This window comes from Peromyscus leucopus, chromosome X (assembly GCF_004664715.2).
Source record: "Peromyscus leucopus breed LL Stock chromosome X, UCI_PerLeu_2.1, whole genome shotgun sequence".
Classification (NCBI taxonomy): domain Eukaryota; kingdom Metazoa; phylum Chordata; class Mammalia; order Rodentia; family Cricetidae; genus Peromyscus; species Peromyscus leucopus.
The window spans coordinates 14,439,176-14,583,354 of NC_051083.1; the positions used below are offsets into that span (position 1 = coordinate 14,439,176).

Consider the following 144,179-nt stretch of genomic DNA (forward strand, 5'->3'; position numbering starts at 1 on the left):
TTGGTTCAGGGTGTTTAGAACCGTATATTTCCACTCTTATTTTGTAGATGATGAAATAGAAGTGTAAAACACTTAAAAGGGCCTGCAAGACTCGCAGAAAATTCTTAGGCCTAAGCTGAGCCTCGTATCTCATTTCCTGGCTATATTCTGGTACCACAGCTCCCATCACTAAGCATTAACATGTTAGTGTGGCAGTAATGACATTTCTGACACATGGTTACTTGCTGACTGGCATTCAATTCAACCTCCTTTTTGGTGTTACCTCACTTCTTGCTTGTGAGTAATTTAAACACTGGATTGTGGCCTAGGTATGTTTTGGCCAAAGAGCAGAAGAATGAGGCATTTCCCAATACTGAAAGAGAATGCTCTAAAAACTAGACATTAGTGAAAATTGAATCAGGAATATTTCTGGGGAGTTCATTTGAGTAGAGGTTCTCAAGATAGAATTTTTAAAATCTTTTCTCCTCATGTCTCACTTAATGATACATAATTGTCAATAAAATTTATATATTTGAAGTATACAGTATGCTCTTTTGATATATGCACACATTGTGAAATGATTACCACAATCAAGCTAATTATAATATACATCCCCTCAGCTACTTTTGTGTATGTGATGAGAACATTAAGATCTACTCTCTTAGCATATTTGAAGTATGCATTATCAATTATAATCACTATGCTGTACATTCAACATCCAGAACTTACTGAAACTGAGCTTGTTCTTTTAACCAGAAAACCCCTAACCCCTGCCTCCTACCACTCTGCTCTATTTCCACAGAGTTTGCCTTTTTAAAACTCTAGCTGTGAAGTGAAATCATGCAATCAGGAGTTGTCATGTGATGTCTGGCTTATTTCACTTAGCATGCCTTCCAAGTTCATCTGTGTTATCAAATGCTAGGATTTCTCTCTTTACAAAAACTTAATATTCCAGAACACACACACACACACACACACACACACACACACACACACACACACACATTTTCTTATCCATCCATCTATTGATGGACACATATGTGTTTTCCATATCTTGGTTTTATGGGGTAGTGCTGCAATGCGCATGAAAATATAGATGTCTGTCTAAGATACATCTTTCATTTCCTCTGGATATATACCCTGAAGTGGGACTGCTGGATCATATGGCAGTTCTAATTTCTTTTTCTGGCTCTTTGTAACCATTCTTGTGACTTCTGAACATTGCTTAGTTTTATCTGCTCTTGAATTTTATATTAGTAGACTAGCATCCTCTTTTGTACATTCTTTCACTTTATCTTTTGATACTCATTCATATCATTGTGTGAAGGTTTGTTTGCTGTCAGTGTTGTGTAGAATTTGATTCACATAGCATTGTTTCATTATCCATTGTTCTATTAATATACATTTGAGTTGATTCTAGTGTGGACCTATTGTAAATAAAGCTGCTATGAATATCCTTACCACAAAATTTTAGTGAAAATATATGTTGAATATTTTACAACTTCCAAGGTCATATTGGGGCCTGTGTAGTGTTCCCCACAAATACCCCAATTCCTCATAACCCCTAAACAGTCTTGGAGATTTTAAAATGAATCCTTGTTTCTTTGTTTTTTCACATGAATGGGATGGATGACAGGAGATCTTCAAAATATGTCAGTGAACAAAACTGATTTGTTGTCATCAGGGAAAAAGGAAATGCTTGATTTTCTTCAGCTAAACCAGATATAGAGAAACAGTAAGCCAAATGCAAATGGTCATCAATATGATTATCTCTTCTCTGTAGGGAGAATGATAAGTCGTGGGACCTGAGGAACTTTGGCCTCCTGGTTATGATGGTTTTCCTGTCTGAAGACACAAAACACTCAAGGCTGGGTCTACAGTTGCTGATTCCATTTCAGAGTGTGTCCCACATTAATTCATCAAGCACTGGTCAGTCAGAAGACAGTACTGAATTTTGGTCAACAACTCTGCTGTGGTCAGGATGCTCATCTGTTTACAATTTACGGCACTCTCTTGCTTATCTTGATTAATTTTCATATGTAGTTATTGTGAACTTTAAATGTTCTTTGCCCTAGATTTCAGGACTCTCTGTGTAACAGACATGTATCTTAAGTGTTTCCATTGCCCCCTTCTCTTTTTCCCACTGTACTAGTAGTATGCTGGCTTAAATGTAAGAGGTGGGTGTGAATGGACTTAGGAGAAAGGGCTTGGAGCCACATTTGGGCTTTCATGGTGAAAGAATACTTTTCCTCAGGACTTAAGTACAGTAGGTAGAATTGACGTTAGAGTGGAAACAATTGCTAAGTCTTGGGCTGACAGCTCAGACTCCATCATTGTATTTCAACTGGGCTGGAAAACAGGCTGTGGTGGGCTCAGAGAAATATCCCAGCATCTGGAAGTCTACAAAATGGTTCAGTTGCACAATTACATCCTCGAGGTTGCTAGTAGAACTGTAATTCACCAAAGCTCGTGAGGAAATGGTGATGGTGACCTGGAATATGGTACATAATAGACTATGTGATGGGACTTTTCAAATTCCTATTTTCTGACTAATTGTTTTGATTCCAAAAACAACTGACTTTTTCCATTGGCAATGCTAACTTTGGCTTCATTTTTCTTTCTACCTATATTGACCACAACCTAGCCTAGGACATTTGGTATATTAAATTGTTCAAAAATGTCTTGCAATTTATTTTTAATGTTAAAATATGAACAAGGCTACAAACAGCCTAACTTTGCATCTATCTACCTCAGTGGTCAGATTGCCTACTTCTGATGTATCTCTCCTCACCCAAATCTTCCTGATTCTTTTGCATGTATGTGTGTGTGTGTTCACAAGAGTGTGGGTGCACATTTGTGTGGGTACACACGCATGTCCATGTGAAGGGCAGAGATTCATGTCAGGTGTTGTCCTCAGTCACTCTTTGCTGAGGCAGGCTTTTGCGCTGAACCTGAAACTCACTGATTTGGCTAGCCAGCTTGTCTCAGAAATTCTGCCTCTATCTCTTTAGGGCACTGGGAGATAGGGCAGGCCTCCATGCCCATCCACCTTTTTATATGGATGCTGGGGATCTAAACTCTGGTCCTCACGTTTACATGGCAAGTGCTTTATACAACATAGCTGTCTCTTCTTTGCGTCTTCTCTCCAGTTATTTCATTCAGTATCATGGAGGGAGTATACGAAAAATCAATAAGCAATGCTTATACAAATTGTTATAATTAACATGTATAATTTTGTTTTCAGTGATACAAAAAATGGTGTTGCCATCTCCGCTTCTCCCTACCACCACTTTTGATCCTTTGGAAGCATGGGTTCCTCACAACCATAAAGATAGAAAGGCACTAGAATCAGGAGGGCAAAAAGTGACAATCTTCCATTCAGGTCACAATTTCGTAGGAGATTTCTATGCTATATACATTGTCTAGAAGGGATTAAATAAAACAAATATTGCTGGGGAAACTAAAATTATTTTTACTTTTAAAAGATTATTTTATTTTTAATTGTGGAGTGTGTGTGTGCATTCATGTGTGTTTGTGTGTGTGTGTGTGTGTGTGTGTGTGTGTGTGTGTGAGAGAGAGAGAGAGAGAGAGAGAGAGAGAGAGAGAGAGAGAGAGAGAGAGAGAGAGAGAGTGAGTTCATCCATGGAAGTTAGGCAAGGGGATTGGGAATTGGGAATTGGATCCCCTGGAGCTGGAGTTACAGATTTTTGTGAGCCACCCACACTGGGTGTTGGGATCCAAATTCAGGTCCTCAGAAAGAATAGTACACATTCTTAAACACTGAGCCATGTCTCCAGGCCCATTTAAAAAAATCTTCTTTGAAAACATTCTCATAAAGTACCTGTTACTTGAGAGAGACGAGTCAGGGTTTAGACTTTCAGTCTCCAGCTTATGAAAAGTCTCAGCACTTGCCTCTAAACAAGAGCCACAGACATTGTGGGAATGAATGCTAAGATCGTGGAGAAAATAGGTAGGGACAAAGTTACTTGTAATAGCCTATTTCCAGTGGATCGGCTATGCTACATTTACTTACAGCTCGCATGTGCAGTGGTAGACTTGCTGTGGGTAAATCTGTATAAAAATGGTACACATATCTGAATTACGAATCCAAGAGTAGCAGTGTAAGCACATTTTTGGCATTTTCAGCTACCATGGACATTCAGTTTGGAAGACCACAGTACTCAGAGGTGTTAGTGCTGCTATATTTGTAACATGAAGAACATTTACTCTCAGAATACCAGTTTTCACTTGTTATTACAAGCGTGCATGCTTGAATCATAATGAAAAGCTCACTGCAGCCTGCCTTCTGAGCATCAAGATAAAACATCACATACGCCTCCTTCTAACAATGTCTCAGTTAATGTAGCTTTAGGACCATGGGGAATTTAATATATTAGAATTCTTAAAGTAGTGTATGGTTTGCGTGTTTCCATGATTTGATATTCATTTAGAAACCTGGAAGTACTCATATAGATTTAATTGTTCAAATCACATTTCTGGGAGACAGACAGAGATGGAAGCAGGGTGCTCAGACTCAAAGGTATCCCTTTATGAATGTTTAGTAACTACTTTCCCCTGTCCACCAATCCTCTGCAGTTTGCTTTATGACTTAATGAATGCATAAGACCTTTCTATTTACTGTCTTCAGCAGCTTGAGCTATCCATGTGGCTTCTTTCCCTGGAGGAATTTCACAGATAAATTATTGCATACAATTACATAAAATAAATTTAAACTGAATAGGGTGAGTAGCAGGCAGGCTAGTTTTTCTGAGTGTTTCTGTGGAGTTAATCCCTAGCGAAGAGGGGAAAAAAATCACTGCATATAAATGAGCTATCGCTGCTGTCTAATCCAGCTGATAAATGATTCCATCTGCTGGAAAGGAATTCTCAATGCCCTTGACACTTGTCCCGCCCAGTTACCAGAATAGCCATTCTCCATTACTTACCAGCTTTCATGTGAAAGGATGAGGTTGGGTGAGGGGCTGTTATTTTCGTTCATTGGTTGTAGCTCATAGACTCAGTATAAATTTGCTTCTTTGAGTAACCACACAGCCCACATTTTTAGACACCAATCACATTAGGACTCAATCCCTGATCTAAATCGGTGTTCTAAAACTTGGCTGCACATCAGAATTCTCTGGAGAGCTAAATAAACAAACAAACAAACACGAAACCATGCCTAGCCAACTATTCAACTCTCAGGTCATTGCGAAGTACAGCTAAGTTTGGAAAAGAGTAGCCTAAGTCCTAAATAAGTACTTCTCAACTTTGTGTGAATATGAATCCCCTAAAGTTTTTCCAAAAAAATGGAGATGCTGATTCTGAGTGTGGCTTGAGATTCTGCCGTTCTAACCAGGCTCTCAGGTGGTGGACAAACTGCTGCTCAAGACCCCATCTGTGTGGCTCCAAATCTTCTCGCTTGCATCCTAATCTAGCACACCTCTTCTTAAGGCCATTGGCATCCTTTCTTTAAATCCTCCTCATAACAAAGAACACATCTGGGGTTGGTCCAAGAGTGAAGGGCCAGGGCTAGCACACTAAGCTAATCAAGCAGGATCACAATATACCTCCTTTGTTAATATTCTCACAGGAACACTCACTCATCCTTTCTGTCTGAAGTCAATTCTTCTGTGTAACAGGACATCCAATTACTGATTCATTGTCTTTCTGGAAGATTGTTCTGGCTCCAAATTTGGGGAAGTTGTTAGCCTTGTTTATATTACTGTAAATGACTAGTTTTAATACTTGTATTCTCTTGTAGCCAGAATGTCTCAGCCCAAACCTTAGGCATATACCGTCTGATTCCAGCCCACTTTTAAATGAGTTCAAATGAGAAAACAGAGCTTGACTGTCCAGGTTCATGAATGAAACTGAAAGTTCAACTGCTAAAGTAGGGTCAATATTATTTTTTAAAGATCTATTTATTTATTATGTATACAGTGTTCTGCCCGAATGTCGGTTTGCATGCCAGAAAAGGGCACTAGATTTCATTATAGGGGGTTGTGAGCCACCGTATGTTGCTGGGACTTCAACTCAGAACGTCCGGAAGAGCAGCTAGTACTCTTAATTTGTAAGCCATCTCTCCAGCCCATTTACATTTATTTTTAAAGTCTATCACTACTTTGTTGGGCCACACATTATTTACCATCTTCTTTTAAAAAAAATAGTTAAAAATGTTTTTATCTGCATTGGTGTTTTGCCTGCATGTCTGTGAGGGTGTCAGATCCCCTGGAACTGAAGTTACAGGCAGTTGTGAGTTGTCATGTGGGTGCTAGGAATTGAACCCAGGTCCTCTGATAGAGCAGCCAGTGCTCTTAACCACTGAGCCATCTCTCCAGCCTCTTGCCATCTTCTCTTAAAACATAAATTCCATATGGATAATGGCCTGGCCTGTCTTGTCACCACTATAGTCCCACACTGAAAGTGGTGGTTAGCATATAGCATTTGCCTGCAGAATTATTCCATTAAGGGAATTTTCCCGTCTTTTAATTCAAATCACACTCATGTGGACCTCTCCTGTATTTGAGCCTGTTAGTCACAGCATTATCAGCACTCTGCATTTCTGGGTTCTTTTCTTCATTGTAGCTGTTGGCAGCTAAGCAATATACATTTGTAGTTCCCAGGAAGAGTATGAGTTGGATAACTGAAAATGGAAGACACTGCCATCTATATGGTAATTGAAATAACCTGGATGGATAAAATTACCCAGGAGGAGAGGATTGAGATGATGACCAAAGTTTGATTCCTCATGAACTCGGTGTTTAAGAAAATGGTTTTCTGCCTTAATGTGCCCCATGGCCATACACACAAACCTGTACGATGAGACTCACAAATCCCTTCAACTCCAACAAGAATACTTTTGACATCGTTTACCAGTGTCCACAAAGGTCTTACAGAGAAAGTGACTCCAACATTTATTTGAATGTATCATCTAGTCCCAATGCAATAAAACTCATAGAAGAAAGGGTAAAATCAAATACCAAATAATTTACTTTTAATGATTTCTTTGGGGGGGGGTATTTTTATCATGACATGTGTGGGAGTATGTAACTAAGATCATTACTATATTTTTTTTTTAAAAAGAGGACATAGGTATCCAGAAATTAAAAAATATTCCAAGATAACAGAAAAATAGTTTTGATAATTTTTGGAAACTTGTAGCATTTCATTTGTTTACCAGGACTTATAATTTCTGGAGATTATTTGAGATGATTTAAAAAGCTTTGGCTCATCATAAAAGAAATAGAAAACATTAAGATCCTTGAAAATGGAGTATAAAGTTAGAATGAAACATGCTTCTTGCTTAGTTTAGCTGCTATTATCTAGGATCTACGTGAGTTTTTCAGTAAGTCCCAAGGGGAAGCAAAACCAAGTATAGTTGTGGTAGCTTAGCTCTCAGGATGGTGCCCAGTGATCCTAACCTCCTAATAACTACAACAGTGTATCAACCTCTTCCCTTTTCATGAGCTACATTTATTCAAAGACTTCTAACAAATGGGTATTACAGAAGTGCTGTTAGGATAGAAAATTGTGGCTTCTGTCTCAGATACACTTGCTTTGATTGTTCATCCTGGGGCAAAGCAACTGTTTAGTCAAAAGGCCACCCTGTGGAGAATCACACTCGGCAAGGGATCAAGGGCTGTCAACAAGTGACTGAGCTTAGAAGCTGATATGCCCACCTCAAGTTGATCTTTCGCAGTAGGTCACAGGCCCAACTGATGGCTTCACTATTACCTTATCAAAGAACTCTGGGGCCAGAAACCTCTACTTAAGCTATACTGGGATGGCGATTCCCTCAAACCTATAATAATAAGTAGTTGCTATTTTCATCTGATAAATGATGGGATGTGCTGTTATAAAGCAATGGACATCTAATGCAGTTGTAATCATAGATGGTATTGTATTACATTTTTTTTACAGTCAACTGTACAGTTCTGAATTATTCTAGCAGAAAGTCTACTAGCATTCACAAGCTGCACTACACACAACAATTAATCAACATTGCTTGAAGGTGCATGAATTATTCTTTTTCACATGTCCCAAAGTCTAAATTCAGGATGTTTTCAAATAATCATTTTTTAAATTAAATGGTATGACTCCTTGGAAACTATATAGAATAAAATTTCTGTGTATAGTACTATTTTCTGCAGAGAACCGGTAGTAATAGTTCATTTGTCAATACTTTGATGCTTTTCTTCTTGTTCATTAGCCAGTTTTACACATACCAGGTTCTGTTAGAGGGCAAACCTACCACCTTTATTCATTCAAGGAACAAAAATCTAAAAAGTCAAATCTAGGGATATACCGTAAGTCTACATAAAAGTCCAGATTGGATCATACCAATATTACTCAAGACTTCATTGTGAAGGCAATGTTGAAAAACTATGACATACCCATGAGATACAGATATGGTTCATTAACTAGTAAAGAGAACATGACACAAAAATGGAATACTACAGAATTCAGAATTCCAGAATTAAAGCTACAAGTAAGACTCAAGGAAGAAATTAAACAAAGAAAATATATAAGATAAGTTAATCTTCTGGCACATAGCTAAAGATTGGGAGCACACTCATTCATTATTCATAAAGGAATCTGAGAAACCCAAAAGTGCTCAGTTCTGCATGTCATTGTAGGGATATAAAGGTACTGTTAGACGGTCTTTGTTCCCAAGAACACAATTCAAAGATCTCCATCAACTGTCAATGAAATTACATGAGAAACAGTTAGGGAAACCAGAAAGCAGATTATGATACATTGAAAATAATGTAAATTATAGGTCCTGGTAACATGACAACCTGAAGAAAGATAGAACTATGTACACAAGCAGAACTTTACAATCTGGATAAAAATATGTTGGACCATTCAATATGCATTTATAAATAAAACCTAAAGCATGTCATTGTTTTGGACTGAGCCCTTCTTTGTACTAGGTACTAAAAGGTGAAACCAAAACAGAATGGGGTCACTCATGTTAAACTAAATTTTCAAATGAGGATAATTTTCCAATCATGTGAGCACCATTTGTGTGTGTGTGTGTGTGTGTGTGTGTGTGTGTGTGTGTGTGTGTGTGTATGTGTGTGTGTGTACACTTATGAAGGAAAGTAGAGAGCATTGGATTCCCAAGAACTGGGGTTATTGGTGGTTGTAAGATGATTGATGTGGGTCCTAGGAATCAAACTCTGGTCCTCCTAAAGAGCAGTTATATGCACTTTATATCCACTAAGACAATGCTCCATTTTCTTCATTTAAAATAAAATATTTTCTCTCTCTCTCTCTCTCTCTCTCTCTCTCTCTCTCTCTCTCTCTCTCCATATATATATATATATATACATATACATATATATATGTTTTTATTAAGTATGTGTGAGGTGGTTTCAGAGTCCCAGAGAGGGTGTTGAATTCCTGGAACTGGAATTAAGGTTCCTTGTTAGCTACCTGACGTAGGTGCTGGGAACCAAAACTCTGGTCCTTTGCAAGAGTAGCAAGCACTCTTAAGATAATCTCTCTCTCTCTCTGTCTCTCTCTCTCTCTCTGTCTTTGTCTCTCTCTCTCTCTCTCTCTCTCTCTCTCTCACACACACACACACACACACACACACCTCTTAACTCCAAAGGATTTTGGATGCAAGAAACAACAAGGAATATGACACTAATACTCATTTAGGGAAATTTAAATTATGAAGCCACTAATAGGATTAATTTTGCACGATTGTAGAAATAAAATGTCAGGCAACAAGACCATGCCCGTGACAGTAGATTGGAACCAAATACTCCACAGTCTTGGTGTCATTTTGGAGGAAGATGGGGATTCTAATTAACTTTAAATTTCAAATATGCATTTTAAGAAATGAATGTTAATCACTGAAGTATAAATTATCTTATACTATAAATATATAATGCATATTTTTTAAAAAAAGAAATAGGATGACATCACAATTCAAGAGAAGACAAAGGAAAAGATACACAATGTTAGAAAAAAGTAACATGGTAGAAATAAAGTCAAATGTGTCAGTAACAATAATATATAACCAGACGCAGCTGTCAATTAAGGCTGCCTCAGACTGACCTAAATATGTAGTCATATGGCACTTGAGAAACATATCTGAACTACATAGAAACAAACTAAACATAGAGGGATAGGGAACACTTCTTTTGGTAAATACAAGTCAAAGAAAGTGTTTAGAACAACTGTCATTTCAAACAAAGTGAACATTAGAGAGAAATCATTATTAGTGGTAAAAGGAAGTAAGTTCACCCAGGAGACATGAAACTTGCACATCCCGAACAGTATGGCTAAAAAATAAAGCAAAATGTGACAAAATGCACAATCTTTTTGTTTGTTTGTTTTGAGACAAGGTTTCTCTGTGTAACAGCTCTGGCTGTCCTGAAATTCACTCTGTAGACCAGGCTGGCCTTGAACCCACAGAGATCTGTCTGCCTCTGTTTCTCAAGTGATGGGATTAAAAGTGTGTACCACAATTTTAGCCTGGCTAAAATCCACAGTCTTAGTGGGGAATTTTAATATACATTCACAGAAATGTATTAAAAAGATGAACCCTTCATAGAACATGGATTAAATCTTTTAAGATGTATAAAATTTATTATTTAAATGTAGTTGCAGGCTTGTCCTAACTTTGAACCCAACAATCAGAGAGTATATGTACTGTTAGGAACATATGAAACAAACATTGTACCCACTAGGGTACAAAGCAGACCTCAACAAATAGGAAATACTTCTTCCTGTCAGATTCAGATCTTTGTGTATCAAGGGAAAAAAACTATTTTCATCATAATAAGCACAGAACAAATAAAAGGTAAAGCTTCATCTAAAATCAATCAGTACTGTGGCGTAATGTATTGTTCTTGCTAAGAAGAAAGGCCTTTAGCTATTTTAGACTATCTGTATCACTGTTTATTCTTTCAAATTATAATCAAGAACTAACTGTTCTCTGACAGGAAGTCCCACATGAGAAGAGTGTTGTGGGATAATCTTTTTGTACACTGTGAAGATGTGTCTCTGTCAAGGCACCTTCTGATTGGCTTAATAAAGAGCTGAATGGCCAATAGCTAGGCATGAGAGAATGGGCAGGACTTCCAGGCAGAGTTAGGAACTCTGGGAAGAAGAGAAACAGGATTTGCCAGCCAGACATGGAGGAAGTGGGATGTACAGTACTGAGGAGAGGTAACGGGCCATATGGAGAATGTTGATTAATAAAAATGGGTTAATTTAAGTTTTAAGAGCTAGTTGAGAGCAAACCTAAACTAAGGCCAAGATTTTATACTTGATAATAAGTTCCTGTGTCATTATTTCAGAGCTGGCAGTCCAAAGACCTGCTACAGAAAAGATTTGCCACACATGCATCCAAGAGAGGACCTGTATCTAGAATATATAAAGAACTACTACAAATCAATAAAGATAGCTGAATTATAGACAACCAAAAATACTTGAACACCTCCCAAGGGGATATCAAAATGGCTAATGGGAGGGAAATAGGTATTCAGTATTGATAGTCACAAGGAGAAGACAAATTAAAATAATATTCCACTATATATCCACTGGATGTCTAAAATAAAACATTGAGAATAGTACATGCTAGGGAGGATATGGAACTAGAGAGTTCTTTGTACTGCTGGTGGGATTATAAATTATTACATCTATTTTAGAAAAAAAAATGTTAAGCAATACCTCCTAACTTGGAACATATATTATTTTCAAGTAATTCTACACACGTGTTCATAGCCATAAAGAAGGATTTCCCACAGTGTTTATTCCAGCTCTATTCATACTATCCCAAACCTGAAAACAATGCAAATGCATAGCCACAATAAAACAAATGGTAGCATATTTATGAAGCAGAATCCTATATGGCAATGAAGATGAAAGAATGTACATCTGTATGTTTAAGAACAGGCAAAACCAACCTTTGGTGATAGAGGACAGAGCAGTGGCTGCTCCTAGGTGGGGATGTGGGTTGCGATTGCTAACAGAAAAGAAGAAACTTTGGGAGTGCTGAGAATATTTTGTATACTGGCTTCCATTATGTATAAGTTTGAGCTGTATATTTAGTAACTTGTCTGCCATTATATTTCTAATGACTCAAGGAAGATATTTAAATTTGTATCTTTTAAATCTTACTTGAAGGAGGAATGTGCATTGTATATGGGTTATTCAAAGTTGAAATGTGAACACTTTAAATTATAAAGTAAAATCAATCTCAGTCCAAATGTTTCATATTAAAAGTATGTAATGCAGAGATCTGAATTTAATTTAGAAAGATTTCTTACCAAAATACACTAAAAAAGAAAAAAAAATCTATAGTTTTCAAGAGGGTGAACCATGGGCTCAGATATAGTTAAGATTTTACAGAAAAGCCTCATTTTAATATACATTGCAAACTTAAAAATAAAATAGTGAAAAATGTTTGAGAGGCATATGTTTCGAAGACACCTTCCAAAGGGAACATGTGAATGTTTGGGTGATATCCTTTGTAAAACCTGTAGGGTTGATGGTGTGCAGAGTTCAGACTCATAAATGCACTTAGCTGGAAAGCCACCATTGCCCTAATTCCAGGCTGCTCTGCAGGGAATAAAGAGATTTTTCAGATCTACTGCTTTGCTAACTAATTAATTTATGCTTTTACTGGTACTTCTCTTTTTGATAACTCATCAAAAAAAAAAAAAAAACACACAATGATTGGTGCTGGTTGTGGTGGCACATGCCAGTAGGATCTGCCGAAAAAAACAATGATTGCAATTAATGTGTCATACTGTAAATGGCACTTAAATCAAATGTGAGCATCCCATACTTTAATACAGATTAGGGCACTGGGACATTGAATTGTTCCTTAGATCATGTATACTCAATCTGATCTAGAGGAGAAAGTAAAAAGGGGAGACTATGTTTATAGAAATGATGAAAGAAATAAAGATACTCATTTCATGTTCAAATGGAATTGAGACTTAAAAAACTCTGCTGAACTCTTTGTATTTCTTTCAAGAATTGCAGAGGCATGAAGTACTACGAAGGCCCTTACTCTGTGGCCAACAGTCTCTCTTGTTCATGACAATCCATTTAAGTTTCTGAAATATCCATGATAAAAAACCCAACCCTCCAGCATTTTGGTTTGGTAGCTGTCCATGTATAAGATGGGGCTTTCCCCCAATCCTGCGAAGAGTAGGAGGGTATGGGAATATGTATTCGAAGATGATAATCACAATCAAAGAAGAGAACCGCAACACAGCCATTTTTAATTGCTCTATTTATTAATACATATTATCACAAATGTTCACAATATCAATGCATTCTTGTTGGCATGCTAGACAGAGGCATTATTTTTAAGATCTTTAAAAAATGTCTTGACTTTCATTTCCCCTCTACACTCACTTTTAAATTGATCTGATGAGGTCCTCAAAGTCTATAATGTCAGTGCAAGGAAAAAAAAAATAAAGAGAAAGTAAAATAATAGAAATTAGTTAGGGCAAATCAAAAGTAGTATCTGTGCCTTCAGGGGGAGTAACAACATAGCCTTGTAACAGGATTATATAGGTTTCATCTGAGAGGAAATCCTACACTAAGCTGTCTCTACTCACCCACGTGTGGAACAATTGTGAGCAAGGAGGCCACCTAATGCTTAACAACAGTTTCCACCATGCATGCCACATGCTGTGTTTTTCCCTTATAAATAACTCCCACTGTGTCTCTCCACATGTCCTAGGCAGCCTAAAGAAGGTAGGGAATAATCCCAGTAAAGAGAAAACCAAACCAAATCAGATTAAGCCAAAAGAAAAGAGAACTAACATCTGCTTATTTACGGGAAGTTGCGTGGCATTCATGGACCACAGTGAGGGGCTGACTGAAGCCTCCCCTACTACATGCAGGGCCACAAGGTCAGGGCCAGTGATGATGTGATAACCAGTCACCTACAGTTGGACCAAGTACATGTGAGAGAGCTGGCACTCACAGAGCCTTAGGGTGGGGTTCACTATGACTAGCTGCAGGGGGCCTGGCTACACTGTGTGGCATAACAGGGCTTCACAAGATGGACACTACACTGATGTGGGCTGAAAGGCAGAGCAGAGACTGGGTAGGAGAGTCAGTTGCACACAGGGGGTGGGGTTGTGGGGAGTGGGTGGTGGGAGCAGGGCAGGGATATTATGTACTGTGCTCTAACGTTCTTTGGAAGTCTTTCAGAGATTGCGGCAGTTCCTTTTAAAAACAGGCCTCTTACTCCATAGTTCTTGAAAGACTGAGAGAAAGAGAAAAAGAAAACATGTGAGTGATTCGCCATCACAAGCAGCCTACACAAAAAGGTGCAACGTGAAGAGTAAGCATCCCCACGTGTTCGCAGTGGCATCCGCCCCACCTCTTCCCTAGCATATGGATATGAGATTTCCATGTATGGCTAACCCCAGGTAGTTCAGTGGCTGGGCCCTCTTCCAGCCCACTTGAAGGGTAGTATGGGCACCAAAGGGAAAAACACCCAGATCTAATACTCTCCCCACTGCCACTTACCTTCTCTTTACACCATCTCATACTGATTGGCAGTGATGAACCGGGACAGACAGCAAGCCAACAGCATGCCAATCAACTGTTGCCAAGGAAAACAAATGAAAAAGAATTTCACGTTACAAAGCTATACCCTTCTTTCAACTCTAGATGTATTTAGTTTTGATACTGTATATATCTACCTGTCAACACAAAGAGCTGTCATGATACACATGGATCCCAAAATAGAACTTTAAGTAAACGAAGGTTTCCTTAGGTGGAAAGGTCAGGAGTGAAGAACAAACTGGATTGAATTGTGGTATCTAAGCTTGAGGTAGTCTAAGTGTGGGGTCAGTGGGAAGTTCTAAAACTGGCTACAAGGTCCAGAAGTAGCTCACTCTGGCCATTTCAGAACAACTTCCGATACCAACTAGTATTAAAACTTGATCATGCTGTGAGATTAATGCAAAAAATAATAAAACAATATGGAATTGGTGTGATATAATGGAAAGGCTAAATTTTAATTCAAAGACATAAGCTTTGAATTCTTTGGAAGGCTACATATATTTGGCTGATTTCTCCACACAGTATGATACTCTAGTTATACTTGGCTGATGGAACAGTGTTTTTTTTCCCTGAGAAAAGAATAGAGACATTATTCCTGACTGGGTCCATTTGTTAGTGAGATAACAAAGTTAGCACTTGTAAGAGGTGGATGGGGAAAGGTTGCTGTGGGATGGTCTGTGTGTCAAATCTGTTGCTCTGATTGGTCAATAAATAAAACACTGATTGGGCAGTGGCCAGGCAGGAAGTAGGTGGGACAAGGAGAGAGGAGAATTCTGGGAAGCAGAAGGCTGAGGGAGAGACACTGCAGCCGCCGCCATGACCAGCAGCATGTGAAGACGCCAGTAAGCCACCAGCCATGTGGCAAGGTATAGATTTATGGAAATGGTTAATTTAAGCTATAAGAACAGTTAGCAAGAAGCCTGCCACGGCCATACAGTTTGTAAGCAATATAAGTCTCTGTGTTTACTTGGTTGGGTCTGAGCGGCTGTGGGACTGGCAGGTGACAAAGATTTGTCCTGACTGTGGGCAAGGCAGGAAAACTCTAGTTACAAAAGGTGAAATGGGAAAGGCGAGCTTTAAATTCTGTTTGGGATCAGGCAGTCGGGACAGAACATTCTGCCTCTGGTTACATTCCTCTAGAGGGCAAGGACTTTGAAACTTACAGTGTGTCTCTTTCTAAAAGACTGATATTTTCCAAGATCAGCAAATTTCAGAATATATTTCACAGTGTGAAAAATTATACTCCAATAAAAAACTAAATAAGTATTGAAAAAACTAAATAAGTATATAACACATTCAGATATTGTAAAATATTGATTCTTTACCATAATTCTTTGTAATATTTTAACTTCAGCTTTCCAGATAAGAAAATGGGTTTAATATGTTGAGCTATCTCCCCCAAACTACACAGGTAGTCTTCATAAAGATTAATGTTGCACCCACTCCTGTATCTGAGATTAGTCCCACCTCTTTCTGCCTTGTATATAGAAAAGGGAACACGTCCTTTAAAGGGATTCCTAAATAATTATTGGCACAAAATAAATCATCCCATTAGATTGTAGGCACCAAGGAAGGTCCTGGAAGGAGAGGAGAGGTCAGGAGATGAATTGGTAGGAATGAGTCCTTTATTTTTTGGTAAATACATTTTGCCTTTGAATTAAGGGACTTAATCTTCCCAATAAAAGAATGGAAAGACAGAAGAAGGGAGAGAGAGAGGAGAGATGGAAATATAGAGAAGAAAGGGTATACATATATCACCTCTCCCTCCATCTCCCACCTATTTATTCCCCACTTATCCCCATCCTTTCTTCCTGCCCAAGCTCCCTTCCTGAAGATGGTAGCTATAAAAATCATAGGGAAAGACACCAAGGTATGGTGGCTTCTGCTTATAACCTAAGCATTAGGAAGATCAGGCCCATGCAAGAGGTATGCTTCGAATTGAGTTTAACCTGGGTTACACAGAGAGTCCCAGGAGAGTCCGGGATAAACCGCAAGAAGAGGAAAGAAACATCCCATCCAAGCACACTCAACTTCTTACTGTAAACTTACAGGGAAGGCTGGATGTGCCCATCAAGCTCAGGCAAATGTGCTTTTTCTTGACAGGATAATGGTAATAGGAGCTCTGGGGAGTGCTAGCTCAAATTCTGCCATCCAAACAAGAGCTCTAAGTCAAGCTAGCTAACAAGGGACAGGGTGCTTACAAGTCCATCTCAAAACTGGACTCAGCACAGTTTTCCTTGAACCTTTCTACCACCTTTACAATCTGACACAAGAGGTATGCAATGGGCCAGTTCTCATAAAAGCGTGTACAAAGGGGGCAAGGAGAAGACAGAAAGTAGATGAAGAAAAGTGAGAGGGAGAGAGGGATACAGAGAGGCAGGAAAAAGAAGAGAGAAAAGCGGGAAGGAGGTGGTACTGAGCTTTTCCACACACTCTGGCCTCTATTGAGCAGAGGAGAGCCAAGGCATAACAATTTCATTCATATCAACCAGTATTTGTGAGGTTTGGCTCTACAGTATCTGAGTAAATTTGATAAAGCTTGTCCACTGGGATATTTGACTAGGCTCTGTGGGGGAGATTCTTCCTGAACAGGCATCTTGTAAGTGGTTAGCTACCATTGCCCCAGGGAGGTCCTGGGTACCTGGTATCTGGAAACCACTCCTTATCTTCCAGGAATTTGGAGGCTGATGGAGACATGTGTAAATAACTGCAGTTCCTAATACCTCTAGCCAGGAAGACCAGCCACGACCATCCATCCTGCTCCCTCCCACCTGGGAAGAGCCAGCCATAACCATTCCCCTCCCAGGAAAAGGCTAAGCACAGTCTGTATCAAGTCTGTGATCTCCCTGGCCATGTGAGTGAACAGCAGGGAATGCACAATGCTAGTGGACTTTGTGATTTCTCTTCTTATCTCAACATCTGTGTGGCTCTCTGGTGAGACCTGAACTTGCTACAGTGTTTCTGTTTCCATGCTCCTCAGAGTCAAAGCTCCTCTTTCATTGTTCTAGTGTGCCACAAAGCATCTTCAACCATTCCCAAGCCACATATTTCTTTAAGACAGTACAGTTAGACTAATGATCATCAGGTTAGCTAGCTATTTGTCTAAGCATAAATTCCTTTACAGGAATGCTTGAGAGAAGTGTGGACAACACTTGATGCATCTCACTGATGAGATCTTTTTATCCTTTCACTCTCATACCCATGACTACACAGGCATATTCTTAGATAAGAAGCTTCATCAACAAGATCCCAGGCTCAATGAGGTATTTTTCTCTTTATGTAGTGTATTGGCATCAGGTCACTTTATTTCTTTAGGGACGCCATAAAGGAAGACTTCAAGTCAGTCAGTGTCTCTCTCTCTCTCTCTCTCTCTCTCTCTCTCTCTCTCTCTCTCTCTCTCTCTCTCTGTGTGTGTGTGTGTGTGTGTGTGTGTGTGTACTCATCTGCCAACCACATTTCTATATTTCTAGTGTTAACAACCTGTGTTGAGGTAACTATATGCTCAAGGCTGTCAAGTGTATCCTAACATTTGCATGAGTCACAAGGTTTGAGATCCTTGAAATTGTCCCTAGGCCATTACAGAATGTAACTAAGTGTTATTACTAAAATGTTAGAGCAATTGGGAGAAAGTTCAGGGCAGTAACTGCCTTTAAAAGTCTCCAGAGACTGAGTTAATTGCACTGTTTGTGATCCAACTCTGGTTTGTCTGTGTGTTGGCATGTTGGGGGCTTAATTCGTTCTATGAGTGTGAAAACAATGACGTGTGTTTCAGGAGGATTTTAAAATCGCAACAAAAGACAACACGGTGACTTACTTCACATGCTCTTGGGAGATGACGTGTCACACAGGTTTTGATAACCGCTTAGGAAGAAAAGCATTTCACTTTCTCTAATGCTAAGCTCTACTTGGCAGAGACATACTAACAAGTTAAGGATCCATTCTCTGGTTTAAGGGCCACAGTAATAATTTACTGAACTACAAAGTTAGAATTCACCTACTTTTCTTTGAACTTCATATTTCAATAAAAACATCTCGGGAACAAGCTTGAATAAAGCCAAACTGAATTTGCATTGCTAAGCAGAACAACAGATGCAGAGGGAGAAAGTTAGACTTTGCGATAGCCTCTATAGACATGGAACTTTACAGCTATTACCAAGACATCAACCGGCTTTCCTGTGAAAAATGATCTGTTAGTGTGAAAAAAATCCAAGCTTTTTGAGCTGCTAAGTATACATGTCAGTCCTTGTACCCACAGCAATATCATAACAAGGATATATCATTTGTTCAAGAGATCAGAAGCCAGTAAAACAGGACCTTACTGGCTAGAGGAAGGCTACATTGCAGATTTAGCTTAAATGTATTCTGTCCTTTAGTATGTATAACTTACTTAACTGGCATAATTATATCTCCCACTGGTAAGTAAAAGGTGAATGGAGATAAGGAGATGGACAGTTTAATACACAAATAATTAAGTTTCCTCTTAAGAAACAGAAGAGTCGAATCCACACATTAAAATCATGTTCAAAAGATGGAGATTGCTAAATGAGCTTTCTTTAAAGGGAGAAATGCCATGCATAATCCATAGAAACTAAGAAAGAGCAAAAAAGGGACAGGTCAACTGGGGAAAGAGCCTCCCTCAAATCTAGAGCAGCCAGTTCTCTTACCCTCCATTTGACCTGTGAAGAAGCAAGTTGTTTTACTGGAGGTAGTCATTAGTTGAACTGTAACCAATATTCTCTTGACAGCAAAACTTCATTTAAGTTGAAAAAGAAAAATCAATAAACAGATGACCTGAGACCTAACAAGCAAGGATCTCTGACCCCATCTATCAGCCTTCCCCCGAACATAGGAAGACAGGCTGAGAATCTGGAGGCCAGGGAGGTAAACAAGACTGGGAAGCTGGAAAGGCATCATCATCTGAGTACCTGGGAGAATGCGATTCCAAATGCCACTCCAGCGATGATCCCCATGTTAGTCTCCATGAAACTGGTCACCAGATCATAACAGCCCTGCAAAGAGAATATGAGTAGTCAATCAACCAACCAACCAACCAACCAACCGAAGAATTCCAACATACAAAAAATATAGATGGTAGTAAAATGAACCTACATAGGACACTTCCCTTAATATTATAATTAATATATATAGTCAAATGTTTCACTGAGACCTCTCCAACACACATTCCCTGGCAAATTCTAGACATAATTTCACCTATGAACTTGTCATTAGTAGGATTAAATCTATCAAGAAATATAAAAGATCTATGAAGTAAACTCTTTAGAGACATAAATGGAAACATGTGAAGATCAAAAGTTATTTCAAAACTTTGAAATGAAAATTTCATGAATAGTCATTAGGCTGGTCATTGTGGCGCATGTCTTTAATCTCAGTATTTGGGAGGCAGAGGTAGGTGGATTTTGCGAGTTTGATACCAGCTTGGTTTATGTACCACATTCTAGGCCAGCCAGGGCTGGACAGTGAGATCTTGTCTCAAAACAAAAATGAACACCACCATTAGCATTTCATCAGGGAATGATGAACTCTTAGATAAAGAGAAATTACTTGGTCTGATGAAAGTGTTCAAATAACTAGAAATTTTACAGAGTTTGAGTTACTCCTAAGGAATCCCTTAAGATTTTTTCTTAATAATAAAAATCTTCATTCTAGAATGAGCTTTGTCAACATTTACTATGCAACCTTGAATAAGGCCCTTTACCTTTCAGAATGTCATTAACCTTATCCATAAGACCAAGTCAGTTTCCTTTTCATTGCAATCTTCAAATATCATGATTAAATAGAGCAAGTGGAAGCATTTTTATGTTAAAATTAAAATGTTGTTGATGTAGATTATATTTTATCAGCCTAGTCCAGGTAGGAAACATCCACTTCGTTTCACATCCTTCATAATACAAAGAAAGGCAAAAGCTGACTATTACTACTAAATTCCTCACTTTTAGATCAAACAGCAGGACTAGAAGTATGCATGTGTATACATGTACAGGCATGTGTGTGTTTAAATGTACATTTATATGGAACTAACCAAATCAACCTATTTCCAAGTTGACTTATTCAGCAAAGAATACATGGTGGTCTTTTCCAATAAAGGATTCTGACTTGAATACACAAATTGTGTGAAAAATAAAGATATTTAATGAACAGAATCAAAGTGGTTCTCGTTTTTCTGGAAGGTCATACTAAGTCATAATAACATCTGAATAACAACCCCCCCACTGTATTTCATTTTTAAATTCCAATTTCATTTAACAAAGCTCATAGCGAGTGTAAATTCTACCAATGCTTTCTGTTCTAAATGATCTATCATATTCACAGCATCTTTACAGAGAGGGTACATTAACTTAGAACAGTGCTATAACATGGTTTCAATGCAATTTACAAAACATACTCCTTACTATCTGATATAAATATGAAGGGAAGCACATGCTGGCTCATGGAGAGCTATCCAATTTGATTCTTTCCAGTTAGAAGCTTGTTGATTTCACTTTTCCTAGTGCTATGATTCCTCACATTACTTTCCAAAAGGTAGCCAGAGGGAGAAACACCTGGGTTGGGAAGGCTTCTACAGGCAGGAAGATAAGCAGCTATTCTAATACTCTCCCAGTGGTGTTTCTCCAAGCTGGTCAGCATCACAGCCATTCTCACACAGTGATGGCCAAGTGGGGAAATGAGCTCCATACCATCAGCATTAGATCACACAACCTGATAATCCCACACAAAGAGAAGCAACAGGGCCATTTCTTATTCTGTAAACTAGTTAGCGGAGATTCTTCTGCTCTCTCCATCATGGCTTCAATTTTGCACTTAAATTAAACCTGTATTTCTACAAGTATGGTTTCTACTCTTTTTTGGGGGGTTATTTTTGTTTCTCCAGTGAGAGGGCTATAACACAGGGTTTCACACCCACTAGATAAGCACTGTATCACTGAGTCACATCCCAGCTCTATTTTTGGACATTTCAAGAGTAACTTTATTTTTGATTTGCTCATGTCAACCAGTAGGAGAAACCACAAACACGAGTAACTGCATGGCAGGAGTTCAATTGTGGCAAAAATGGTTCTCCCTGTTACACCAGGGACTTGTGAGAAACGCCAAACTGGTGGTCCTACCCCAGACCTGTGGAACCAGCATCTGCTATGTGCTTTTCAATAAATTTTTAGTGAATTTGAATGCATTTTAACAAGCTGTCCAGATGTCTCATATGCCCATTAAAGCTTGAAAAGAAACTACTCTTCTGTAAAAAACAAAAACAAAACCAAAAGTTACCTAGTTTTACTACAAACAAGACACCAGATCAATACATCCTATCAGTAATATAGTAAACCAAAATGACAAGATGAGAATGCTTGGTTCCACCCCTGAATTTCTTTTCTCTATGGTTCATCTTTCAGCCCTGAAGCCTACTCTCCAAGTAGCACAGCTCTGTGGATGCAAGAATTGCTTTGATACTACAACCACAGGTCATGTTTGCATTCAACCTTAAGTCCTGCACTAAAGCACAAGCTTATCTTCCCACAACCATCTCTCTCAATTTCCTAATATGAAAGCCTGGTTGTCAAGCATGAGATAAATCGAGAGATCTGCTTAAGTCTCCTAGGAAACACCAAGAAACAGAACCGTTAATTTCCTCACCCTCGCGGTGTGTCTAAATCAACCGTCGCCAATGAAAAAGCATCTGCCAGTGGCAGACTTTAACTATTTGGAGAAGGCAAGTTCCAGAAAGGTTCTGGAGGTATCTCTATAGCTGCTAGGCAGAGTCAGTCCTTTATCCTCCTGTTCTTACAAATTGGCAAGAAATTCCTACGGTAGGGGCTCAGCCAGTGCAATTACCTAACTGAACCTGCAGACATTTCCTCATCTCGCTAGCAAAAGAAAAAATAAATCCCATGCCCTAAACCAAACAAGTAATACCATGTGTAACGGTTCACACCTCCTCCTACCTGCTCCCTACCCACAATCTGTATCATAGAGGTTCCCCAGGTTACCAAGTAAAAGTCGAAGTTCATTCTTTGGTGTTATCAGCAGGGAGGATTCAAAACACCAAATGATCTAGGGGGATGATCTGCTTATTCTAAACTGCAGGATCCCATAGATCTAGAACGTGGCAGTAATTAAGTCCTCCTAACGGGAGGATGCTGATGTTTATGAGCACCTATTATTACTGTCTCCATTCCCTTCTCATCTCCCCTTTATGTGGGTGTCTGTAAGATGCTGAAAGGAGAAATAATTTGTACCAGAGGTTCATGTAAGCATTAAATGAGAAAGTCTAATGAAATTCAGCAGACAAATGTCTTCTGTATTCACCTTTTCTCTCTAGGATCCAGGTTAGAGAGGTATGAAGGCAGTGACAGAGTAGTTACATAATTCTTCCAAGTCTTTGAGGTACTTGGGGAACTACAAACTAGGATTATAGTAGGGATAGGGAGTGAGGTCAAAGTATAGGCTGTCATCAAAATAGAAAAATGCTACCTACCTTTTCTTTTACAAATTATAAACACACTATAGCCCCCAAGTTTTCTTTTATTTTCTTTATTTTTTTTTTCTGAGACAGTGTTTCTCTGTGTAGCTTTGTGCCTGTCCTGGAACTCACTCTGTAGACCAGGGTGGCCTCGAACTCACAGAGATCCACCTGCCTCTGCCTCCCGAGTGCTGGGATTAAAGGCTTGTGCCACCACCACCTGGCCCCAAGTTTTCTTTTACTTTTTCTTTTTTTATCCTGTTTATTTTTTTCTTTTTTCTTCTTCTTTTTTCTTCTTCTTCTTTTACTTTTTCAAGATGTATTTTATTTTTTAATATGTGTGTGTATGTGTGTGTGTGTGTGTGTGTGTGTGTGTGTGTGTGTGTCTATGTGGGTATTCACATGTGCATATGCCTGTAGAGGCCAGAAGAGGGCGTAAGATTTCCTGGAGCTGAAGTTATAGGCTGTTGTGGGCCAATCAACCTCCATGTTGGGAACCGAATTCCTGTCCTGTGCAAGAGCAACAAGCTCTCTTAACCTCTGAGCCATCTCTCCAGCCCCTAGCCTTCCTTTCAGATGCTAACAGAAGATATTCCCTAGAAGGACCATTGTGAGAAAGGAAAAGTAATTTCACCATTGCTCAGGTCACATTTGCATCACAGCTAGAGTGTCCTTAGTCTGTGCTTGGCACTATGCTCTAGATAATTTAGTCATTCTTTCCTCATATTAACTCTAAGGAGCAAGAACTGTTATAATCTCCAGGACAGGCACCAAAACTACACAGATAAACCCTATCTCGAAAAACAAAAACAAAAACAAACAAAAAAAGAACTATTATCTACAGTTTACAGATGGGAAAAACAAACCTGAGAAAGGTTAAATAACTTCACCAAGATCCCACAACCAGAAAGTGCCTGATTCAGAATTTAAACTACTCTAGCCTCTGATTCAGATTTCTAGGTCCTTAATTTTCACAAAGAAGAATGTTTATGTGAAAAAAAAATATTTTTTTAACCAAAATTTGGTGGGTGTTCTTTTTATAAGCCACATGAACCAAAGCACTCACTCTCATAGATGACTTCTTACCATCTATAAATCAAAGAGTCTCTCATATGCTGAGTGTGCAGGCACACTTCATAAAAAGGCAGCAAAATGATACATATGGCTGGCTACCCAGTGGAGATTACCCATGCAAAAGCCAGACACATTCTTATGAGAGGCAAAGGAGGCCTCACAGTTTGAGTTCATAAGAATATTCCAACAGGAGTCGGTGTTGTTGATGCTGAGACAGTCAGTACCCAATCTTCCTGAATCATACCAACAGCAAAGTAAAAATTTCAGAATGACAAAATGAGCTCCCAGGGCAGCAACAATGCCTTGCAGCACTCCTGTTACAGATTCCAATATAAAATGGGTAAAATACAGAAATGACCTCATAATATTCTAATCTTGAGAGAATGGCTAGCATCTCTTGATGAATTATTCAGTAGGTGGCCCAGATAACACAGAACTGAGAAGATATTAGAAGAATAGAATGTTTCCTTGGTAAGAGAAGAAAATTTGCCCCATGGCTGATTAACTATAGGCAAACCCAACAGTACAGTCTTCCCCTTTGTTTCTCAAATAATAGTTTATATAGGGCACTTCTTTAAATGTTTAAGAATGCTGATATCGTTCACACCCAGTTGTACCAGGTATTCATTGTATTCTCTGTAAAGTGTAATCCAGGATTGACTTCTCTTCTCTCTGACTATGATGCGCTATGAACTTGCACATCTCTTTCCATCATCCTTTTTTTTTCTCTCTGCTTCTTTGGGAATCAGGATGTTGACAGTGAGTTGAATTGGAGCTGTTCATTTCTTTTCCTACAACAGTGAACTCCCTAAAATAAAGGCCACCCTCCCAGCAGAAGCAGACGCTGTCTGTCAACTCTACTCCCTTCTTCCTGCCAAAGACTGGTACCCAGCTGTGAATAATTTCATGTTTCGATGGTATATTAAGTAGAAGAAAGGCACCCAGAAAGAAGAAAGCAAACTCTCTCTGTCTGACACGGGCATCAAGGTTAACAGAAACCATTTGCTAACCCTTCGGAGCTGTGCCTGGTAGCTGCTTGCTGTGGGAGAGCCACATGAGACCAATTGGAGGCACAGCTTCCTCTTTCAGAAGTGAGCAGCCTCAAGTGCTTCTCCTAGACAAGTAAGCACCACAAAGGAAGAAGCTCAACTCCCTCTGAGACCACCCTTTCTAACCTACTTGTCTTCATTTCCCAAAAGTAACTGTCCTTGTGAGCACACAGCACCTGCCTGTCCCACTAGGGCTGGGAGGAAGAGGTACCTTCTGGTTCACTTTGGTGGCGGCCACAGTCAGATTGTGCAGATCCAGGGGGTTACAGTCAGTTTCGTTCATGCAGCAACTGGGGGGGATGCCGTGTTCCAGGAAGTAGGGGCTGTTGCTCCAGTTGGTGTAATTCTGCACACCGCAGCAGCTCAGCTATTCACAAAAAAAGAAAAAGAATTCAAGAATGCTTGAGCAAACACAGTGCCTCCTCACTTTCTGCCCTGAAACTTTCATAAGCAAAACAGCGGCCAGTCTTCCAATATACCATACCTGTCTTTGGTGTGGAAAAATGAACTCAGCTCTACTACCAATCATCCTTTTCTTGGTGCCCATTGGAACTCAGACAAAGAAGCTGAGTCTACACTATATTGGTTTTCATACCATCTCCACGGTGAGGTAGTACATCTCTGCCCTTGCTAAACATCACAGTTGTGCCCTTGCTAAACATCACAGTTGTGTAAGAGTATATGAAACATGCAGATGCATACATTAATTACACCCAGAATACTGATAGGCAGGTAATGGTTTCTCAAAGTTCTCCACTGGATGTACGATAATAAGTAAATAACTTAGAGAGAATGGTTTATATATGGGATAGAAAGCTGGTATTGGTAAACTATAGCCCACTACCTGCTTGTCTCTGTAAAGGTGTTTGGAGAACTGGCCATGCCTGTTTATGTATTGCCTATTGCCCACGGCTCCTTTAGTGCTGTGCTGGCAGAGTTGGTTGTGACACAGTGTATAAGACCTTCCCCCCATAGCCTAAAGTATTTTCTAGTTCTCCCTTTTTAGAAAAGGTTATCTGACCTCTTTGATTGGTAAAACCGAGTATATAGGTCCTTATAGTTTTAACTTTCCAGAAGTCTGAAATATCATCAAAATAAAATTTAAAATCTTACTGTTTTAAGTTAAAAAATTTTTTTTGAAGTTTAAATATAATGACATCACTTTCTCCTTTGTGGGCCATACCTGATAGATCCTCAGTTCCCTTTTGGTCCACTCTCTACCCTTCCTACAGGGCCCCAACAAGTGCATGCTGCTCACCTGACTTCTCTGTCTGGCCTGGAGACACCAATTCCAGAGAGCCAGCCTTCAGGAATCAGCTTTTAGTGAGGCTGACACATCCCCACCACCTAGCTCCTTCCCAACAGTTCAGCTTTTAAGGACAAATGGAGTATTCTTGGCATGTTCGGCACTTTTACTAGTGCAAGACACACTTGAGACTAACTTCCTAAAAAAGCAAAGCCTGAACACATGTTCGGAACCAACTCTTCGGAACAGAACTGAACCAAGAGTTAGAGAACGAGAATGAACACTATATGCACCTTGTCTAACCGACCAACCCACCAGGCCTAGAGGCCTGAGCCCAGAACTTTGTGTGCAGGCTGCACGCTCATCTCTTTTCCTGAAACTTACGCTGCGCTGCACGTGGTCCACTGCCCGGCTCCTCTCATCATTGCCGTTGTAGTTCTGCATGGCATCCGTGTAAGTCCTCAGGAAGGTGTCCTTGATCTGCGGAAGACCAATGGGAACACAGTTTCAGTTCACCGGAGCCTAAACTGACTCAGAGTCCTATCAGTTCCTACCCCAGTGCCACTTCTTCTGAAATTTTCTCAGTAAGTGCTATCTAGGGAGGGGAGCCCTGTTTTCTGAGACGAAGGAGCTCAGAAAAGCCACCAAAGGTTTAACTAGCTGAGGAATTTAAAGAAAAAAAAAGTTGGTTTCAACCACCAATTTAGAGGGAACCAGGCCTAAGCTGACTCACTGAAGTGGCGAGGTGGGTTCTGAAAGGGCTGTAAGGGTGACCGGCCAAACTTCAGGCGTGGTTTGTCTAGTTATTTTTCTTTGAATTGATTCATAGAAAACTTCCTTCCTCTAACCTTCTTTGACTTTATGCAGACAGAATTGTAACAGACAGGCCACCAGCAGGATGGGAAAGCTGAGGTTTTGGCCCCAAACTGACCTCTATTCTACCATACTGGAGTGGGACAAAAACTATCAGTCACTTTAACTCTAATCACTGAGTCCAAAAGAAAACAGGCTAAAGGACAAGAGCTTTTCTTGTTAGTAGAAAGTTCACCAAACCCTTTCTCCTTGTCAGTGACCACATTCACCCTTGGATCATTTTTAAGTCCCATCCCTCTGAAAAGCTGAGGAAGGTGTGGGGTTAGGTCACGTGACTTATGGGAACCCTAACCCCTGATTGGTGCAAGGCCTCTGAATTAGGAGAACAGCAAGTAGCAATAATTATCTGGTGGCAAGCTCAAAGCTAAATATGGTAACTCTCCCAATTAGGCATAGTCCTTACTAAATCCTGGAAGCAATGTCCATGGGATAGCTCTAATACATGAAGAGACACTAGCTATAGGACATTTAGCTACAGGCCAAAGTGGCTACCAAGTGACTCTGTCACCTCATTTCACTCCTGTGTTGTCTCTCAGGGTGGGGAGTTGTATACAGAACAGGCTTTGTGTCACCCTGAGGACATACACTCAAGAAACAAGATGGCGGCTGCCTTGTAGGCAATCCAGGCTTCTTTACAACATCAGTCCAAGTAAATGGTTCCAATGTAACCTACTGTCACCCCATGACTTTCACCACTTAGTCAAAGTCAACCTTTATTTGTGATCAAGGTGAGACTGCAATCCCTAGAGACTATGATGAAAGGGGAGAAGAGGACTTCTGGTGTTCACACATGCACTTAGGCAGTCTACCAGGGCTTCTGAGGTCGCAACTTCACCTCATTTCTCTTCAGCTGCTAGTAAGAATGGGCAGTCTACCTCTAGATGCACCATCATAGGGAACAGGTTCTGGAACTTAGCTTTGGCATTTGGGATACTACCTACAGTCAAGGGCAAAGTCAGGTCAATAGGGGAAAGAACAGAACACACAAAAGGCAAGCTCCCAGGGAATATAACTCAGCATGCAAAAACAGAGCCTAGGAAAACATGCTGTTAGACACTCACGCCACAGCCACACTACTCCTCAGGGCATTCGGCCCATGTGCTGTTACATTTTCCATTAACACACACCTATCTACTGCAGTGTTTCTGGTCTTTATGTGGTATAACAATGGATTTATAAGCAAGACAAGAACAAGACAAGCACAAGACACATATGTGTCTCTGTCAGATTCTGTGCTTTGTGGAAATAGTTACTCTCAAAGGAATATTTAATCCATATTGGAAGTCAATGCTTTAAAGCAGAGAAGAGAATCATTTTATGAAAGGGCTGCAGAGAAAATCCAAGTGAGGATCCACAACGAAGTGTGTAAAAGTTTGGGGGAAGTTCCTGGTTAGTCTGTATGCATCCTTTACACATTCCATTCATTTTCAAAACTCCTCTTCACAAAGACTCTTTAACTCAGTTTCCCACCATGAGTATACTCACCTCATGACGAAAGACAAATCCAGAAATGCCAGCTACAAGCTCAGCCAGGAACACCAGGGACAGGAACATGGCATACTAAAAATGAAGCAAACGAGGACAAAGTCACAAGGCAGCATTAAGAAGAGGGCTTGGAAGGGCTGGAGAAACGTTTCATCAGTTGAGAGCATATACTGCTCTTTAGAGGACCCAAGTTCAGTTCATAGCATCAATGTCAGGTGACTTACAAATGCCTGTAGTTCAGCTCCAAGGGTATCCAATGGCTCTGGCCTCTGTGGACACCTGCACTCACATGATATACCTACACACAGTCACAGATTCCCCCCCCAACCCCCACACACAAACAGAGACAAAGATAGCTAGAGAGAGAGAGAAAGAGAGGGGGGAGGGAGGGAGGGAGGGAGGAGGGAGAGGGAGAGGGAGAGAGACAGACAGATAAAATAAACCTTAAAAAGAGGCCTTTTGCCGGGCGTGTTGGCGCACGCCTTTAATCCCAGCACTCGGAGGCAGAGCAGCGGATCTCTGGAGTCGAGCAGCTGGCTACCAAGTGAGCTCCAGGAAGCGCAAGCTACACAGAGAAACCTGTCTCGAAAAAACCAAAAAAAAACCAAAAAAAAAAAAAAAAAAAAAAAAGAGGGCCTTTTAAGGGTAAGCATCTTTCTCCTAGGGGCAATTAGACAAGTGCTTATTTTCCCTAGAGAAACTTTAAAAATATAGTAGCTTGTCTTTTTAACATGCACAAACATTTTGGGGTGTGAATGCGGAGGAGACCCCAACCAACACTGACACTGTGCCCATCAGCTCAGACCAATCAGGAGAAACCTGAAAGGGTCATCCACTCCAAAGTCGTATCTACTTTCAATATGAAAATATTTAAGCTAGAAAATGCATCTGCTCTGCAGGTCACAGGGCATGGTTCTGTCCTGTTTGGGAGACTTTTCAACCAACGTCTTCTTTATGGCAAGCTAGCACCTGCAAATCTATGCAGATGACTTTCGTTTCTTTTTTACACTCTTTTTAAAGTGCTGGGCATGGAACTTAGGGCCTTGAGTACTATACCACTGAGCTGCCACCCCAGCCCCACCTATTCTATTTTATAACTTCCAATTATTGGAAAGACTTCTTTGCCCCTGGCCATAGGTCTACCTACTTCCAATTTCCATTTGCTAGTATTGGTCCTGCTCTCAGAAAGTAATATGTACATTAGCCGTTTGCATGGATGAACATGGCCAGGATGCACAGCTGCACTTTGCATTTGGGCAAACTTCTCCATTTTCCTGGCCACATCTCATAGTAAATGACTACAAATCCACTTTATTTGCAAGTATACCCTCTTATCTATTGTCAGAGACCAGAATGTGCCTCTTCACTATTTTGGTTATCCCTGAACATTGTAGCCTCAGAAGGTTCTTGTGGGAATGCTTGCCTCTGGGCTGGGTACTAAGTGGAATTTATAGCCTCTAAGAAAGACACTACTACTACTAATCCCAAGTGTTTCTCATCTCATTCTGCCTGCACTTCCTAATTTGAAACATACACACACTCTTTCTCTGTGTCTCTGTGTCTCTGTTTCTCCCTGTGTGTACACATGCAGGCAAACATTTGAGTTCAAGGACGTTACACAGCATTTATGAGTTATGAAGACTTTTCTAACTTTGAAAAACAAACAAAAGGAAGAGGAATTAATTCCTTACCAACAAGTCATATGTCTTATAACCTGCCTATTCTCCTCTCAAAATGAAATATAACAGTTCTGAATGCTTGTAATGACCTTAAATGATGATCTGGATGGATTACACAATGTCACATAACTTATCATGTGTACATATGACTTACAAGTATACAAATACACATAGGATCATATATAACTCTTCTTAGTGATACATACTTTAAAATAAGGAAGCACTAGGTTAAAATATTCATTTTTCTAAATATTAATGAAATTCTCTACAAACAGTACAACCACTAAAATATTAAGCATGAGGTTATGATGCCCTATGTACACAATTTCTCTCTAAACTTCATAGAAAATATGGTCAGAAGTATCATTACTCTGTAGAGAGTCTCATACAATCTACCCAAAAGTTCTATGGGAAGATAACTATCAGGAGGCAAGTAGGGAAAAGGATATCCTCTTTGGGCCTCCATATAGGACAAATTATTATTGTTCATGATTTTTCAGTTATTAAGGCTAAAGTTAAGGAGGACCATAACATTCTATTTATTGTTAAAAGCACAGTAAGAGCTTTTCAGCAGTCTGCCTTTTCCTCTGGGGACACATCACTGCTCTGTCTATACTATACAGGCCTCTGCAGTGGTCTTGGAAGCCAATTGCTATCGTTGCATCAGCCCTTTGAGTGACAGGTTCTAGCCTAGGCCAACTCCCACAACAATGGTCAGAGAGTGCGAGTAGACCGAAAAGCATACACAGGCATCTTCGCGTGATAAGACTCAAGGATGTAGGGAGGCCTATTCCAATGGGATCTTGGATATGGAAGGCTGCCTGTGTTCAGGATGATCCCTTGCTCACCAAAGTTGCATATGGAATGCCTGAGGAGATTTCCAAGCCAGAGTTTGAGACTAGCACAGGGCATCTTGCCAGGAAGATATTGATTGTTCACTGGAATCGATGGCCAGTGCTTCACCAATCTACCTCGGGAAGCTGGGACTATGTTTGCTGTGCAGGTTGTGTCTGGGGTTGTTTTTCCCACTGGGAGGATTGAAAGGTGGCTCAGTTAAGAGTCTGGTGTAAAATTAAAATCAATGAATATTAAAGTCTTTTATTTTTTGGTGGCTTCAAGAAGGGCTTCCTAACCATCATGTGGATTTATTGCTTTACAAAAATAATTGAGAAAGCACATTATGCTGAGATACCCTTACCAGTTTCAGCATCCATGGGCTACCACGGCATGTAGCAAAGCATCCAAAGAGGCCAAAGACAACGATAGTGGTGCCAGTTCCGATGAGCACGTACGGAGCATTTGTGGAGTTCTCAGCAATAAGGGAGATATAGGTGCCCAAAGTGAGCTTTCCCCAGACTCCAACAGCCAACAGGATCACTCCAGTGATCTGAAAAAGGAGGAGAAGATAGCATGAAGCTATTGCCAAAAAGAGGTGAGAATGGACATTGTCTTTGTTACTCTTCTGTTGCTGTGAAGAGACACCATGACCAAGGCAACTTATGGAAGAGTTTACTCAGGACTTACAGTTCCAAAGGGCGTACATGATCATCATGGTGGGGAGCATGGAGGCAGGCAGGGAGGCACAGTGCTGTAGCAGTAGCTGAGAGCTTACATTCTGACCCATAAGCACAGGCAAAGAGAAAGAACTAAGAATGGGATGGGATTTTGAAACCACAATCCCCCCAATGACATACCTCCTCCAACAAAGCCACACCTCATAATCCTTCCCAAACAGTTTCACCAACAGAGGGAGTACAAATATATACAAATATAACATCCAAATTCATGGGCCATTCTCATTCAAACCACCACAGACATAGAGCAATGTGACCATACTTCAAGAATCAAGCTTCTATGAGCAAGATGCACTTGCTGAATGAAGGATTCCCTGAACAGCAAAGAATGTCAGAGACCATTAGCCAAAACTGTCACAGAGTAAAGGCACATTGATTGGTATGCAATTAGACATGCCCCTTACATATCCTGAATGTAGTTTTTATATTAATTAGAAATCAGGTCAATAAAGGACAATTTTAAAAAGCTGCTTAAAGAACATAATAAGACAGTTCCTCCAGTGTGTATCTGTCTGACACTGAGCTAGGCATGATCCAAGAAAGAATGCGGGCTCCTTTCTTCAATGGTGTGTGAGGGTAGAGCAGGTCTTAAGGCCATCCTGTACAACATTTTAACAATGTTATTCTCCTTGTCCATTAACATCAAAATCTTTATAAAGAAAATAGTCTAGATAGTTTTGAATCCCTATTAATGAGCCACCTCACAATGCTTTATTCATTATAAAGCAACAGAAGAGTCTGAATATCTGTCTCTTGGTATTGTTTATAATGCTATTTGTCAAATATCATCAACATTCCAACCAAAAGCTTCACATGTCTTAAACTCTAGCCCTGTGCATTTATCAGGCCCTTACTTAAGGTAGTAGGCTCAGGGCTGTGTGTTAGGCCTTACTTTCCATTCCCTGCAGGTCCCAGGCTCCAGCAATTGTGGATGGTGAATCCATGAGTTGCTTTGTGTCCCCACCATCCCATAGTTGCTATTTCCTTTGATTCACTAATAGCTTGGTGACATGTTCAAAAGTGACAGTTTTCAAGTCACCACTACTTTTCCAACTGAGGCTGAAGTGTTTTCCCTACAGCTCAATGTTCCATATTAAAGATCTCAGATTTCTGTCAGTCTACCCAATGAAGAGGCCAGATGAGAAACTTGAGAAAATCAGCGCGCACATGCGCGCGCACGCGTGCGCGCGTGTACACACACACACACACACACACACACACACACACACACACACAAAATTACTTTTTGAAAGATGAAAAGGCATAAAGTAGTGTTAACTCTGTATGCTGTATAATTAGGCTTTGCTTGGACTTTGATAAAATGCATATGAGATTTGTTATGGTACTAACACCTGTCTTGCCCCAATAGCCTACTTTGTAGATCTATCAGTGTACATGACAGAATTACATGTTATATGAGAAATGAGGAAAGATATGATGCAGACTTGAGGAGAAAACATTTGACACTCATTTTGAGGCGTGAGAGGCCCAGTAGAAGCTGACTGCCAATGGGAATGGCTTCTGTGAATGAAAACCAAGAATGCAGATGTTGCCAAGAATTTCACATCCTCTGCTGACACCTGGTGGTCATTTTGAAAAAGCACCTTCCCCCAAACAGTTTCCTTAGCCATACCCTGCCAAATAGAAACAAACCTAAAACGATCATTACCCACTAGAATCAACTCTTACGTTCAGACCACGTTGGTAAAATACGATCCCTGTCCACTAACCTTCCATTCTCAAATTAGCCACAAAGAATTCCACAGTCATTGAATCCTAAGCTGTTGAACAGCAAGGGCAAGGCCTGGGTATGGTACATATGACAGCTGAAGTGTGTGTTGGAGGGCTGCAGTGGTAGCTACAGGCAACACACACACACACACACACACACACACACACACACACACACACACAGAGAGACAGAGACAGAGACAGAGAGAGACAGACAGAGAGACACAGAGAGAGAGCATCTGAAGGGAAAGTGTCAGTATAGTCTGGGAACAGCTCAAATTTGTGAGGAACAGAATACCACTAGCTGCTACTAATACAGGCTCTGGAACAAGGCTAAATAAAACTATATTAGTAGCATTAGAAAACGTCTATCAGTGCTGGAGATGTTAGCTCAATCACACAGTCCAGCATGAATGAAAATCCAAGTTCAATCTCTAGTACAGGAGGAAAAAAAACCCAGAACATTAGATCAGACTTAAAAAATAGCATATGTTACTTTAAAATTATAGTGAAAGAAAGTCATGGGGGAGGTTTGGCCATATGCCACAGTGTTCCCAAAGGCTCCTGGAAGAGACTTGCTAGGCTTCATTTTAATCACAAACTGGCTATTTGGGGAGTAGGCCGCAGACATAAATGATTCTCCTTGTTCCTGTCAGGTCATTCCAGGTAATATTGGATAGGCTCCTTGCCAATCCTGCACTACCTTGATCTTTCTAAGGAGTCCACAGCCATGTGACACCTTCCCACTCTGTTAGTGCATAGAGCATAGATCTGATCAGTGTGGGTTTGAAAGGGTCAAGTCCCCATGTCTTTTTCACTCTGCCTCCCTACATCTAGCTTGGGAGCTTCACCTTCTGAATGAACATGCCCAATCACTCCAATGATGACATGAGTTCATATTTAGCATATCAACAGTTAAGGAACATTTTAAAGGACAATAGAGAATTAAGTTATAGGCGTATAAGCTACATCTAGGAGATGCATCCTAAGAAGCTGTGTGGCATAGAAGGCACTGTATCTAAGCACTAATAAAAAGAAACATCAAAGAGATGGCAGGTGGAAATCTCAGCTAGATCACATGTTACATGAAAGCCATGGCTCAACCATCCCACAATGTCATGGTTGATTTGTTCTTGGTGACTACACAAAGGTACTGTAGACTAGCCTTCTTCCACTCCCATGGCCATGTAACTCCGAAAACTGCACGGTGTAGAAAGTCTATGACAATTATCAATAGTTAAAATGCAGTTCCCCCAGGTGTCCGATTTTAAGAGGAAAAGTAGGCAAGAAAGTGTTCTTGTACTTAATTCTTAGGTGAATGTGTTTGTGTTTTCTACAGCATTTTGGACACTGGGGACATGGCTCCGGAGAGTATTGAAAGGAGTCAGGCTGGCAGAGAAACCAGAAGCCTCTATTATCTTAGGATGTTTTTCTTTAAACTGTGAGAAGGAAGCATGTCTGTTATATTTACAGCTCTGCTTTTTCTTACTAGGTATGTATCTGTGTGCCAGGTACACTGAAGTGGACTACGAAGTAGACTGTATAGGGGTGTCTAGCAGGCTTGGCAATCCAATCAAGGAGAGGCAACAAAAAGGGACTCCATGTATTTAAAAGGCAAGTGTACGCTAGAGTTCCTGACTAGGGGTCAGGAGACAAGGGCTTGCAGTTCTGTATGTAGTTGTATGAGTTTGGGCAGATCACCAAAGCTTTCTGGGTCTCAGTTCCCTCTCCAGTGAGCCCAGGAGGTAGACAAATCTGGCATTCCAGTGACCTAGTGCTAATATTCCAATTTGAGAAACTTGAGTCTCAAACTTAAGGTGCTTACTAACTCTGCAATAAATTTATATGTGTGATTTTTGGGGAAAAATAAACAAAAGAAAGTTTACAAGGTTTTCTTTGTGCTCGACAAACCATTAGCCACAGGACAAGCCAGTCAGTTCATTTCTGGACACAACTTTCTATGAGCCATCAAGCTCTTAGATCAGAGAGAAGAGATAACCCAGTGAATTACATTTTTATGCATATATCCCCAAATCTATAGGCTTCTTGTCATAATCACTGCTTTCCTTTTTATATGAAGATAGCTGTTATATCAACAGCAATAAGACACTACTAGAAACTACTTCTTTCTAAGTAAGTTATTTTGGCCAATTCAATTAATTCTTCTGCTACCTTGTGCATGCACAGGCATGTGTGTGTATGTGTGTGTATGTGCTTGCATGCATGTTCATGTAACAGCACACATGTGGATGGCAGCACAGGCTGCACAGCTGACACGTTTTCATTACAAAGGAACAGAGATGCTGAGAAATGAGAGAAATGAGACCACCTTAATCGCTGCTAAGGAGGAAGATTTGAGGAAGATGAGCAGTAGGACATTGGAAGACAATGCTGGAAGATGGAAAATGGTGAGAGGACACAGAAGCAAGTAGCCATGCCTATAAAGGTGGATCTTAATGTGAGAAGAAGCTATGGAAGAGAGGGATCCCTCCCATTTTAAAGGTGTGTGGGAAACCAAACACCAGCATGGTTCCCTGACTCCAGGGATGTTCAATAACAGCTGTGGTACTTACACATTCAGAAAAGCCTGTGTCTTAGCTACTTTTTTATTGCCGTGAAAAGGCACTGTGACCAAGACAACTTATTGAAGAAAGAGTTTTATTGGGAGCTTGCAATTCTAGAGGGTTAGAGTCCATGACCATTATGATGGGAAACATAGCAACAGGCAGGCATGCAGGCATGCAGGCATCGTGCTGGAGCAGTAGCTAAGATTTTACATCCTTATCCACAGTAAGAGGTAGAGAGAGAGGAGGGGGAGAGAGGAGAGAGAACAAGCCTTTGAAATCCCAAAGCCCATCCCCAGTGACACCTCTACTAATGGGGCCACACCTCCTAATCCTTCCCAAGCAGTTCTACCAAACAGGGACCAAGTATATATATGAGCCTATGGAGGCCTTTCTCATTCATACCATCATAGCCCACTAAGACAATACTTAACACTAAAATATCACTTCATCCTATACCAATTCAATGGACTTCAAATTTCCAGAGCTATAGAATAATTGTCACAAATTCTAAGTACTATTTTGATTTTATCAGTGACCATATAGCCAAGTTCTATAGAGAAGATTTCTTAACAGGTTACAGATCCTTTTGAAGATATGAAAGAGCTTTGAAAGGCACTACAAAGAGTTAGAAATTGAGCTCTGGCTGTGCGTCCAGCATAGACTTTTCATGTGCTTAGAGAAGCAGGTGATCATTTCACAGGAAATGGCTTTGGGCATGTTGTAAGTCTAGCAAGCTGTGCTTCTTTTTCCAATTATCTTTTTAAGTTGTAGCCATCAGCTTATATCAGTCAGGATGCACATATGTGCCTTAGTTTGGTCACCTATAAAGTCACAAAACTGGACCCAGTGACATCTACATGGTTCCTTATAGTGCTACAGTTTGGTTTTTTCCACCCTCTTCTCTGAAGTGCCCAAAGGTCATCATAAGGGCCAAGGTTGCACTCCAGTCAAGGAAGCAGACAGGCTGACTCTAAATCTTCACCTCCTTCAGCTCTTCCAAATCCAACCCCCTAGTCTCATCCCTAGCTCCTTAGCAGAACAGCTGCTACAGCTTCCCCTCCCTCCCCCTCCCCCACTTCTAGTGGGTCACACAGATCTTCCCCTCAAAACTTCCTTTCCTGCCACTCAATGCTTTATTCCAGTCCCCAACTCCAGCAGGCATCCCATGAGAACCACTGGCCAGTCCAGTTATGGAAGCAGGTAGGCTATTTATAGACCGCCACCTTTTCCTCAGCTTCTCCAAATCCTATCTCCCATCATATCTCCAGCCTCCCTGACCTCACCTCCAGTGGATCACAAAGATTTCCCCTCTAAACTCCACCCCCACCACCAAATCACTGCTTTATCTTAGCACTGAACTCCAGCAGGCATTCCCTGGGAGCCCTCATGTCATCCCTGCCAGGGAGGCAGTTAGACTAACTGCAGATCTTCACCTCTCACTTCTCTCCTCTAAATCCAGTGCTCCTAGGCTCATCCCAGCTCTGCAACAGATCACCTGCTGTGGTCTTTCCTTCCCCTCTCACCCCCATCTCCAGTGGATCATGTAGACCTTCTCCAATCCTCCAAACACATATGAACTCACAGAGACCAAGGCAGCATGCACAGGACTTGCATGGATGTGTACCAGATGGGATGCTAGAGCTGAAAGAAATAAACATGTGCCCTTACCCCTAACCCTTAAGTAATTTCTTATTGATACCTACTTGCAAGTAAAAAGTTAGTTTCCTCCAAGGGAGTTTCACTGGGGAAACAAAACACTTAAGGGTAGGCTGCATGTCCAGCAGTAGATGGCCAACAGAAAATGAACTTAAGGGCATCTTTGGAGGTTCTTTGTCTCATAATGTCATGTGGGTACTTTTTTTAATTTTAATTTTATCTTATTATTTTAATTTAATTTTATTTATATATTTTTTTCTTCTCTCTCTCTTTTACCCTATAGGTACATTGCATACTAATTATGGTTTACAGTTTAGTGTTTTTTAAAAGACTTATTTATTTATTTTATGTATATGAGTGCTCTATCTACATGTACACCTTTATGCCAGAAGAGGGCATCAGATCCCACTATAGATGATTGTGAGCCACCATGTGGTTACTGAGAGTTGAACTCAGGACCTCTGGAAGAGCAGCCGTGCTCTTAACCTCTGAGCCATCTCTCCAGCCCCACAAATATTCTTTCTTTTTTCTTTTCTTTTCTTTCTTTTGTTTTTGTTTTGTTTGTTTTGTTTTTCAGAGTTTCTCTGTGTAGCCCAAGCTGTCCTGAAACTCACTAGGCTGGCCTCGAATTCAGAGCTCCGCCTGCCTCTGCCTCCCAAGTGCTGGGATTAAAGACATGTGCCACCATTGGCTGGCTCAGTTTAGTGGTGTTTTTTTCTTTTATGGGATTCCTGAGTGTGCAAACAAGTGGGTCTCTGTTTCTTGCGCATTCTCTTGAGCCCTTTTTCTTCTGTTTGTTTGTTTTGTCCTATACCAATGTGTTAATTTTTATTTCATTTTATTATTATTATCCCTTAGAAGCCTCATTGTTTGCTAATGAGAGACAGGAAGGGGGTAGATCTGTATTGGAGGAATGGTGAGGAGGAATTGGGAGGAATAAAGGGAGGAAAACTGTAATCAGCATATATTATGTGAGAAAAAAATCTATTTCCAGTAAAAGGAGGAAGGAAGGAAGGAAGGAAGGAAGGAAGGAAGGAAGGAAGGAAGGAAGGAAGGAAGGAAGGGAAGGAGGGAAGGAAGGAGGGAAGGAGGGAAGGAGGGAAGGAGGGAAGGAAGGAAGGAAGGAAGGGAAGGAGGGAAGGGAAGGAGGGAAGGGAAGGAGGGAAGGAAGGAGGGAAGGAGGGAAGGAAAGAAGGAAGGAAGGAAGGAGAGAAGGAAAGAAGGAAGGAAGGAAGGCCGGCCAAGATCAAGCAAACTGTTTCTGGGTTGCTAACTGTATTTGCCAAGGACCTGGATTGAGCCAGCTCTGTATTTAAACTGGAGGGGTGAACTGGAAACACCAGGGAGGCATGTCAAGGATAGCTCATTGTGAGCTGTGTGGCACGATTCTTTTTTATTAATAAGCACTGTTGAGTACTTGAAAAAGTTAAAAAGAGGTCTCAGCCTTTTGACCTGCACTAATGAGAGTGTATTGTTCTTCCTCAACTGTCCAGAAACACTCGGAAGTATAAAAATGAGCATACCAGAGCATAAGACTATCCAGAATAAGCTCACACCTCTGGCTTCATGATGACCCAGATACATAAATAGAAATCATACAGATGAAGTAGGCATTGTAACTAACAAAGCCACTTACAAGGAGATTTATGTACTTAGAATCCAGGACCAGCTGTAGTGGTTAAAGTGGCAGAAGCTTAATGTTGGGGGAATTCCCTCTATGGTACACCTCCCCCATGAAACTCCTAAGTTGATCACTTGTTTTTAGAATCTGTTGGTGGGGCTTAACACACAAAGAGGCCACATGAGTGCCAGCAGTACTAAAAGGCTTAGTGATGTTGGCAGGGAGCCAACCACCATTGAAGGAAGCCTTGTGGGAGAAACCACTTCCCTGGCTCCCATTCCTCGTGGGACTGGCCCTGTGAGATGATGATGGCTCAAGTCCCACATTAGTGAGAAAAAGAGACTTCTTCAAAAGATCACATCAAATAAGTGTATAACCAAGAACTACAATGGTATTGTGTGTTGAAAATGTCTGTAACCACATGTTTATCCCATTCTTTACTACTGTGTACACATCAAGGTTTTAATAGTCATGTGAAGGAGAATAAAGTCTTTGCCTCTTTACAGCACTCAACGTCTCAGCCACATCCTGTGTCTGATTTTCCAAGACAACATGCCATTCATTCGGTCCTAACAGCCGTTCAGCCAAACCACTGCTTGTTTGATTAGGAGTCCAAATTTCCCATTTGAAAATCACGGTGCCTATAGTGCAACGCCCCCTCTGGGGCCCATACTGAGAATTTGATAAATACAGGATGAATCTTAGCAATGCTCCCTTCATGGGCTGCATCTTTGGGAGGTGTCAGATGGGAACAAACCTGAATAAGCTCATCCTAACAATGATGAACCCATAAATACGAGTCTAATCAATAATATGTGACAGAGTACCATGCATGTTATGATTATGTCATTAAACACATTTCTGTTATGGGTTTCATTATTTCCAAAAGGGAGATTGTGTTTTGCATAGTCTTTTGACAGGATTATCATTGCTGAGTCACAAAATAAAACTTTAACTGAATATATATATATATATATATTATGTACATATGGAAATAGGAAAGAGAACTCAAACAGTAGTTATTTAGTTCCCATACTCTCTGTGAATATATATTGAGAGTGTGATGGGGGTATGTGGGATGGGAACTTCCTGTCTCCTTTTGAGTGAAACTGGGCTGGGGAGACATGCTTTCAGAAGAGGATCAGCTACTAAAAGAGGCAACACCAGACAAAGGAAGTACATGTGCAGGATTCCAAGAAAGATTCTGATTTTTTTTAAAAAAAGGCAGAGCTTTCCCTTAATTCTCTCCTGAGATAATTTAACAGAGACAAAACATAACAAAAACCAAACCCCAAACCCCAGTGATTTAATTAGGTTTCCCACATAGTGCATACATATGTGATAATACCACCAAGTAAGATGTATAGTCCTGCACTGGATGACAATATTTCACTAAAAAAGAACTACTTACATCACCCGCAAGATTACATTGCTGTGGCATGTGGACTTTCAGAGTTTGCATACACATGCTCTGATAGTATAAAACTCAGCAATGCATTTCTCAGGATAGATCCCAGTTAAGTGATGTGTGACTGTACAAGGAAAGTTCACAATTTAATACTGACCTTTAATAATAAGTATTGTGAAAACAATGGATTCTAAGGTAAGATGTTTTTGGCAAATTAATTAATTATTTAATTAATTAAAACAAATAGATTGTTTGAGAAAAAAGTGATGGAGCACTCCACTATGTATCTCGACCACTAGTCTCTGGTAGTAGACTCGATCGCCCTCTGATTCTACCATTGTCCCCATACTCCATTCTCAGCAAAGCAGCAAGGGTGATTCCAATGAACACTACATTCAACAATACCACTCCTATATTAAAGACTCTTCCATGGTGTCTCATCTCCTAGAAGAAGAGCCAACGCTCTTCTCTGACTGGGAAGTTGCTGCTTGACCTGCAGCCTTCACTGGTTGGTTATTCTGTGTGACCTCTTGGGACCCTCCCCTTGCTTTCCCTGATCCAGCCTCACAGATCTAATCTTAGCTACCCTTCAAGCTCCCTACTCATTCTCTCCACATTTGCTGTCCCTTCCAGAAGACTTTGGAGATCTCTAGTTTCTTCATGTTTTTGTTCTATGGGCTCTTCCCTAACAGCCATATTTAAAACTAAAGTCTTCCCTCCAGAAGGGCTCCTGTTTTATTTTATACCACTGGACTTACCTTGAACACTGATTTATCTCCAAAAATGAATCCAAACTCCACAGGGGCAGGATTTGATTTTATTTGCTGGTTTATTCCCCTGGCCCAAGACAGATGTCTGTTTATAGTAGATGCTTAGTATGTATTTGTTAAATGCTGGAATACAAGATGATAGGTAGGGTCTGAGGCCATGAATTATATTTACACTAGCGCCATATTGAGAGGGCCAAATATGAGGCCTGACTCTTATATGACCCATGTAGCTATTTTTAACATAAAAACAAAACAACAAAAATAAAAAATATCAAACCTGTTCTTTTGTTTCTAGTCCAGCACAATGCTTTTTAAATGTCTGCTTTGGGCCACAAGGGGGACTAAATGAGAAAGCATCGGAAGGGTTGATTCCCACTAATGGAAAAAGAAATTTGAAGCTCTAATATCTTTCACCCTCTACAGTGGCAGCAATTAATGGGCAGGAGCCTAGAGAATGGACAGTGTTTATAATAGTGGAGATTTGCATCACCAGGACCCAGTGCTGGGCATTATGTGTTTCATCTGGCCCAGTCTGCTTGATAAACCCAAAATTTTTGCCAATCTGCTGGATAAGCCAGAAAATTTTGCCCTACATTATTTACCATTAATAGGAAAACAGGAACACAAAAACTCCTGATCCTCAATCCTTAAGTCTCAAGGACTTTCTTTCTCCCCGTCTCTCTACTATAGTTCTATATTAAGCACTCACAAGCCAGTGTGGTCCATCTTGGTACTGATTTATCATGAAAACAACCTTGAGAATTTGACTGCCACCACTAAAAAATAAGATCTGCAGGCATGGGCACTAATCTGTTAGTACACACATCTCCAGAAATGGAAATATATTCCACTTCAAGCTATATATAATTTGAGTTTTTAAAAGCCAGGTCAAAGAGAAAATATCTTCTTGTATATGTGGGGATAAACTAGAGATGTTAAACATTACAAGGAGCAGGCACAAACTTATGGAATAATCAATCTGAAGATTCAGTCCAGTTTGACATGTAAACAAAAACCAAACTGTCATGAGTACTGTTTTCCATCAAACATATTCTGGGGGAAAATCCATGTTAAACTAAAGTACTCTGGTTTGAGCCCTGAGAAGAAAAAGAAGGAATCATAGCTGAAATAATAGAAAGAAAAGCCTGAAAAAGCAGAACCATCTGACTTTCAAGGAAGCTCTCATCCAAAGTAATGGGTTGAGTCACATCAAATCTATTCTCCCTATGCCCTAGAGTGCAATCTGATTTGTTTCCCAACTAAGGGTACACAATCTAAAAATACAGTTCACGGAGTATGTGTGTGATACGTGGCATTTAGTGAGCAAACTGTGCTCCTGTTAAGCTTCGCCACATGTACTCTCAATCACTGTCTCACAGATGCAAACCTGAGGCATCAGGGTCAACAACTTGCTCAAAGTCATAGAGCTAATATAGGGTACACCCTACAGTCAAATTCATTGTCCAACTGGAGGCAGTTTTCCAAGCCCTTCTGAAACTCTGCCTTCTGTAGCCAGTAGTGAAACCCAGGCAGAGTGGAGGGCTAAGTTCCTCTTCATTCAGCATTTCCCAGTCACCCACACTCTGACAACTAAATAAGAGCCATAAATGAAAGCCCTGGTTTTTTCCCCCATACTTTTTGTTTTAGGTCTTCCCAAAAGTGTGTTATGAGGAAGGCAGCCCTCTGAACCATTTCTCATAGAGAATTTTCTTAGGCAGTTTAGAATTGTCAATACCAGGAAAGTAAGGCAGAGTAGGGAGACGTACCTCTACAATCTGACTTGATGACCACTTATCTGGTCCCTTCTCCTTTCCTTGGGCATTCTTCTCCAATGGGCATGCTCCAATGGATCAGCAGGGTTGTGTTCCAGAATACTATTTATACATGACTTGTTTGGAACTGCAACTGCTTTTCTTTGGGGAATAGTGTTATATATGGTGGCTGTGTTTCTCTGCCAGTATTCAAAAGTCTATATGTAAGCTAGTACTAGGGAAAGCTATAGTGAAACAGATTTTCAGCTCAATATGAAGTTTTAAAATAATAGACATTGCCCAAAATGGTGTGGGTTGCCTTGAAAGTGTTATGACAGAAAGTAAACGGCTTTCTGGTATCTCTACGGAGCCTACAGAGGTAAGATGTCCACGCCGAAAAGCACTGATTCTCAGAAGCTCTTGTCAGACTCTCTGTCATCCAGGGAGCCATATGATTTCCCCCAATTATCTCCCTCCCTCAGTTTTCATACATGAATGAGCAGGAACTGTAGCAATGGAAGACCCACTGGAAGATTTTCTCAGGCCCTGAGCTTCATTTCCTTTGAAATCCCAAAGGAAACGATAGACCACATAATTCTGTCACACGAAGAGCGATAGAAATACCTGCTCAGTGTAATGAGGTTGCAACTAAAATGAGCTGTATTCTGTGCTTGAAGGAACATTTGCCCTGTTATCTTAAAACCTCTCTTTTCTCCGGGCAAACACACTCTTTCCCATTTCTCAGCTATAGTAGGAAATCATGTGTGAATTTAAGAATCAGCCAAGCGGGTTAAAGGTAAGTTTTCAAAAGCCATAGAGGCAACTTGCATAATTTTAACATACATACAAGGATTCTATTTTTAAAACCCAACATATACACTTGAATTAGAGGGCTCCTATGAATAATGGTCTATTTTATTAGAGATCCATTCCTTTAAAATGATTATATAGTTCTTTAGATGGCTATGAAGCAAATCCAGCTGTAGTTTTTAATGGTCAGTAACACAGCTGCCAAGCTAACTCCTACAGAATGCACTCTGTTTAAAACACAAGTAAACTCTGTTCCACTTGGCATTTTTTTTTCTTACACACAAAGACAATAAACTCCTCTGAAAACACTTAGGGTTTTCTATCTATCTCTCATGAATGGTATTTCACCTTGCATTCTGAAACTTTATGAAAATATTGTTTGCATTCTCAGTTACCTTCTCCTCAAGAACACAGGAACTATATTTTTAAACATAAATACACGCACACATATATATATAGTGACATCCGGTGTCTGCTTTTGATACTGAAACACTGAAACACCATTAGCAAGTGGGCTGTTATTGCAAGTAGCTTTTACCCAGAAAAATGAATTTCCACTTTCTCTCCTAGGTTGCTAAAAAGAAACGGGATGGAATATAAGTGAATCATATGGCCTGACAGGTGGTGTCTGTGTGTGTGTGTCGGGGCGGAGGTGTATTAGAGAGACATGATAGTCGAGTGTGGCATGAGTATTAAAGCTACTAGTTTCATGTTTTGCTTAAAAAATACAATGTCTACTGTGCTCTTGGCAATTCAGTAGTTCAGAAATATACAACTTAGTGAACAGGTCCACAACCTAGAGGCCACTGATGTAAGCATCCTTTCCCCAACAAGATGCTATGAGTAATTTATTATAGAAAGCTTAACTGATCTGCAAAAAATCAGGAGTCTTTTTTTTTCTGGTGGTGTTAGCTAAAGAGACTACCGCACTGAGCACTCTGTATAAAGAAGCATCTAATTGTATTGCACACAATTTACTGACCAAGTGCATGCTTCCCTGAGCACAAGAAAGCCATTGGGCCTTGCCCTACTTTCATATTCAAAACCACGAGCCTCTAGAGCTGTGGTTCACATGGTAACTATGCCACAGGACTATACTGGGCCAGCAGACTCTGAGATCAATGGCTGTTGTTTTCACTAACTCATCATTTTCCGAATACAGCTTGTCTTTCATTGCTTATTCAGGAAGCCATATGAAGTAGAAGTCATATAAGCTAACTTGACCAAAGGGAGGGATTCCTAGGGGCCACAAGCACCTATCTGGTGGGGAAGTAAAAGTAATCTCTTACTGCAAGGGTCTAAGCTGTGCACATTTTATATTTCATTTATTTATTTATTTATTTATTTGTGTGTGTGTGTGTGTGTGTGTGTGTGTGTGTGTGTGTGTGTGTGTAATGTCTATGGATGTGTATCAGAGGACAACTGTGGAATTCTCCTTTCATTTTTAGATGGAATCTGGGGATTTGAACTTGGGTCTTAAAGCTTCTACAGCAAGCACCTTTCACATGCTCCCTGTTTTTATATATTTGACATCTTCTTCCCTATATGTACAGATCATCTTTCTATATACAGTATCAAAAACTTCTTATTAGATCACCTACCAATCCAAACGTCCAACAGAGACCAATGAGGGAACTTGGACAGTCATTTCAAATCCAGGGAAGACAGTCACTGAGGGATCTCAAGTCAGGTGACCTTTTTGGTACCACAGGAAGAACCTTTTCCCAAGATACCATGGTATCTGTTAGCGCTGGGAAAACAGTGGCCCAGAACGTGCTGTGATCAAGGCATCTCACAAATGCCTGCTACATGAGATTCCCTCCTGGAATAGAGTACAAAGACTATGAAGCAATATAGGTAGGTGTTGACCTGAAACAGTCTGTAGTCTATGTATAACTAGAAAATTCCAGTGTCAGACCAATTATTGGAAGAAGTCTTGATCAGAAAAGACTCTAGGGAGCCCCCAGTCAGGTAGCGAGGATCAGTCTGCAGGAGTGGAAAGCCTGGCTTGTTAAGCAGACTGAGTGAGGGAAGATGCAGCACAGGCAACTCCTAAAAAACTCCCTTCACACTCCCTTCACTCAGCCTCTTCCAAAGCATGGCTTGGACCCTTGACTATCTATATGAGGCTCCATGTCAAATGATCACAAATAAATCAAGACACATTAAAATAACTGGTCTGTTGCCAAACTCACCATACTCTATGCACCATTTACAGAACGTCTCTCTTAAATGAGCCAATGTCATTGGTGGGATTCTAAGGACATCCTCTAACTCACAGCAACCCTCTCACAGCTGGTTAAATACTACACATTTCTAACTTGCAAGTTTAGCCCACAGCTGCTGCCACTACTGGAGCACATAAGAACAAGGGCTTGGCTAATAGGAGAGGTAGGAATATATAGTATAGGGGCTGAAGACATTCTTGCAGAGGATCTGGGTTCTGATCCTCGCACTCATGTCAGGTGATGCACAACAACCTGTAACTCCAGTTCCAGGGGATCTGACACCCTTTTCTGGTCTCCATTGGCACCTGACACTCAGCATGGTTTATAGACCTACATGTCAGCAAAATAACCACACACACACACACACACACACACACACACACACACACACACACACTAAAAGAACATAGTATATAGAAAGATGCTACATTATGCACAATTTGCTACTGTATCCATTTGGGAAGTCAAAAGGCCTAACTACCAAGCAGATACAGTTGTTACTTAGGGTCTTGGTCCTTAGAACCTCAGTGGAAACCAAAACTTTCCTAAGTTCCAGTTTCTTATGTAATAGGTGTAGTTTCCCTTCCAATCCCCACACCTTGTTCTGAATACCTTGAAACGTCCAGAAATTATTGGTACTAGTTAATATAAAGCAAATGCTGTGTACATAGCTATTATGTTCATGAAATAATGACGAAGCAAAAAGTCTGCTCAAGTGGGGCTGCAAGGAAGGCCCTCACAATACGAGCAGAGAAAGTGAGTGCAAAAACGTTAATACATGACCACTGACTGCTGGAGAAAGCAAATGGCTTGGATTCTTGACAATTTAAACTACCCCGGAGCATTTGCAAGGTGCTCTACAATTTGTACAGTATTTTCACTCAGGAAATTTCACTTCTCACAACAACTCTGCATGAGGCCCAAATTATTGGCATGCCTGGTTATAAGACAAGGAAGCAAGCTCCGAGAAAATTAAATGTTACTCCAAGTCTCTAAGGGATGAAGAATAAAAAGTTAATACTCTGCCTCTTAGGCCAAGTCCTTTGGACTATACTCTGCTGGAAATATTTATAAATTCAGTTTGCTTACTTGCTTTAACTCACTGCATTTTGTATATCTGATTTCCACTGATCTGCCTCTCTCTAAGTGGTTAGGTCCCTGGAGCAATGAGTTTATTAACATCATCATTACCTAAATATACATGGATCAAGTCTACAAACTACTGCATTCCATTGGGTCTAACATTCAGTACTACAGGCTATCCAGTAATTAAACTACAGTATTAAAAGCTGATATTCATTGGGTTAAAACAGATTCTATTAAATTAAACCACTACTATGTCTCTTTGTAAACTGTAGTTTTGACTTGTTACAGCTTCAAAAATGTCAATATGGTCCTCCTAATAGCACATGTTCAGTTGAAGTTAGGGACTGAACATTTTATACTTCCAGGAGCATGCAGCATGGCTTCTTCCATACAGTACATACTCAATAAATGCTTCTTTTGCAATGTATTTGCAATATTTGGTACCTTCCCAGTACAAGTGTCAAGAAGACAGTTCTCTGGCACAAAACAATATCACAGAACAAAAAGAATTTCAGTAAAAGTCAGGGCAATGTTATTATAGTGGTTATATGTTCACTGCATAGGCTCATCCCCTTAATCCAAGGAGGGGAATCATTTGCAGAGCTTAGCTGGAGCAGTTAATTGGCAAAGCTACTTTTAGAAATGTACTGAAGCACAATAGGAAGGAAGAGTTTTTCAATGGCCACCTTTCCTACTGAGTGTCATAACGAGGATGTCTATAAGCAGGGTGGCGCCCTCTGGACTACGATGGGGGCCTTCTCCTACAGTGCAGCCCTGTTCTCATGGCAGCACAGACGGCTTTCAGGTTGAGTCACCAGCTCAAAAAGGCTTGTGAGCACTGTTCTTCCTAAGTAGAACACTAGGGAATTTGAACACCGAGCTCAGTGAGGGACGAGGAACTAAGAAAACAACCTGCTCTCCTGTGGCCACCAGTATCTGGCATCAGGAAGACACAAAAATCCCAGAAGTCAGTGGAAACGGCAGTATAGCTACCTCAGCTCTTGTTCTCTCTCTTGGGGGCTGAATTTGAAAAGTTGAAGCAGACCTCCAAATCCCATCACCTTAATGTAAAATTGGAGATTCAGAATCAATTCACCCCATGGAAATGCATATATTTATATCATCTAATTCATACAGTATGCCCTTGAACCTAGAAACAACTATAGCTTCTAAGTTCCAAGCTTCTCCTTTTGGCAAACACATCGTGGCTCCAGTCCACCATGAAGATCAATTAGAACTTGAGAAGTTTTTCCAAGAAATGACACAAGGAATATCCACCTCTCCGCTGTGCTTTAGGACATCTTCTGTTTTCACAGCTATCCATCCCTCTCCATCTTTCTATTTGATTACACTGATATCCAGGAAAGTGCAAAACTAACCATTAGGACTATACATCTTATGTGCTTGAGGCAAGCTTCCACACGATATGTTAACCAAAGGCATTGCCACATCCCACCTGCCACACAGCCATGCAGCTTTTTCTTCCTTAGGCAAATACGTAAAACTAATGGGATTGCAGCAGGTCAGTGCCATTGCCTCTGTATTCATTGTGAGGTGCCTTTCCCCAACATTTCATTGTTTTTACAGGCTTTGTTAGAAAGCACAGCAACTGTTACTAATGAAAAACAGAATCTGAAGTCTGTTTGGCCAACGGAAGTCAGAAATTTTCCAGGTCAGTAACTCATTAGCAGGGATTGGCAAAAATTGTACCAACTTAAATATAAATTAGGCAGACGCCAAAAACCATCCAAGAAACGCTGCCCCACATCTCTATTAGTTCAAATTTCAGATGGGCAAACTAGCTCGACTTTATATGTCTCATGATTGCTGTGCAGTTTAGCTAGATAGAACTGCTGCCCAACTCAGCAGGCACCCAGGCTTGGGAAGCAGGAAATTTTAAATGGAAGCTGAGTTTTCCTATTGTCATTTTCCTGTTATCCCGCTGACATTATTGAACACTTCTGAATATTTTCATAGCTATGCCTACTACTGAGAACCTGTACTACCTAGAATCCCTTTCTATTTTATTGTTTCTTGAGAAAAGTCTTTAGTTAGTTAGATATCCAGAGAGTTATGCATCCAGAGGTCTGTTTTAGATTTCAGGGAAAATAACCCATCCTGTTTTGCAGCCAGAGGATACTGAGGGCCCCATTTTCTGCACAGGCATTTCTAGCTCACTGCCTCCAGAGAAAGCCTGCCACTGTTTATTTTTAATCAGTGATAGGTAGCTGTTTTAAAAATGAGCTCTAAGAAAGGGAATGGAGTTTGTCGTCATCTTCAGCTGCAGGCTAACCTTAGGCTCCAGCATCTACCTTATAGTGTCGGTGGGAGTATTAAAGGGATTGATGCATCTCATATACTCAATACTTCGTGCATCGGCAGCTTTTGACTGATATCAGTCACCATTTTTGTCAACATCAACATCTAGCTGAATCCTTACACATTTCACACATGAGAAGATTGGGGTCCAGAGAAACAAAGTACTTGCCCAAGAACACACAGTGAGTTAGAGACATTGCCAAAACTAGAGCCCAAGCCTTTCATGAATCTGTATAGATGCTATCAAAATGTTGCCTTTAAGATTTTAGGTGCTTTGTATTATAAAGTCTCTGGGTTGCCTGAACAGAGTTATCAGGACTATTTGTAGTGATAATATTTATAATATTATGTGAAAATAATCTGAGATTCATTTTATTAAGGAAATGCAAAAAATAGAAATCAAAAGGATATATGAAATAGTTGAAAAACTAGAGTATGTTGCTTTAATATTTATTTTCATAGCAGTGTGCCTTCTATTCTCAATCACTATCTGGTGGTCATACAAGGTTGAGATAAGAATTAATATCAGGAAATAGCATCAGAACAATGGTGCTGGTATTTCTTAAACACAAGGTCAGAAGCATCAGTTCTTGTCAGCAAAATGTTCCTCCAAACAGACCACTGAAAATAATTTTAGCCTATAGGTCACTCTTTGGACTTGAACCCTCTCTCTGAAGCATAGTTTACAGAGGTCAGCGGAGTCTGGAAAGTGTGTGGCTTGAGGGGGGGGGTGTTGGGTTCTGCTAAATGTTCCCATCCAGTGGAACTAACTGTCCCATTCCGAGAGCACCACTCACCACATCAGAGCCAGAGAAGCACAGGCACCCATTGCTAGGCTCCCATGAACCGCAGTTACCTATTGGTCTTTCACAGCCAAGATAGCATTCTTAGGGTGAGCATGTCACTCAGTGGTAGCCAGCTGTACAATATACACAAGACCCGGGGTTCTTCATTCCCATCATCTCTCATTTCTTACCACCATAGGAAAATGGGTATAAATCCCCAATTTGCGTTAAATATCTTAATTTTGGCTTTGTCCCCTTGTAAACAACCCCTTTCCTTTCATATCTAGCTTCCTAGGCAGTAATTTTGCTTCCCTTAGCAGAACAGAGGAAGTTTTAGTTTATTACAGGTCAAATTTCATGTTGCAGTATTAAATATTTTCTAAGTCTTAGCAATCAAAGATTGCAGGAACACACAACCCTTCTTGACCTTTTTTGTTGTATGGACAAACTCTTTACAATTATTTGACCATATATTTGCTTATATAGTCTCCCTAATCTGAAATAATAACTATTCTACTAATCTTTTAAAGTCTAACCAGGGTCACATTTTCCCCAGGATTTAAATGTCCTGCACTGAAATCTGATAGCACAACAATATCCAAACAGAGCCTCTCTCTTTGTTGGCCTAGACATTAAGAAGTATCAGGTAGAAATAACTCCCCATCAGTCCCCATCACAGGACTATTCTCACTGATCACAGTGAGAAGCCAATTATTTTATGAATACCCATTGGAAGATGGGATGGTGTTCACCGTGCCGTGATAACATTCCCCACTTTCCCTTATTGAACATGTTTTCTGACTTTCCCAGGTACTTACAGTCACCATGAATGCCACACTTAGTCTTGACATGCCTAGCAATAGCTATCTTCCTTCCATAATGGCACTTGCAAACTCAACATGTGTACCTTTGAACCCGGGAGTCAGAACCAAGAGAGTTATAGATAAACGGCAGATCTGCTCTCAAAATACACCCACACCCAACATACCTCATAGACAGACAAAAGAAACTGCTAATGGCTCCCAGGAAAGCACGACAACTACCTAGGATAAAAATGGTCTTTTGTTTGTATATTCTGTTTTCCGATTTTGTGTTTTCATAGTATGTGTTTCTTCTTTTTTTTTTAAATTCTGGTTGTTTGCCAGAGAGGGGGTAGGGAAGGAGGGAGGGAGGGGAGGGGAGGGAGGGAGAGAGAGAGAGAGAGAGAGAGAGAGAGAGAGAGAGAGAGAGAGAGAAGAAAGGGCCCGGATTTGAGTGGGTGGGGAGATGGAGAGGAGTTGAGAAAGAAGAAATACATTTTTTCGATGGAAATGAAAAGAGGCTACTAGCTCACAGTTTGGAATGGACACTAAGCTGGCAGTGGCAGTATGAGGCTGAAGAGTGGAGACCGCTCACACTGGAGATGAGATGATGAGAACTTCCTAGAGGCAGAGGTCAGGGAGAAAGGCATTTCTTCGTTTTTGGCTCCTATCTACTGTGTCCCCTTTCACCTGACCTTGGTCACTTCCTTGCTGTGATCCTGGCTAACATTGCTGACTCAACCTTCAATCTGTAAAGTGAAGAGCTACTTGCTTAGTGGGGAACAACATGGGAGGGCTTCCTCAAGTTTACCAAAGTTCAAAACTTGCTGTTCATAGGGGCTTGAAGAAGTCTCTGAAAGAAATGGAAAGAAAGGACCAAAAGGTGAAGGAAGATGGGAACACAAGGAATGGCGGATAGCAGGGCAGACGGTCTCTTCCTTTTCTAGTAGAGCATGGACAACACAATGACCGGAGCCCTGCTTCTGCATGGAGCTGTCCAGAGGACAGCTGCTGCTTTGGGTGGTGGTGGTGGTGGTGGCGGCGGCGGCGGCGGCGGCGGCGGCGGCGGCGGCGGCGGAGGCGGGCTTTTGGACTCAGCTAACTCTGGAACCATCACTTTGAGTACAAATAAGACAGAATTTGGGGTCAGCAAGTAAATTGGCAAGGGAACTGGCATGACTCATGTCACACAATTTTCTTTGTTCCTCAACTACAAATAAACCTCAGAAAGGACCAACTTTCATTTGCAGAAGTCTAAAGCCGTTCTTTGGAATGGCAGAGGGAAGAAATACTTGGGGTACTCTACTCAGTTAGCATCAGTCACACCACAGACACATCTGAGGTCTTCCACTGGGAGGCTCTGCACTAGCCCCCAAAATAAATTTACAAACAAACTCTCTCAGAGAAAGACCAAGTACTGGGAGCTACAAAGCCCATCTCCCATGAATCCCTCACATGTGACCTTAGGCAAAACCTTCCATACTTAATGTGCCTAATAAAATAACCTATATCTCATAAGCACCTGAACCATGACCATATAACCTTGGTTCTGGAGGATGGAGACAGGCAGATCCAACAGGCATAATGACCACACAGTGGAGCCAAAGCCATGAGCTCCACATTCAGTGAGAGATCTTGTTTCAGAAAAAGAAGGTGGAGAAGGTATTAAGGAAGACATTTCAATACCACCCTCTGGCCTCCACATGTATGCACCAGGCAAGTGTGCCCCCTGCATGATTATATACATGTACACAACACACACACACACACATACACACACACACACACACACACACACACACACACACACAAGCTAGCTACAATAATTCTCCAACCCATGCCATTAGTTCCCGGCAGATGTTGTTTATAGACAGCTGAAGCTATTTCTCTATGTGCCCTAGGGAGCTTCTATCCACTAAACCATGAAAACAAAAGGCGCCAAGCCATTTTCCAGCAAGGCCTTGGCTTTAAAGTCTTGTATTCTAGAAAGAAGCTAAAAATGAGAAAAAATATTTACAGGGACTTCACTGAGTCATCTCAGTAGCCAAGAATTAATGTAAAACCAATTTGTCTTAACTCAAAAATCCCTAAAGTCAATGTGTATACTCATTGCCTTATAACATGCAAAGTGGCTATAATTTCATCTGTCTGTGATGATTTAGCAATGCTAGTCCAGATAATTAAGGAAGGTTCCACATAATTGACACTTTGAAGATCAAGATCCGGACCACCTGCAGAAACCAACTGCTGGGTGAAGGGGACAGTTTGAGACAAAGGAAGAAGACAGGGCCCTTGAAGTCAGGCTGTCAGACTTGACCATGAACCACATAAGAAATAAGGCTTAGCTGGGTATGTTGGCATGTGTCTGTGATCCAAGCATTCATGAGACTAAAGCAGGAGGATCACTGAGTTTTCAGATGAGTCTGGGATACTAGCCAACTCCAGGCCAGCCTGGGGTAGAGTATGAAAACCTGACTTGAAAAAAAAAAAAACAGCAAAAAAGAAATAAAGACTTATACTGAATCCCTTAATATACACACATGTACTGAAGGGCTTCTTAAACCTATACTTAGCTTCACAATGAACATGTATGCATGTTCTACTTTATGTATTTCAGTCTTCAATGGCTGGTTATAGTTTACTAAATCCATCTTAGTATCCCAGAGCCTGATAAACCGTCTTACAGTTAGCACCTGGATTGGACCGCAGGGGGCCTACCTGTAATTCTAGAGGCAAAGAAGGCAAGTCAATACAAGTTCACTTAAGAGAAACAAGAAGAGCCAGGTGTAGTCACACACCTGATACTGAAGCACTAGGGATGCTGAAGGAGGTAGATCCCCAAATCCAAGCTAGTTAGAGCTACATAAGGAGCTCTAGGCTATCCTGAGCTACTTAAGGAGAGGCTACTTCAAAGGGGAAAAAAAAAAAAAACAATGGCAGGAAGATTAAAAGCTGCAACATTTTCCCAAATTGCCAAGTTGGTAAGAAAGAAGAGAGAGTTTAGGGTTGCTCCTTCTTTCCCCTTCACAGATTTGGCCAAGCAATGCCTTCCATGGTAGGAATGGCAAATTCTTACCAGCACTACTCAATAGATCCTTCATAGGTATTGGGGCCTCTCTAGTGGCTCCAAGTCTGCTTTAAGAGCTAGATAACCTTCTTGGATCTGGGGCAACCCATTCCCTCTTGAGAGACCTGCAGCATATTGTAACACTGACACACCTTTTGCCTCAGAATAAGCAAAAAATAAAACAAACAAACAAACAAAACCAAAAATCACTGCATTGTGAAAACAGTTTTTATCACTCAAGCATCATCCATGTCTGTGGGAACCCCGAGTCTATTTCAGGCACTTGGCCATAAAGAAACTTCTATCATTGGGAGCCTACTGTGTTGCTGGCCACCTGGGTTGCACAGCACTGCTGTCCAAAGAAAATAAAGTCATTGCAACTAGGAGAAAACTGTTGGCGGCCACCCATGCTGGCAAACTGCTGTGTGCATGTGCACACAGCAAGATTTCCTGTCAGCAGGGGCCTTCTGTCCTGTGAGGAAAGATGGCTGTGTTTCAAAAGGCAGTGGGAAGGAAAAACTGACTTCAGCATCTTCACCAATAACTAAGGAACACATGAAGGAAGAGAAACCCTGTGGATTTCCCTCCATGGGAATCTGGTATTGAACTATAGCAACAACTGGCAGGGCATTTCTAAGTCTTAGACCAAGGACATCGGCTTATACATCGCTTAGAATAGACCAGCTTTGAGCACATAAACCAGACACAAACCCTGGAAGGAGTCTTAAAGTAAGCAAACATCGCCAGGGGTCACAAGATTAAAGTGACTTTGAGTAACTGCATTCGTAAGAACACACATGTCACAAGAAATTGAAATAACACTTCTGGAATTTTACAGGAAGGAGAATGTCCCATCAGAACACCCAAAGACCAGTTTTCAAGATACCAAAATGCAGCAGTAAGCTGAAATCTTAGCCAGACACAGGAACTTCCAGTGTGGCAGGGTAAGGAAACACCTTCCAGAAAGTCAGGATGAAACAATGAGCCGGGATTAGGAAGGAGTTATTTCTCACAGTCACAGGATTTGTAGTTTCTTGGCTAGCTGCCCTGCATTTTTTTTTTCAATAGGACTATATAGCTTTATTGGAGAAGTTGTAGGAGACAAACCCATGTCTACTCACTGACTCTGAGTTTGTGACCCCCTTAAATTTCTAGAAAGAAAGAAAGAAAAAAGGAAGGAAGAAAGGAAGGAAGAAAGAAAGGTCTAATTAGTGAGCATAAATAAATTTATTGGTGCTGCCATTATGGAATTTCAAAAGTACTGTCTAAACATGAATCATTAAATCCTTTGGTAGAAATGAGATGGTTACAACGAACTTTACAGTGTGGTCTTCATGAAAGGAGGCCTGCACTGCATCTCTGAAGTTCCAAGTGCAGTATCCATGCTGACCCACAGCCCACCTCAACCAAAGGAGCCTATACAGCTATAATAACAGCTGTGCAGACAGAGCTGCAGTAAGTCTCACTTCACAGCTTGCTAGTGTGGAAACTAGGCCAAGTGACTTTTTCTCTGCCTCAGTGTTCTCATCTATTAAATGGCAACATTACTACCATGACTGTGATCTCCAGCAAGATATACTGACAACTGAGGTTCTCACTCCAAGGTCAATGTCCAGGTCCTTTGAGGCATGTGGTAAACATACAAGAGATAGTGTTGTCATTATCACTTTAGATTATTAGAGTGAACTTTATTTCCATCTTTCCTAAAACAAAATATTAGTACTCACCAGCAGAGATGGGAAATAGTATCTATTTCTTAAGAAATGTCACCCAATGTCTACATAATCTTCCTCAGGAAATGAAACTATTACCGAAGATCCCTTTATGACACCACCTCTGTTCACCTAAGTCTTACCAACATTTAACAGAAGAGACATTTCATAACGTTTTCTTCTTTTGAAGGTTTCTTGGCCTCTTCTAGAACCCCTTGCTCCCAAGCTAATGTGGAAAATGCAAACTCAATCATGGTGTGTGTTTCCTTTAGACTTTATTTTATTTAAAACTAATCCCAGGATGGAGGGATTGGCCATTCTTGTGTACAGTCTTCAGAATTTCAGTTGAAGAGGTAATCTATTTCTGCTAAGGGAAGTCATAAGTCACAGAAATGTTCCCTCCAATCCACAGCTGTGAAAGGACATGGACAGGAAGGAGAATCTGAAGCAGCAGCACTCAAGGCCACTGCCTGGAAGTTCAGCATGGATTGGGAACCAGACCTTTGACCTCTCCCTGGAGTGCCTCATCCTGCTTCCCTGTGGCTTTTGCCCTAGAGAAATGGCCTGGCTTTATGCTTTGCAGAGAACTCACTTCCTGGTTCCCAATTGAGTGTGGCTTCTTATCAGTCTCTGCACTTAAGCAGCAGTTTAGGAGGACAAGTTGGTTGAGGTTCAAGCACTTGTTTTTGTACCTCTGAACTGTAGCTGCTCATGTTTATGAGAGGCTGGGAAGGAGGTCTGGAGAGGAACCACTGGATGCTGGAGTGAGCTGTGCAAAGGGGAAGTTACTTGCAAGAAGGGAAAGATGGGCATGATCAACGCACAAACCATACAAGTATGGGAATATCACAGTGAAATCCATTAATCAGCACCATTAATATGTTAACTGTAATAAAATATTCACTAAAATAATACAATAAGAAAACCAAATTAGCAGATGAGTACATATTGAGGAACATAGAATACGTGGCCAGAGAATAAACATAAAGAAACATTAAGGCTTTGAGAGATGGCTCAGCAGTGAAAAGCACTTGTTTTTCTTGCAGACACCGGAGTTCAGTTCACAGCATGCACATGGCTGCTAACAACCATCTCTAACTCCATTCCCAGAAGATCCAATACCCTCTTTTGACCTCTGCAGGTACTGCATGCACATGGTGAACAGGCATATAGGCAGGAAAAATACCCATACACATAAAATAAAGATAAATCTTTTTAAAAATCAACATGATCTACAATTATTAAAATAGTCCCTTTATGGTCTACTTCATTCAAATTGAGAAAACTCTTGGAAATTTAACATACAAATACAATTTAAGAAATCATTAGTTTCATAAAAGTTCTTGTAGATATAAACAAAGTATCAAAAATTTCAATTCTGTAACAACTGAAGGTCAAAGCAAGTGCTGCTTTGTGACTGTCTACCACTGGAGAAAACGTTCACGATTTAGTTAGCATGGTAGACTTCCCTGAGGAAGTAGCTGTCACAACCTCAGTCAACACTGCAAACACAACAGTTAGCAGGATGTTTGGAAGTAACAAGTACTTTGCTGCGAGAACTACAGATGTCATCAAGAATTATATATAATAAAACCTCTGTAAGAATGTTTGTTTTGTGGTCTTTCTTAATTGTTATTTGTGCTTATAACTTTTATTAGTCAAGTTTTCTTAAAGCCAAATTCAGGCATTGCTTAAGTTTCTAAGACCTTATCAAAGTTTGGACTCAATTACTACATGGTGGATGAATAGTAAGGCCCTAAAAACAAATGTAAATATTTTCCCTGATGACTACTTTAACATAACTTAACTTCAACTTCTTTAAATATTCTCAAAGGTTTATGATGTAAGTGTGATTATACACATTGTGCTTTGTTCTTCTATGCAAAACCAAGACGGAAAAGATCACCATTTCAAGACATATTTAAGAAGAGATCCCGGTAAATAAATCTGTGACACTCGGCCTCAAAACTCAAAAACAAAGCAGATGGTGTTCCCTCCATCTCTGGAGGTTGGATGCTAGGAAATGGTAAAAGATACTTCCATAGTTATTGACTGGACTAGGTTGTTGGGGAATATTCGATCACATTGTGAACCCCGGGTTTGCATTTGTGGTAATTAAATAAATTAACCTTGGGTCAGGAGGCTGAGTTAACAACTAGTTGACAGAAAGTAATCATAGAACACCAGAGGGCACCTGGAAGAGAAAGAGAAGCACCAGAGGCAGTGGGGGAGGGATTTGGAGTGGTGCCTTTTGTTTGTTTGTTTGTTTGTTTGGTGGAGTGGAAGGATACTCTCTTTCAGAGACACCAGCATTAGCTAGTTGCTGCTCAACCTCTCTGAGCTAGCAAGTTTTTACCCCAGCCTTTGAATCTCAAGTCTTTTTTATAAACAGAAGGATAGAGATTTAGTTAAAGCTACCTTTAGCGGCAGTGGCAGAGCCTGTGCCTGTGGAAACAATTTCTACCAGGCTGTGGCCTGAGCAGCTTGGCCCCTGCCAGAGAAGCAGGCCAGTAACTACAGAGTTGTAATTGCTAGCTGAGATAGCAGTAGAATAAGGCACAGCCACTGTGCAGAAGTTAAATCAACACCAGGTAGCCTTGGCTCTCACCCTATGGCTACATGTTCTCCTTAAGTTTACTCTCCGAGAGATCTCCTTTCCTCTTTTTCAGTTATTAGTCTTGGTCATATTCTTGAGTTCTAGAACATACACCACATGTATTTTCTAAGAGGTGAAAGCAAACAGTGAATATCTAAGCCTTGTATGGTCCCCTCCCTGCCAACCGCTATTTTGTAGATAGGTGTATAATATCTGGATAACACTTGGTAGAGTTCCTTCCTTGATGTAATGAGAGCAAATGACAGTCAATGAACATGATGGCAATGGATCTTGAATGGAAATAAACTTCAACTTTTCCCCAAATAAATTAAATGTCACAAGGCTAACCTCTTCAAGTCTTCCTTTCTGGCTGCCATCAGGCATGTAAGAGTGAACCCTGAAAGGTGGAACAGCTCAACAGACTTAGCAATTGCAATGAATTCTGTTTCTTCATTTTAACACAATTCTTCTGTCCCACTACCCCTCAGCTAAAACCACAGCACAGCATCACTTGGTAATAAAATTTCTCTTTTGTAGTTTTTGAAAAAGTCAATTAGACATGGATTTTGGGAGCAGCTAAGAAGAGAAGGTGAATTTTAGGCAAACTGAACAAAAAATACACTGGCCAAGAAGCCTACAGCCCAGTCCAGGGCATTTTACTAATTAGTGCAATCATTGCCACAGGTACAAAATGCTGCTTCACTGTCTGGGACAGCTTTGGAATTCAGTGCTCTTGAAACTTCACTAGCATTAGCACAATTAGAAGGTGAACGTTTTACACCAATTAAAGATGGTCTAAATTTAGACCCAACCCCCCAGAGCATATTCTCTAAGTAATGTGTCGTCTTCATACTTTACCATGAGGCAGGGCATGAGTTATTAATACAAAAATAATTATAAATGATATATTCGATTTGCAAAACAGCAGAGAAAACCTTCAGAAAATTGATACATACTGAAAAATGGTTTCATAGGACAATGTCACACTGAGAAAGAAAAACAGTCAAGAAGCAATTACTTCTTTTGTTAATCCACATCCCTCAAACTAGATAATAACAATGACTTTATTCTAAACCTTAAATTCTGGTGGAAAAATAAAAACATAAAAATAAGACAGTAAAACTATGCTTACTAAAATACTCTTTATGTAAATGGAGGCAATGCAAAATTCCCAAAGGAATGCAGTAATTCAAGACCACAATCACACCAATCTCAAATGCTTTAAGGTGTTCTATGAACTTAATATCCCAAGATGTACTGAAAGGAAAAAAAAAAAAGATAAAGATACCAAGATACATACACAAGAAACTTTACTCAGCTACATAGAAAATTGAAATTGTGTCTTTTGAGGGTGAGGGTTCAAGACAAGGATTCTCTGTGTAGCCCTGGCTGTCTTGGAACTCACTCTATAGATCAGGCTGGCCTTGAACCCAGAGATCCTCCTTCCTCTGTCTCCTGAGTGCTGGGATTAAAGGTGCTCACCACCACTGCCCGGCTGAAATTGTGTCATTTTGAATTGAGTAGAACTGTTGATCACCATGTTAAGGGCCATTAGACAGACTCTGAAAGACAAGTATCAATGTTTCATTCATATGTGTTTTCAAGATTTAAAATGTATGTTTGTGTGTGTGTGTGTGTGTATGTGTGTGTGTTAAAAGTACAAGGGGGACTATTTAGGAAAGGATAAAAGGGTATTGGGCGTCAAGAGAGGCAAATGGGGAGGGACATCTGATCAAATTACATGCTACTTATGTATCATGTATGCTATGTTGAAGCCCACTCTTCCTATAGTGACTAAATAATAAAATAGAGATCTAGATGGCTGACTGGCAAACAAAGGATTCAAGTGGAAACATGTGTACTTCAAGGTTGATAGGATAAAAATTTTAGAGCAATTTATTCAAAAGTAGTTCATATTTTTAAAAATTATATCTCTAGTTAATGGAAAATTTTAGCGAATTGATCTTTTGCTGTCTAATATAAGAGGAAAATCGTCTGTTCTCCTGAAGAATGTGTAAGTGGGCAGCACAAGCAAGAAGGCTAGGGTTTGCTGTCTGTCAGTCCTGCTCTCCCACTGGGCAGACGGACAGAAAACACCATCTGGACTCACTTGTCATTACAGATGGCCCATTGCTATGCCGGTCTGTTCTCTGTCGCAGGAGTTGTCTCTAGGCATTTCACACACAGAAGGAGATCATCTGGGAAGCCCTAGGTGGGAACGGTGGTGCAAACCTATAATCCCACTTGGCACTAGGAAAGGTAGGGAGTTTGAAGAAAACCTGGGCTACATGAGCATCCTGGTCTCCAGAACAAAAAACAAAAAAACAGACAAAACAACAACCCCAAACCAATAAACAGAGAAACAACAAAAAAAATTGCTAAAGGTAGAAGAAAAATAGGAAGAAGAGGAAAACGGCATGCTAGCTCCCTACATCACCTGAAGGTATACAGTAAATAAAGTATTAACAATAGCAGACTATGCAAAAGTGCTATACTATGTATATTAGGTCCACATTTGTATGTATTTTTAAAATGACATCATAGCAAGGATGCTGTGATTTCCAAAACTAGTCACCTCCAGACCAAATAGGCCCAACAATGAATCTAGATGGAGATAAATTCAGTCATACTATGGGATATTTCAATTTCAATTTTAAAATGTAAATCTGTCAGATTAGTCACTGTTAGGAGAAGCCTCTGTGGTCCCTATTACTGTAAGTCTATGGCTTGTTGATTTTCAAAAAACATTAATATAAAGATAACTAGAAAAGAGACATCATCTACTCTCAACAGTTACATATTTGGCAATAAATCAAAACTACAAATCATAGTGAGCAGTGTATAACAGCACTCTATAGTCTACATGAAGGATACAATCATGTCGTAAAATATTTTGGAATATATCTTAACATAAAAATAAACTAAACTCATAAATTAGCATTATCATTATTTGTCCCCTTTCCCCTAATAACATTCTAAATATTGAAAATGTCCCTTTTCAAGGATAATGACAAGAGTCCTAAATCTTCCAGAGTATTAGATTGTTAGAAGCCGAACATTCTAGTCATAAATATCCGACTGCCCATTCTAGAGCGCATGCAAAGGAACCAGTGGTACTGAGGCAAGAAGGAACTAATCTCCAGAGTTGACACCCAAGGCTCTGAAGGCCACTCTACCATTGAAGAACAGCAAATACCAAACTGAACAGACCTCAGATGAAACAAGTCTGGAGTAGAATAGATGTCAGAAGACGGCACAAATGTCTGGAAGTCCCATATGCTCCTATTTACATGTGTGGTGGGAGCCATCCCTCAGGTCGCTGGAGGGCTGCAAGTCAAAGTGGTAATACATTGAACCACCTCTAATGTGCCTGGACATTTTGGCCCTCTTCTCATCTCCTTGATGTAGTGAAACTTTTATCATGTCTCTGTATCTACATGAGTGCTGTCCCACATTACAGCTGTCCCTAAAATTTCAGCCTAGCTTTTCCATTAGGAGACATTTCAGATCAATTGCTAATGTATTTTCTCATGTGCAATTTAGATTTAAAAAAAATGATATGAAAGCGGAGAGGAGAAAGGGACGAGCAGGAAGGTGCAGAGAGGGCAATGGGGGAGTGCTAAGAGCAAAGGATAAAGATGCATGTGGATGACTGTGCCATAATCAAACCCATTGTTTTGCATGTTAATATAATATTAATTAAAAAAGCCTTGTTAGGGATCTCATTAGTTCTCATTTTTCTCAAATGTTATTCAAGATGGTGCTGAAGGGTGAGCGGTGAGATACTTGAGGGTGCAGTCGAAGTACTTCAGGTGAACTCTCCCAAATTTAACCAAGATGCTGCTACTAATGACAAAAAATGTGAGAAAACAATACCATAATACTTGACACGAACTGTGGCAAAAGGCTCTCCACATTGTATCACAGAATTTCTTTAAGACAGGATCTCACTCTGTGGCCCAAGATGGCCTTGAAAACAGAAATTCTTCTGTCCCTATCTCCTGAGAGACAGGATTACAGCTGTGTGCCAATGCTCCGGACACACATACCTTCTCAATTTTATAACATGGTACTACCATGACACTACCATTCGCTACAGGGGCTACTGGGCACATCAAATGTGGCTGGTGAAAACTGAGATGTGCTGTAAGTGTAAAAATAGACCGTGGATTACAGCAAATAAAAAATAAGAGTAAAAAACACCTAACCACCTTATCTACTTTTTATTTTGAATGTGAGTACTAGAACACTCAACATGAGACATATATTACATTCCTATTGAATAAAACTTCTGCAGATTTCTTTAAAGAAAACAGAAATATGAAAGAGATACATCTGAAATTTATACTGTGATTCTTGACCATACAATATATCTGTTACTTAGTACAAGCTCAAATACTATTTAAGGTCTAAAACTTACTGACCACTCTAAGTAGCTGTCAAAATGCAAAGCCCCCCCCCACACACACACACATTGCACTATCCTGATGTCAGAGTTTCTCCATTTTCCTTACAAGTAAGGAAAACACTCTTGGTATCTGTCAATATAACTCCTCATTATGATATGAAAACAACTAGATAGGTGGTATAAAAATAAAGGACCGGCAGAAATAGAGTGTATTACATAATTTGTGAAGAAAATGCCCCAGCCCAAATCAGGCTACACTAGAGCCATCAATCTTAGCAGAGCATGGTGGCAGAGCAAGAGAGAAGCCTAGGAGTGTTCACTCCTCCTGGGGACTGTAGACCATGAAAGCCGTGACACACACTTCAGTGCCTCTGGAGGGCTGAGAGTACTGTACTCCCTGCCCTAATTCTCTTAAATCCTGTTCTAGGCCACAATGCTCAATGGCAGATACCTTTTCTTAAACATACAAGTAGCGAATAGGCTGAATATCCTTTGAGTTTCTGAACTGTTTGCCAGATTTCTATGTTTGTGTTCTAGTGTATCTGTAAATGGGTTGGATGGTAGTCAAAATATAAATCCTCACAGTATGAATTCACATTATCAACTTGAGGCCAATATTAAGTTGCATATTTATTTCTAAAATAAATGGCAGCAATTTCACTTTATAGATACCAGTTTTTATGTACACCCCATATGTCAGTTTCATAAAGCAAATCTAAACACATACTAGCTAGTTCATGAAGCTCCTCTTTAAGATGATATCATAAAACCTCAGATAACAAATGTTTAGTAATCATGAAGGAAAATCAAGTCAGTAGCTTGATAAATATGAATATTTGAAGTAGCCCAGTTTTCAAAATCCACCAACAAATAGCCAAGAAATCGGAGGCTGCCAGCTGAATAGAAAACAAGTAGCTTTCACATCCAACTCCAATCCTGACCTGAAATGACTCACAGACAAACAAGGCAACAGTGCTAGTGAGCATGTGCAATTTTTACTATGCCAGTTAAGCAAAATGCATGACATTCATTGGCAAGCCTGCAGGAGTGGACATCATGCACCAGACCAGACAGCACACAGCAAAGGTCTCTTTCCCTGTTGAGCAAAAGAGGACAGACGATAACACCAAACTGTCAGAATGGCCACCATAAGTGTATCCCAGGTTAAAAAAACAAAAAGCCATATTTGGCACAGTGCTTCATAGTTACAAGCTTGTCCTTGTTCAGAGATGTAACTGTGATGACTCCAGTCACCTGAACATCTGGCTCAGTGTCCAGTTACAAACACAGCCCCCATACACCATGGTGGGCAATGAGGTACGGGAAGAGCACTTAATATGAATGCCAATGGAACCCTGTTCTGGGACAACTCTCAGGATTCCTGCATCTGAAAATTTTGTCTGGACAGCAAGGAAATAGTTCTTGAGCCATAGGAAGTTAGAAAGCCAGCCTAGCAAAGCATTCTGGGAGTTAGATATATTTGTTATCCATATTCAAGTCCAGAGGAGTTTCTCTGAAGAAAACTGAGTAGAGGCCCATGGACCCCCAGAGGCTGTATAGAGAGCACTGCCCTCTAGAGGAAATAGATGTTACTAGAGGTTTAGAATCAGTATTACTCTGTAAAATCTATGTGGATACGAGTTTGAGTGTGTCCCTCAAAAGTTCATGTAATTACAAACCAATGTAATGATTTTGAAAAGTAACAGATGTTCAAGATATGGGTCTCAAGGTGGAGAGATGCTCAGTGGTTAAGAACACTGGCTGCTCTTCCAGAGGACCTGGGTTCAATTCCCAGCACCCACATGACAGTTCACAACCATTTGTAACTCCAGTTCCAGGGGATCTGACACCTTCACATAGACATATATGCAGGCAAAACACCAATGCACACAAAATAAAAGTTAAAATAAAAAAGAATATGTGGGGTCCTACAAGAAGGTGATTTGGTTGTAGGGCTATCAAGTTCAGAAGGTATTAATGTAGTTCTTACAGGGCCAGGTTAGCCCAGTGAGAGTGAGTTGTTATGAAAGAGTTAACCTGGCCCATCCCCAGTGTCTTGATTCTTATTATATGAATTATTCCCCATGGTCCCTACTCTCACCTACACATGCTCCTATGTCATGCTCCTATCAGTCATGCTGTGTCAGAGCCATCAGTGCCTCCTCACCAGAGGACAAGCAGCTCAGGCCTTTTACCCTCCAAAACTATGATGCAATTAAACCTCTATTCTGAAAAAAACAAAAAACCCTCAGCATCAAGTATTTTTGTTACAGGAAAACAGAACAAACTAATATAGAATCACTAATGTGATTCATCCCAAGGACAAAATCTACTCAATTTGATGGCCTAAAAATAAGAATTTTTTTCAAGACATTTGTGGTTTGAGTTACTGCAGTATTAGTAGGATTTTGATACCACTAGAGAGAAAATAAGGTAGTAATTTGGCCACAATATTCTTTAAAGTGGCTGTGCTTATCTTGGCCAGACTTACATACTTGGGTGTCAGCCAATTATCAGTTGATCTATATGGGAAAAGAGGGAGAGGTATGTTCTACTCCCGGTATTAAGTTCATAATATGCAAAATTATTATCTCGGTATAACCCAACAATTTGGGGAAAAAATGTCAGAATCCTTATTTACCACAGAACAAAGGCAAAGAGGGTAAGTAGATCCGATGTTCTGCTAAGACGACTATGAAACTATGCTCCTGCCAGCAAAATAGCATGCCTGCTTCACATACAAGTTGCTGCTCATCCATAGGCGGGAACTTTCTCAGTTATAGTCTTCAGCTTCTCTCCTTGTCCACTTTCCCAACATGTGGCAGATGGCAAAAATGACCTCAATTCTCAACCTTGCCGAACGTTCCTACCCTTTGCTGTACAGCCATATTATTTACTCAGAGCCTAGCCACAATTTTAGACAACAGGATGGTAGCAAATGTAACCCACGCAGAGAGTTGAAAGGAACTGAGTAGTTGAACTCGTTCTTAACCTTGCCCTCATCTTCACTCTGATAAGGCCATGTCCAGACAAGTTCACAAGTCCCAAGGGGTGGATGAGATACACACAGAGTACATTCAAGTGCCTCCAGCCCAAGCCAGTAGAGATCATCTGACAGCTAGTTAACTCCCAGGCATGTGATTAAGCCCAGCCAAAACATCACCACAGCCACTTAAGTGACTCCCATTGAACTCCAAAACTTGACACAATAAATATGCAATAAACACTTACTGTTGTATGCCCCTGGGGTTTTATGGTTTCTTGTTATGTAGCAGTAATCTGGCAAGGAATACTGGTACATACCGGAACCCCCATGCAAAGCCTTTTCTAGTAGAAATCCGTTCCTTTGTTGAGGAATAAGCTCATGTCTTCTGAAAGTGTCCCTTACTTCTTAGCACTTTATGGAACACAGTTAGTTCTCCTCTGTGTCTTCTATGCCATTTCTCTTACCCAACTGTGTCTCATTGCCATCAGACACAGTTGGCTTCTTTCTCGTGCCCTGGGACAACTTCTAGACCACTGTCCTTCCACTCGCTAACAGCCAGCCTTCTCCCCTGATGCTCAGACCATCTGTCTATACCATCTATCACAGTCTATCCTTTTCTATTAGCTTCAACTACCAATCCCTTTAGGACTTTATAAGCACTGACAGCTGGTTAATTGTGCTCTCCATTCCATGCCCTATCATCCAGGTAACTTTTTTTTTGGCACCTCACTCTAAAGTGCCTCCAATGGCAATGATCTTTGCCTCCACTCCATACCTGGCAGCTAGCCCCATGTCCACAACATACGATTTGTTAGCACCTGGGAATAATTTACTTCTAGAATAGTCAATTATAAATCACACCCTGTGTCCATTGCCCTCCTTACTTTGTTCCAGCTCTCATTTCTTCAGTGCCACTATATTTACTAATCAGTTAGTCAATCATTTACTCATGACCGGCCACTCACTGGCATCACACAAAGCACTGGGGAAACAGCATCGAGCAAGAACGTCTTTGCAGTGACAAATTCACACGAATCCCATCTCCAATAGACTCGATCACTGGCACTGACCACCAACTACCGTCTCCTATGTGTCTCGTTTTCAGTCCCATACTTCTAAGATTCTCTACCATTGATTCCATATTAGCATAACCTGAGGAACTTTTAAAACTGGGTGCCTGGGGAACATTGAAAGACAATAAAAGCAGAGACTTTGGTTGTGAGCCCTAGGTATCAGCACTCCTTAAGCGCCTCCAGGGATGCAAACAGGCAGCCAATGTAGATAATCACAACCTCAGAGATAAGTACATTCAATCTGATATGTTTGCCTTTTAATTCAAGTGAGCAACATGCAGAAAAGCCAAATATGGTACTTAGGACCAGATTTGGTTGATCCTGCCTTAATATTTGTTTCTTAATCCTTTAGGCTCTAGAATTATTTATTAGGCTCTAGAATTATTTATAAATAATACTTCTGTGCTTAGTAAACATCAATAACTGAATCCCATTTCTATGTGCCCTATAAGATTACTAAGCACTAAAAGAACCTACAAGGAGACTTGAATATTTATTGGCCAAAAAGCAGAGAATAACTTGATGACCTAAATGTAATACAGTAATCTGCTGTTCCACAGCACCTCTCCTCATGACTCAAAGGCCTCAGAGCCAATCTGGCAGCATTTTTCCAATAGGTTGGCTTGATTAAACTCTATGATTCAGTGCTTTAATAATAGAATTTTGTGGGCTGGAGGTTATAGTTTAGCAGGTAGAAAGAAAAATGCTGAAAAGAAAATTATAGCTATATATCACTGGTTATCTCTCTTGCTAGGAATCAGTCTGGGATATCCCATCTTTATAAAGGATCATTCTGGATGGCTCTGGAAACATAAAATCATCCTCCAAATCATCGCAGAGTTCTTTTCCGAGAGAAGAAGAATCTACATAATCTGGCTATCTGACCTCGGGTCTGTTTCCTCCTCCTTAAAATCTGAGGAATAGGCAACAACGTGTATTGTGTTTCAGTACTGATGCTTTTCTTGCCCTTGGCACTGAATGAGAGTGTGAGAAGAAGAAGGATGCAGAATATAATTTTGGAGAGAAAGAAGTGGAGGTGTGAGGAAGGGTGCAGCTGTAGGTAGAGACACATTTGGTTTGGTTTTGAGGGGAAAAGACCATTTGAGCTTGGGAACACACTGAACTTCAGATATCAAAGCAGGGAAGGCATGGGCTGCAAGCCTCGATAGCAAGAGAAAATCAGTTTTGAAGATGGAGATGATATTTAAAATCATAAGGCTGGATGAGGTCATCAAGAAGCTGAGGTCTGGGACCTGCCCTACTGTGAGAAATTAGGGCAAAGGGGAAGAGCTAGGAAAGGAGGTTGAGAAAGAACAACAAATGATGTAAGAAGAAAACTAAGTGGGCAGAATACTCTGGAAGGTCAAGAATAGAAAGGTCCAGAATGTAGGGTGACACATATGAGCTTCAGGGATGAAACTGCATCCTCTTCTAGCTTATTTGGAGAACTGGAACCTTTGATCTTACCACACAATAATAACATTAGCATCAGCAGCCTATCTCGTTATTGCCATCAAACCCATGTCTGAAACCAAAGGGCCTGCTCTGCTGGCGGAGCTCATGAATCAGAGTAAATAAAACTGACAATGCCCACACGTCAGTGTAGACAAAGGGCTGCCTCACAGAGCTTCCCTTGGATCTCCACAATGTCCCCATGGTGGAGAAAGGTTGGCTTCAACCGTGAAGATGAAAAACTCTTCATCACCTACAACTCAACAGAGTTAAGACCAACCATAGACTGTTGAGAAGATGGACTAGCATTTGGATCTTCTGACCTTAGATCTTTGGTCCTGAGTTGTTATACAAATGATGAAAACTCCGCTTATTAGCCTTAATAATTAAGAAAATCTCAAACACAGAAATAAGCACACAACTAAGATCTGTTGTTCTGTTTTGTCTAAGAGATAGTTTCAGCATGATTCCCAGACTGGCCTCAAGCTTATGGTGCTCCTGCCTCAGTCTCCTGATGCTGTAATTACACGTGCTGCCATGGCTAGATACAAGGAATATTTGCATATGCTCTTTCAGATTATATTAGTGGCATGGCCAATATCAGGGACGGGGAGGGGGGGGGACTTAGTTTGAATTGAGCAAATTAGGAGAACTAAAATTAATGATGGACATAAGATCTAGCACTGTTTTGTTTTGTTTTTTTCCTTTCATGGTCTTAATTTACTCTCAGTTGACGGGGAATGGCTAACCTTATAATCAGTCCACTCTTAACAGTGCCCAATCATGATCAAGATAGCACATGCCAGTCAGTCAGACTCCTTATCAAAGGCATGGAAACACACTTAGAGCCAAGAAATTCTGAGCTTTTCAAGCCTAGACAAACCAAAGAATGTTATATTCTATAACAAATCATCAACAGTTTCACATTGTCATAAAGAACTAAATTCCATGCCAAGAATGTGCATGGCGAAGATCTAGAAACCAGAACATTTTCTGACTCACTTCAGGGCTCTGGAATTAATGTATGTACTACATTAAATGGGTTCTTCTTGGCTTAATAAGTTAGTTTATCTTGGAGACTGTTAGCTATAGGAAGGCAGATGGTGGGTTGTAAAGGAAGAAGTTTCTTATCTCTTCAGCATATACTGAGTTAAAATCCTATGTCTACATCTGTTTCTAGGTCCAGCCTTACTGATCACATCAGTAGAGCCAGGTGAGGTGGCTCAGCACAGCCACCAGCAGTTTACCTGGTATGTTTCTGAAAGGCAAAGTGACACAGAAACTACTCTGTCTTTTTATCCAGAAGTCATAGCAGGGTTGCTCTTAATTCATTTATTTCTGAAAGATCAGAAATAAGTGCAATGTAACATGTAAAATACACAAGGAGATAGATATTGAAGAGGATCTGCCTTCCATCCAGTGCCCTGAATTCTCACTATTCCCTTAGGTTAAACTCCACACCAGCTTATGTTCAGATCAGAATTCCTCTGGTTCTCTCCTCTTTTCCTTGCGGATATAGACATTACAATGCTATTTCTCTTTTGTCTAGTGGCACTTTTGTTACATTGTTAATTTTAAATATTTTATTAAAAAGAACCATGACTAGCTATGGTCTATCACTGTTCTTATATACCTACAAAGATAGACAACATCTTATTCAAAAGCTGAGACACAATTTATCTTAACTACTGTGCCAAACAAATATAGAACTCACACAAAAAACAACACTGTCCATAACAGTAAAAATAACAGTAAAAAACAAAATTCTGTATCACGGGCAGGTCTTGCCTTTAAAAATAAGTGAAGCAGTATATTGTTGTTGCTTATATCATGCCTGTCAAGAGGATCCATATGATCCAATCTATTCAGATGGGAAAGCACCCCTAATTCTGGCAGGCTCCAAGTACATATGTATTGAGCTTTTTTGTGTGGCAAGTATTGTGCTGGAAATAGAGCAGTAAAAACCACATGACCCCGCCCCTATGAGTCAGCAATTTCTGAATGCCAAGGGACAGAGACTAGCCACACATGTTCCCACATTCATTATTCTTTACCAAATGGGGTACCAAAATGCAGTCAATCCCAGCTGCCCTAGACTAGGCTCTGCCTGATGATGGGTTTCCTTATGTCATGGGTGTTTGCTCTAGGACACAAGTATGAGTAAGCATGAGCACACATGTGCGCGCGCGCACACACACACACACACACACACACACACACACACACACACACAGATGGTCAGACGAGGGGTGGAGAGAAGAGAGAGATCTGAGTAGCTATATCACATATCACTGGTTTGGATAGCTTAAATGCTTTAGTGATTTTCTTTTTTTTAAATTCATCTCCCAACACATGGTTCTGTTGTTGCTCTTGATGGTCTTATATTTAGACAGGTTCACACTGTAGCTCAGGCTGTGGACAGTGACTTACTAAGTGCCTAGACTGGCCTCAAACTCAATGGCAATCCTACTGCTTCAGACTCCCAATTGCTGGCTTACTGGTGTGCACCATCATGTCCAATTCCCGATATAAGGTTTTAAAACTTTTTGCTTATTATTATATCTACCTACAAAATAAAAGATAATTTGTGCAATATTAGAAAGTCCCATCAGTCCTAAAAATTCACTTGTATATTAAATAAAGATTTTCAGCTTAAACCCCACATTAATTGCAACATTATTCATAACAGCTAAGACAAAGAGCTAAGTGTCTATCAATGGAAATATGGGTTAAAAAAACTATCACATGCAAACACACACACACACACAAAAATGGAATAGTATCATTCAGCTATAAAACCTGTTATAATGCTGTTACTTATGGCAACATGGATACACCTAGAAGACATAAGGTATGTACAGAAAGACAGAGATACGTTATGTTGTTACTCAGATGTAGAATCAAAAAGTCATATTTATATCAGTTGAGAATAAAATGGAGGTTCCTAGAGGCTGAAAATAGACAGCACAGGGAGAGACATAATTGGTTAATGGGACAAAGTTCCATTAGATAAAAGGAATAAGTTCCAGTGCCCTATTGTACACAGCAGTGACTATTGCTAACAAAATGCATCGCATATCTCAAAAGAGTCAAGAGGATTTTATCTGCCCTTGTCACAAACAACAAATACTCCAGGTGATAGATATGCCAACTGACCTGGTTTGATGATTCCACAATATGCATATGTAGCAAAGCATCACACTTTAAAACACACACACACACACACCACACACACACACACACACACACACAATTAGCTGTCAATAATTAAAAACAAAACAAAAAATAAAATTTAAAAAACAGAGTGAAAGAGAGATTCAATTTGGTTTCATCGTGCTCTGTGCAGGCAACACATGGACACAAAACTAAGAATGTCAATGCTATGGCAGCCACAGAGCCATTCAGATTCTCAGTCAAAATTAGGACCATAGTGTTATGAATCGAAAATGGCAACAAGTGCCACCCGAAAACAGGTTCATGAAGCTCCAAGCTCCCTTACAAGTTCTGTGGCCACAACTCTAAAAACCTGTAGCAAATGACTGTTTCAGAGACAAGAAGAAGGCCTTTCCTGTAGTGCTCAGAGAGGGACTGAAGGACAAGCCTGTGCCTTAGCTAAGTAATACTCATAACTACCCTATGCTGGGGACAGACTTTGGCATCTAAACAAGATGACAGCACACTGCGTGCGGAAAAAGAATATAGCACATTCGCTGTGCTCTTTTAGGAAACACCAAGTACTCAGAACTGGTTGAACCCAGCAGCAGGGTTGCATACCAAATCCCAGCAGGCCAGATTCCAGTGTCCATTCCTGGTGGCCCAAGAGGTGCAAACAGCTGCTACAACTGCTGCTTTCTCTGCCTCTCGCTAAGCAAGAGGCTTGAGATATGGCAGTGGCCAGCAGTGGCTAAGGAACAGCCTTATTCTTTAGGATCTTGACCCTAGCCAAAAATTGCACCTCTGGCCTAACATCTCAAAATGAATAATGAATTGATATTTCCAGGAAAACTGGCAGGTCCTAAGATCACATGTCTGGAAAAAGACCCACTTGGGACGGAATCCTTAGCAAGTCACGGGTGCACAATAGCACAATGAACTCCGGTCAGTTTCACTTCCAGAGAGAAAAGCCCCCTTGCTCACTCCAACTATCAGTCTTTGCTTTGGCCCCAGTCTGCCACCCTGGCATACCTTCCCTCTTCTGTCTCTCCACAGAGACACTCTACTCCCAAGCCTGCACGCCTGTCATCTGTATCGATGGTTTGTTGGATCTCTTGGACATAGCATGACCTCTTTCAGAACAGGATGGGGAAATAAATGTCTGCCTTAAAAGCTTGTAAGCTCATCAAGCAAGGAGATTCACACAAAGGTTCTTGGCCTAGTATGAAATGGCACCAGTCTCAAGGCAGCTCCATGACAGTGGGTAGACTTGGAGAAGGCAAATTACTTCAGCAAAAGATTTGTGGGGGGAACTGAACTTTCCCTACCATTCTGCCAGCATTACCACATGAAATAACACTAGAGGTGCAAATTTTGCTCTCTCTACCCTAACTTAACCAAGAATTTACAAATATTATATCATAAACAGCTAGTTATCCACCTGTCTATTCTGTTGTATTTTCACACTAAGCAATGTGTGTAAAGGAAAGTATGGGTAGGAAGGAGCTTTCTGAACATCCTCTGTTTAGAAATGCACAAGTCAGATTGTCTGTTCTATCCAGGGAAGAACAGTATTCAACATAACGGGACAGCTGTTACAATCCAAGTTCTCCAGGAACACAAATGTATATGGGGCTGACAAGCCAAGGAGTTTTGGTTCCTTGATGACATATTTACTGAAGTCTCTCTCTTCTGGTCTATTTCCAAATTCCTGATTGTTCCTATCCCTGTGCAACATGACAGTCCTGCTCAGAGGTCATCTGTTTCTCCCCATTTCCATTTCTTCTCCTTCTTATAACTGCACCAAGAAATTCCAGGTTTAGTTTCTCTGCAGTGCAAATGTCTTTTTCTTAGTCTATGTAAAATATTTTTATGATCAATACAAGTTATATCTCTTTGGTCCTTATCTTTGATGTGAGCAAATGGGAAAATAAAACAATGAGATTTCCTTTAATACCCAATCTTCCTCTGTCTCCATTAACCTCTACAGAAGAAGAAGAAGAAGAAGAAGAAGAAGAAGAAGAAGAAGAAGGAGAAGGAGAAGGAGAAGGAGAAGGAGAAGGAGAAGGAGAAGGAGAAGGAGAAGGAGAAGGAGAAGGAGAAGGAGAAGGAGAAGGAGAAGGAGAAGGAGAAGGAGAAGGAGAAGGAGAAGAAAAGGAGAAGGAGAAGAAGGAGAAGAAGGAGAAGAAGGAGAAGAAGGAGAAGAAGGAGAAGAAGGAGAAGAAGAAGAAGAAAGAAAAGAGCAAACCATTTGTCATCCATTTGGTAAAATGGAAGGGTGAGCTTCACAACAAAGAGCTGATCTCCCTAAGTCAGAGGAGAAGTTTTCAGGGCACAAAGGATGGAGAAGACCCTGTAAGCAAGGGAGACGTACACAATGCTGCTCCAAGTGTGGCAAGTCTTGCTTTGTCAATGCGTTAAAAACTGGACTCTCTAAACTACTCACTTCAAAGAAAAACCTGGACACTACAAGGAATACACTCATGTTTCCAAGTTCTAAGCCCTCCTTGCATCTTTATAAGTTATAGGCCACCAACAGATACAAAAAGTGCCATATTCCTCCTGCAAGGGGAAAAAAAATCAGTTTTGCCTTCATTTGCAATTCAGTTCTTTTACTCAACATAAATTTGTGCATTCTGACTTCTCCCCCTTTGAACTGTTTGTAGCATCAGCCAGATTTCCTCACAGGAATAAAATGAAATCTTTAACTCAAGTTCAATTTTATCTGTATGAAAGTAATGACTTTGCTTTTTTTATGAATATTATCTTTGAACAGGGACAAGTCCAGGAAACTCTATTTTTAAAAGGTGATTCTTCAGCAATACAAAATGAGAAAGCCAGCACTGTAAGGCAGGGTCAGCAAAAGACAGCTCTCAGGCAGATGGCAGCCAGCCAGGCTCTTTGTCAATAAAGTTTTCTTGGCACAAAGCCGCAAAGGCTGTCTGCGGCTGTTTTGCAACTATAGTGGAGTAGTACCAGAGACTTTATGTCTTGCAAAGCCAAAAATGTTTACTATCTGGTACTTTCTAGACGAAATTGGCTCACCTATGCTTTTAGGAAATAGCTTTTAAAGGTCTCCATCCAGCAAATCTTTCACAGCCACCTCAAGGTGGTTATGGCCAGGTTGAAATGCTTAGTAAAAATATCAACACAATGTTTGACACCGCACTCAGAGGTGAGAGGATGTTTGTGGAGGTGTGTACAAGTTGAACACAGCAGATCAGGTTTGGGGAACCCAGAGTGGCCTCAGTAGGTTCTGGAAATGTCTTCACCCACTTATCCATTATACACTTGTGGAGGACCTATTACTACCAAGAATATGCAAATGAACAGGGCAGGAACACTGTCCTACTGATGAACACAAACAAGCACATTGTTGTTAACTACTTCCTGTGTAGTAGTAAAGACAGGCTCTGGAGGCAGACTACCTGAGTGGAAAGACCAGCTCTCCCACTCACAGGCAGTGTGACCTACACTTTCGGTGTTTCAGCTTTCTCCTCTGTAGAGTGGGAATATTAACATAGTACCTACCACAGAGATGGTCTGGTAAGTTCATAATACACAGTGTTTTTACAACATAGGTTAACAGGCACAATGTACTGGTGATCAATGCCATGACTATGGCTAGAGCCCCCAATTCCACTATAGTTATTCAACTATACCCATCAGGGATGTTTTTTTTTTTTTTTTAATTCACATTAACCATTCAAACTGCCAGTTACCATCATTTCATGATGTAGAATAAGTCTATAGAGGTCAAAGAACTTTTTTTAGAATATAAGATGGAGGCCGACTCAAAACCTAAGTCTAACTCCTAAGTCCAATGTTCACTCTCTCATGAGAGATTTGAAGTAATCAAATCCTCAAAAACCCCAGGTTTATAGGCATGAGTCTTCTAAAGTTCTCTAGAATTCAGAATTTGCTTTTGAGATAGCAAATTTTTCTAGTTTGAAAGACTTATTTTTTTCCTTTGGGTAACAGTGGTAGAGATCATCCCTATAACAATAACAACAAACTAAAATACAAGCTCAAATCATAGCTATCAAATGAAATACTCAAGACATACGTACTCCATCACTGTCTCTCCAAGATAAAAGATCTAGTTAAAGAGAGCAAGGCAGTTTACCACGTGTCCTTATAATGTTTTTGCTAGAACTTGACTCAAATGTGTATCTTAGAACAGATCAAACTGGTCCAACACTTGTTTAATCCTTTTAACTGAAAAGGGTTTTCTCTATAGGTACTAAAAATAATTTGTCTTAAGACTTGGTTTTGAAATGGAAGTCCAGCTCAGGTCCAGGGTTCACAGGCAGCAGCAGGTTGATAATAGTTTATATTTTATACCATATTTTACACTATACAGTTCTAAGCAAAAGACTATCTATAGGTATAGGAAAGAATATAGACAGAATCTTACTGTTAATAACTAAGCAGCCATGCATAGAAAGTTCTCTGCTGTTGAAAACTAAGAATTAAATCCTTGGTACTCAAAAAATGTATTTGTCAATAGTTTTAACACTCTAACATAAAACATATCTGCCCCTACTTAAAGCTCTTCAGTGCTGAAGTATTTTTGATACATAATTTGGTCGGTTTGACAAAGGGTCTGCACAAAATACCTAATAGCAAGTAATTAACTCTGCCAAGACTCTGAAGATCACATTAACAGCGGTATTCATTTTATGGATCAATGGCTTCCTACTGCTGCACAAAGAAAGCAAAAGCCTCACCAGGGAATTGCAATGCTGATGCCCACGACACTGAATGGATAAGGAGATACCTAGTCTTGTACTCATATAGAAAACAAGGTCTTCATGACAGCACAATCTCACTTATAGGATATATATTCCACTGGGTGGGCCAGAACATCACGTGTATTTTGTTCTCTGCACTTGATAGCAGAACAGCGACCATGAATGACCTTCAGCCTCACAGTCAGCTAGCAGGAAGAGTGTTCCTGCAGCTGGCGAAAGCAGATAGTTCTCATGCTTTCTGGGGATCCCATTTTCTTCCAGAAAGGGGAAGCAAGCTTGGTCAACTCAAAACATATTGGAATGGTTTTCTCCTTCAAGACCTAGTCAGTTAACTCATGTTCATATTGATAGGCTTCACAGGCATGATTATAATTCAGCCCTTGGCAAAGGAAACGGACTAGTCCAAAGCTTTCACAGGGTTTTGAACCACATCTTAGATTACATTTCTTCCTTCCTTCCTTCTTTCTTTTCTTTTCTTTTTGGTTTTTCGAGACAGGGTTTCTCTGTGTAGATTGACTGTCCTGGAACTTGCTTTGTAGACCAGGCTGGCTTCAAACTCAAGAGATCTGCCTGTCTCTATATTCTTTTTTTTAAAGAAAAACTTTCATTATTATTTCATTCTGTGTGTATAAGTGTTTTGCCTGCATGTATGCTTGTGTGCTAAGTGGGCACCTGGGACATATAGCAGCCAAAATAGGGCATCAGATCCTCTGGGATGGAAGCAACAGGTGATTGTGAGCTGTCATGTTGGTGACTGAGAATTGAACCTGAGTCCTCTGGAAGAACAGCCAGTGCTCTTAAAGCTGAGACACCTCTCCAGTCCATTGAATTACATTTAGATCCACCCTTGGGACAGTGCTTTATTGGAAATTCCATTTTGAATTTTGTCTTTTGTAAAATAAGGATGGCATTCATTCAACAGGCCTTTCTACATGCACAGAGAGCTGCACAGTATCTGGCCCAAAGACATTCCAGAAAGGCCCAGAAGCCTTTGACTCTGAATCATCAAAACTGAACTAGATTCATATAATACAAAAAGGAAAACAAAACCCCAACTACCAAGATGGACAGAACATATACTTATAATTTCATTCCCTTGAAACCACACTGAGATCACCAAAAGGAATTATTTGTCTTTTTTCTCTTTTTCCACAAGATAAACTCAGGAGGTGAAAGCGGGTGGTAACAGCAACAATGCTTTAGAAGCTGAAAGGTAAACAATAAGCAGCTCAGCAGGCACTGCAGAAAGACGACCTCAAAGCAGAGGGGAGGGAACTGGACAATGAGCCTCTGAAACTGGGCTGAAGACCTGACAAAAGCATAGGGGCTGGAAAGCAAGCCAGTTACACCTACTTCCCCATTGTATTCCATGGAGGGGCTGCCCCCCCCCACAAGACTGCATCCACGCCTGAAGGGCAGAAGCATGAACATGCTACTAGAACAATGGGCATGAAATGATCAAATGCGTGAGAAATCCTGAATGTAGAGACATTCTCCAAGGCCTCTTGCCCCAAGAGTCTCCCAGACTGGACAGCAGACCCAACTTTTCTCAGCTTCTCTGGGGCATGTAAGTGACCTAAGGTAAGAGAATGACCTAAAGATACTAACCTTCAAGTTTCCCAATAAGTGCCCAAGCCAGATCAAATTTTCAAAGTTCCACCCACCTATTAAGAGCTTCAGCAGCTATCTGGTTTCCAAGCAACCCAGGATTAACAGATATGTGAGAAAAGCCTCTGCCAAGGAAGACAGATCAAAACAAGTGCACAAAAGAACAACTTAAATGGAATAGCTAGAACAAAACAAACAAACACACATCAGTCATAGTCTCAAAGAGATTATCTATGGTATCCATGACATAACAAAAAGAACAACATTTAAAAACCTAACTATTTTGGAAATGAAAAATATAGAGAAATAAAAAACAACAGAAATATTTACAGCTACCCCCTATGAGAAGGCTAGAGTAAATATAAAGAGCTTAAAAATAGAAGAAAAGGCTGAGTATGGTAGCACATGCTTATAGCCCTAGAATATGGGAAGTAGAACCAAGAGAGTCAGGGGGTTAAGACCAGCCTAGATTGCAAAATATAATTGCTATGGAAACTTCAGCTTCTGGATATGAGTTTCAGAATGACAAGAGAAAAGCGGAAAAAAAATAAAATAATTTGAGAATTTTTTCTAATCCTTCAGGAATTGAGGTGTGAGAATGAAAGAACATACAGTAGATCATAGACAGCTTCAAACAGTGGATGGATGAAATCAAAGCCATACCATGGCCCTTTAGTGTAGCATTTAAGAGCCTTGGTGTCAAAAGACTTCACATGTTTACACAAAGAAAAAGAAGTCAGGTCATATGTAGCCCATAAGGAATCTAAATGCCTTTACATCCCCTATAACTAACAACAATCAAAACAGAAAATAACAGAGGGCAATATGCGAACTTTCATTAGAAATTTGTTTTTTACTTAATTTTTGATGCTAGGGATGAGCACAGGACTCACACAGGATAAGGACATGCTCTATCACTAAACCTCGGTCCCCAGGTTTCTACTTCAGAATTCTCCTAACCCCTCATGAAATAATACAACACCAAATATTTTGAAGTAAGTAAAGACTCAAAAAATATATTTCCCATTATACTTTCTCAGAAAGTTACTGGAGAATGTATTCCATTAAAATTTTAAAAAAAATTAACACACAATAAAATAAACTTTAACATGGGATAGAGGTTGAGGGGAGCTATGCATAAAAGTAAAGAATGGACCCCTGAGCCAAAAGTAGGGGAGACAATTTGAATTGAAGCATTGTCACTCAAAAGATGGGCACCCTGAGGACTGTTTAGCACAAGTTATATGTCCGCTGTCTTTGAAGTAAAAAACCAATGACCAAGTAAACTGGATCCAGATTTTTCTGTTTGGCTTTTTTGGGGGGCTATAGGCTGATGTGATTTCCTGCTCTTTTGTGCTGTTTGGACCAGCAAGGGCCCTCATTTTACTTCATGGCAGCATTCTGCTTTAACCTATTCCTGAGAGCTGGAAAGGGTTGTCTGTGAGCTCCAAGAGGAGGGAATGAGAAATGACCTGTGCCTGTGACCACATTCTTGCTGACACTCGATATACAGCTCACTCTATGTGGCAGTCAGATGTCCTGATTGTGAGGAACCCCATCTTTCCCAGATTCACCCAGAGTTTCACACAGCATTTATCCCATACATAAACTCATGGACACTGAAGTCAAGAGTCTCTCATAGACTGAGTTTATTTTCCCTTCCCTTTGGGGCTTTCTATTGAATACAGCAATCTCTCCCCTTCCTTACAAAGCTAGATTTATGTTGGATGCTGTTCTCAAAATCAAACAACATACTGTTCAGCAGAAGCTAAAATCAAAAAGCAACAAAAGGAGTAACACAAGTCAAGGTAGGGATTATCTGTGCTGGGAGGGAGGATAATGCCAGTAGGCAAGGACACAGGACAGACACCTTGAAATAACTATTCTTCTTCCATTTCTTAAACTGAGTGCTGGATGCATGAGCATGTGTTTTATTATTCTTTATACTGCATCTTCACTAACTTTTTTTATATTTCCAATACATTTCACAATTTAAAAATAAATTGAGTCAGAGAGTATGTCACAATCTGTGCTATTTGTCTCTGCTCTCCCCACAAACAGCGGGGGTAGTATATTTTTATCACTATAAATTCAGAAACAGAAGTCACCAAAATGCAAGTCTAGAAGACACTTCAGGCAGGAGCAAACAGAAACAGGGTTCTCTGTAATTAGTTTTCATGTACAGCCATAACGAGAAAAATGCCTTCACGCTCTTTAACCCAGAGGATTCCAGCAGGCTGACAGGCTTCTAAGAACAACAGACGAGTGTCTGTTCAAAAGGGACTGCTCTTACCATTTTCCCCAACATGACTTAGTCTTGTTTGAACAAAAGATAATTCCAAAATAAATTCCCTGAACAACAAATTCACTTTCCCAGCATGACTGAGATGAAGCCGAGAAAAAGTGTTTTGCATTAATTACTGAGCCATGCTTGATGGATTTCTTTAAATGCTATATATGTTATGCACACACCTTGACCAAGAGCCACATGTTTTCAGAGCTGATTTGCTGTTTAATTTTACTAAGTTGCTCTAATAGAAAACTTCTTCTTTTCAAATTGTCATGTACTGAATGTTTGGCCAGGCAAACAAAGGAATGGACAACTGAACAGCACTCACGGCGGGCTGAAGATGCTCACACTTCATACTGTTCCTGTATCTATTCTACCACCATAGGAATTCTCTTCTTTTGAGATTCATCTCCAAGTTCAGATGTGGAAAATTCAAACCAACATGGCTACTGATTTCAATAAAAGTAACATAATCCAGTCACCAAAATAATAAATGGAAACAGCTAGTTGATGTATGCTAACACAAATGAATCCACATTCTGACTTTTCTACAATGTTGTCAGGAACAGAATCTTCAGAAGGAATGGTTTTTCCCAACCTTCAACTACCCGTGCTTGAAGAAGACTGGTCCTTTGAGAACAGGTTTTCACCTCCTAGAAGATACAGTAAAGTGAACCAAGACAAAGGCCCAGTGATAATTTTCATCAGAAGTTTCTGGTAAATTATAGGCCATCAGAAAATGTCTCTTTACTGAGATCAGAGTTTCTTAATCTTGGCTGCCACTAGAATCATCCAGGGAACTTCCAAAACTCCTCGTGTCTGGATTTTACCTTCTAAGAATGAGTTTTTCTTCTTTATATAAATTAGTATTTTTTTTTAAAACTGTCATGGTTGTAGCAAACTATATAAATGCCAGGCAGTTCAGGCTGCCATACAATTTGGACTACCAGCTTTTTCATTCATTGGTTGGGTGATTCTGAATAATCTGTTAAGGACCCTGTGCCTCTGCTTCCTCATAAGAGAAATGGGCTAATATGAGTAACTATTAACTTAGTTGATTCTTATAAAACTCTAAAAAAAATGACTAATATCTGGAATATACCACAGAAATGTTTGTTAAGTGAGTGACTATTAGTTAGTCATTACTTTCTGTGAAAGAGAAACCATTACAAATAAATAGCTTGGGACTAGAGATGGCTCAGCAGCTAAGAGCACTTGCTGTTTTTGCAGAGGACCCAGGTTCAGTTCCCAGAATCTACATGGTGGCTCACAATCATATGTAACTCCAGTTCCAGGCATTTAATGCCCTCTTCTGGCCTCCATAGCCATCAGACATGTACATGCTTTTATATATGCAGACAGATACTAATAACACAAATAAAAAAATTGCAAAACTCCCAGCAATTGAATTAACAACAAATCATAAAATGAAATGGAATTGTCTCAGAGATACTATATGCATATATGGGGAATAAAAATCTCTGAAAGTTCTTGAACAACCTCATACAAAAGAATTTTAGCTCTGGTGAAGGAGGCATGTTTGAGATCCAAGATGGGAATTTAACATTACACAGAGACATTCTTGCTGTATCCACCCTTCTCTTCCTTGTTTCAGGCACCCATGTCTTTGTTAATAATTTGCTGTGAAATCTGAATACGGCATTTGCAAAGACTGGCAAGACCATAAGCTTTAGAATTATGAGCCTTATTTTCAAGGGTGTATGCCATAGCCTCACTTGTAAAATAAAGGAACATTTTTCCCTCAAAGGATTCTCTGCACTCTTTTAAGAAACAGAGGTCCCTGAATTTCCTTACTGTAATTGTTCTTAAGCACCCCCACACCCTCCAAAAAACCCTGCAGGCAAATACAGTGCACAAAAGTTCATTAATTCAGAATGATATCAAAGTTAGTGATCAAAACTGAAGGCAGTCTTGAAATGAATGTGTGAGCAGATAGTTGGCTGCATAAGCTTTTCAACTAACTACAGATAAATATAAAATAGTATTTAAGGAAAACTATTTCCATAGATGAAGCTCTAAACACAGAGGAAGCCTGATGGTAAACATTTGGTGTCTCTCACACTGTCTTCCACTAAGAATAGAAGCTGTTCCTTATCCCAGCAGTGCACAAATGACGACAGGAAGCTCCAATAATACTCCCCAGAAGCACTTCAGACACGTTCTGCTTCCTAACACTTTCATTCAAAAAACCAACCCCAGTGCTCTCTGCTGCCGTGACAGCCCGTCTTAAAAATAACAGGCGCTCATTTTGTAGCATGCAGGCTGCTTCAGACACTACTAAGAGCTTCTACAGGGCAATGAAGCACTGGACACAAAAAGCAATTCCAAAGCATGTATATCTCTAACTGAAGATTCTGCTTCTAGCGTGCTCTCCTGGGGAAATAAGGAGACACTCATGGAAAAAATGCACTTTCAGGGAAGACCATTCCAACATAGCATAATGGCCAAAAAAGGAAATGGGACCAAGACTATCAGAGAACATTGATTACCTAGGGGACAATGTATTTATGCAACAGTCTCCATGCATGTCACCAAAAATAATGCAAGAAATGCAAGCATACAATATTATTTTCAGGAAAGAGTGGTTACATTATTTGAGTAGCAGGGCCCCATTTTGTGAGCACTGAAGAAAATGGGTGTGCAGCAAAATGTTAAATATATACCAAGGTGTTAAATTAGTTATAACAACTACATAGCATAATATTATATGTAACAAAGCATCCCCCTTTCCTCACATTTCTCAGCAATTACCTGCAACAAGCTCAAGCTGTGTAACTGTGAGGTGCTACCTTTCATCCACTAAGAAAGGGCCAAGAAAGCAAAGCAGCAGTGCTGAGCATGTCTAAACAAACCATGTCTTCTGAAAGGGCAGGTGCCTACCATGGTTTGATTCTGCTGCAGTGCTGGTGGGCAGACACACTGTTTGGTATGTTAGTTTGCCTAGATCATAACTGAGGTCAAAGCTATCAGTTCCATTATCTCCCTTTGTTCTTTTTACACGGCATCATCTCCAGAAAGCTACTGCACGTTCAAACTAAAGGAAACCCATGTTTTTCATGTTTTTCAAAGGATGCCCCAATGTCCTTGACGACAACTCTCAGCCCTGCCTGGAACCTCAGTATTTGCTTTATTTCTCTCCCTGTTTCCCCAAACTTCCTCATGATTTCAGTACTTCCCTATCCGAGATCCAGCTAAGTAAGTGAGGGGTCATTTCAGGAGATTCCAGGTGATGCCTAAATAGAAAAATGAGAGCCTTGGAAGATATTCAGAACTCATTTGAGAATCTTAATTTGAGTTCAAAGCAGCTTCTGGTTCCCACCTACTTCTTCCCCACTCACAGCCCAAATTAGACCAGAGAGCAGCCTTTCTGCACACAGTAACCCATGGTCATGCTTTGGTCTCTAGGGTCAGAAAGACAATGAACCCTCAGAGTAAGTTAGATGATCAGCACTCATCTTGAGTCCCAAGCATGTGTCTCAGATATCCAAACACGAAATCACAAACTAAAGGACTCTAGAGTTGAAAGTAATTTTCTAAATTTGATAGATGAGCAGCTGGTTTAGCAGCTGCAGGAGGATCAGCCACAGCACTGTTTGGGCATTTATTTAAAATGTCCATTTTATGGCCTCACCACAGGACCAAGTGTTAGGTCATGCATCTATATGTCTACAAGCTCTCCAGGAGCTTGGGTTCTGCATCTTGTGAGGATTATTACTTCAGGACAAGAAAAAACTGAAGCCGAGTAGGGGTATAACTTTTTATCTCATGAATGTTAAATAAGAAAAGCAGTTATTCTAAGTGGGACAGCTAAATAAAGTTACAATTCTTTTCCCTATTCCACGATCTGCAATGCCATGTCCATATGTCTCTGAGTCATCTTGCATTCCTAGCTGTCTTTTGACTTTTGTTACTTCACTGTATTTGGAGAAACTGGTGACCAATAGCAAGCAGCTCAATGAAGTCTCTGGAGCATGAAGAAGTGCTTTTGTAAATCACTGGATTAATGAAATTCATCACACATGGATGTTCTTGGATGTCAGCTGCATACTAATTACATCTAACAAGCTACAGTGTACATCTCTACATTAACTCCCAGAAAGTTAGGAATGGGAACTTGACAGTGACTATATTTTAACCTAAATAACCTAAGTTCTTCATCTTATTTTTGTAGATTACCTCCCTAACTGAATACAGGCAGTTCCATCTCATCAAAAGGATTCTATATGAGACATGTATTTGAAGCCTGGACACATCCTTTACACCATGTAATAGATTCTCTGAAATCACACTAGATTTGCCATAAACTGTCATGCTAATGAAACTGAATCATTTAAAAAAAATGCATTTTCTTAGGGAAAATGTTCAAGCTCCAAATAAGGCACAGCATATACAGGGAGACATGCTAGGTATGGGGTCACAGCAGTAACTCTGATAAGACAGAGATGTGGGGAAAGGCACCCTCTGTTACAAGCATAACCTCCAGGTTGTAGAGCAATGATACTATGGGACTTAAGATTCAGGATCCAAGACCAAGAGAGTATAGTCATCCCACCAGCTACCAGCCTAGAAACCATGACCTAATGAATTCAACGAGAGGAGCTCTGCTTCTTCTAGTTCCTCAGGCCCAAATCAACTGCCTTATCTTGCATCTTTTCCAACTCTTTCATTGGCTCTGTTCCCCAGTCCTCCATATACCCCCACTCTAAGGCAAATGCTTATTACTTACTGCTGGTTCTACAGAGCCTATCTGAAAATTTTATATTAGCTGAGTCATAAACGGTATGGACTTTCATGACTGGTGTTTTTACTCAGCATGTTTTTAAGGTTCATCCATGACATAGCATAGATCAATATTCCATTCTTCTGAATTCTCAAATAACATTTTACTTTAAATATAGTAACTTTTATTAATAATCAATTGGTGAATGTTTGGATTGTTTCCACTCTGGGGCTATTGTGAATAATGATTCCATAAACATTTCTATAACAAGTGATTATATAAAAGTGTTTTAAAAGCTCCTCCCCACCTCCTCTCTGGATCCACTCCCTTTCTGTCTCTCATTAGAAAAGAACAGGCTTTGGGAGCTGGAGAGTTGGCTCAGGGGTTAAGAGCATTTGTTGTTCTTGCATAGGACCTAGGTTCAATTGCCAGTACCCACATGATGGCTAACAATCACCTCTAACACCAGTCATGGGGAGATCTAATTCCTTTTTCTAGCCTCTATGTGTTTCAGACATACATGCAGACAAAACAACCATACACATAAAATTTTAAAAATTAAAAAGAAAAAAACGATAAGAACAGGCTTCTAACGCTCCTGCCTGACTTCCTTTTATGACGAACTATGATCAGAACATGTAAGCCAAATAAACCCTTGCTTCCCCCACAAAAGTGTTTTAAAAGACTTGCTTATATGTATATGTTTGTCTGCATGCTGTTCATATGCGTGTTGGTGCCCACAGAGGCTATAAGAGGGCTTTGGATCACATGAATTATAGGTATGCCACCCAACAAGGGTGCTAGAAACTGAACCCAGGTCCTCTGGAAGAACAGCACAGGCTCTTAATCGCTGAGCCATCTTTCTAGCCCCATAAAAGTGTTTTCAATTCTCTTGGATCTGTCTCTAACAGTAGGTGTTGGCACAGGGAAACTGTGTGTCATTCATTTAAAGAAATGCCAGACTGTGTTCCAGAGTATCTGTACCATTCTAAGTTCCCACCAGGAATGCATAAGGGTTCCAATTTTTTCATATCCTTGCTAGAAACACTTGGTTTATTATAGACATTAGAATCATGTAGTTTTGATTTGCATTTTCCTAATGATTAACAATACAATAATACTAAGTACTATTCATGCGTTCGTTGGCATTTGCAGACACATTTCAGTACAATATCTGTTCATATCCTTTGCCTTCTCACTGGCATTAATTTTTGAGAATATTGCTCATTTTGTCTGCCATCAATAATTTTTCCAGTTTGTGTTTTCCTTGTTTATTAAAGTCATGGTGTTTGCTTTCTAACATTTCCTTGTTAGCATGTCTGTCTATTTTTAAATTTATTCACCACTTCTGGTGCCTTGTCTTCCAAAGAATACACAGACTTGACCAGGCTATATACTTAGGACAATTTGTATAAAATGATCCTGCAGTTTGTAAACGGAAATTCTTTTAGAGAAACCATTTTAAGATAGATTTGCAGTGTTTGTAATCTATGGCTTCTCCTATAACTACACCTTATTTTATGACATGGGCCATCATCTCTATCAATGTATCCTCAGGAATGAATCCTGCCATTCTTATTTAATCAGGTTTTTATTATTAGAAATGTCCAAAGTGAAGTGAGTTCATTTACATGACACATCCTGTACAGCATTCACTTCCACAAAGAGAAATATCTTTGCCTTAGTAATTAACAACTACATAGATTATTCATTTCCAGTTTCCAAATCTGCTTCAGAATAGCATGTTGTGCATTTTCTACTCACTATTCCTGACCCAGTTCCTAAGGTGTTTGTGGGAAGTCACCTTCTACTAAAGAGATATGGGAATGACAAACCAAAGACCTACTCAGGGCACTTCTCCCTGACTCCAATGAATGGAAATTCAAAAAGCACAACTTGATGCTGAATCCATTGATGATGGTGCTCAAGTTGGCCCCAAATAGACAAGTTAACCTACATCAGGAAGATGCCCTTAACAAAAACACCATTACTAGCATCTTTAAATTAAAGCAACAACAGCAAAAACTAAACAAAACATAACAAAAAAAACCCAAACCTCAAACCCTCCAAAAAAAAAAAACCAACCAAACAAACAAAAAACAAAATCCAGTTTACTCCAAATCCTGCATGTGATCTGGAGACATCATGCCCAAGTGCAATTAGAGTACAAACTGGCTTTCCTATTTATCAGAAGAAAAAAACAACACTGCATTTAGTTAGAAATTATTCCAACTAAGCAAGAAGGAAGGAGTTTGGAAAACATAAAAGCCAAGTGAAATTATCCCCTGCTCAGACTATTTATAGCTGGTCAAATCATAAGACTCTCCTCTTCGCTTGGCCAGACAGACGTGACAGAAACAGCAAATATCTCTGAAAGTGACAAACAGCTGGCAGAGCTTATGTGCTTCTTCCACTGATAGAAGAAACTGCACAAAGGCGCAGAGAACTGTAGCCAGTAAGGCTGGAGGGCGATGCTTACAAGTGCGCCATCCCTTTGTCTGCTTCTCCAGGGCGGGGGCGGGGGGAGTAGAGGATTTGGGGAAAACAAGATCAAGGGAAACTTAAGACCCTTTGTATGTTTAGGTTTTCCAGCTGGGTAGATAGCTCACCCAAATAGCCATCCTCCCCTGCTGCTACTAAAAATACATGGGTTAGCTGTTCTATGAAGAAAATGGCTGCACATCTCCACGGAGACAGGAAGAGCTATGATAGTCTTTAATGACCTGGGACTCCAAACAATACCCAGTTCTTCTCTCTGGTTCTCTGGTTCTGTCAAGAGGTTAACTAAAGTGCCTGATTCATAATGAGAAAGTTTATTCCCAGACAGAATTTTGTCTGTTCGCAGCTGATGCTAGGAACCAGCAGAAATCTGAAGTGCCTTAAAACCAGCTCATTGTGAAGGCAGACATTCTGGCATGCTAACTAGAAAAAGCTGTCACCAAAATAAATGCACATTGTCTTGTACCAACTGATACTAAAAAGCAATTTCAAGGATGCAAGTAGAAAAGAGAATGTATGATTGACAGGAAATTGAAAAAACAGAGAACGAATCCTGCTGGAAGAAATAGAAATGAGAATGGCTTCCCAATAAAGGATATTTCTCATCAAATGAGAAAGCAAGGGTTTCTTTCTGTGATGTGGAACGTAGAATAGGATGAACATTCTCCTTACAAGCCTTGCACAGTTGCTTTTCTTTGAATAGTGCTCTTTGCTTCCTTCCTGCTGCCAAGAAAATGTAGGACAAGCTAATACAAGCACCAGAAAATGGGACTCCATTACAGTTGATTGCAATTCATCTCCATACCCTCAGTCTCTGATTGACTCAAAAAGGCCAGCTCTTTGTGTAGTACCCCATTATTTTCTTATTTTCATAAAGCCTATTGTCTTTGAATTCACCACTAATATTACATTTTATATTTGGTCATTTTGTTTCTTTCCCACTGTACACACAAAACACACAAAATTCATATGGATGTCATTAAGTCATTATCTCAATAGGGTAAAGGGGTAGAAGCTCCCTTAATAGTCCCTGAGAGGGAGCTTTTGAAATATGGTGAGAACTGAATAAATCATACTAAACTTAAATCTCTGATGCATAATCCATTCACAATGACCTTGTTTACTTGTATTTATTATGTTAACATACCCATATACACAAATCCAGTGTTCAACAGAGACTAGATCATGGAAAATACCTCATCTTCCTTTATGTAATCCTCTCCATCTCGTCACCCTACCTTCATCCCAAGACACCACTATCAGGAATCATGTGTGTGTCTTTCATGCATTCCAGTCACGTAACCCTGACGGTTTACTTTGCATTCATCTACAGTTTTGCATATTGTAATGGTTTCGGGCCAGCCAGAGCTACACACTGAGAACCTATCTTGAAATAAACAAGCAAACACAAGAAGAGGAATATTAGCAGACTAAGATTTTACTGCATGAGTTTACTCTATGTTCTTGGCATCTTAACAGTTGGTATACTCCACATCATTAGTTGGAAAATAATTGGCCACAGAAAACAAGTTACCCCTGTTTTATCTGGCCTTCACAGCTAATGTCTTCAACCCCGGCTGTTTTTACACTCTCCAATAGTAAACGCTTATATGCTCTATACCATGGAACAGACACAAAGCTGCTAATACAGGAAGTTCATTACAACTCAAGTTAGCCTTACCCCTAAATTCTAATTTAGAAGCAGCTGCTACAATGTCATAATCAGACACTCCTACACTAGGTAAAAGGGACTGTTGAAGCCAAGCTGAACAAAAAAAACATACCTGTCCCTCAAAGCCCTCACTGCCTAATGCAGGACTGCAATAAGAAACCGACAGTAGTAAGTACAATAGGCAATTTACAGTCTTAGCCTGTAAGGCCACCTCCAGACCCGTGAAAAAGAAATGATGTACCAAGTGGAGGGACAGACTGTACAAAATTACACACCTGGAAGATGTAGTAAGCAGTCAGAGGCCGTCGAGCATAGCAGCAAGCCTGGGGTCAAATCTCAGATCATCTGGAACTGTATTCCAAGGTAATATTATCCCACAGGGGCACTCAGATCTCACATAGAGGAGGGGTAGAATAATGTGTACCAGAAAAAAATGGGTGCCAGTGCAGAGTGGGCCATAGTAAGAGCTGATATATAGCCTTCTAAACATGAATCCCTAGTTGTAAAAAAATGGGCTTAACATAGAAACTGGCTGTTCTAGTACAATAGCGATATAATTGTCTCAAATACCATGCCCATAAGAATGACATTTCATCCACAGGACAATAAGACCCTCCTTGAAACACTGCTTTATCAAAAGAACATCCACAAATATTGAAATGTGCTTCTGTAAATTCCAAAGTTTGTCATTGTGCTCAGAATACAAGCAAAACCTTCTAGCACATCTCAATGTCAAGCACCAAAGAGGAAAAGATTGTGGGTTGAAATTCTAGTCCAGTTGCTTTCTATAAAGTCCCCTGTCCTTGTCTGCAGCACTTAGGTTCTCCAAAGTCACTTCAAATACTGAAGTGCCTATGAAAACACTGTTCCTTGGGAAAATGCTGAACTAGGTTTACCTCATTAAGTGATCAGTACATACGCCTTCCTACATGTATGTTTCTGTTGAAACATAATTTATTTAATATATGTTGTTTATATTGTTAGTTCCTTGGCATTGCCTCACAGATACTATTATTATCACTTATGCCTGAAGGAAGCTTATGCAACACACATATTTTCCCTGTAAAGTATATCACCACCCTTTTAGACTTAGAAACAATAAACAGCTCTTTAACATTAGGCTTGGAGGCTACTGTAAATAGCAAAAGCCAGAAACAAAACTATGGAGACTGTGGTACTACACAGGCTGTGAAAAGAGTATGTGTTACATAATGAGAGGCAGAACAATAAGACACAGTACTGCCTTATTTGACCTTACTCAAATATGTGTTTATTAGGCGATCCAATTTTTGTTCACCTCTATGTATATCTGTAAGTGACTAAAAACACATTGCAAATATTGATTTGGGGATACAAATAAATTCTAGCAAGTAGGCAACTTCTCAAATACACAATCTGTGAACAGTGAGGATTGATTCCATTTCAAGAAATCATGACCTGCCTTGAGGCATCAAAATGTGCTTTAATAGACGTGCCAACAACATCAGTTCTTTAGGTATATGCTCTCCTTGAGTGAGTTCACAATGGATCTCTAGACCTCAGGCCCCTCCACTCTTTTTCCATTTGCCTGAAAAAAAAAAATAGCTGACAATTTAAATGAGAAAAATCAAAGCTCTAGAAAATTGTGAAACATACTGCTGTTAGAGAGAGAGAGAGAGAGAGAGAGAGAGAGAGAGAGAGAGAGAGAGAGAGAGAGAATGTAGACTCGCTGATTCCTAAGCAGGTTTTCCGTCTCCACTGTGCTATGCTCACTCCCCTTGGGGATGTTGTAGATAGTTTAACTTCTGACTCAAGAGGTCTGGAGTGATGTTTGAGGATCCTGCCTTTCTACCCAGCTCCCAGTAAATGCTGATGGTGCACATGCTTTGAATAATAAGGGTTTAGATCACAAGCTCCTTCAAGAAATTTACCAGTGCCAGCATGGGCGTATGTCCCACTGACGCTAAGTGCTTAGGGGACACAAAATCTCTTCTGCTCATGACTACTTTGAAAATAAGCTTTGAGAATATCAGCAGATAACCAAGTAAACTATTCTATAATAGACAATGATATCTGTCTATATTGGTCAATGTTGTAAAGAAGATAAAACAATGTATAGTAGGATTTCATTATTGCTTTTCAAACAGGACCTCCCATCTGGAGTTTTCGTCTTCTTCCAACAGACCATCATTACCAGCATTAAGAAAGCCAAGACCCAACCATCTGAATGGCACAGAATGCTTAGTTTGCAAGCAACTGACACTAACAGGCAAAAATACCCCTTGTCTGTTTTAACATGCAGATAAGGGTTGGGGTGATTATCTGCAGATGAAGACATTGCTTCTCACTGCCTCCCTGCCTTACCCTGAGATACACACAGTAAATCAAAGACAACTTTGGGAAATAAGTGCCATAAAGTGCAGATCAGGCGACCTATCATTTTGCAAGGAAGTCTGGCACCAAAGAGCCTGGGAGAAGGGCAGCTGGAAGCAAACAGCCCAGTGGAAATTTGATCTATAAGATAAAATTCAGAAGAACACAAAGATTTGCAGAGTTACAAAAACAAACACAAAGCAGATGACAAGAAGAATGTGTTCATGGGAACTTCAAATGGGTAGACATCTGAGGGAGGCTGAGGTTAAGAAAGGCTTAATACTCATCTTTTCAGATCACCAAATCCAACTTGATAGTTTGTGTTTAATAACTGAGAAACTTCAAGTTCAATTAGAAATCAAACATAAGGCTTCTCCACCATTTAAGCCAGTTTGATTTTCCACCCTACTGGAGAACTCTCCACAGCTGTCTTTTCCCTTACACTGAGTTTCTTTCTGAACATGTGGTCCCACAAAGAGTAACAGTCTGCACTTGCCAGTATCTCAATAATATAACATTGCTGCTGTTATATTATTTTTATTTGACAAGATAAGAAAAAAACAAAATGTTGCTAACTGTAAGCAAATCTCAGGTCAAGCTACAACTGAGAACATTTCAGAATGTAAGAGAATTATATGAAAAGTGATGATTAAAAGGAGGAGAAAATAATTTAAAAATCTAATACTCAAAGGGAAAATGATAGATATTAGGAAGAATACTACAAGAATCCTATTTATAGCCCCATACAAACTTGTACAAGTACTAAGCAAGCCCAACCTTGTGCACCTTCCAAGATTACACAAGCCCAGCTGAGTTCAGGGTGGTATGGCCATATCCTGGTTGTATGCATTTTAATCACAGTTTAGGGAGTTGAATCTCACAATATGTAGAAAGGAAAACATCGTAATGAGGTAGTTTTTCTTTTCCAGGAATTCAGTAGAAAAAAGAATCACAAAAATTTTGAGTAAAAATTTTAATCAAAAGCAGACCACAATTCCCAGCCATGATGTCTTAATAGTATGCCTAGTTTGGGCTTTATATGAAGGTTAATGGTCATTAATTCCTAAGTAATCTTAAATATTGCAGATATATATGAACATATGTATGTATGTATGTATGCCCTTGTCCATCCAATGCACTTTAAATAGCATCTATATTGTAAACTATAAGGGAAATGGAAAAATCACTAATCTGCAATAAAACATTAGACAATTAACTTTAATTTATATACACAGTCTGAAAAAGAATCAAATACCATCAATAGTGAGAGCTACATAATAGACAACCTATAATAGCAAAGATTGTCTAACTTCACCTTATAATTATAAAGTCATACATAATTTACCACTTTTAAAATCTGTGAATTAGAAAGTTTCAAAGACTTGGTCAATGGGGAGACAATCTTATACTTGGGGTATCCTTATGTGCTTAATAGAAAGATACTAGTAAGCATCCCTTCAGTAGGCTCCTGCAATTAAAGCTTTCAACATCTGAAAACATACTTATTTCTACCTCAAGGAAGCTAGCTATAATGAAATGTGAAGGGATCAATTTAAATGCTACCACTCACAATCTTACCAAAAAATTAGAAACAACACACACACTTTATGTAAATTGTGATTTTGAAAAGAAACAAAAAATAAATTAATAAACAGATCTAATGTTACAGAGGACTTTAAACACATTGTCCTTTAATCTTTCTATAGAGATCTAACTAGGCATAATTCTGAAGAATGTGTGCGCATGTGCACACACATTTTATATATATATATGTATATATGTATATATATACATACATACATACATACATACATTGCATATATATGAAAGAGCAGGGAAATTGCTTTGTGAACTTCAAGTATAAAAAATGGATGATAACTTAATGATATTTTGATCATATTTTTCCTCTCCTCCAACTCCACCCAAATCCCTCCATGACCCAACTTCATGTTCTTTTTCTCTACTCCCACCAAAAAAAAAAAAATCTAACAAGAAAATAAAACAAACAAAATCCCCAAAAGGCAAAAATTCACCAAGCCATAACAAAAGAAATCACAAAGATGAAGTCCATTTTGTATTGGACAACTATTCCTGAGCATGAAGCCTGTCCTGGAGTGTGGCTGGTATACCCAGTGTTACTCCATTGAAGAAAGCTGATTTCTCCGTCTCTTGGAACCTATCTATTACAAATAGTTTCGCTGTTAGGTGTGGGACTTTGTGCCCACTTCCTCTTATCAGGAAAACAATTGGAATCATTTCGTTTGGAGTTTATTTTTTTTAAGAAGGTCATTTCAAATGATCACTTCCTCTGAATAAGACAGTCATTTGCCAGGCGGTGGTGGCGCACGCCTTTAATCCCAGCACTCGGGAGGCAGAGCCAGGCGGATCTCTGTGAGTTCGAGGCCAGCCTGGGCTACAGAGCAAGTTCCAGGACAGGCTCCAAAACTACACGGAGAAACCCTGTCTTGAAAAAACAAAACAAAAAACAAAACAAAACAAAACAAAACAAAACAAAAAAAGGCAGTCATTCTTGGAATTCAACTGCCTAGGAAAAGGTGACAGCTGTGGCTCAGAGACCAAGGACAAGGGGACTAAGGGCAAACATTAGTCCCCAAAGTATTTTCTTTAAAAAAATTATGAAGTTTATTCATTTAATTTTATGTTTAAGTGTTTTCTAGCACATACGTATGTGCACCATGGGGTCATGATATTGGATTCCCTTCAATTGGAATTGCATACAAATGGCTGGGAAGCACCGTGTGGGTACTCAGAAATAAACCTGTGACCTTTGAAAGGTTAACAAATGCTCTTAACCACTGAGCTATCTTTCCAGGCCCTGCCTCAAAAGTCTTTTCTTACCATTTGGAACACTATGCTACAATAGCCCTGGTTTGTCAAGTTAGAAGGCTATTTTCATCAGGAATGCTCTGAAATACTCAAGTTACCATGTAGAGCCACACAAATAATCCCAAGATTACATAGTGGATTTGGCAGGATTATTCCAGTACGATTTCTTTCTCCAGCAGTTCTTGATTGCTAGGTAAGTTCAAGAGGGGAAAAAAAAAGAGCAAGCACAATATTTTTAATTTGTGTGCACATTCTTTTTTTTTCCTTTTTCATTTTAGTACTGTTAATAGTTGGCCTACAATAAGCCACCCAAATAAAACCAGAAACATTACCATAGTTACTGCAAGCCATAGCTAACAGTGTTAGCATGTAGTTAAATACCTCTAAGAGTCTCGATGCTCTGGTGTTCACTTCACTTTTCCCCACCATAGGAGAATTGGTGTATTCTCATTATAACACAAATAGAAGAACATAAATCAAGAATAACTGCCAGCCACCTTTCTTCTAAATTGTCTGTATTTTCTTCTAGAGATACATTAGCAAGCTTACCCTGGAACCATGAAAGAAAATTCCACATTGACTAGAAAAGGACTTAAAGGGGATGAGAAAACACCTGTCAAGCAAGCAGACTCACTTACCATTTCAAGATTCATGTAATATCACCTCCCCACCTGTATTTACGGTGCTTAGTGGTCAAGGAAAACCTCACTCTAAGAAAGCAGTTCAGCCATGGAAATATGAGCTCCCATCTGCTTCACAACAGACAACTAGCTGCTACTACCTATCAAAGCCAAATTCAGCCTCCCAAACAGCCAATGTTCCAGAAATTATTCTTTAGGAAAGAAATATATACTCTGCTATTTGCATCAGATACATTGTTATGTTTTATACTTGCAGGAAAACCATTTGACTCTAGAAAATACATTGGGAACCCAGAAACTTGTGGCCATAAAACTTGGCACTTTCTGAGATAAGCTAAATGTAGAGTTTCTATTTTATAATGTGAAACCTCATCTCTGCTAATCATCCAGATGTCTAAATGTGACCCTTTAATACAATAAAGCAGCATCAAGTTAATATTAAGAGAGAGTGAAAATGCCACACTGACCTGTTTTCATTAATTACAAAAGTACATGTTATGTTAGTGTTTCAGAGAAAGGGGAAGAAATGAAGAATGATGACGGCTTAACTGTCACTTGGGACATCTTCAAATACAGGCAATAGATGTAGTCCATGCTTCTTCTGGAAACACAAGTTCACTGTTCCAAGAGCTGTCATGAAGCTCATGTGATAAATTTTATAACCATATATCACTGTCATTGACTACCTCTCCCAAGTAGCTTCATAGACTGGTCATTTGTTCCAGCAGAACACAGAGGAATTCAAAGAATTGATCCTATCCCCTACTCTGATGAGAGAATGATAGTATATATTAGACTTTTAATAAATATACTTTCATGAAATTGGCTTTTTAATTTTTAACCTCTAATTTCAACGCAGAGTCCAATTAAGAAAAATCCATGGTACTCTTAACAACTAATTGTGCCATGAACACGCCTACTAAATAAGGCCTCATGTGAGACAGACTCTATGTAAATAGCTAATCCATCTTTTTATTTCTTAACATATGCCATACCAGTTTTAAAGAAACAAACTGTTACATAACTTCACATTTGGAAACTTATTTAAGAAAATAACCTTCCCTCAAAACAAGACCAAAAATATTCAAAGCATTACTGCTTATCAAATATTCTACAACTCCCAATTCTGCAGGTGGAGACAAGGTAACACAAGATAGGTCTCTGTACCACTGAGCAGATCTGAATGGAGTAGAAGGCAACACATTTGGCACTTTTAGGACTTTACACAGACATGAACAGGCCAACACTCCAGGTTATGAGGTTCAGCTACAGGCAAATAAGCAGAGCCAGATGATGACCTGATGAACAGTTGTCTATCCATACAGACACTGAAGTTTACACAGAGCACAGCTGCATTTAAACAAACATTGTATACACAGTTAGAATAATGGAATCACTGGCCCTTTTTGGTTTGGGGGTTGTTTGTTTGTTTGTTTGTCTTGATAAACTAGCCTTGAAGTTATGATCCTTTCAGCTCAGCTGGGATCACAGCTGTGTGCCTCCATGCCCAGTTCAAACATTCTTTCTTAAAAATGTAACTTCTTATTGAAAAACCTTTCAAATCATAATACTTATGGAAAAATAAGATGTCTCTAAGGGGAAAATGAAATATGGACCTAAATTGATATAAGAATGAATAGCAAAGATATGAAAAATAAACTTCATTATCAACCAGCAAAACAGACAACAGCAGCACTACAATACTATTCCACATCTGCTAGAACAGGTGAAGAACTACAATTATCATATATATATGATATATATGGTATATATGAGCTGGTAGTATTAAAAAATCAATATATGGAAAAGATTCAATTGACAATGGGTTTAGAATAATTAAAGCCTGAACTGGTGCTTAATAGGCAATTTCAGATGGCAAACAGGCAAGGTGGATTTGAGAGACTTAAGACTGTACATAAGCCTCCATGTGGGCCAGATCTACAAATGAAAAACATTAGCCATAAACAATCATTGAGTGACAACTCTATTTCATGGCAAAATGTTTTTCTCGCTATTACAAAGCAAGATACCAATTACCCAAAATTAGGTTCATGTGTTCTGTTTTGTTTTCCATGTTACAAGAATTAATCTTTTGGAGGGCAAATGTAGCCCAGCTGTCAATAGGAGTCAAGTAATAGCAATTCAAACCATAAATTGACTTCTAAATTACTTGCTTCAGCGCAGATAACTGGAGTAATCAGCTTAACAATGGACAGCAAATAACAAAAATCACATAGGATTCTGAAACATCTAAATCTCCATTCTGAGCCTCCTCACCCCTCATCCTAAATGCCACGTCCTTAGAGAGACCTTTCATGATATCTCTACTAAGTAGAGCACTATACCATCACTTCTTGAACTATTCATTTAGAGCACTTATCACTGCTTGAAATTATCTCCTTTACTTTCTTGTTTATTGTCTATTTCTCCCCTTTGCAAGGAATCATCTTCCTCATTTTGTTCAGTTGAATCCCAGCACTTAGCATTTAGCAGGTACTGAGCAAATAAAAGCAGAGAACGAATGGGGAAGGCTCCCAGGTAAACAAACAAATGATTACTATACAACAAGAGCAATATAATAGCTGGGCAAAGGTCAAAGGAACAGACTGCTTCCACAGGGGAGGCAAAGGTTACACAGTGGCTTCCCAGGGACCGTGACAACTGAATGAAACCTTGAAGACTAGTAAGAGTTAGTAACCAGAGAACTGGGGGCAGTGACTGGAATGGAAGCTAAAAATAGGAGAGGGAGGCTATGTAGGGATCCTAGTGTTTTGTCAGCTCACAAAAATATTTGAACTTTATAGGTAATATAAAAATCATAGCTTTTTTTCATTTTGGCTTTTTAAAAAATCAGATGCTTTGTTTAGAATAAAATTCACAACAGAACAGATAGCAGTAAAATGAAGGACTGGGGGTAGGGAACACAAGTTGCTATAGTAGCCCAAGAGAAAAGTTAGTAGCATTGATTATATTGTTATACAATAATATCATGTTCTTTATACAATATAAATGAAAATGAATAATAAAAAATTAAAGCCAGTGGCAATGAGATGGAGAGAAGGGGTGGGATGCAAAGACTTTCTGAGGTCACTGCGGGATAAAATTCAGAAGGATTAAAAAGCTTTCAGTCCATTTACTTTGGACAGAAATAAAGACTAGGTACAGCTATTTCTATTAATTAAAATCTCTCAAATCTTGAGAGAGTGAGAGCAAGAGAGAAACAGACAGAGATGGAGAGAGACAGACAAACAGACAGACAGACAGACAGACTCAATAGGGCTTGGTTATTTGTGCTGTATGAATGAGGGGACAGCCAAACAAAAGTTTAGGGTTTAGGGCAGTGGCTTTCAACCTTCCTGATGCTGTGACCCTTTAATGCAGTTCCTCATGTTATGGTGACCCCTAACAATAAATTTGTTTTGTTGCTACTTCATACCCATAATTTTGCTACTGTTACGAATCATAATACAAATATCTGATATGCAGGATACCTGATATGCGACCTCCAAAGGGGTCCTGACCACTGGTTTAAGGCAACTGGATACAAAAGACACAAGAGAGATTTGGTGAAGCTAGAAATGAGATGGGGGTGGGAAATAAAGAAAAACCCCACTTCTCTTTATTGCTGGAAATAAGCATAGGGACCTGCTTTACATAAAAAAGCAATACAACTCTATTTACTCTGTTCAATTCAGGCTTACTTTGAATGTAGCATTCTGTCTCTGGCCATGAGCCCAGTCTACAAATAGTTAATACTTTAATTTACAGGTATTTATTTCGTGTGTTGGTGGGGACATGCCAAGCATGAATGTGGAAGTCAGAGGACAACTTTTGAGAGTGAGCTCTCTTTTGCCTTATAGGTCCTGGGAATCAACCTCAGATCATTTACCAGATGAGCCATTCAGCTGGCCCTACACATAGATTTTTTTAAAAAAATACAAATATTCCAAAATCCCTATTACAATTACAGAGACTTGATGTAGAGGGAAGTCAGGAGATCCAAGCACAAAGGAGAATATATATATATATTCCATGGTTACACAGGAACTTTTGACTCAAGCCAGATCTGTTGAAGCTAGACCCAAGCTGACAAGCCCTAAGGTCTTCAGAAGTTCCTTTTACCATCTATGAAGTAGGAACTGGAGAAGGAGGCTGGTGTCCCAGTTTTCTGTGATGAACATATTTATTTACATTACTAATATTTTAAAAAATAATTCACGCTATCAAGCTTTGTGTTTATAAAGCATCATGAATTATTATCATTGTTGCTACTGTAGAGTTGCTCTTAAAAGCAGAAAATGGAAAGGTCTATCGACAAATGTCTTTTTTTTTTAAACTAGACTTCAACAACCTTGGGAAGTTTCTGTTTTTGAACTAGACTACTTTCTGTAGTGCCTTACATTCTTCTCACCAGAGATAACACAGCTAATTAACTTTATACAGGCACAAATTCCCATCAATATTCACAGAAGTTATGAATGGTCAGATTTTTCTCCCTAAAAGCAGATTCAGGGAGAGGAAACAAGATCACATAAACTGACAAATCCTGAGTTGGCCGCTGTGCAAAGGAGCCTTATCTATGTGTCCATGTGCAGAATAGATAAGCATTTAGCTAGTGTCAGCCCCAAAGAAAAATGTGTGGTGCTTCCCAGTGCTTTTAGCATTCTTCAGGGCAAAGACAGAGGGAAAAGTTGCATCTCTAGCAGTTTTTAATGCTTTGGCTTCTGGCTTGTTCAAAGTGGTCTGGGGCTTGTTGCCATAGTAATCAAGTTCACATGTGTACCATATTTCATAGCAGCAGGATAAATAATATTCATGTACTTTGGGGCAACAATTTAAAATCTTTTAGGCATAAGATAATTTTATCTTAAATGACAGAGTGAGAATATCATCTAGCCCCATAGAAATTCTCAGGACTTCTTATGTCTTACCTACCAGTATCAGCCATGAACTAAAAAGGAAAAAGAAAGGTTCATTGTAGATTCAAACTTTTGAAGAGAATCGGTAGCTATTGCTCAATTGCTGGTATTCGAGTCCCTTAGCCTGTATCCCCAATCTGTACTGCATTATTGTTCTTATTAGGAAAACTAAAGCTTAGAGCTAAAAGGACAGAAAAATACATCAATATTTCTATGAAACATAAATCAAAATAATTAGAGTCACTAGAACTGTAACTTTGGACCATTCTGGAAATCAGAGGATCCTCTCTTGTGCAGGAAGCTGTGGGCAGCTCATAGGAGCCAAGAAGGCAGGAAAAAGAACTAGTGAGTAGGAATAATTCACTGAGTACCCTCTAGCCACCTCCAAAGGCTTTTCCTGGAGAAATGTGCTTCTGGACACAGGGCACTAGGCCCAGTTGGGATGAAAAAGTACACCAAAACCCTATTTCAGACATGACTGTGGGCCACACTCTGGACCTCAGGGGGCTCCTCTCAAAATGAGGAGCAGTAATTACCACCTCAGAAGGTTGGTATGAGGAGTAAACAAGATAATACATGTGTGATGGTCAACCCTATCCTTGACATTCCTAAATGGTCAATAATCATACAGTAGTAACGTTGATTCAGACCAATAATATCACCTTGATCTAATCCAGTGAACTGCATACAGCAGATAGTTCCTTGTTGCTGCCAGGACCAGTCATGATTCTGTTTGCTCCTTATGGACACAACAGCCCTCTTCTCCCTTCAAGTGGTAATTGTCTACTTGGTAACAAAAATAATCGAAATAACAATAAGATACTGTGTCCTTCCAAATGGCTAAATAAAACACCTAGAAGCTAACAGGGCAGTATCTATCTTGGATTCATTATTTCTAACTGTGAAAAATAGGATCAAGATGCATAAAAGTTGAGTTGGTTAATGTTAATGTTCAATATATTATTTTGGAGATCCTCAACTCACATAATAAGGAGATACACAGTATACACATACATGTGTGTTTGTGTGTGTGTATCTAAAATTTCACCAAAACATGACTTCTTACAAATAATGGAGAGAAGAATGAATAAACAATGGCCTATCTACGCAAAGAAAGAATTAGGACTTGGCAGACTTCTGTAAGGGACAGATAGTAAATATTTTAGGTTTTCCATAGCACACAGTGAAGGAGTAGAGACTGTACCATCCTAAAGATGCCCACTGATCATTTCAATCTAGAAACATCTGAGAAACTGTAGCTTCAGAAGAACTGTCTGCCTCTTTGTACAGGTAGCAAAGTATAAAGATTCCTTTTGGGGAATGTATCCTCATACCAGGATAAGAAATAACCCATAATCACTAGAGCTTGGGAATTGATGACACAATGGACTCATACAATTAAACTTAGTGAAATAACCCTTATCTTCCACTCTCTTTACACCCCCATATGTCTCCTAATGATATCACTAGAACTCATTGTCACTTGTCTAGATCTCTCTGTTCCATCATTTATTCACATATTTATTGGTATTTGTTTTAAAAGTCTAAAAGCTTTGGTTTTATTTTCAGATTGCTGATCTCTTGCAAAGGTCCCTACATATATGTAAAGTCAACACAATGTGTATATATTCTCCTGTTAATCAGCCAAAGACCACATTATTGAAGTAGGATGTGCTAAGCTGTGTGTTCAGCCTCCCCTACAACAGTCGTCTGTGGTAACTGTTGTGGTGTGAAAGCATTCATAGACAATACACAAAGATTGTTTCCAAAAAAAGGAGGCTGTAAATTTGGCCCATGAGGCATAGTTTAAAAATCCCTACAGTTGAGCCACATCTATCACCATGGAAACACATCAGAAAATGACAAGTTTCAAGATGATATGCTTAGAATGAGTCACTCATGTGGAGTCTAAAAGATATAAAAATAATACTTTATAGTAATTTTGGATACAAATATGATTAAATATGCAAAAATGGACTCAACTGATGAACTGTATTTAAGACAGAATAGGACATCAACTGTAACTTTTTTCATATTCTTTAAGAACTAATTCCTTAAGCCAAAAACAGCATAATGATAAGATCTGATACAGTTAGTTGGTAGACAAACAAGCAATTATATTATTTCTAACACAAAAAATTAATGCACAATAGGAACAGACATTTGCATTTATTTTGAAGAAGTATTAAATATTCAAGTTAAATTTGGTTTTGATCTGCATTAACTTAACCAAAAACAAAAGCAGACTGGGTTGATGAACTGCTCCATGATAAATAAAATGATATATATTTAAAATTCTTCTGCCTCTTAACCATAACTGATAACATTTTGTGTCGAGACCTCTTCAGTAATTGTTATTTTTCTTTATAACATTGGCAAATCGTATCACATGCTGTTCGTTTAGACACCTCATTTGAATAGCTTCTTAAACAGAGTATTCATTTCCAAACCCCTCTTTTTCTATATTTGTCTAAAAGATATTTGAGATGCTCCTCATTCAGAGTCACTTCCCACATCTCAGACTCTGATCTGTGTTCCTGAAAGCATGGAGAAGTGCATTTCTTGTCCATTGGTCATATAGAGAGGTCCCTTCTACCACAGGCCACCTTTAAGTACAAGGAGCCTTGGAGACACCACTCAAACTTGCCCTTTTGAAACTGTTTATAAACCCATCAGGGTGGGTAATCCCATTGCATTCTAGGCCTTTATATTTTGAAAAATACACCACACAAAGCAGTTACTTGTTTGTCCTTGAAACATCTTTGAAGAATACAAACTCAAAGAGCTGCAAAGCTCAATTCTCAAAAAGAGCAGCTGCTATTAAGGAGCCTAATAAGTAACTTGTTCAAATAATTTGCTACATGAAGGAGGACCTTTATCCCTTAGACAGGACTTACTGGAAACACAGGCTTCCTTTAGCACTGGTGGCGCAATACTTTGTTACACCTATTATCAGTGAGCAACATAGCATTAACTGTGCTTAGAGTTCTGGGCGGACCACACATTTGCAAAGGATCACTTTACTATCTCATGGCTCTTAAATGACCTTATGGGCTTTCCCAACCTTGTCTGACAACCTCACGTTGCTCTTGTAATGCTCTTGTAATTCCACTCCTGTCTTTCTAACCACTTCAAGCATCTACCTCATCATCTTTCCTGGTCAGACAAGAAACTGAAGACAAGAGGAGCTGAGGAGCCCAGGAGTCACTCCCAACCAAGTTGGACAGGCCTCCCCAGAAAAGTGAAAAGCCATTTCCAGGCTGGAAGGAAAAGGCCTGGGCTGTCCAGGAACCTACATGAGTTACTGATTGGGACTTCATGGGGTCCATTCTAGCTCTCCAGCATGCATATGTCTACTACTACCTTGCCCTGGGTTTCTGCCTCCTGCCCAACATCAGCAGAGCTTTCTCTATTCTATTGCACATTCAAAAGCATCAAAAGAGCTGTTCTGTTCTGCTTGCCCAATCAAACATTCCACTGACCAGCCAACATACAAATACTCAACGAACTGTGACCATGGAGGGTGGGCGGTAAGTAGTGCCACACAGTACAGAAACTGCCAAGACAAAGAACTTCACCAGTATCAGCCAGAAAAAAAAAAAAAAAAAAAAAAAAAAAAAAAAAAAAAAAAAACAGCAAACTTCTGAAACTCAACCTACCTTCAAAGTTACTACTCTCTCAAACTAAACATAGACAAAATGTAGCACAGCCTATCAAACTTGAAACAGCCCCTTAGGGTCTGCACTGTCATGAGGGTATCAACATCAGCCAGGTTCATTAAGCACAGAACATTGGCATTCATTCTTACAATGCCCTTGCCATTTCCTAAGGACCTGCAGTCCTCCACCGCTCGTTCTCGTCACCCTACATTAGACCTCAGTTCCGAGCTAGGTAACCTGCTTTCACTTCCTCTTGCCTTTGTATTACAACTTACTCCTTCCAGGCTAGACCCGTAAAGGGTAGCTCTCATCTCCATGTTCCAAACCATGGACGAGTCTCCCTTGTGCCAGCCAAACAGCAGTCCTAGTTGACCCATAATAAAGCCTATGCCTAACTGATCTACCACACACACCTTTTTCTTTAGTACAACCAGACTCATTCTTGTTCCACCAAACAGGAGTACACGTTATACCACTTCTAGCTCAGTGCTATCTGAAAGAGATAGAGTGGCAAGCCGTATGTGTTTAAGACAGGGTCTCACATTGTAGCCCATGTTGGCCTGGAACTCCCTATGTAGCCTAGGCTGGCCGTGTATTCATAGCAATCCTGCTTTGATCTCATGAATGCAGGGATTATAGATACAAATCACCACACGCAGCACACATTTATAACTTTAAATATTTGAATGACACTCAAGTAAAAAAGAAACATATGAAATTAATTGTACTAATAAATTTTTCTTAAGCCAATATATCTAAAATATTATCAATTCTATATGCAATTAATTTAATGCAAAATGAGATGCTTTGCATTTTATACTAAATCTTCAAAATCTAATGTGAATTTTACACTTCTAGCATGCTTTTTTAACAAAGAATTTTACTTTGGAATATTCACATCTGAAGTAATTTAGTGATTACTTGGTTGGACAGGGAATAAGTAGCCTTTTCAAGGTAGAAAATGTGAGGCTTGCTTCATTCCCACTCCCACAGGCCCATAGTAAAATTTACATTATAATTATTATTGAAGGTAAGGATTGGACCTCCCTTATATCTGCATCCTATAGAGCAGGAGTCAATCAATTTCAGTCAAGTCTGGCTGGCCATCTAGTTTGGTAAATACAATTGTTTTGGGATGGAGCCTTACTCACTTATCTACACTATCATCTATGCTGCACAGGCCTCATTTAACATTGCTGGTGCTAATTAGATGCATGGCTCATGAAACCGAAAATATTTACTGTTGGCCCTGTACAGAGAAGCTGTGCCAACTGTTTCTCTAAAGTAGAGATTGCTCAAGTATATTTAGTGCTGGTCAGAAAATTTAGTCATTGGTCTATATGGAAAAAATCTTAAATTAGAAGGTAAATTAGAGCTTTTGTGTAGAGGTCTAAACTCGACACGAGTTTTTTTTAATCTCACCACAATTTAGTTGACTTTATTACAAATTTTGTTCCATACTTTAAAAAATTGGTAACCAGCCGGGCGTTGGTGGCGCACGCCTTTAATCCCAGCACTCGGAAGGCAGAGGCAGCCGGATCTCTGTGAGTTCGAGCCAGCCTGGCTACCAAGTGAGCTCCAGGAAAGGCGCAAAGCTACACAGAGAAACCTGTCTCGAAAAAAAAAAAAAAAAAAAAAAAAAAAAAAAAAAAAAAAAAAAAAAAAATTGGTAACCAAATAAATCAATATTTTAGAGTGTTTAATTTAGTAAGCTATCTCTCTCACACCTATATTATACTTATGACTTGTTTACTTGTTTGTTTGTTTTTCAAGACAGGGTTTCTCTGTGTAGCCCTGGCTGTCCTAGAACTTGGTCTATAAACCAGGCTGGCCTCACACTCAGAGAGCCACCTGCCTCTGCCTCCTGAGTGCTGGGATTAAAGCATGTGCCAACAAGCCTGGCTCTACCTATTACTTCTATATAAAAATAGTTGTATATTAAATATATGAAAATGTAATTTTGCTTTATTTTATATTTGAATACTTAAACTAACTGAAAATTTTGTGTAGCACAAGGAGCATTTAAAACTAGCTTTCTCCTACTAGAAAGAAGAACATACTGTTTCATTTATTAAGTAATATACACATGTCCTTATTTCTGGACTCCTCAGTGTCCTGTTAATTTATTTACCTTTCTCTAAACCAACATGATACTGAATTGATTAGTGACTTTCTAGTTGTGTCATAATAATATTAATTTCATAATAATATTAACAATGCCAAAATATAGATGCTGGAAACAAAATACATTTATTATTCCACAGATTTTGTGGGGTCTTTAGTCTAAGTGATACCATCTGCCTTTGGCTTTACAAAACTTCCATTAAAGCCTCAGATCGGGCTGCAGTCTCATGGGAGGCTCCAGTGGGTGAAAGAATCTGTTTCCAAGGTCACCCAGTTGTTGGCAGTTGCTCACGTATTCCTGAACTGGAGGCTTCCTTTTCTTGCTGGTTGTCAAGGTAGAGTTCCCTACTTTCTGGCCCTCTCCAGAAGGCAGCTCTCAACAAGGCAGCCAATGTTTTCAAAGCCAGAAAGAGACAGAGCCTCTCAGGAAGACTGATTGTAAAAATTCTACATAGTGTAATTGTATGGCACGTTTGATCATCTTTATTATATTCTATGAGAAGCTAGTCATAGGTCTTCCACCTTCCTGACACTGAAACAGGGGTGGCACAAGGCATGAACGCCAGGAACTGAGGATTATATATATATATCTCCCCAAACAGTATATCCCATTAACATGTGAGGGACACACTTCCTAATTTCCTCTAAATTTCTCAGTTATTTGTTTCCTACATAAACAATATAATTTAATCAAGCACTACCACTCTCTTCCCAAATTCTACCAGGATTCTATATTAAAAAATATTTATTTATTAAAAACAAATCTTTAGAGAACTGGTAATTTTATAATACAACTCAAGAATATATAGGTAAGTGTCTTTCAATCTGTTCAGGTCTTATTTTCAGTGAAATTTCTGTTCCATACCATCGTATCAGAGACTTCTTTGCATTTCCTATTTACTTTATTCTGCAACAGTCATGATTCTTGATGGTATTGCTAATGAACTATTTTCCTCTTTTAAGGCTTGTGTGATGTACTAATGAAAGGCAGTTATTATTTTATCCTTACCTTATATCTAGCCAGGATATCAAATTCTTAGCTTTTTACTAAACTCTCTGGAAGTTTTGGTATATAACAAGTATAGCCATAAAAAGATAATTTTGTATTTTTCTATCTTAATGTTTTGTAGTTCTGCATTTGAAAGATAAATCATAAATAATAGTGGTACAAGGTGACTTGCTTCTGTAATCTCAGCACTTTGGAGACAGAAGTTTGAAGCCAGCCCAGTGGCGTTTCAGGACAGTGAAATCATCTCTCCCCAATCCAAAGTAAGTAAATAAATACATGTAATCAAAAATTATTTTCTAATTCCTGATTGACTAAAATCATGTTAGCATTTTACTGTTAGTATATTTGTGTGAAAGAAAATCGTTTCTGTTAAAAATAATAGATGGGCCGGGCGGTGGTGGCGCACGCCTTTAATCTCAGCACTCGGGAGGCAGAGCCAGGCAGATCTCTGTGAGTTCGAGGCCAGCCTGGGCTACCAAGTGAGCTCCAGGAAAGGCGCAAAGCTACACAGAGAAACCCTGTCTCGAAAAACCAAAAAAAAAAAAAAAAATAGTTGGTACTCCATCCTCAAGAATACAGAGCTAGAACTTGGCCCACAGACACCATTTGAGAGTTTATTGTTTCCAGTGATTGGACAATGACTTCGTTTGGATTGAACTCTTGCTGGGATTAAAACATTTCCTAAAACTGAGACTGAATGGAAATCTATATTCCCCGTCTCTGCTTGGGTTCAAGTTCCAGCTCTGATGAAGCTTTTTCAAGCATTACCCATTCTTAATTTCTTTTTCATATTCTACTTATCACTCATTTGTAATTCTTTTGACTATTACCTTCTATTGAAGGGTATTTCAAACCATATTTATGTGAAGTCTTGATTTGGACTTTGGACATGTGCTTTATAACATTAAGTGAATCACATAATCTCTTTGAGCCTCTGTTCTCTCTTCAGAGTTTAGAATATCTATGCTTACCCACCATAGCCAAGTGTTGGTCATCACATGATATTCATGAGCTTGTAAAGGAAAATGTAATATCTAGAGCTGGACGGTGGTGGCACATGCCTTTAATCCAAGCACTCAAGAGGCAGAGACAGGAGGATCTCTGTGAGTGTGAGACCAGCCTGGTCTACAGAGTGAAATCCAGGACAGGCACCAAAACTACACAGAGAAACCCTATCTGGAAAAAAAAAAAAAAAACTTTTGGTGGGCCAGTAAAATGGCTCAGCAGATAAAGGCACTTGCTACCAAGCATGGATAACTGAATTTGATCCCAAGAACCTACATGATGGAAGAGAAGTCACCTGTGCAAGTTACTTCCATTTACAAACTGTGATGCACCCCTACCCCCAATAAATAAATGCCAAAAAGAAGACCCTTGATGACTAGCTAAGCATTGATTTATTTAGCAATGATAAGCATGGTCTCTCAAAGATGACAAAGCTATTTTAGTTTTGGGGGAGGCACTGTAGATCTTGCCCCAGACAAAGAAGATTCAATCAGTGAATCCATTCTGGATGCTTCCTGGCTACCTCCAAATGCAGGAAACTCAAGATGAAATGGCCTTCTGTTAGCTACTATGTGTTCTCGGGATCAGGGGTTTACAATCCAATCCCAGCTGCACAGTTGGATCTCTAGGCACTTATTTTTAGACTATTAATGCTGGAACCCCATCTGGACCAACCGAATCATGGTGTCTTAGGATGTAGTTTAGACATTTATTTTAGGGAAACTTAAGGCAAATCTTCTGGTTGACAAAATGTGTTAAGAGTCACTGATTTAAGTTTGTTTAATTAGTATCTATTCCAAACCCAACCAATCATCTCAATATGAACACCTACAAACTTCTCCTAAAATAAAATAGATGATGATGGGAAATACTCACCTTCTAAAATCATTACAGAAAATATTTCAAGGCAGAATAGGATCCTTGAGTTTATCATTAGATTGTTTAAAATGCTTACATATTCAACTGATCAAAAAAAACCAAATGGAAAACAATAAAAAGGAAAAACTCTTCTATTTCTCCTCTCCTTCATCCACTTCTTGATGAATATTAAAGCACTATATAAAAGAGAATAAAATGCTCTGCCAAGAATGAAAAGCATTCTGTCACAGCAGGAATTTACACATCAGTCCAATGATCTGCTTTCTACCATGAGATGATAACTCATATCAGAACCTGCTGTAATGGAATCAAAGGGGAAAAATTTAAGAATATATTTTTAAAGTGTATTTCCAGTTGGTTTGGCAGTACATTAGTCATCGATCTCAAGGGTTTAATGTGTTTAAACAAAGAAACAGTCACAATGACTTCCAGTTCTCAGCACCTTCTGGGATACTTACTTAAAACAGGATATAATGCTGAAGAGCCAATGAGTCATCATAATGTCTCACATAGTGAGGTCAAATCAATAACTCTTGCTGGGATTAAAATGAAATGAATTTCATTTGGTTTTGATAAAAATTCAGCTAGTTTCTAAGCAACTACTAGGTAAAAATGGCTTAATGTTCCCCAAATGGTATAGAAGATAATACACATGTCCTAACTTAACATTGTATACAGGAAATAAGTTGACTAAAAAAGAGAAGATTCCAGATTATCATATGCATGCCCCATAACCATAATAGCATAAAAATAGTGATTTAACATCAAGTCTCCAACCACACACATATCATATGCTAAACTCTTATGCAAGCACATTAATTTAGTCAAGTAGAGTCTGAATTAAGTCAGAAAACACCACATTGAGTTGTTTCTTAGTGGGAAGAAATGAGACGTGAAGACAAAATACCAGAAACCTTCAGGGCTTCATCCCTATTTGTTCTGTCCCTGATAACCAGATGACCTTTTAGAGAATGTGCTTTAGTAAGCCTATCCCAACACAGAATATTTTCCTTGTCATCCAAAAGGATTTTTTTCCCAAATACATTAATAGGATAAAGTGCTTGCCTAGCATGCCTAAACTAACTATAGGTTCAGCTTAACTCTCTCTCTCTCTCTCTCTCTCTCTCTCTCTCTCTCTCTCTCTCTCTCTCCTCTCTCTCTCTCTCTCTCTGTGTGTGTGTGTGTGTGTGTTTATACCAATACTTACTATGATAATCCAACTATTACCATTTTAGATTTTCTATACAATCACTCAGAATCAACTGCTTATTTAATAGCATGCAAAGTAGAGATATAGATAGAAAGGACTTCTAGTTAAAGATGATGGATTGAACATATCCATTTATCTTGGCTAACTCCCAAAATTCCACCGACATGACACTAAAAGGATCTTTTTAAAAGCCACAATAATAAAGAGAGTGGAAAAGACAGCCATATTAATATCCTGAGGGCTAACAAAAACTATGGCAGCAGCTTTGGAAAAGCCTAGAATAAAGTATTTACACTCAAGCAGCTCCAGAAGACATAGACAGCTGAAGTTAGAGGAGGATGAAATAAGAAGGAGCTAGTAAAACACGTTTTGAAGAGCACTTAGGAAACCTCCAACTTCCTGTCTCTGGTTCCTCTCATTCTACTATAGGTTCAGAGATGTAGTCTCTGGAGAGTAAAGCAGAACATCTCTGAAGCTGGACAGGAGCGCAATGGATATTTGTATACTGCACGTGGTGTCTCTTTCGTGTCCTTACCTTCTTGTTCAGAGAGAAAGGAAAGGATTTTTCTGTAGGTCATATGATCAGCCCAACAGAAAAATCAAAGGCATAAAAATCTTGATCTTGGTTCTAAAGATCATCTAGTCACACAACTTATAACCAACAAACATAGGAATAGCTTCATGCTAACAGCTCCTGAATCTGTTTTAAACGACCCCCTCTTAAACATATGTAAAACAATTAGCAGAAAACACTCAGACATCTGTGATTGTAACATGGTCCAAAACAAAATAGTTTGGAAGAAACAATGAAGAAATAAAGAAAAACTTGTAAAAAATTCTAATATCTTCAGAGAAAATTTTCAGAGCATTGTAAATATGCAAGGAAAAAAAAAAAAAACTCCCAGAGGGGGAAAAACAGGATTCAAGAAGAATCATAGTAATATCTAATTTTTCAACATTAATAACAAGAAGCCTTTGGTAGAAAGTAGATAGTAAAAATTTGAGGGCAAATGCTTTCTAAACTACAATTATATATTCAGCCAAACTATCAAGCTAATCATCAAATAAGAGTTCTGAATTTGTAAAGGCTTCACTATATGACTTCCCATATACCCTTTTCCAGAAAGAAAACTACTTGAAAGTTTGCTCTACCGAAATGAAGAGAAAAAAATTAAGAAAGAGAAGAAACAAACATCTAGGAACTTTGAGGATTCAGCATAGCAGAAGGCCAGAGAACATTAGTCCAAGTTGAAAGCCAAAATGATGTAAGACAAATGTCTCTAACACTAGGACACATAAACAATACATGCAGTGCTTTAATACACTGAACAAAGACATATCATTCTTGAAAAGAATATGGAAATGAAGTTTAGTAAATATACTAAAAGCGAAAGAAAAAACAATGTGGTTACTAACTACAGGGAAAACAAAATTTTGAATAAGTATTCATAATATCCATACTACATGGCTCTACTATAAAGAGACTTTCTTAGTCAGCTCATCACAGCCCACTGCTTACACAAAATGATGTGTGATAAACTGGGAGAAAAAGAAGAGTTCAAAGAAACCACATTTCCGCCGGGCAGTGGTGGCACACGCCTTTAATGCCAGCACTTGGGAGGCAGAGGCAGGCAGATCTCTGTGAGTTCGAAGCCAGCCTGGTCTACAAAGAGAGTTCCAGGACAGGCACCAAAACTACACAGAGAAACCCTGTATTGAAAACACACACATTCACACACACAAAGAAACCACATTTTCATTTTTTATAGTATGACAACAATTAGATAATACCTAAAAATGAACAATTTGAAAGTGGCTATTACTGATAAATCCAACTAAGATGTCAAATGCAGCATGCAGTGAGCAGATAATATCTTACAGAATAAATGATATCTGGTATATGACAGATATTCAATAAATGTTTGTTGAACTGAACTGACATGTGAAAAAATCTGGCTGGAATATGTGCCTTTCTCAAAACACTGTAAATGTTAGATTTTCTCCTCTTTATTAAACCTAATCCCTGAAAGTTCCTAGCTGAAAAGAGAGAAAAATATTATTTTTTAATTACCCCCAAATGATTAATGATGTTTTACAAAGGAAAAGAGAAATCATTGGTATCTCACCATAAAAAGATTTAACAATACTATTAGTAAGCTAATTACATTCTTATACAATAAAATAATCAAATTCAATATTCACTAGAATGAAGCAAAGGATATTTCTCTACAAATACTGTTCAGAAGTAGTCAACTTAAATCTTACCTTGAAATGCATACTTATGAGTACTTACAGATGAGTACTTAAAGTCCATAAAAATTTATAAAACAAAACATTTTTCTCGTAAGCAACATATTTAGAGGGTTTTCTTGTTTGCTTCTGAATTACATTTCTCATGAAAATTAGAACCTTCGTTATATATATATAGATCAAGAGAGATATTTTATGCAAATCTAAGATAAATTACAATTCACTAAAATATCTGACAAAAGAAATCACAAAGATATAATGATTTAACAGTCTTTATTGTAAGCCAGTTGTTTTTAAGACCCCTGGTCATCTACCAACATGTGAATAGGAAGAACACATTTAATCCACCACAGATAGACTGAAAATAGTACCCCTTTGAAAGCTCTACTCCTCTGTGCTATGTTAAATAACTAAGCTAGGAGTAATCACTAAATTTCAGTTTTCATTCCTTTATTAAGAATATAAATATTTCCCAAGTAAACTACCATGGAATACTGTTTCTAGTCTTGAAAGCACACACAGGAGAACTTACTCCTAGATGTTTATTTCCCTCTAACTCCAAACCTGAAAATAAAACATACAAATCAGGGGAAATAAGAATGGGTTACTAGCACTCAGGTGACGTCATTGAAGTATCCATTAGAACACAATCTGTAAAGAGTCACTTACCTTTAATCTTCAAACAAACAATTATGGTACATCATAGCGAATGTTTTTCTTCTGACAGGTAATTGTGTTGAGCATGCTGTGGTATGGTAAATACAGTGAATTTCACATCAGGCTCTCCTTTTCTTCACAGCACTTACTACTGCTCAGTTTCAATACAGTAAAGGTTACTGGCACTATTAACCTTTTGAGCCAGATATTGGACAGGGCTCAAGTCCAACAAGGAGTCATCAGCTGTCAGGTAGCTGCTTAGCAACACTGTGGTCTCTACCCACTAAATGCCTGTGGAACCCACCTCAGATGTAACAAAAAGTTTTTAGACATGGCCAAATATGCAGAAATTGTCCCCTGTTGAGAATCAGAACTTTAGCAAAATATGGCAGCCAGGGAGAGTGGTTGAAAACAAAAAATACAAATAAAAACATTGATCTCTTTTTCATAACAGTAGTCTTCTGGTTTGGTATAGGTCAAAGCACTTCTTGATGCTACTAACCTATGACCATTTTAAGATGAAACACCTTCTACTCCTAAACCTAAATTGAAGTAAAAGAAGTCCAATTAAAACAATTCACCAGGAACACGATGGAAATAATTCTGAATAGTTATCTCTCCACATTCCCCTTAAAAGAGTGCAAGGTCATCCTTTTCTATATTACATGGCATGACTCCAGAAATACAAAAAAAAAAAAAATGGAGTACTTACCATGTGCCAGACATAGTACTTGGTATTCAAAAAAGTCATATATCAATTATATTTACTGAATTGAGAAATAACTCTTATAAACAGTTTTTAACAGGTTATTCTTGTGATCTTTAGCAAAGGATTCTTCCATATGAGATCAAAAGCATGAACAATGCAACAAATGAAAAGCCAATCCATTTGCACTTCATTAATATATACACATATATATATATATATATTATAAAGATGTTCACAGTTCAAAAGACAGCTAAGAAAAAGGGAAGCCACAGAATGGAAAAAAAATGTTTGCAAAATTTTCATACTGATAGTAGATTGTACCTAGAATATGTGAGTGGATAATAATGTGGTAATAAAAAGATAAATAGCCCAAATAAAATGATCAAAGAATATGAGTATACAAAGAGATGACCAATGAGCATTAAGCATTTTAAAATATTCAACATTAGCATTCATTAAGGAAATTCAAATCAGAATCACAGTAAGATATATAAATACACAAGTACAAGGATGGTAACAATTAAATAGCCAGATAGTAACAAATGCTGGCAAGCATATGGGGAAACTGGAACCCTAACTGTCGAAGGGAATATAAAATATAAAATGGAACACTTGCTCTGAAAGACAGTATGGCCATTCTTCAAACAATTAACCGTAGAGTTATATGACCTAGTAATTTCATACAGACCCCCAGGTATATAACCAAGAAAAATGAAAATATAGCGCACACACACACACAAACAAATAGCACATAAATCATTATAACTTCATCATCCATAAGAGTCAAATGGCCCAAATATTCATCAATGGAAAAACAAAATATAGTATATTCACAAAATGAAATTCTATTTGACCATAAAACCGAAGTACTGACACACACAAACAACATGGATGAATCATGAAGATCTCATGCTAACTGAAACCTATCAGTCACAGAAGGGCAAATACATGAGCTCACATACATGAAATGTTGAGAATAGTAAAATCTATAGCAATTGAAAGTAGATTCGTGGTTGCCTAGGGCTGGCACCAGGAGAGGGACAAGTGGGAGAGAAAATGGGAGCTAAAGGACAGAACAGGGTTCCTTCTCATCATTTTCAAAGATGAAACAATAGAAAATGAACTGTAGTAATGGCTGTATCCGTGAAAACACTAAAATGATAACAAACACACTAAAATGCAAAATATTTACATGTTAATTATATATTTATACAGCATACTTTAAATGGGTGACATCATATGAATTACGTCTGAATAAAGCTGCTTTGTTTAAAATAGCATTCAAGGTACAGTTAAAAAAAAACTCAGCATTTGGATTACGGCTTATTAAGAAAAACATTTTTAAAATGACCTATTATCTGGAGAGAGCTCATTCTTTTTATTGTAAAGTAGGAAATGATCATTAAATCCTATTTAAACTACTGAAAATACTCTGGGTAAATACTTAAGAATATGAAAATCTTGAAAGTACAAAATATAAAATTAAATGCCAGCATGAGGAACTTTCAGAAAGCATACAACACAGTGATCATTTAAGATGTTTTCGAAGGCAGTAAGCAATTGGGTTCATGGAGGTGTGCGGGGGTGGGGGGTGTGTGTGGGGTGGGGGTGCTGTGAAACAAAAAGAGTTAAATAATCCAGATGAAAAGTGGAAGCCTGGAACAACCCCTTCTTTACCAGGCTTCAGAGATGCTCAGAAAACAACCTTTCTTACTTCCCATGCACCATAAACCTTCTTTTTCAGGAGCCTAAGATAATCATCCATGGATTTACTCCAGAAACAAATAGGAAGTGTGTACAACAAAAAGCAAAACAAAAACAGATTGAAGGAGAGATATAAAGAGCTAAACCAGTCCCCAGCAATGGCTACTGCAAAGTTGGACAGTCACCAAGCAGTACTGCTTTTTCCAGGCATACATAACAAGATCCTTGAATGTATAGCTAGCCCACAATTCCACTACTGAGATGATTCAACCTGTGTCATTTCCAATCCATAAGACGTCAGCTCCTATGTTTCTCTTACATGGTGGGCTGTCTCGATCATGCTACTCTTATCTCATTGCAGAGCCCTGCTATGTGTTGTCGCCACACTCCATGGTTTTCCAGACCTGAAGTATCACCAATGTCAGTGGCAAAGAAAAGCCTAGACACATTCGGGATTTTTTCAATACATGATAAATCTCAGCTCCTGTCTTGGCTATTGCAAACAATCCAGTTTACCATCAGTCCGAATATAGGTACCCCATTCAATACTGTGTTCCACATTTGAAGCAAAAACAGACCTAATATTGGGGTGGGAAAGGCAAGAAAGAAACAACCAAAGGCAAGATTTTTTTTTTCAACAGAGTCATTTCAAAATGACTGCGTTGGAAGCTGAAATGACCCAGATTATAGGGGGTGGGGTTGGGGGGCAGGTATTCATTCCTTTGCAGGGTGGCTGTGGCTTAAGGTGGGAAGAGGGATCTGGCGGTGGGGGGGGGCATCTACGTGGTGAGAGAAAGAACTGGGAATGGTCTTTAGGTACCACCCACCTCTGCAAATGAATCACTGCAGTGTCAGCCCTGCACTGATTCCATGAATTGCCAAACAGGATGAGGTAAGGCATAAGCCCGGAGCCCCCTCCTCCCCTTTTTTCCCTCTTCCTGCGCACAGAAGGGCACATCCCTCAGCGAGGTGCACCATGCAGCCCATCGCCGGCCGGGGCTGAAGGACTGACGTCACCTTTCTGCATTGAGCTCAAGGACTAGTAGCAGTACCAATTAGGTGGGGAAGAGAGTTGGGGCGCCACCGCAGCCACCAGGTGGTAGGGGTCCTCCTCTTAGGCACTGCAGTTTGGGTTCACACAGTAAACACAATGACCGGATGGAAACAGAAAAGGGTGGAAAGGAACCAAAAAGGGGTCGTAAGACCCAGTCGCTGAGGAAGCTCAAAGATACCCCTGGCTTATGTAAGACCCTCTCCATGCGCCTCCACGCGGTGGCGGCGCCTGTCCCGCATTAGTGCGCTTGGGAGACTGATCGTCCTTGTCCAGGCAGGCTCACAGCAACTCTCTCCCATAGCCCCACCGGGTTGGGACTAAGTCAGAATATGGGGATCAGATCCCGCCGTCCTGCGCCCGCTCCCAGCCCGCCACAGGTTAGATCCAACAGGCCTCCAAAACTGGCTGTTAAGATAGAGAGAGGAGTCCAGAAGAGAAAACAGACGAATTCACAACTTTCCCCAGGGGCTGACCCTGTCCTAGAAGCTTAAGAAATCAATGCATTTAAAAAAAAATTTTTTTTTTGGAAGGGTCAAAAATCTGCAACCACCGACACCACGGAGATCACTACAGCTTTCGTCAGGTAAAATCGAGGGTCGCAGCAACCCAGACCTGCACCCCACCATCCCGCAGCCCCGACTTAGCACTCTGTGCCTGTCTCCTTATCCACTGGCTAAGACTGGGTTTGGGGTTTAGGTTTTCCTTCCACCTTTCTTTCTAAGAACATCATCACACGGTCTGATAGACCGTGGTCCGGCCAGCAGCCAGGCATGGGCACTCACCCAGAAGACGAAGGAGTAGATGATGAGGAGGGTTTTGAGACAGGTTATCACAGGTTTGGTCTCCATTCTCCTCGATGCCATACTACAGAGCTCCGGCGGCGGCAGTGGCGGCGGGCGGCGGGGCGGGCGCGCGGGAGGGGGAGGAGGCGGGGCCAAGGGAGGCGGGGCGCGGGGGGGCGCGTGCTCCCCGAGCTTCCCGTGCGCGCGCAGGCTGGGAGACGCGCGTGCATTAGCGCGCGCCCTGCGGGGCTTGGGCAGAAGGAGCAGGCCGGTTGGCGATTGATTGCATGTTGAAAATGCAGCCCAAGCCTGCACTCCTGAGCGGGCCCAGACCCCCAGCCAAGGTGGAGGCTGTAGTGGGTCCTGGACCAAAGGAACCCGAGAGCCTAGATGCCCGGTCGGAAGTGAGGGCAACGTTTTTCAGACCATCCAAGCACTAAGATTTCGGCTTTGTAAGAAGCAGGGCCTGCCCCTGGCTACATAAAGATTGTGTACTGTATTGCTGCGTTTGGACACTCAGGAGTCATGTCCTTGGCAATAAGCACACCTTGTCGGTGCCAGGAACAGACTGTGACACCCAGAGAGACAGCTGGAAAGATAGTAAGGAACCAGAGAGCTCAGAGCCCCCCAAATCCTTGCTACTTCACTGGTATCTCTAAGTTCCCTTTGAACTCCATAGTTTTAGATTTCCTCATATTTGGAAATGACAAAACTAAATCACAAGATGTAGCAACATTTATACACATAACAGACAACAACAAAAATCACTTAAACTACCAGAAAATCATTTGCCTCACCTAGTGAGCACAGACAATCTCACTCCATAAGGAGTAACTATTGATGGCTTGAGGGGTTGCTTTGATTTTTGGAGTGACGAAAGTTGCAGAATTACATAATGGTGGTGGTTGCATGGTTTAGTGAGAATAGTAAAAACCAATGGATGACCCTTATGGCATGTGGTTTATTTCAGAATAGAAAATAATATGCACTATACCTAGATTTCCTGTGGTTAGTTCAAAGAGGAACACATAGTATAGATTCTGCCAGAGATTTAATATTGTTCCCCAGAGACAGTAACAATAGGAAGCAACATCATCACAGGCTAACTCCATGTGGACATTGTTAAGAATACATTCTGTGAAAGAGTAAAATAATAGAGTCAATAAAGCTTGGCAAAGCCTTTCAAGAACAGATGTGGCTAGTATAATTACTACCTGCAATCAATTAGACATGGTTGCAGGTCAGTAAAGGACATTGTACAAACAAGAAACAAATATGAGAAAGAAGACTTGGTGAATAAATTGGCCAATTCATAAGAAACACCATTCAGTGAAAGAACAGGAGATTTGCAGCAATTCTCAATGATTGCTGTTCATTTGTACCACCTGCAGAGCTTAAAAGAGACAGCAAATGCCCAAGCCCAGTCCTAGCTAGTCTGAATGATTTGGTATGAATTGGAGGCTCAGAGTCTTTAAAGCTCTTCATGTGGTTCTAATACTAAGCAAGAGTTGAAGGCCATTGTTCTTGCTGTGATGAAATTAAATTCGTCTTGACAAAAGAGATTCCTTCTTCACCTTGAGAGGTTGCAGACTGATCCCTACAACTCTCTGGCCCTATCTGCTTCTAATGACTTCAAGCTCATAGCTGAAAAGTACCTTGGCCATGTATAAGTGACTCTACAAAGTCAAAAAATCTTAACATCCCCTCAAGGATAATTTGATGAGTTTATACAGACTAGAGGATATTTATGGATGAAAAACATCAGCTTAACTAACTCATCATTTCAATTTGGAGCTCTATTTTGGAATGTCTAATTAAATCTAATTTCTTGAAAACTTAGATTATTCTACCCCAAATAAACTATTTAAATGTAGAGGTAAATATATACATATCTAATAAGTAACATAGCTAATAAGTAAATTAAAATATTTTGTAGCCAGCCTTGCTAAAAATTGTGATTTGCGATTTGGGGTTAAAAAGATCATTCTAGTTTTACAAGGACTGAGGAATTTCCTTGCATCCACAAGTTTCATTGCTAAATCCAGAAAAGTCTTGCCCAAAAGAGGACAAGTTGGTCTTGATGAAACAGATAGGGACAAAAGGCAAACAGTCTCAGGGCCATTAACTTATCATCTATTCTCTTCTGCCTTTTTCTTCCTACTTTGTCAACAACTTTCTTCTGTCAGAGGCCAGAAGGCCAGAATGTTTACAGACTATGAGCCCCTTAAGACTGAACCAAGCTAAAATTAGTGTAGTCTGAGATAGCAACATAAATAAAAACAAAGATAAGAAGGAACTGTCACTGAGGACAAATCTAACTAAGCCCTCTGGTTTCATTTTCTTAGTTGATCTAAATAGCACTGATTTCAGAGGTTGAATTACATGTTTTTCATATAAAAGCTTCCACTGACTTGCTGGAGATAACACATCTGGAATGTGAATTTTAACAGTTGGCTAGGTCAACTCACAAACACTTTGCTAAAAAACTGATTCCTTAAAAGAGCCCACATAAGCCGGGCGGTGGTGGCGCACGCCTTTAATCCCAGCACTCGGGAGGCAGAGCCAGGCGGATCTCTGTGAGTTCGAGGCCAGCCTGGGCTACCAAGTGAGTTCCAGGAAAGGCGCAAAGCTACACAGAGAAACCCTGTCTCGAAAAACCAAAAAAAAAAAAAAAAAAAAAAAAAAGAGCCCACATATATCCCATGGGAGTGGGATGATAATCTTGGTAATTCTGTCTCCATATCATTCTCTTACCTTTGCTGCCTCAGCCTGTGCATCAGACTCTGCTCAGTTCTGCATGTGGACATGTTGACTAATTAAGAAGCTTTTTGTCCAAGACTGTAATACAGAGTTAACTCAACCTATTGACTCTTGGGGCAGATAGACTTTTCTGTTCTGCCCTTGTGATTTCTCAGCAGCTCAAGTGTTGGGAATCCTTCACTTCTGTCATAAAGCAAGAATATTTATGTGGCATGATGATAGCACTAGCAGCTCACTTCTTCCTGAATGAGCCCCCTGACCCTTAGCCCACCAAGTACAAATCTAGTCAATGCCCAAGACAGGAAATATCTCTTGAAACTGTGCACATGACTAATGGACAGTTACCAAATTCTAGCCCTTCCCTCACCAAATATATGAAAGTTGATGCTCTTGTTTGTCCAACAAGCAGCAGTATGGATCTCCTCTTGATCATTGTGGTCTCCCTCCAGTTACAGGTGATGTTGGACCTGTGTCCTAATAAAGCTTTGCCTGTCTTATTTGCAAACTATGGCCCAATGTCAGATCCTGCCATCTGGTGTCAACCCGATCCCTAAACTAGTAGCATTAGCGCCATTAGGAGGGTCTGTTCAAAATGTGAAACCTCAAGGCCACATTGCAATTCTGTGGTGAAATTGCCAGGATTTAGCTACACAGAAGTGTCTGGCAGGGCGTCACTGATGAACTGTATACTTCCAAAAGGCATATTGAAGTTCTAACCCCATGACCTCAGAATGTGACTTCATTTCAAATACCTTGGTTGCAAATATGATTATTAAGTCAATATGGGGTCATATTAAACTATTGGGGGCCTTTAATCAACAATGACTGGGTCCTTGAAAACAATGATAAATAGGTAAGTCCATGTAAAGACTGAGTCACACGGAAAAGGCTATCTGGCAACAGAAGCAGACATAAGAGTAATGCAACTTCTAGACAAAGAACATTATGGATCAATGGTCATCTACATAAGCTATGAGGAGGACAGTAAGGATTCATCCCAAAGTATTAGCAAGAGCAGGCTCTTCAGACCCTTTAGTCTCATGCTTCTAGCCTTCACACCTGTGAGAGAAAGTATGTCTATTGCTTTAAGGTACCCAGTTTGGGGGCTGGAGAGATGGCTCAGTGATTGAGAGTACTGACTGCTCTGGCAGAAGAAGGAAGTTCAATTCCCAGTACCCACATTGGGTAGCTCACAACTTGTTGTAACTCTAGCTACATGGTATCAATGCCCTCTTCTGGGCACCTACACTCACATTCACATACACATAATTAAACATAAAATAATCTTTAAAAAAAGATACATAGTTTGTCATGCTTTCTGGTGGCAGCCAAAGAAAATATAACCCACCCTTATGTACACATAAAAAAGAATTGAAAGCAGGCATTTAAACAAACAGTTGCGTATGAATGTTCACATTAGCACTATTCACAATAGCCCAAGTGTTTCATCAGATCATGAATGGATAAACAAAATGTAGCATATGTATACAATGGAATGTTATTCACTCATAAAGAGGAATAGATAACCTATGTGAAAATGTGGGTGAACCTTGAAAACTTTATGTAAGTGAAAGAAACCAGACACAAGGGCCACAGATTTCATTATCCCATTCATGTGAGCTATCCTAAATTGTACTTTATAGTAGGTAAAGTGGTAGCGTTTATGTTGTATTTACTTTACCATATACAGAAATAATATATAACCACAGTGAGTCCAAAGGTTCTGCCACCTGAAGAAAGGGTGTGTTTGGGGAATGGAAAGACCTTCTGGAAGCAAAGAGGAGTGTAGGAGGCTAGAGAGGTGTCAGTTTCTCCAGGCCTTCTAACGCGATAATAAGAATGTTCTCTGTTTATCTAAAAATGACAAAAGCTTTTCCTTTTTGTTATGTCAAAACTGGGCAAGTACTTGAACGTGAAGAGCACTACCGCCACCAAAGCCCCTTTCTGGTCCCTGCTCCTACTGCCATCTCTTCAGTCTGTTGACTAGGTAACATTGCAGCAGAACCTTCAAACACAATCCTTAGCATGTCACTCTCTTGCCTTCTAAAAGCCTCCAAAGGCTTTCTGTCACTTTACCTCAGCTTGGAAAACATAACTGAGCTGGCTCCAATTTTATCTGCTACTGCTCTCTTATCAGCTGCTTTCACATAAACAAAGTGGTATGATTTCTTCACCCAACCCAGGGGCCTTTCCCACTATCTAAGCATCCTTTTCTCTCTCTCTCTCTCTCTCTCTCTCTCTCTCTCTCTCTCTCTCTCTCTCTCTCTCTCTCTCTCTCTCTCACACACACACACACACACACACACACACACACCTGAATGGTTAGTCCCTTTCTTCCTGTCATTTAATCTCAATACAAATGTCACCTCCTCGGAGAGGCTATTCTGGTTGAAAACAGTCACCTAGTCATTTTCTGTTTTATTTCTTGACATAATATTTCTGTAACATTTTCTTGTTTACATGTTTGATTTGGGTTTTGGATCTGAATTTGTGTGTGCTTGAACCTTTTGTGTTGTTGGTTCCCCCAATCCCTACCCCATCACTCACTAAAATGTAAACTCTAAACAGAGGATGGGATTTTTGTGTGTTTTGTTCTCCGGTGTATCCTCAGCACACAGATACAGTGGGAACGCAATGGAAATTGCTAAATAAATGGATGGTGCATGGTAGTGACTCAATAGATAATTGTTGACTGGTTGAATAAAGGTGTAACATTTGAAATGGGTCTTGAAGCATCAATGACATAATTGTGGGGGATTGTTATTATTTTGAGGATTACAAAAGCAGCTACAAAGGCAGCTTGAACAAAAGCAAAAAGCTCACTCAGAGAAGTACCAAGGTAGCTAGAGGACCCAGGGAAGGCAAAAGAAGTTGGCTTTGCTGTGGTGGCAGTGGGCCTCCCTCTGGCTAAGGCTCTAAGTTAGATCTAGTGCAGGCACTTGGAGCAGTGGAGCAGTCCCCTTAGTGGCATGACTTAATCTGACATGGTTTGGGGCAGTAGTTTGGGAAGCAATATGAAGGATGAGAAGTTAACAAAAGAAAAGAGCAGAAGCGGGAGAGGAGTAGGGAGGTAATTATAACAGCTTGACTGGCCGGCCGTATTGGTGCATGCTTTTAATCCCAGCACTCGGAAGGCAGAGGCAGGTGGATCTCTATGAGTTCGAGGCCAGCCTGGGTGAGTTCCAGGAAAGACGCAAAGCTACATAGAGAAAACCTGTCTCAAAAAAACAAACAAACAAACAAACCAGTCTGTCTGAAAGCAGAGAAGGTCTGGACCTAAGGAAATGGTAGCAGGGCTGGGAAGAACAGGTTGGAGCATTTTCTCAGTTCTGCCTGCATTTGACTGTTGTGGAATATTAGTTAAAGATGTGTTACATTTGTTTATGTTGTGGAACATTTGTTTAATGATGCAAAGATGTGTTGCATTCTTTTATGTTGCATTTGTTTAACTCTGTAAAGCTGTGCGACTTTGCCTGTCTAAAACACCTGATTGCTCTAATAAAGAGCCGAACAGCCAATAGCTAGGCAAGAGAGAGAAATAGGTGAGGCTGGCAGGCAGAAAGAATAAGTAGAAATCTGGGAAGAGAAGATTAAGGAGCAAGGAGAGGAGGACTCCAGGGGCCAGCCACCCAGCTATACAGCAAGCCACGGAATAAGGAAGAAAGAAAGATATATAGAATAAAGACAGGTAAAAAGCCCAGAGGCAAAGCATAGTTAAAGAGAAACAGGATAATTTGAGTTATAAAGGCTGGCTAGAAACAAGCCAAACTAAGGACAGGCGTTCATAAGTAAGAATAAGTTTCCATGTGTTTGTTTGGGAGCTGGGTGTCAGGCACCCAACAAGTAAGAAAAAAATCCAACTCCATTAGACTTCACTGGGAACTCAGGGATTTATGAAGCATGGGCTTCCTCTCTCAGATTCTGATCATTTTGGTTTGGGGATGGGTACTGGCCGTTATTTTAGAAAGCTCCCCTGCTGTGGGATGGTCTGTATGTCAATTTACTCTGATTGGTCAATAAATAAAACACTGATTGGCCAGTGGCTAGGCAGGAAGTATAGGCTGGACTAACAGAGAGGAGAAAAGAAAGAACAGGAAGGCAGAAGGAGTCACTGCCAGCCGCCACCATGACAAGCAGCATGTGAAGATGCTGGTAAGCCACGAGCCATGTGGCAAGGTATAGATTTATGGAAATGGATTAATTTAAGATATAAGAACAGTTAGCAAGAAGCCTGCCACGGCCATACAGTTTGTAAGCAATATAAGTCTCTGTGTTTACTTGGTTAGGTCTGAGCGGCTGTGGGACTGGCGGGTGACAAAGATTTGTCCTGACTGTGGGCAAGGCAGGAAAACTCTAGCTACACTCCCCAGTTCCTTTTTGGTGGCACTGAAACCCTTTGGGCTAGCAAGAAACTGTCTTGACATCCAATAGATATCTCTGAGAATTGAAAATATCTGGATGATGGTAGAAAATATGATTGACCTCTAGTCTGAGTAAACTTGGAGGTCATATTTTAACACATGCAACCATAGCATATCATAGATGCCAACAATGAACTAGCAGACAGTCATTTGGAAATACACAAATGAACTTTTTTAGTCTTAAATGGAAATTGTTAGTATACTATTGAGAAACAACAGTAAAGTATATACAATATCATCTCAACTATCTGTATAATGACTTGTTGGAAGCATACTAGAAGAAAGTGCATAATGAGCTAAGCATGCTGATGTTGAGTACTTGAGATGTTGAGGCAGGAGTATTGCCCCAAATTTGAGGCCAGCCTGGACTACACAGTGAGTATGAGATAATCCTAGGCTATGTAGCAAAACCTTGTACCTAAAACAAAGTTTGTATATATATTTTTCAGAGTTGTGGTTATAGGTACTTTACACATTTTAAAATGTTTTTTTTAGTTTCCCAAATTTTATATTTGTAATCAGAAAATAATATTTTATAAAAGAAGCCACTGCTGAACAGATTACAGTATTATAGTGTCAGGACTTCAAGGGAGAAATCTTTTAACTGCTTTGCAAAGTTTCTTATGTGAACTTTGAACATATTTTCTTTCTTAGATTGCTTTCTATTTCTGTGATAAGATGTTGGCCAAACCCAACTTAGGGCGGAGAGAGTTTATTTTATCTTACAGGTTAGAATCCTTTACTGAGGGAACTCAAGGCAGGAACCTGAAGGCAGGAATTGAAGCAGAGGGCATGGAGGAACATTGCTTACTGGGTTACCCTCAGACCCACGTACACTATTTTTCTTATACATCCCCAATCACCACTTGCCCTGAAGTATCACTGCCCACAGTGGGTTGGGTCCTCCCTCACTAACCATTAAACAAGAAAATGCCCCCAGGCCAACCTGATGGTAGCATTTTCTAAACTGAGAACCCCCTCCCAAGCTGACTGTAGGTTGTGTCACAGACACACACACACACACACACACACACACACACACACACAACCTACCAATATATGCCCATTTATCTACATTTCTATATTACTGTTATCTGTTATCTGTGTGTCTCCAGGTTCCCTACCTGAGCTTCCCAAATGACTTTTACCCTGGAATTCAGAAATGTCTTCAGGACACACTGGGTCTTCTTGCACAAAGCACCCAGGAAAGCATTCAACCAAAGAACATGGGAGATGAAGCTTGGGAAACTTGGTTCAAGGGGACATGGTAAACATATCATATGGTACAGTTGTACAGACAACGGCTTGACACAGATAGACATGGAATGCAGGCCCTCACTTTTCCTCCACAGGCTTCTCATGAACTTAGAGGAGAAAGGAAGTATTTTAAAGCCTACATTTAAAAAAAGTCATGAAGATACTGGAAGCACAGAAAGGGTTGTACTGAATATAGCCCGCTTAACAACAAAACAGCAGGACAGAAGATACTGTTCTCATTTGACCAGAATGACAGTTGAATGGCTCTGAACATGGCTGGGAAGGTAAGAGACTCAACTTCCTCAAGACTGAACAAACCTAACAGAAGTACAAAGCCAACAGCACTGAGAGGGCTCTAATCTTGAGACTCAGAATGAGAGTAGTCGCTGATAACTAGGGAGACAGGATTGAAAACACAGTGTCACCTCTCTGCATACCAGGGACTTCCTGAATACTTGGAAAGGAATTTGAGAGAGAAATTCTTCAGTTTTGGTTTCTGATTCTATTTGTGTGTGTGTGTGTGTGTGTGTGTGTGTGTGTGTGTGTGTGTGTGTGTATCTTTTGGGTTTTTTAATTTAATTTATTTTATGTATGGAAGTGTTTTGCCCAAATATATGCATGTGTACCATGTATGTGACTGGGAACCTTAGAGGTCAGAAGAGAGTGTTGGACTACCTGGAACTGGATGGTTGTGAGCCACCAGTTGTATGCTGGGAATCAAATCTTAGTCCTCTGGAAGAGCAACAATTGCTCAGCCATCTCTCCAGCTCTTGTTTTTGATTTTTGATCCATCAACTCCTCTTCTATGATTTTGTGGTACAAAAGTAAACACATGTACAAAATGTATTTATAAGAATCCCAATTTCAGAATTCATTATGGAATACTGGAACTAACAACCCATAAAGCCAAGTGTTGTGATGCATACCCATAATCCCAGGACTCAGGAGGCAGAGATGGGGATTTTGAGTGTGAACCAGCTAGGGCTACATAAGCAGACCCCATCTTTAAAAAATATCTGTCAATCATGACTTTAGGTACATTTATTCATTCTACAAAAGTATGCACTATCTGTGAGTAACTACAAGAGATTATAACTAAGAGTCAAATAAACAAGATCCCTATCCTTGGGGAGTTTACCCTCCATTTGGGAAGAAAAACAGAGGAGTAAATTTTAATGTATACATACTATAGAATGTATAATGCAAGGACTAATTGTTTTAAATATTTAATTGTATATAAAGGCTTATTAAGATGAAATATACCAAAAATAATTTCTACAGATGTTAGATTGGAAAAATATAAACTGTGCTTCAGTGACTACAGTCATGAAATTTATTAGTGTGCATAAGTCAATGTTCTTAGGAGGAAATTTTACCTGTGTAAAATACTCATTTGATATTTTTAAGTTGCATTCCATTTGTAATAAAATTATTTTCCTTCTTTAAAAATTATTATAGACATCTTTTATTTCAAGCATGGTTTATGGGACAAAGGAAGTGTGGATAGAGTTTGTGAGGTAAACTCAGAGCCTTTGGAACCCCAAATGGGCAGGACGCCAGTGCTTTGGCCTTGAAAATGAGTACCAATCCAGGTGGGCTGCCCTGCTTTTTCCATTATCCGTTTCTTGCTGTGGTCAAGGAGGACATGACTATGCTTAAATGCATTTCTCGGAACCGAGGTGTCATTGTTCAGTGCATTTGGAAACTCCCATTGATGTGTTTGCTGTCTGTATTTATGTTGTATCTCTAAAGAAGCCATCTAAATATCTAGCAATAGAGGATCAGTTTAAAAATGATATTATTTCATAGTCGAATCTCACTTGGCTCTCAACTATTACTTTTGATACTCTTTTCAGTATTACAGAAATAAAGAAACCTACACAGTACATTTTTCTGGCTCCCTTCCCAACTAGCTTCCTGTTAGGTTTGCCAATGAGAAGCACTGGTAGACAGACTATAGTATGGGGGAAAAAAGACGCCTCTTCTCCCATCTCTGGGGTCCTTCCAGCAGAAGCAACAGCAAGACTACAGGGAACTCTTTATTCTCCACAGCATCTGTGGCAGTTTTAACAACAGTGAAGCCTTTAGATCCCAGGCTCCCACTCAGTGCTAACAGTTGCCTCTAAAAGGAGTAGCCACAGCACCATTTAATACAGCCTAGTGGGCCCCAGCACAGTAGTGGTATAGCTTTCTGCTCTCTCGGCAATATACACTGTGCTCAATTGCTTACAAAACTAGAAAATTATTTCTCTCTGTGTCAATTAAAAACATTTTCAAGTTGGCACACAAAATAATGGATTTCATTCTTCACTTTCATATGTATATGTCATCTTATTTTTTCCTCATTCCCTCCCCTCCCCCATGGCCCTCCTATATTCCCTTTGACCTCTGGTTACGGGTTCCCTTCTGCCTCCCAGATTGTTACCCGCTTTCATGATGTGTTTCCACGGTGATGATAAAGCCATTTCCATAAAAGTGAGATCTATTTTTTCTCTCTTTGAATCGGGGATGGCTTTGTTCCTTATTTTGAATCACTGAATGTAATGAAAGTGACATTGTGGGACTGCCAAGCTAAGGCCTGCAGAAAACTCAAGCGCTTCTGCCCACTGTCTCCCAACCCTATGAGAATAAGCACAGGATAGCCTTGTAGAGAATGACTATCCTAGATCAGCAAAACCAACATCTCCTCAACCACAGATGAAGGAGAGAGTTCAAGGGAGACCGGAGAACTGTCCAAAAGAGCTCAGCAGACACTTCTGACCTCAGAACTGTCTCTTAGATAAATGTGTTGGTTTTAAGTAAGTTTGTTACACCTCAGTAAGTTTTGGATGGTTTGTTACAAGCTAATAACTAACCGATATAAACCCTTGTCTAATCTTCTGAGACTTTATATCTTTGTGGCAAATCACTAACATCAAGTCCTTTCCTGCATCAAATCTATAAATTGGTTTCTGCTTGCCTGACTGGAAATTCATTCACACATATTATGTCCTCAGAATGGAATTCTATACAACCATTAAATGCATGGCATGGTGGTTTTTTAATATCTAAAATCCTATTTATAAGTAAAAAACAGAAACGACAAAGTATCTATAGTATAACTCCAGTGTGTGTGCGTGATTATTAGTAGAAAATCCTTCACCATTTTAGGGTTTTTGTCTTTTATTATCAGCCTTTATTTTTACATTTTCTAAATAGTTTTTGAGCATGTGATTTTTTTATAATCAGAAAAGATCTGGTTTTTGTGATTATCTCCAGAACGTCTGCACTGATATTTGATTTGGGGGAGCCATAAAACCCTCTGTAACTCTCTTTTAAGCAAATATTTTTAAAACCACAGTTTCTTTTTTAAAACGTAAGTGGCCTGAGAAGATGGCTTTCTCCATGCTAATAGTATTCCAGGTTAGGTTATAGCTATTCCTATTATCCTATAATTCATAGTACTACTATCTGAAGTGGAACCTCCAACATTTTCCCCTGTCAGCTCTGCTTCAAGCCCCCTTGTCTCCTTACCAGACAACAATCAGATAAATATCCTCTGGATGTATATATCTTATTATGTCCAATTATAACTAATTCATTCTAAAGGCATATGAATTTGGGTTTACTGAGGGTCTTTTATTATGTGTTATGCTTTAACACAGATTACAATACTTATAATAAATATTTCTTTGACATGAAATACATAACTGATTGTGGTAGTTTCAATGTAATTGGCCCCCATAAGCTCAGGGGTGGTACTGTCAGGAGGTGTGGCCTTGTTGAAAGAAGTGTGTCACTGTGGGCACAGGCCTTGAGGTCTCTTTTGCTTAAGCTTTGCTCAGTTTCTCAGTCCATTTCCTGTTGTCTACAAGATACAGAACTCTCAGTTGTTTCTCTAGCACCTTGTCTGTCTGCACACTAACACACGCCGAGTCGTGATGACCCTCTGAAACTGTAAGCAAGCCACCCCAATTAAATGTTTTCCTCCTAAAAGTTGCCACGGTCATGGTGTCCCTGCTGAGGAGAGCTCCTGATAGTAATAGTAAATAAGATGATGGTTAGCCCAAAGACCCTTATTCATTGTGTAAAGAAATTAATTGATTTTATAGTATATATTGACATCAGCCTATTTAACCATTGGAACTTACAACCTCTCTGACCTGATGGATCAAATATTTAAAAATTTTAAGGAGTAATAGTTGAAAAGAAATATGTTATTTAAGCAGAACTTTTACTAGAAATCAACCAATGAAAACATTTCTCAAAATGTACTAATTTAAAAACCATAGTTTTTTTTGTTTTGTTTTTAACAAAAAGCTATTTATACATAGGTGAACTTGTTTGCAAACTCTAAGAATAAAATTGTTCAGGCAGGGGAGACTGATAGACAGGGTGAGGAGAGTTGGAAAATCTTGATTCTATGTGAGTGAATTAGGGGTTTTAGCCTGGTGGTGGTGGTGGTGGTGGGTGGTGGGTGGTGGTGGTGGTGGTGGTGGTGGTGGTGGTGGTGTTGGTACACGCCTTTAATCCCAGCACTCAGGAGGCAGAGGCAGGCAAATCTTTGTGAGTTCGAGGCCAGCCTGGTCTACAGAGTGAGATTCAGGAAAGGTGCAAAGCTACACAGAGAAACTCTGCCTCAAAAAAACAAAAAAATTGGGGGTTTTGATTGTCTATTTGATTGATTTTTAGTTAGATAGATTGTTTGTTTTAAAAGCAATCACCATCAGCAAGTACAAAATCACTATCCCCTATAATCAGATTAGTGACTAGCCTAATTGTCATCATAGAACCTACATCCAGTAACCGATGGAAACAGATGCAGTGATCCACAAACAAGCACTGGGCTGAGCTCCTAGACTTCAGGTGAAGGAAGGAGGAGGGATCATAGGAGCAAGTGAGGTCAAGATCATCATGGGGAAAACCACAGAGACAGCTGACCCAAGCTGGTGGGTGCTCATGGACTCCCCTGTCAGCTGGGGAACGTGCATGGGACTGAACTTAGGCCTCTGAATGTGGGTGGCAGTTATGTGGCTAGATCTGTTTGGGGAGCCCCTGGCAGTGAGACCAGGACTTATCCTGGATGCATGAAATGGCTTCTTGGAACCCATTCTCTAGGGATTCCTTGCTCAGCCTTGATACAGGGGGGAGGGGCTTGGTCCCACTTCAACTTAGTATGCCAGACTTTGATGACTCTCCAAGGAAGGCCTTATCCTCTCAGAGAAGTGGATGGGGGAGGGTGGGATAAGGAGAGGTGGGGTGAGGAGAGGGAGAAGTGGACAGAGACTGGGATTGGTATATAAAATGAAAGAAAATCTTTTCTTAAATAAAAATTTTAAAAAATCCTGAGTACCTCGAAAACTATGCCCACCTCTGTAAAAAAAACAAATGTAGATACATTTTCAATGGAAAGTAAATGTTAATAGTTATCAAAAATACCAATACACAGAAAGGTGCTATAAACAAATTCTGCACACACTATCATCGTTTGCACTCGAACCAGAGGAAGTCATTGCTATCCTTCTGAGTCTCATCCTAGGAAGGCTTTGCCCCTCCCATGGTTGTGTCCATGTATTTGAAATGTCTCCCACAGGCTCTGGTTTTGAATATTTGGTCCCTAGCTAGTGGCACTCCTTTGGAACGTGTGGAGCCTTTAGAAAGTGGGGCTTGGTTGAAGGGAATAGGCCCTTTGGAGATTTTACTGGATTCTGCTTACAGTTTGCTTTCTCTGTTTTCTGCCTGCCCATATGAAGAACCTTTGCCATGCTCTGGATGCCACAGACAGATCTGCTCCTGAAGCATGGGCCTTCCGTGCCATAATGGACTGTAGCCCTCTAAAAATACCAGCCTAAATAAATTCGTCTCCGTTTATACTGCTTCTGTCATGTTTCTTGTCAAAGTAATGAGAAAAATAACTGAACTGCACATAAAGGGGGAAAGGGACTGAATAGAATTGCTAAGTGGGGAAATACAATGTTGGGCAGGGAAAGTCCCAGTGGAACCCATTTTAACAGACAAAAAATTCAAGAATGTTAAAACAAGGAGATGGTGATTTTGATATCTACAAGAAGTTTCAAAATCTCCTCCACACCTTGACAGAATAATCTATGCATCATACTTTGTAAATTTCTGGAAGCAGGCAATGCCCTGAGAAATATATAGAAATATACCCATTAGATTATGAGTAAACTTTATTAACCAGGGATACTCCAGGGAGGCACTGAAGATGATGGAAGTGACTGCCAGCTATTTGGACAACATCCTGCTCTAATGATAAGTTTAGGCATTATTTTTGCTGATACCCTTATTTTTGTGGTTTGAACATGAAATCCCCCCATATGTTTCAATTTCTGCTCTTTAGCTGGTGGTACTATTTGGGAAGGTTGTAGGAAGCTTGAAGTGGCCCCTTACTGGAGGAAGTGGGCCACTGGGGGCAGACCTTGAGGTTTCATAGCGTGGCCCCACTTCCTGTTCACTCTCTGCTTCCTGATTCTGGGTGCAGTAAGACCAGCAGCCTCTAGGTCCTGAGACCATGCCTTCCCTGCCAAAGTAAACACGTCTTCCCTTAAGTTGCTTCTTGCTGGTATTTTGTCACAGCATTAAGAGAAGTAACTAATACCACTTATAAATATCAGAACGGACTAACAGTTGTGACTCATTGGCCCCTGGAAGGTTGGAGAAAGAGAGAATGTACTTACTGTTCACTTAATGGTACAACTTGAAAAGTGGCAGGCTCAGCTTCCAGACAGAAGTGTGGAAAGGCTCTAGAATAAAGAAAATAAACAAAACAGAATACCACCTCATGCTTCCATCAGCCCTTGGGAAAATGCACATAATTTTGTCCACTGCCTCATAAAGAGGAAGGCACATTTCAATTCCAATGTAGTCTTCTTCCACATAGCTAACAGGATCACCATGGCCATGGTAACTTCCTTTCAGCTTTCTCTCTAAAAGTAGCTCTGTGTGCACCTGTCTTGATATCTTCAAAATACATAATTGAAAAACATTACCGTTTCTTGTCATCTTTGCAAGTATTCTAGTGCCTCATTTAGACATGTGTAGTTGTTTTAATTTTACTATTTTTTTTAACCACCATGGAGACGTAGCTAGAAACTGAGACAAAGCACATTTCTTTTTCATATCCTCTTACAACATTTTTCTCTTGGTTAGCAGAACATGAACTTGAGCTTACCAGTAGCAATTCATATTCTTAGGTTATTGGTTATTTCATTTAGTGAAGCACAAACCTACAATTGTTCTCTCTCTATTCATTGTCACACGTAGCACAGGCATGCATTCCATAGATGTCCCATAAATGCTTGCTGAATTGAACCACCTGCTTTATTTCATGGTGATGAAACCAGCCTCTTGTAGATAAAATGTTAAAAATGATTGACATCCCAGTTGTAAAATTAAAATCCACAACTACTACTTTCCTCTTCAAATGAGAAATGCTTGTCTGAAATGGTTTATAATTTTGTAGAATATATTCTTATGTTTTGATTTCCAATTCTTTAATAAGGCAAAATCATTTTCATTGCAACTGAAATTAAAATCAGCGGTAGACATGCCTTAAATGCATGTGTTTCAGGATTATGTTCAATTTATTGGATATTGTTTCTTTAATTTTTCCCATGACTTAATGCATAAGGTAAAAATATCATTTCAGAAGACTTCTAAAATAAATGATGAAAACTTTAGAAATATATTTGTTTTATTTTTATTTTTCTGGTGTGTGCCCACATGCATTTGCACACCCATGCTAGAAAAAGGAGTTGGATGCTCTGGAGATAGAATTACAGGGAGTTATAAGCTGCCTCCTGTGGGTGCTCGGTGCTTGTCCTCTGGAAGAATAGCAGGCCCTCTTAACTGCTGAGCCATATCTCCAGCCCTCAAATTATTACAAACTCTAACTGTCCTTTCAACCTCAAACTTTTTTTTTTTTTTTTTTTTTTTTGCTTTTCAAAACAAGGTTTCTCTGTGTGACCTTAGCTGTCCTGGAACTGGCTCTGTAGACCAGGCTGGCCTCAAACTCAGAGATCTGCCTGCCTCTGCCTCCCAAGTGCTGGGATTAAAGGTGTGTGCCACCACTACCCGGCTTCAACTTCAAACTTTGAAAAGAGCTGCCAATCAGAATTTTCTCATTTAATCCAATCAGCCTCAAATTCGGTGTTTTCCATGAGCAAAGCCAATTAATTAGTGGTAATTATGCTACTGATAACATAAAATTTATGGTGCAGACTGGGAGAAACTTTACAGACTAAAAGAAAGGGGAATAACAGCTGGATGTGGTAACTCATGACTGTAATTCCAGCACTTGGAGGGCCGAGGCAGGAGGATTGCTGCAAATTTGAGGCTAGTTTTAAGGCATAGAGTGAATTTCAGGCTATCTAGGGCTATAGAGAAAAGGAAAGGGGGGTGGGGAGAATCTTACTGAAGTGATGCCAATAATGAAACACAAAATCAGAGTCCTTTCTGAATCTTGCCAATACCCCCCAATGTCATCTTTAGGAGTAAAATAAACATTGTTTTCAGACAATAAAGTATTTTAAGGTGGATTTCTAAACACCTTAAAATAAACAGGGTAAGAAAATCTCCACATCTGATTCCAGCATTCCAAACTGAAAGTAAGAATGCACTAGTAGCACTGTTCCGGGCTACTGTGCAAAAATGCCTAATTCCTGTGAATGAGATGCTGTCCTCTGTAAGACTCATGATAATGACAGCAGCTTCCCAGTGACTACGAAACTGGGTTACTGCCATGCAGGATATTGGCACTGTGAGCTTCCTCTAGTAATTACTGGCAATAATTCATCAAGTCTGTTTTAAGGAATCGTTTTGATTTATGCTCCTGGAACTTTAGTTTCAAGCCAAATTCTCAAGCCCAATGAGTAATCATAAGAACTATCTATGAATTACTTTTCTCAACAATCAATCTCATCAAAAAATTGGTGGTAGAAGTGGTTGCAAGCAACAGATCCCCAGGAAAATAGAGGAGAATCTCATATGATCACTTCAAATGGTTTTCCATGCCCCTAAAATTCCAAGTGGTACAGACGTAGTCCAAGACAAGCATCAATCAACAAACCAGCAATTAAATTATAATCTATGCTCCACAGAAGTAGTGTGTTTGTTTGGGGCAAGGCTCTAAAGGATCTACTGATAATTGTCAGAATAATATGTGGGTATCTTAGTTAGGGTTTCTGTTGCTGTGAAGAGACACGATGACCACAGCAACTCTTATAAAGGAAACATTTAATTGGGGCTCTCTCACAGTTTCAGAGGTTCAGCCCATAATCATCATTGTGGGGAGCACGGTGGCATGCAGACAGACATGGTGCTGGAGCTGAGAGTGCTAAGTCTTACAGGCAACAGGATGTCAACTGAGACACTGGGTGGTATCTTGAGCACTGGAAATCTCACTCCAACAAAGCCACACCTCCAACAAAGCCACACCTCCTATGAGATTTCATGGGCCAATTACTTTCAAACCACCACGGTATGTTAGCTAGATTTTCATCGATTTGAACAAATACCTGAGACAATAACCTGAAGGAGGAAGGATTTATTTTGTCTCATGTTTTCAGAGGTTATTATCCGTGGTTGGCTGGCTCCAGTGATTCTAAGTCTGTAAGAGACAGAACACATGGCAGGAGTGTGGTTGCGTGGGAAGAAGAGAGAGACAAAAAAGAGCTTGGAAATAAATATATCCTCCAAGGACACACTCCAATGTCTACTTCCTCCAAATGTGCTCCACCTCTAAGAGTGCCCACCACTTCCCAGCAATGCCATCAAGTGAAAACATCAGTAGATTAACCCACTGACTCACTCAGAGCCCTTATGACTCAGTTTTTCCCATGGCCCACTGGCTGACAACCAAGTCTTTGACATATGAGCCTTTTGGGGAGACACTTCATATCCAAACCACAATACTATGAAAGGTTTAAAGAATTGAAAATTTTAAGTATAATTTGGTTGCTTTTAGCTGAACTTGGTGTGCTGGACAGTTTTATGGCAAGTTGACACAAGTTAAAGTCATCTGAAAGGAGGGAGCCTCCAATTAAGAAAACACCTCCTTAGGATCAGGCCGTAGGCAAGACTGTAGGGCATTTTCTTAATTAACGTTTGATATTTGTGGGCCCGGCCTGTTGTGTACGTGGTGATGGTGGTCCTTGGTTCTAGAAGAAAGTAGGCTGAGCAAGCCATGTGGAGCAATCCAGTAAGCAGCACTCCTCCATGGCCTCTGCATCAGCTCCTGCCTCCAGGTTCCTGCCCTGTTTGAGTTCCTTCAGTGATGGACTATGTGTGGAAGTATAAGCCAAATAAACCCTTTCCTCCCCAAGTTGCTTTTGGTCATTGTGTTTAGTCACAGCAATAGAAATCCTAACTAAGAACGTTGGCCACTCAGTTAAAAGAGAAAAGCAATCTGAAAGTCTTAATATCTTGTCTCAAGATAAAAACAAGCAACAGGAACTTTATGCTTTTCCTCAAAGACTCTCATCCCTCCTGATCACTGAACTCAGATAGCATTAAGTCACAGCCTCAAGATGCGTAGAATTGGTGCTAGAGAGAGATGGCTCAGTGATTAAGAATGCTTCCTGTTCTTTAAGAGTTTGGTTCCCTGCACCCGTGTCAAGTGGCTCACAACTAACAGTAACTCCAGCTTCAATGGATCTCAAGCCGTCTAATTCCTCCACAGGTAACCCCTAACCACACTCAGATATACCCAAAGATATATAATTATAAAATAACAAAATCTTAAAGAGCCACAATATATGAGATAGTGGGGAATTAAAAATTAGGTAAGTGATCCTCAGCTAGAGGTAATTTTGCCCAGAAGAGGTACTTGGCAATATCCACAGATGCTTTTGGTCATTGCACATGAGAGGATAAACCTGGTACCTGGTGAATAAAGAACACAGATGCTGATAAGCATTGCTCAGTGCACGGGCCAGTTCCTCTGATATAAAAAGTACCAGGCCCAAAGTATCAATAGTGCTGTGGTGAAAGGTGGGTTTATAAATTATGTGCTGAAAAGGAAGGCCTCCAAAGCCTTGTTACATTGCCTGTGGAGCAAGGTTTAGTGAACACTGTCTTTAATAATATTTAAATAATTGCTGCGCCACATGGAAATATTTTAGGCTTTGTGGGCCATGTGGTTTCTGTTGCAACCATAGACAATACTCATGAAGAGAATGTGAGTGCTCCGATAAAACTTAGCCTGATGACAGTAGGTTGCCAGTCCTCCATGTGGAGAGTAGCTTAAATGTTCTTGCTGGTGTCATTTTGTCACTTATTATAGCATGTGAATGCCCAATAGTTTTATTGTTTATAATACATTTGTTTTTCATAAAACCCTTTCACCACAAGCTAAAAAACTAAATGCATGATTATTAACAAATTACCCATGTTCCATTTCTTATGAAAGTTACTTATGAATTTGTCATTTGATCACAAATTTTAGAGACATTTACCATCTGCTTTGGGAATCTAACTAGTGGCATTAACTGATAATAAAGAAATACAATGAGCAGATGCATGAGTAGCACATACATGCATAGTTTGAACTTATTAATCTTGATAACTTATGTCTGATGACAACAGTTTAACATATGTATGCTCAGAAGGTGTATTTAGAGGTCCCTCAGTAAAAGAAAGAAAGAAAGAAAGAAAGAAAGAAAGAAAGAGAAGAAAAGAAAAGAAAAGAAAAGAAAGAAAGAAAAGAAAAGAAAAGAAAAGAAAAGAAAAGAAAAGAAAAGAAAAGAAAAGAAAGAAAACCTGTTTTGTTCAGCTTTTTTTGAGACAGGGTCTTCTGGTGCCTGGGAAAGCCTAGAAATTGCTAGGTAGCCTAGGATAGCCTGAAATTTCATATCCTCCTGCTTCAGACTCCTAAGTGTTGAGATTATAGATGTGTGTCCAAAGGCCAATTTAAAGTATAGCCTTTAATTTAGAGAGAATGATCATTTTCCAAAAATTAATATAATTCCACTTTTATTCCAAACTTTTTATATGTACATATTTAACCCATCAGCAGAAGGATATCACAAAACAATAAATAAAATAGATTTTATATAAGCTACATTGGATCCTTCAAATAAGGGAAACATCTGTTAATCTCAATGATGACTTAATTTTATTTGTGCCCAATTCATAGTCTCACTATGAAGTCATTAGAAGTTCATCTGTCAAAAGGAATACACAATATTACTATTAATCCTATAAAATTCAACTGAGAAGGTCACCATTGAGGATACAGTTGTTTTATGATATAACATGAAAATAACTTTTGTACAAGCACAGTGCCATGGCAAAAACAAAGGCTTTTGTTTGAATTTTGCTGGATAAAGATGTGTATACAGCAGAAGAATATTTGGAACTGATTGACAGGCAAACATGATTTAAAAACTGATTTCCAGTTGGGCAGTGGTGGCACACACTTTTACTCCCAGCACTTGGCTGGCAGATCTCTATGAGTTGAAGCCAGTGTACAGAGCTAGTTCCTTGTCTCAAAAACCAAATCAACAAACAACACCCTGATTTCCAAAGATATAAATCAAAATAGAAAAAGGCAATTGTCAAAATTTACAAGGACTATATGCAAAGAAATTAGATGAAATATTTAAAAAAAGCCTTTTGTTATAACATTGATATTGAATATAGAAATATATATTTTCTTTCAAACTTAGGGAAGCTACATATAGGAGAGACTGGCAAATTTCAAAAATCAACTAGAGGCATGTAACAATTTTCACATTGGTATTTGGTCCTCCTTCTTCCCCAGCAAGGTGATGTTATGTGCAAGTACACTTTTTGTTGTGGCAGCTCTGCTATTCAGTGTCTTAATGACTCCTATGTGTATCTTGAGATAACAGTTGCTCTTCCACATTTTTTTTCAAGAAGCCATTCTTATCTCTTAACTTTTATAAGTGAAAAAAAATGTATCACAGTACGATGTCCTTAAGTATCTGCTCTAGCTTCCTGCTGACTTCCACAGAAAATGCAGGGGCTATTGAGAAATACAGCACAAGACAGAAGAGGTCACTGATGAGGAAATGAATTGATATTCCCTCTCTGCTGCTCTGAGATGCTGTTGAGAGGAACTTAATAATGGGATCACAGAAAAGGTCACTGAGCTCCAAATACAAAGTCACTTCAGAACCTAATGAGAAAAGAAGCATTTTGTAGCCCTGCGCTACTCTGCCCTGGGTTCTCTTCAGTCGATTTTTGCTATTTTTCAGCTGGGCGTTACCCACTTCTATTTCCCAAGTTTCCTTGAGAACTACCTCTCCCTCAGAATGTGAAGTCTATTCGATAGACTCTGTAAGTTACTTCTAATTCTAGGTTCCTGTTTGATCCCGTGGAAGGCAAAGGCATCTATCTGGTCTTTCCCACTTGGAAAGCTGAGACTGGAGGAACTGGAATCTGGAGCAATCGATGCAAAGAGACAACCTGAAGACAACACACTCATTAGTTGTTTCCTGCTTTGATTTATGAATTCTGCACCTTAGGCCTAGAGAGTTACTTGGATTTGACAGAAGTTTTGATGTGCTAACAAGTTTTATGCCAATTGAACACAAGTTAGAAGAGGGAGCCTCAATTGAGAACATGCCTCCGGAAGATCAGGCTGTAGGCACACAAGCCCTTAATTAGTAATCACTTTGGGAGGGCCCAGTGCCTTGTGGTGGTGCCATCCCTGGGCTGATGGTCCTGGGTTCTATAAGAAAGTGGGCTGAGCAAGCCATGTGGAACAAGCCAGTAAGCAGCACCCCTCCATGGCCCCTGCTTCAGCTCCTGCCTCCAGGTTTCTGCCCTGTTTGAGTTCCTGTCCTGATTTCCTTCCATAGTGGACTGTGATGTGGAATGGTAAGCTGAAATAAACCTTTTCCTCCCCACATTGCTTCTGGTCATGGTGTTTCATCAAAGAATAGAAGCCCTAAGGCATCTGATTTTCTAAACTCCTATCTTCAGTTAAGCAAAATATTTTTCTTCTATTTACTTGCTAAAAGGGACCCCTGTGTGACATGTCCTCCTTTAGCAATGCTTTCTCCTAGATCCCTCTAAGTAAATCACCCTATAACTTCTCCATCTTGCTTATCTCTAAGGATATCATGTATTGGTAAATGTAAATTGCTCAATGTTTTTCATTTCTTGTTTTATTCTTCAAATTATATTACAACACATCTCTCTTCCCTTTCTTTCCTTCAAATCCTCCAACAAATGCCTCCCCACTATCCTTCAAACTCATAGCTTCTTTTTTCACTAATAGTTTTTGCATGTACGGGACACACACACACACACACACACACACACACACACACACACACACACACACGCCAACTCATTATGCTACTCTTCCAAGAGCTCTCACATTGGTGAAAGGATATTTAAGAATATGATAGTAGAAAAGTTTTAAATGGGAGATGTCTGGACATTTTGTCCCTATATAACTAAAAGGTGAAATGCTAAAATATATTGAATATTTCAATCTCTGCATGTTGCTGTGCTAGTATATGACCCCCCATGATAATGTTTCAAACAGATTGTTATTCTAACTATTTTAAATTTTCCTTACATCTTTCCATCTCCAGGTCAGATCTGATATTGAGTGTTAATTGTCAACTTGACAGGATCCAGAACTATGTAGGGACAAATCTCTAGGCACACTGGAAGGTTATCTAGGATAGCCTCTGGGCATGCCTGTGAAAGATTATCTTGATTAGGTTAATTGAAGTGAAGGACCTGCCACTGTGGTTAGAACTATTCTGCAGGTTCAGCTCCTACACAGTACAATATAAGGAGAATGTGAGCTTTGCATATATCCAGTGCTCTCTGCTTCTCCACTAGCTGCTTTCAGCACCTCCTGACTTGTCTTCCCCACCATGATGGACCGTACCCTTGACCTGTGATGTAGAATAAGCCCTTTCTCCCTTAACTTGCTTTTGTCAGGGTATTTTACCACAACATGAACTTAAGACACCAACTCTGCCCATAATCCTGGGCCTCATGTAAAGGACTCAGACGCTATTTCATTAATTAATTTTGATGTTTAGAGACAGGGTTTCTCTGTGTAGTCCTGGCTGTCCTTGAATTCACTCCATAGACCAGGCTGACCTCGAACTCAGAGATCTGCCTTTCTCTGCCTCCTGAGTTCTGGGATTAAAGGTGAATACCACTGCCCAGCCTCATATAGCATTTTATACGATATAGGAGACCTAGAACAGTAATTTGCACAAGGTCATTCAGTTAATGTTTGGGGGAGTTGGAATTTTAATGCATATTAGTAAAGTCATTTCTCTTGTCTGGTAGCATTTAATACTTCTCTGTATAGTAAAAATCTTCAGGGAACAGAAGGATTTTCTCTTTGGGGCATTGTGTATGCAAGCTTCATCATTTTTGTGTGTAATCAGCCCAGTATATGAACCTATGGGCAACATGGAAACATGGAGGCTGGTATTGCTTCCTTGTATGAAGCTGGACAGATGGGTTTGACCAGATTAGAAGCACCCTTGTCTGCTTTCTTTCTGTCAAAATCCAGATTTTTTTTATATTACTGAGGTCTAATTTACATACATTAAAATGCACAAAATCTTATGTATACAGTATGGAGAACTTTAATAAATATGTAATGCCACACAACCATGAACCAGTTGAGAATATAGAATATTTTCACCTCCTAGAATTATCTCTCACTCTCTTTCTGATCAGTTCTACCCACAGGGCAGGAAGTGTTTACTTATTTGTGTATTTATTTATGTTTGCAGCACTGGATATTAAACCCAGGATTTTATGCATATAACTCAACCCTGGAGTTACAGCCTCATGCCTTCTTAAAATTTTGTACCAGGACCTTTCTAAATTACTCTGATTGGCCTTGAACTCACTTTGGAGCCCAGTCAGGCCTTGAATTAGAAACTCTCTTGCCTCAGCTTCTGTGGAGGGGAATACAGGTCAGATTCAACAGAATACTGATCTACTAATAATAGCCAGTTTTAGATAAGTCTGCTTATTCTTGAGCCTCACATAAGTGGAATTATGTATTGAGTACTCTTTTGTTTAGAGTTCTTTTAATTCAACCTATTCTTAAAATGAATCTATGTTAATGGATGCAGTCTATTCTGTTCTTTTTATTGCTCATTCATGATATAAATATACTATAAAGATTTTTGGTTTTTCACTTTTCTGTTGATGAACATCTGGAATATTTTCAGTTAATAGATAATTTGAATAAAGTTGCTCTGATCACACATGTACAACTCTTTTTGTAACAGATGAATTTATTTGTTTTGGTTGATAGACATGTATAAGTGAAATCGTTGGGTCATGAAGAAAAATTATGTTAAGTCATATTGAAGACAAGAATGGGTAATTTGACATGTGTGATGGCAATGGGAACATTCCAGTTGTTCCACATCTTTGCCAACACCTGCTGCTTTTGATTTTCACCATTCTGGTATGTAATTTTATCTGATTGTGTTTTTTGTTTGGTGAGTCCCTAATGACTAAGGATATTGAACACGTTTTCCTATGGTTGTGGGAAATTTCATTCCCCTAAAGCATGTTCAGCTCTTTGGTTCCTTTTTAAGAAATATTGTTAGTGTCTGTGACGACACTATGACACCACATTTAACTAGCCATATAATCCACATCCTATGCATGAGTCTGAGAGTATAACTTTCATCTTATTGGCATTCAACAGTTACCAAAGCTACACTGATGGAGGTTATATGTCCATGGATTGTTTTGCATTAGATATTTCAAATCAGAGATTTTAAACTTGTGGTGGGAGAGCAACTCTGGACTACTATGTGTTATTTTCAGTTACTGATATAATTGCTAGTTTCATAAAACTGAAGCAATAACTCATTAAAATTCAACTTTACAGTTTTAAAAATTGGAAATCTGCAGCATGTGGTAATATTTTGTTTATTAATAAAGCTTGCCTGGAGATCAGAGTGCAGAGCTAGCCAGTAGAGACCAGGCACTGGAGGCACACGCCTTTGATCCCAGTACTTGGGAGGCACATGCCTTTAATCCCAGCACTTGGGAGGAGGAAACATGAAGTGATATGACTGGGTGGAGAGAGGAAATGATAAGGCTGGGAGATAGGAGCTCCAGAAGCTTGCAGGCTGAGGAATTGGTGAGGTAAGTGGTAGCTGTGGCTTGCTCCTTTGTCTCTCTTTCAGCATTTACCCTGGTATCTCGCTCTGGATTTTTATTATTAAGACCAATTAGGATTCATACTACAGCAGCATGGGGCCTTTGTTTGCCTCTTCCTGTTATTAGATGAGGATGAACAGTAAGTGTCCCTTTAATCTGTGTATGTGCTTTCTATTCTAACAAAGCTTCAACCTGTATCAATTACTGTCTTATTGTCAACCTATTTCACTTAGAGTAACCACATAACTTCTGTACATACAACATGAGGGATTTCTACTCTGTCCTCAGAATTATTTTGGATATCTCTGAGCAACTGCTTCATTATTTTCTTAAGACTGTTGTGAACCAAATAACTCAGCACATCTCCCTCTTAACTCTACAAAGGCATAGACAAATTTGCAAGTCAATTGCCAGAGACCTTATGTATTTTATATTTTTAATCTTATTCCAGATTTATTCCTCTGCATACTTTTAATTCTTCATGCACTTAAAATATCTGGTAGAACACACATTTAAGTCTTTTTTGGGAATGAAGTAGTGCATTCTGTTTCTTCATAGATATCAGGAGTGCTTTCTAAGAAAAGCAAGCCAGGGTTGGGGAGATAGATGGCTCAGTGTGTAAGCATGCTTGCTCTGAAAGCATGAGGATCAGAGTGTGGTTCCATAGTGTCTACATAAAAAATCCAAATGTGGCTCTGCCCATATATAATCCTAGTCCTGGGGGATGGGTAAACATCAGGGATAAGAGGATCACTGTGTCTTGGAGTTGTGATCAACTGAAGCTATACTTGTGGTAAAAATACATAAAATTACACACACACACAAATAGAGCATCTATTTATAAAACTGGCTAAACCTGAGCAAGATTGGTGGCTTGTATCAATGACAATTTCCTGTATGTGACATTGTGCTATAATTAGTGGCAAATGTTATGATGAGAGAAGTTAGGTAAAGATTATATGGGAACTATGTGTTACCTTTTACAACTGCATACAAATCTATAACTGTCTTAAGGATCAAAGTTAAGAAAATACCATTTATTGAGGCTGGATAGATGGCTTTGGGGTTAAGGGCACATCTTGTTTCCAGCACCCATGTCTGGTGGCCCAAACCACGTGTAACTCCAGGGCTCCAGGGAATCCAGTGCTACCTTCTGTTGCACCTGCACACATGTACACATACCCTCAGACACACACATATTTAAAATAAGTCTTTAAAAAAGAAAATATTATTTGCATACAAGTATTGATTAAAATGACAGATAACTATGATTTAA

General features: G+C 39.7%; 1 protein-coding gene across 1 annotated transcript; it reads right to left on the minus strand.

Moving 5' to 3' along the window:
• Positions 1 to 13,221: 13,221 nt before the first annotated feature.
• Positions 13,222 to 117,447, minus strand: Tspan7 (tetraspanin 7). Its single transcript, XM_028881427.2, has 8 exons — positions 117,330 to 117,447; positions 31,610 to 31,798; positions 28,733 to 28,807; positions 26,759 to 26,854; positions 25,340 to 25,495; positions 19,458 to 19,541; positions 14,494 to 14,569; positions 13,222 to 14,227 (listed from the first exon to the last, which is right to left on the minus strand). Exons 1-7 carry the CDS (start codon positions 117,408 to 117,410, stop codon positions 14,501 to 14,503), a joined length of 750 nt encoding a protein of 249 aa, XP_028737260.1. The 5' UTR covers positions 117,411 to 117,447; the 3' UTR covers positions 13,222 to 14,227; positions 14,494 to 14,500.
• Positions 117,448 to 144,179: the final 26,732 nt, after the last annotated feature.

Bases quoted from the DNA above. Each gene is read 5' to 3' on its own strand.
- Tspan7 (XM_028881427.2), bottom strand. From the start codon at position 117,410: ATGGCATCGAGGAGAATGGAGACCAAACCTGTGATAACCTGTCTCAAA. The intron at 31,799-117,329 runs GTGAGTGCCCAT...CTCCTTTTTCAG, and splicing joins TCTACTCCTTCGTCTTCTGG to ATCACTGGAGTGATCCTGTT. The intron at 19,542-25,339 runs GTACCTCTTCCT...TTCTCTTTGCAG, and splicing joins CCACCAAAGTGAACCAGAAG to GGCTGTTATGATCTGGTGAC.